Genomic DNA, 125,435 nt, shown 5'->3' with positions numbered 1-125,435 from the left:
CTTATCTGGTGTCAGCACTTGCTTGTACATTCTCCAGACGCCAGTGTGCCAATATGCAGTTGGATACACACACACGCACACACACACATGCGCGCACACACACACACACACACACACACACACACACACACTGTGCTACATGGTTGCACACATCTATAACATTTTTATATTTGCAGTCGCTTTTCCCAGCATTGTCACTAAGACATGGGTATTTATCTAAAGTTTTGGGGGGGCCAAATTTCCAGAAAGCTAAAGACCGTGGGACTAGACTTCTCCCTTCACTATTTGTCTTACTATGTATATTCGGGAGAATCAGCTTCCTCCACAGTGGACATTGGATTTTGCTCTATTTCTTTTGTGATTTACAGGAGCGTTCTGCTGTTCCTAAGGAGCTTTTGCAAAAAATCTAAAAAAAAAAGATCATCTCTATGACAGTGTTCTAGTCTTTTTAAGAATCTGCTGTTAAAATTAACTCACAGGCTGGCAGTTGAATTGTCCGAATGATAAAAAAAGAGAGGACCTGAAATGAAACCTTGAGAAACATTACTAGTATTATAAAAGACGTTGAAAAAATGACTGCTGACTGCATCTGAATTAAACAGACTACAGCCGCACCTTTGTGAAAAAAATACATAACAAAAAAATATATAACTGCCAAAAGTGACAGGACTTAAAGGGGTGCCTTAAAGCAGTGGTTCTCAACCTTTTTTCAGTGATGTACCTCCTGTGAACATTTTTTTAGTTCAAGTACCCCCTAATCAGAGCAAAGCATTTTTGGTTGAAAATAGAGATAAAGAAGTAAAATACAGTTACTGATTTATTATATTGTATAACAGTGCAAAATATTGCTCATTTGTAGTGGTCTTTCTTGAACTATTTGGAAAAAAATATATAAAAATAACTAAAAACTTGTTGAAAAATAAACAAGTGATTCAATTATAAAAAATATTTCTACACATAGAAGTAATCATCAACTTAAAGTGCCCTCTTTGGGGATTGTGATAGATCCATCTGGATTCATGAACTTAATTCTAAACATTTCTCCACAGAAAAATAAATATTTAACATCAATATTTATGGAACATGTCCATAAAAAATCTAACTGTCAACACTGAATATTGCATTTCTTTTCACAGTTTATGAGCTTACGTTCATATTTTGTTGAAGTATTGTGTATTTAAAACGGATTTTTGAATTGTTGCTATTTTTAGAATATTTTTTTAAAATCTCACGTACCCCCTGGCATTCCTTCAAGTACACCCAGGGGTACGCGTACCCCCATTTTAAAACCTCAGCCTTAAAGGAACACTTGAGTTTTTTAATTCCCAAGTTTGGACCTCAGTGTTCTTTGTTTCCTAGCAAGGTTAAAATGTCAATGCAAGGATCTGCCAATGTGTTTACAGTGGTCCAAGTTTCTCTTTATACAATGTGAGCACTCTGGTGTTTTTAGGAATTATCAGCACAAATGTTTGTGTACCAAGTTTTGAACTGAAAAAGAGGCCTGGTTGGTATTTGGCCCCCGAGCCACTAGTTGAATAGCCCTGCACCTGAGAGTCTTTAAGCAGCCAGATTTCGGAATCTAGCCAGAAATGATATTGCAATCGAGGTCAAAATTCTGTAGCCCCTTACCGCTCTCCCTGACTGAGGTTGCCACATACACAGCCGAATCCAGCTCGATCAAGTGGGCTACTCCAAGGAACTTCAAAGTTCCACTGCCTCTTGCTAGAAGTTGAGGTGCTCTGACCATAATAACTGATTAGACAAGCGTTTCATCAATAACAAATCTCTAACCAACACATTTTACACAGAATTAGGCTATTTTTGGGAAGAAGTACGTCATGCCTGCTTACAATAGCACAACAAATGGCAATCATATTGTTATTGTCAGTAATATCAGAAAACAAAGACTAAAACGAACTACAACCAAAGCTAGCAATGGTTATACTGGTAAAAAAATAAGTAGAGCATGCTTAGCAGCCTAATGTACGCCAAAAACTACAGAGGAGACATTTACCAAGGTATGCCTATAAGCTACTTTTTCAAACGTTTCAGATTGCCATATTACTTGGTTCATGTAGTCCACAATATGCAAACACGAATGAGGAATTATTTTATCATGTGATTTGGCTGTCTCCATACGTTGCACATTGTCATGACATCCGTGCTAATGCTGGAAATCATTTCCTCAGCGTATCAGCATATTAAGAACAAAATAGGCACTGACACTCCACATATCCACATGAGTTTATTCGTGGAAAATATATTTTGCCCTGTCAGTTCAATTACACATCGACATACAGGGCATATATTCCCCTCGTTAGCCTACATGTCGATGTGTATGCTCCCATTGACCGGGCTAGCATGCAAAGCATTCGTTGCACAAACAAACTAGATTTGTTAGACAAGATCATAGACTGTATTGGACAATATATTTTACATACGAAATGTACATTTCCATTTGTTACAAGTAATAAGAAAACGTAAATGCCTTACTTACCTATCAGGGAGGAAATGAGCAAGTTTGGCTTCCGATTAAAAAATATTCTCCGCCTGCAATTGTCTCCATCTTTCAAAGATACAAATCATTGTTTTGTTCCTGGCTTTGTCATTAATAAAATGAGAATCATAATGTCTTTTGGATTTACTAAGGTCTGACATGTTTAGTAACTTTACCAGTGGCAGTAGCTAAACGAAGATGGCGGTGCGGAACTGGCAAACTGGATATAACACACTCACATACTTTCTAATTGGTCAAACAGTGGAGGAACAATAACAAGGTTTCGGGGCTGTAATTTTAATATTGAAATGAGCCTATCCCGGCTGAACTACTGTTTTCAGTTATAGAGGTATTTGAAAAGAACATGATTTATTAAGGGCTTCACGGTGGCAGAGGGGTTAGTGCATCTGCCTCACAATATGGAGGTCCTGAGTAGTCCTGGGTTCAATCCCGGGCTCGTGATCTTTCTGTGTGGAGTTTGCATGTTCTCCCCGTGAATGCGTGGGTTCCTTCCTGGTACTCCGGCTTCCTCCCACTTCCAAAGACATGCACCTGGGGATAGGTTGATTGGCAACACTAAATTGGCCCTAGTATGTGAATGTGAGTGTGAATGTTCTCTATCTGTGTTGGCCCTGTGATGAGGTGGCGACTTGTCTAGGGTGTACCCCGCCTTCTGCCCGATTGTAGCTGAAATAGGCACCAGCGACCCCAAAGGGAATAAGCGGTAGTAAAAGGATGGATGGATGATTTATTCATGTCTTTTGGCATATCAGGCCCATTTAATGATGACTCGACATGAAGTTCTTACATATGGCTCCTTTTAATCTTTTTGTGATTTAAAAAAAAAAAATTTATCAAATGTGCTTCACCACAAGCCTCCCACTAGCTCAGTATAAAAAAATGCCAGGCTTGATGTGGAGAGACATTCTTGTTCTCAAAATGTATGATGAGATAAAACATAGGATTGTGATAATGACTTTTACAATTCCTGTTGGATGTTTTCCCACAAGGCTTCATGGAATGTGTTGCAATTTTTTTTTTTTTTTAGCTTAAACCTTCCTTTTTTTCCTCCCAGGGATTGTGGAAGAGTATCGTCCTCCCTTCTTTGACCTTGTGCCCTCCGATCCCAGCTATGAAGAGATGAAGAAAGTAGTCTGTGTGGACCAGCAGAGACCCAGCTTGCACAACCGGCTTCACTCCCACCCAGTACGGCATCCATGATCACATGTCTAAGGATGTCCAAATTATACATTAAGCAACGTCTTCTCCTTCAATAACATCGTCTTGCTCCTCATCCTATTTGTTTTTTTTCTGGGGCAAATGACCGACGGGTTGCATTTTGGACACCTTTGCTTAACTCTTTCTTGTGTGCTAGTTCTCACTTATTGGTGTAGTAATTGTAGTAACAGGGGTCTTTATGAGCATTTTGTCTGTTTGTGTCCAGATTATGACGTCCATAGTGAAGATCATGAAGGAGTGTTGGTTCCAGAACTCGCCGGCCCGCCTCACAGCACTGCGGGTGAAGAAAACCCTCTCCAAACTTGACCATGACAGTGACTTCAAGATCAAAAAACTCAAACAGGACATCTAGCTCACAATGGCAAAAATTGGAAGCGGACTCAAAATAAAAATTGTTTGAAGGGTTTATTTTTCTACATTCCTTGTCACGGGTGAATATCAGTACTTTATCAGTTATCGTCTCTAACATTTGGTGCATTTTCACAAAACAATATATTTTTCAGGAGTAGTGTCTGGACCAGGGGTCGGGAACTTTTTTGGCTGAGAGAGCCATGAAAGCCAAATATTTTGAAATGTATTTCCGTGAGAGCCATATAATTTTTTTTAACACTGAATACAACTACATTTGTGCATTTTTAAGAATGACTAACATGTTTAGAGTATGATAAGTCTCTTATTGTTTTTAATAACATTGTTATTCTGAAGATAACCAATAATAAATAAAATGCTTCTTACCATTAATGGGACTTCTTGTGCATGGATTTGCTGATGGCTTTGTGGTCTGGTTGATACGTGGTTATTTTTAACACTGTGATTACCAGAGTAATTATTCATTACTTATCATCTTAATCAAATTTCAGCTAAGATTTATCAGAGCCAGATGCAGTCATCAAAAGAGCCACATCTGGCTCTAGAGCCATATAGGTTCCCTACCCCTGGTCTAGACTGTTAAGCGCCAAAGATTATTTTACTTTGCCCGGACCAAAATCGCAAAATAAAAGCTGAAAACAGATTCAATGAAGAGAGACTTTCACTATTAATCATAATTATTATGCTTATCATAACGCAATGTCTTTTTTCTGAACACCTTTAGCTTTTGTTCAATTATCGCAGTGTGAATTAGCCGCGCACACACCATCCATCCATTTTCTCCCGCTTATTCCCTTTGGGGTCGCGGGGGGCGCTTGTGCCTATCTCAGCTACAATCGGGCGGAAGGCGGCGTACACCCTGGACAAGTCGCCCACTCACACATTAAGATATTTAGTTTTGTGTATATCCAACACAGTATTTTTCTGTCCCAAAATTTCAATCTATTTCTATTTGTACTTAAAAAGGGACATGCAATATTACATATGTTAAATATACCTGTATTTTTAAAATGCGTGTCATTTGAACGGTGACTTGTTTCATTGTACTTCATGCAATCCTCTTTTTGACCACCAGAGGCCACCAAACATTAGGGATAAATAATTTTGAGGCTGACGTTGGCAGATCAGTATTTTACAAACCACTGCAGTGAGACGCCAATAAATTGGGTTAGCGCAGGACGGCATTAATACAAACAAGTCATAACAAAAATGCCAGATAAATGAATGAAAAAAACTCCATGTCTGACTTATGTATGGGGGTTAGGGGGATTTGAGTTCTAGCACACAGCTAAATTAGACGGTATTCATTTACTGATGTACATTTAATTAATTTTAATTAAGTAATACAATTGATCTTACATTGTTCTTCGAAATGCCTATTTCCACAGTGATGATTTAAGTACAATTTAGTTGATCTATTTTATTGTAGTTTTCTTTTTTTTTTCACTTTATTGGTGTTCGCCACACAGACCCTGCTGTGTCAACTGTTGATTGATTGATTGATTGATTGATTGATTGATTGATTGATTGATTGATTGATTGATTGATTGATTGATTGATTGATTGATTATTGAAAGTTGTATTAGTAGATTGCACAGCACAGTACATATTCCGTACAATTGACCACTAAATGGTAACACCCGAATAAGTTTTTCAACTTGATTGTAACTTTAGAGTCAGGAGATCAAATCTTCATTCGGCAATTCTGTGTGAGATTTTCATGTTATCCACGTGCATGGTGATTGTCCAGGTACACTCTGGCTTCCTCCCACATTACAAACATGTGTATGTAAGGCCCCTAAATTAGGGGTGTCAAACTCATTTTAGATCAGGGGCCACATGGAGAAAAATGTACTCCCAAGGTAAAATGACGGCACGATAACTTAAATATAAAGACAACTCTTTCTTTGTTTGAAAATAAAACAAGCACATTCTGAAAATGTAAAAATCATAATGTTGTTGGGGTTTTCTTTACACTTACATGTTGCGGTTAATAGTATTCTATCGTTATTTGTCGTTATTTATACTTTCAGAATAAATTTTGTGATAATGTTCATCAGTCAACTCATTGGTGTTAATTTTCAATCCATCAAGATAAGAAAAGGAAATCACAGGATGTTATTTATGTAAATTGCTCATTTTCCTCGACATCATGTGGTTTATTTTTACATATGTAGCATCAACAAAGAATTGCTATTGCGACATCTAGTGGACACATTTAGAACATAAATTTTGCCTCATTTTTATACTTAGCAAACTTATCCCGCGGGCTGGATAAAACCTGTTCGCGGGCTGTATCAGACCTGCAGGCCATACGTATGACACCCCTGATCTAAATCATCCATAGATGTTAATGATTGTTCGTCTTTTGAGCAGGGACATGTGGTCAGGGTAGGCAGGTAAGGCAGTGCCTCGCTTGTCATGATGAAAATAAAAAATATGTATATAATCAACTGTAAAATAAATGTTCATATTTGTCCAGTAAACTGTTTATTTTGTATGATTACAATTGTTTTTTTTAACATTTATTAAAGAAAAAAAAATCCCTAGATTTGCATTTACACTTAACATAAGGCTTCCGTGTGTTTGTTCCGCTTCTTGTTTTTGCATGCGCTTATGTTTAAAGCAAAAGAGGCAAAGAGCGTGGTTTTAATGCTGGTCTGATTGTTACAATTTCGTCAAAATAATGTTTCGCAGAGACCTTTTTACACCACACATTTGTAGTTTATTAGTCTTGATAATTGGACTGTAAATAGAGAAAAGAGACACATAATTATTGCTAGTGATGTGCTATACGTTTCTTTCCGAACCGATACTGAGTAAAATTTAAGCTGGCATCGGATACCATGTGCAAACATAACTAATCTGTCTGGTAAAATGTTAAAAGTTGTGTATTTCAAATAATACCATGTCTCATAAGTTATAAAGAATACAAGACAGGGTTATGTATTCGTTGATATTAAGGTAGTGACGTAAATAACCATACAGTCAATCTACCATAATGAAACAAAACAAAAAAAACAGGAAAAACTTATACAAAGTGCACAAAAATGGTGTTTCAAACCATGAAAAAGGAATTTAATACAATAATAAATATTATGATCCATTGCCCGGATCATGTTTTGTTCTGTTGGTTTGACTACCTCAGTTCTGTTTTCAGCACACCTAGGTTTGTGTTTTACTTTGTAGTTGCCATGACTGCTGATTAGTTTCACCTGCCTCTGATTAGTGTTCAGGACGCTCACCTGCTCCTGGGCACTAATCAGAGAGCTACTTATTCCTGTTTTTCGCCACAATCAGTCTGGTCTCCTTGTTTGCACTACGCAACAGTGACAACGTTTTCTGTTCGCTTACATGCAACCCGCTATGTTAAGTATTTCTACAGTCTTTGATTCCTGTCCCTGTGCTAAGCTTCGCCCTAGCTCTCACGCTATCGGTATGCTTTTCTGTCTTTTTGTATTTTTGCATGATTTCATGGACAATAAATTAATGTCTCACCTGCAGTTTGCCTCCGGAGTTCGTGCTGCATCTTGGGAGAACGATCCGCACAGTAAAATGCAACCCCGTCGTTAAAATAAAAGCATTAAAATAAATGTATTTTTAAGACCTTCCAATAGCATAAAAACAAATTCACAGTTCAGTTACATGAACATGTTAACGTGAAAATACTGAACATGTAAATAACACTCAAAGCATGAAACTTTGACACATTGCCTCGTTCACGGTACTTCTTTTTTTTTACAATGCGTTACTGTTATTGATATACAGTACATTATCTCAAATTACTTAAGTATCAATATTTTGATTTGAGAATCGATATTACAGCATAAATATCTGGTACCAGCGGTATGGACATTTCCTTATCAATCCGTCCATCCATTTTCATCCATTTTCTACCGCATATTCCCTTCGGGGTCGCGGGGGTGCTGGAGCCTATCTCAGCTGCGTTTGGGCGGAAGGCGGTGTACACCCTGGACAAGTCGCCACCTCATCACAGGGCCAACACGGACAACATTCACACTCACATTCACACACTAGAGACCTTTTAGTGTTGCCAATCAACCTATCCCCAGGTGCATGTCTTTGGAGGTGGGTGGAAGCTGGAGTACCCGGCCCGAACCCACACAGTCACGGGGAGAACATGCAAACTCCCGAGCGGAGGATCGAACCCAGGACTACTCAGGACCTTCGTATTGTGGGGCAGATGCACAAACCCCTCTCTTCCACCGTGCTGCCCAATCAATCTGCACATCACTTATTATGGCCTCTGTAGTTTGACCCTGACTCGTACTATTGTGAACCAGCAGATGCATGTTTTGACCATGTTTTATCAGCAAGGAAACCAACATTTGTGTTCTGATTTATTTTGTTTGTTTATTTTCAGATGCAAGAATGTTGTTTTATTGCTTTACTGAATAAATAATCGATTAGGATTATATGGCCAAGATCAAGTTCTAAACTGCACTTTCAGAGAAAACAGAGGTGATCATACAAAGTTTGTTTTCGTGGAGCATAACTCATGTACTTTACATACAAATGCAGTAGAACACTGATTCTCAAACGCCCAAGAATCAGTTAATTAAACATTCATACACAGTGTTACTGTACAAACTGTGTGTATTGTTACAGTGGCCAAAAATATGAAATATACTTGTTAAATAAAACCTCAGCACTGCTTTCAATGAGTATGCAGGCATACTTCTTGAAGAGCCAAGCGTTTTCTGAGGTGCTATAGGTCAGTGGTCCCCGATTGGTACCGGGCCGCAGAATAATTTTTTATGAAAAAATAAATAAAAAAATAAAAAATATATATTTTTTTTCTTTTCTTAAATCAACCTAAAAAACACAATATACACTTACAAATAGTGCACCAACCACAAAAAACTCCCTTTTTCATGACAAAAACGTCCCTTTTTCATGAGAAAGAAGAAAAAAAAAGAACACCCCCCCGGGCTGCGGGACAAATTATTAAGCGTTGACCGGTCCGCAGATACAAAAAGGTTGGGGACCACTGCTATAGGTGATACATTTTGATAACCACTCCTATAGAAGGTAAGAAGGAATCCAAATGTTTCTTTTTAGTTCATCAAAGCAAATAAACTGGGACCAATGAGTATTTGATAACATTTTTATGAAAGTGAATTACTCCTTTCCTTTGTCATCTTAACAAGCGACCTGTATTAACATGCCTTAAACCTCACCGCTTTAGGGTTAGGGTTAGGGTTAACCCTAACCAGTCAATTAATTGACAATCCATCCATCCATTTTCTACCGCTTATTCCCTTTTGGGGTTGCGGGGTGCCCTGGCACCTATATCAGCTACAATCGGGCGGAAGGCGGGGTACACCCTGGACAAGTCGCCCCTCATCGCAGGGCCAACACAGATTGACAATGTGTTTCATAATTAATCTGGAGCCAGGCCCGGAGGTGGGGCACGATGGCGAGCGCCTGGTGGCCGGGCCTGTTCCCATGGGGCCCGGCCGGGCACAGCCCGAAGAGGCAACGTGGGTCACCCCTCCAATGGGCTCACCACCCATAGCAGGGGCCATAGAGGTCGGGTGCATTGTGAGCTGGGCGACAGCCGAAGGCAGGGCACTTGGCGGTCCGATCCTCGGCCACAGAAGCTAGCTGTTGGGACGTGGAACGTCACGTCACTGGGGGGGAAAGAGCCTGAGCTAGTGCGCGAAGTCGAGAAATTCCGGCTGGATATAGTCGGACTCACTTCGACGCACAGCAAGGGCTCTGGAACCACTTCTCTCGAGCGGGATTGGACCCTCTTCCACTCTGGCGTTGCCGGCAGTGAGAGGCGACGGGCTGGGGTGGCAATTCTTGTTTCCCCCCGGCTCAAAGCCTGTACGTTGGAGTTCAACCCGGTGGACGAAAGGGTAGCCTTTTTCCGCCTTCGGGTGGGGGGACGGGTCCTGACTGTGTTTTGTGCTTATGCACCAAACAGCAGTTCAGAGTACCCACCCTTTTTGGGAACGCTCGAGGGAGTACTGGAAAGTGCTCCCCCGGGTGATTCCCTTGTCCTACTGGAGGACTTCAACGCTCACGTTGGCAACGACAGTGAAACCTGGAGAGGCGTGATTGGGAAGAATGGCCGCCCGGATCTGAACCCGAGTGGTGTTTTGTTATTGGACTTTTGTGCTCGTCACAGTTTGTCCATAACAAACACCATGTTCAAACATAAGGGTGTCCATATGTGCACTTGGCACCAGGACACCCTAGGCCGCGGTTCCATGATCGACTTTGTAGTTGTGTCATCGGATTTGCGGCCTCATGTTATGGACACTCGGGTGAAGAGAGGGGCGGAGCTTTCCACCGATCACCACATGGTGGTGAGTTGGCTGCGATGGTGGGGGAGGATGCCGGACAGACCTGGGAGGCCCAAACGCATTGTGAGGGTCTGCTGGGAACGTCTGGCAGAGTCTCCTGTCAGACAAAGTTTCAATTCCCACCTCCGGAAGAACTTTGAACATGTCACGAGGGAGGTGCTGGACATTGAGTCCGAGTGGACCATGTTCCGCACCTCTATTGTCGAGGCGGCAGATCGGAGCTGTGGCCGCAAGGTAGTTGGTGCCTGTCGGGGCGGCAATCCTAAAACCCCTTGGTGGACACCAGCGGTGAGGGATGCCGTCAAGCTGAAGAAGGAGTCCTATCGGGTCCTTTTGGCTCATAGGACTCCGGAGGCAGTGGACAGGTACCGACAGGCCAAGCGGTGTGCAGCTTCAGCGGTCGCGGAGGCAAAAACTCGGACATGGGAAGAGTTCGGGGAAGCCATGGAAAACGACTTCCGGACGGCTTCGAAGCGATTCTGGACCACCGTCCGCCGCCTCAGGAAAGGGAAGCAGTGCACTATCAACAACGTGTATGGTGCGGATGGTGTTCTGCTGACCTCGACTGCGGATGTTGTGGATAGGTGGAAGGAATACTTCGAAGACCTCCTCAATCCCACCAACACGTCTTCCTATGAGGAAGCAGTGCCTGGGGAATCTGTGGTGGACTCTCCTATTTCTGGGGCTGAGGTCGCTGAGGTAGTTAAAAAGCTCCTCGGTGGCAAGGCCCCAGGGGTGGACGAGATCCGCCCGGAGTTCCTTAAGGCTCTGGATGCTGTGGGGCTGTCTTGGTTGACAAGACTTTGCAGCATCGCGTGGACATCGGGGGCGGTACCTCTGGATTGGCAGACCGGGATGGTAGTTCCTCTCTTTAAGAAGGGGGACCGGAGGGTGTGTTCCAACTATCGTGGGATCACACTCCTCAGCCTTCCCGGTAAGGTTTATTCAGGTGTACTGGAGAGGAGGCTACGTCGGATAGTCGAACCTCAGATTCAGGAGGAACAGTGTGATTTTCGTACTGGTCGTGGAACTGTGGACCAGCTCTATACTCTCGGCAGGGTTCTTGAGGGTGCATGGGAGTTTGCCCAACCAGTCTACATGTGCTTTGTGGACTTGGAGAAGGCATTCGACCGTGTCCCTCGGGAAGTCCTGTGGGGAGTGCTCAGAGAGTATGGGGTATCGAACTGTCTTATTGTGGCGGTCCGTTCCCTGTACGATCGGTGCCAGAGCTTGGTCCGCATTGCCGGCAGTAAGTCGAACACATTTCCAGTGAGGGTTGGAATCCGCCAAGGCTGTCCTTTGTCACCCATTCTGTTCATAACTTTTATGGACAGAATTTCTAGGTGCAGTCAAGGCGTTGAGGGGTTCCGGTTTGGTAACCGCAGGATTAGGTCTCTGCTTTTTGCAGATGATGTGGTCCTGATGGCTTCATCTGACCGGGATCTTCAGCTCTCGCTGGATCGGTTCGCAGCCGAGTGTGAAGCGACCGGAATGAGAATCAGCGCCTCCAAGTCCGAGTCCATGGTTCTCGCCCGGAAAAGGGTGGAATGCCATCTCCGGGTTGGGGAGGAGACCCTGCCCCAAGTGGAGGAGTTCAAATACCTAGGAGTCTTGTTCACGAGTGAGGGAAGAGTGGATCGTGAGATTGACAGGCGGATCGGTGCGGCGGCGTCTTTAGTAATGCGGACGTTGTACCGATCCGTTGTGGTGAAGAAGGAGCTGTGCCGGGAGGCAAAGCTCTCAATTTACCGGTCGATCTACATTCCCATCCTCACCTATGGTCATGAGCTTTGGGTCATGACCGAAAGGATAAGATCACGGGTACAAGCGGCCGAAATGAGTTTCCTCCGCCGTGTGGCGGGGCTCTCCCTTAGAGATAGGGTGAGAAGCTCTGCCATCCGGGAGGAGCTCAAAGTAAAGCCGCTGCTCCTTCACATCGAGAGGAGCCAGATGAGGTGGTTCGGGCATCTGGTCAGGATGCCACCCGAACGCCTCCCTAGGGATGTGTTTAGGGCACGTCCAACCGGTAGGAGGCCACGGGGAAGACCCAGGACACGTTGGGAAGACTATGTCTCCCGGCTGGCCTGGGAACGCCTCGGGATCCCCCGGGAAGAGCTAGACGAAGTGGCTGGGGAGAGGGAAGTCTGGGTTTCCCTGCTTAGGCTGTTGCCCCCGCGACCCGACCTCGGATAAGCGGAAGATGATGGATGGATGGATTCGCAGCCCATTTTCTCTCTTTGTAGCTTGTAGCCTTGACGTAAGCTACCTGGCTACATAGGTCTAATAGTAGCTAAGGCACACTCGTTAAAAAAAGTGGTTAAGCGACCGCAAAGTTACTTGAGGTTACGTAGTTTAGCTGCATGTAGCTTGTTACTATCGCTGGTAAACATGATGAGCAAAAAGAAATATAAATAATTCTGGAAATCCATCCATCCATCCATTTTTCTACCGCTTATTTCCTTTGGGGTAGCGGGGGGCGCTGGTGCCTATCTCAGCTACAATTGGTCGGAAGGCGGGGTACACCCTGGACAAGTCACCACCTCATCTTAGGGCCAACACAGATAAACAGACAACATTCACACACTAGGGCCAATTTAGTGTTGCCAATCAACCTATCCCCAGGTGCATGTCATTGGAAGTGGGAGGAAGCCAGACTACCCGGAGGGAAACCCATGCAGTCACGGGGAGGACATGCAAACTCCACACAGAAAGATCTTGAGCCCGGGATTGAACCCGGGACTACTCAGAACCTTCGTATTGTGAGGCAGACACACTAACCCCTGTCCCACCGTGCTGCCCCAATTCTGGAAATATAATGCGTTATTGAATTTTACTGTAGTTTGGACAAACATGACTTATTTGCAAGATGGCTTCTATTCAAGTCCTGATTTGAAAATTTTGCATTTGGATTCTCCCCATAAAGAAGTTGAAGAAGGCTAATTAGCCCCCAACTGTGAACTTCAACCGTAATGCTTTAGGCCTAAAGCCATTGTAATCCTGACCGGGTAGAAAATATCAGTAGAAGAGGACCGAAACAAAATAAAGCATTTTATCTTATTTTTATCTCGTTTTTGAGCGTCGGTTCGCTCTTTCCCAGTTTTTCCACAAATTGTCTCCCAGGGTGCTCCTGATTTTCGCATTTGCCTTGAGTTTTGAACATTTTTTCCATTCAATCTCCGACCAAAACCCTTCTTCTTCAAGGTATTTGATAGGATGGCTGAAAATTCCCTTCCTGTAACTTGGTACATCCCCTTTTGTGTGAATAACTTTGACTGGCTAAGTCCATACTTTTATTATATTCCCATCATTTGGAAACGTTTGCAGGCTGACCCCTTCTTTAGTTGTATTGTTACAACCTGCAACAATGCATCTGGCCGACATATTTGATAATCCCTTCAAATTCTGTGTGAAAATAATATGATTCTGGATAGCAATACTTCTAAAACACATACTATACAATATGAAATTTCCTCCAGTGTTCTGTATGGAACATCAACAGGCTGATACAGGCCCACCCAAAATTTAGAGCTAAGAGGGTGTTTCAAAATGTGCTAAAACAAGCCTAAAATCACTACTGTCTCTCTTTTGGGAACATCTACCTGTGAACATCCCTTTTATCTTGCTGTATATTTGACCTGGCAGCAAATTCAAGGGTTGGTTTTGCTCTGATCCACACATCACTTCATGATTAGAACTTGTCAAATTCTGGCATAAATTCTATTTTGCAATAAATGTGTGATTCAACACAAATATAAATTGTGAGAAGAAAAAACAACAATTTCCTTACATGTTGTAAATTCAGGTGCTGCACTGAAAAAAACAATGAATGAAAAGTGAATAGTAAAAACAATTTGGCCAGTTTAAACCCATTTATTTAGAAATAGTGTTTCATTAGAAATACATCCATTTCATACATTATTCATTGATCCATAATTTACTTCAGACTGTGCCCCAGGAGGCTGTTTGATTTAAGGGAAGAAAGAAGAAAAATAAAAACATAGTTTTTAACATGACAAAAACTGTTTTCATTCAACATTTACTGGGAAATTAACATACATTTGTTTAAACAAAAAGATAATATGGTAATGATAAAAAACAATGTGGTTAACACGATGCTATAAAGACGTGTACTGTGTGTGTGAATGTAAAAAAAGACACATGTAATGTTATTATTGAATGAATGGGATGGAGATGGTCTGGTTGATGTCTTTAATGGGGCCTCCTTGTCTCTGGTCTTGCAGTGAGATAAATGTGTCCATTCAGCCTCTGTGACTGATCAATTGTTGCATGTTACATTTTTAGGCAACTACTACTGCTGATATGGGCTTCGATCAGCATACCCCGATCAAATCGAGGATCAATTTGGATGTAGGGGTGTTTTGAAAAAAAAATGCGTACAGATCTGAACACAAAGCATAACACAACTTGTGAATGGAGCTCAGGTGAGTAAAACATCTGCTTTTGAGATTTTCCACATGCTTGCTTTAAAAAAAAAAAAAAATGTACCTTGTTCGTCATCAACCTTAAGTGCATTAACTTTTCTCCTTGCTTCTTTTTATCCACTGTGTCGTATCTCAGAATGTCTCAGATACAATTGTCCCAGAGACATATTTTTTTTCAGCAGACACCGTAAGGGTCACTAGTGGCAAACATTGAAAATACAATTTCAAATACTACAGTAGTACTTCAACAAATGCGCTCAACTGCTACTTTGACGAAGCTTTTAACTTGTATCTCAAATCAAAGTCTCCCATTGAAATTAATTGCAATCTATTTCGTTTGTGCTTTGCCATCAGAACAGCACATTTTTAACAAGGAAGATGTATTTTAAAAACAAAAAATGAAATGTATGAAAAACAATACAATAAACTGCAGTATATTTTAGGAAGTAATCTAATAATAATGTACGATATTTACCTTGGAGAGTGGACTTCTACGGTATCTCCTTCCGACTGCTTCTCTGTCAAACACACCATCAGCAGCTTTTCCATATTTTCATGTATAAATGTCCACCATGTAGATAATATTCTAACGTTCTGGGCAGGCGTCAAAGTCATTCAGCTTCAGTATGGGTCAAACTAGCAGAGATATACTCAAATGTTTTACAATTTCTTTCTTTAATTCAGGGAATATCATCCACGTCTTCTTTTCAGCACTGTCTTCCACACTCATTTCATTCTATGGTTGGAAAAGTAAGTTATGTCAGTCTCTAGCTATTAGCTAAAACCAGCAAATAAGACCAGATGTTTTTTGGCGGATCTTACGGGGTTCACTATGACATTTGCTACACCCACTAATGTCGAGGATGCTTGTAACTCACATTTTTGCTTGCAACTAAAAGCATAACAATTAACAAGAGACACCTCTTATCTCAAAACACGCTTAAGTTGGGACACTGTAATATTCAAAAATAATATAAATATGATACAAATTCCCACTTCCAAAGACATGCACCTGGGAATAGGTTGATTGGCAACACTAAATTTGCCCTAGTGTGTGAATGTGAGTGTGAATATTGTCTGTCTATTTGTGTTGGCCCTGCGATGAGGTGGCGACTTGTCCAGGGTATACCCCGCCTTCCACCCGATTGTAGCTGAGATAGGTGCCAGCGCCCCCCGCTACCTCAAAAGGGAATAAGCGGTAGAAAATGGATGATGGATATAGTTTAGTTTAGTTTATTGTTCTTCGGTTTTTGTATAAATAACATAGTCAATAGTCACACATTTTTCCATACACCCTGACTGAAACTATGGTGCTGTTGTTTAAAAAGCAAGTGTCCTCAACCCAATCAGCTATCCCTCCAATCAATGTATTTTGTCCATTAATGAGCAGTATTTCTATGCTTTTATTATTTGGGTGACATTTTGCTAGCTGGATAAATGGTGAAGACATCAGGTCTACAGTATCTGCTGAACAAATCCCTCCATATCATTTGGAAAAAAAACACAACACTATAAGAAAACAGAGGGCAAGGAGAACTCACAGACAGCCAGTCAGACCTCTGATACTCCAACACGCCCCCCACCCCCAAGCCCTATGTTAAAAATAACCAGCTCTTCATCTGACTGACCAGACAGCCTGGGGTTTGTGGGGGTATTATCTATCTGGAGTGTGTTTCACACACACAAACACACACACACACGCACACACACACACACACACACACACACACACACACACACACACACGCACACACGCACACACGCACACAGACAAAGTCCGAACATGAATGCAGAAATGCAACAGACTGAAAGAGAATTAAGACACTGGTATGCAGATACAGTATTAACAATGAGACAGCAGAAGTTGTTTGTGGCCAGAGAATGTATTGGTGGCTGAGTTTGGGTACCAATTCCAAGTTGTTGTTTTCTTTGGAACCATCTGATTTTCTGCACATTAAATTGGAACTGCACTTTTTTTTGGGAAAGTTGCCTATTGTTCACAATCATTCTGAAAGACAAAAATACAAAAAGATTTGGTAAAACTTTAGTATGGGGAACATATTCACCATTATTTAGTTGCTTATTAACATGCAAATTAGAAACATATTGGCTCTTAATTAGTCATAATTAATTACTTATTAATGCCTTATTCTGCATTGCCTTATTATACAACCAGTAAGCCATCGACTAACAGTCTTCCCTCAATAACATCAGAATTATTACTTAGTAGTAACCCTAACTCTAACCCTAATATGTTCCCCTAGTGTCCATCCATCCATCCATCCATCAATCCATTTTCTCCATCGCGTGTCCCTTTCGGGTGCTGAAGCTGGATCTCAGCTGCAATTGGGCGGAATGCAGGGCACACCCTGGACAAGTCGCCACCTCATCACAGGGCCAACACAGATAGACAGACAACATTCACACTCACATTCACACACTGGGGCCAATTTAGTGTTGCCATTCAACCTATCCCCAGGTGCATGTTTTTGGAAGTGGGAGGAAGCCGGAGTACCCGTAGGGAACCCACGCAGTCACGGGGAGAACATGCAAACTCCGCACAGAAAGAGCCTGAGCCCGGGATTGAACTCAGGACCTTCATATTGTGAGGCACATGCACTAGCCCCTGTACCACCGTGCTGCCTCCCTAGTATCCAAATAACTCTAAATTTTGTCTTTGTTACTTAGAATATGTTCCCCATACTAAAGTGTTACCAAGGTTTTTATGGGGTTTTTTTTGCATTCTAATCGGCTGGTTTTAGGTGGCTATCAATGCAGCTAAACATTTGTACCTGTTAATCACTTTAAAAACACATTCAAAAACCGCCAATGATGTGATAAGTGATAAGCTAGCTGCTATGTCAGCATGAAACACGTCTGAGTTTGTAATGCACAACACTGCGATAGGATACTGTGGAGGGGGGTGTGACCTGCGGGCCTGCCGCGAAACAGGGAGTTGCCAGGACCTGCCTCGAAGACAGCGACATGTGCGTAGATGGCTCAGGTGGGCTTTGTTATCTAATCACCTGTCGCCTTTATTAGCAGCAACCGTGTTGAGATGAGTAGTTGGAGTTGGAGGTGCTGCTGAGTGGACGCAGGGGAAAAGACAGTTTGCTGGAAAGCAAAAGACTTTGTACTATTTTATGAAAATTAAACAGTGTTATATTTGGAATTCCTGGCTCTCCTGGCAGTGTGTGGTGGTCTGAAGAACCCACTAGAGGGCAACCTCTTTAGACACCAATCTGTACTGACTAAAAACATGAACAGTTGTATTACAGTGTCTGTAAAGTATTAGCCCACATTTCATGTTTTCTGTGTACACAGGCAGCATATGCACTGTAGTTGTAACAAAATGATCAATATAAAATGTGATTCACTCGATGGTCTGTTTGGTCCAGCTGGCCAGGGATGTTTTCTCCAATGTTTTTGCGTAAGTCCGCCATTTATATCAAAATAGAATGGCTTCAAATTCCACATGTTGCAGCTTTGAGTGACTTTCACTTCACTCTCTTGGCTTCTGTCTGCTCCCCAAAGTTTCACCCTGGCTTTGTGCTGGCATCTAAAAGTAGTAGTTCATTCTCTGTATATTCAGCTTCAAAAAGATAAAGTTGTGACTCTTAATTTTTCCAAAATTAGTTGTCTTCACTGTTTGTAATGGTGTCTACCATGATTAGAAGACAAACAAACCTTGTTTACGGAAGTCAGACACACATTGCCAGAAGTCCTAAGTGCGCTGCTTAGGAAAAGGAAATAAAATACGGTAAATATTGTACATATTAAAAATTGTTATGAACATGTCTTTTACTACATTATATATAGACATGCAGTGTGTATATAAAATGTTGTTTTGAAGTTGTTTTAGAGAATTGTGAAGATTACAACGGTGACTGCCATTAGCCGCATCTTCCAAGGGGTTTTTATCGTCTTTTAAAAAAAAAGGGGGATAAAAGACGTGCTTTCTTGTCTCTATCAATGATTGTGAACGATAGGCAAAATTCCACACAAAACTGCAATTCCCCTTTAAAAGAACTGCTTAATGCCTCAATATGACCAAAATATTTGGTGAGTTAAGATGCCTGAAAAAAACAAAATTCTTTAATTCCATCATCTTCCGCTTATCCGAGGTCGGGTCGCGGGGGCAACAGCCTAAGCAGGGAAACCCAGACTTCCCTCTCCCCAGCCACTTCGTCAGGCTCTTCCCGGGGGATCCCGAGGCGTTCCCAGGCCAGCCGGGAGACATAGTCTTCCCAACGTGTCCTGGGTCTTCCCCGTGGCCTCCTACCGGTTGGACGTGCCCTAAACACCTCCCTAGGGAGGCGTTCGGGTGGCATCCTGACCAGATGCCCGAACCACCTCATCTGGCTCCTCTCGATGTGAAGGAGCAGCGGCTTTACTTTGAGTTCCTCCCGGATGGCAGAGCTTCTCACCCTATCTCTAAGGGAGAGCCCCGCCACACGGCGGAGGAAACTCATTTCGGCCGCTTGTACCCGTGATCTTATCCTTTCGGTCATGACCCAAAGCTCATGACCATAGGTGAGGATGGGAACGTAGATCGACCGGTAAATTGAGAGCTTTGCCTTCCGGCTCAGCTCCTTCTTCACCACAACGGACCGGTACAACGTCCGCATTACTGAAGACGCCGCACCGATCCGCCTGTCGATGTCACGATCCACTCTTCCCTCACTCGTGAACAAGACTCCTAGGTACTTGAACTCCTCCACTTGGGGCAGGGTCTCCTCCCCAACCCGGAGATGGCACTCTACCCTTTTCCGGGCGAGAACCATGGACTCGGACTTGGAGGTGCTGATTCTCATTCCGGTCGCTTCACACTCGGCTGCGAACCGATCCAGCGAGAGCTGAAGATCCCGGTCAGATGAAGCCATCAGGACCACATCATCTGCAAAAAGCAGAGACCTAATCCTGCGGTTACCAAACCGGAACCCCTCAACGCCTTGACTGCGCCTAGAAATTCTGTCCATAAAAGTTATGAACAGAATGGGTGACAAAGGACAGCCTTGGCGGAGTCCAACCCTCACTGGAAATGTGTTCGACTTACTGCCGGCAATGCGGACCAAGCTCTGGCACTGATCGTACAGGGAACGGACCGCGGATCCTTCCACCTATCCACAACATCCGCAGTTGAGGTCAGCAGAACACCCTCCGCACCATACACGGTGTTGATAGTGCACTGCTTCCCTTTCCTGAGGCGGCGGACGGTGGTCCAGAATCGCTTCGAAGCCGTCCGGAATTCGTTTTCCATGGCTTCCCCGAACTCCTCCCATGTCCGAGTTTTTGCCTCCGCAACCGCTGAAGCTGCACACCGCTTGGCCTGTCGGTACCTGTCCACTGCCTCCGGAGTCCTATGAGCCAAAAGGACCCGATAGGACTCCTTCTTCAGCTTGACGGCATCCCTCACCGCTGGTGTCCACCAAGGGGTTTTAGGATTGCCGCCCCGACAGGCACCAACTACCTTGCGGCCACAGCTCCGATCTGCCGCCTCGACAATAGAGGTGCGGAACATGGTCCACTCGGACTCAATGTCCAGCACCTCCCTCGTGACATGTTCAAAGTTCTTCCGGAGGTGGGAATTGAAACTTTGTCTGACAGGAGACTCTGCCAGACGTTCCCAGCAGACCCTCACAATGCGTTTGGGCCTCCCAGGTTCTAGGTGAGGGATCAGACAAAGAGCAGCTTGAAGACCTTTATGAAGAAGAAAAATCATGGACCCAGATTTCCCTCGCCCGGACGCGGGTCACCGGGGCCCCCCTCTGGAGCCAGGCCCGGAGGTGGGGCACGATGGCGAGCGCCTGGTGGCCGGGCCTGTTCCCATGGGGCCCGGCCGGGCACAGCCTGAAGAGGCAACGTGGGTCACCCCTCCAATGGGCTCACCACCCATAGCAGGGGCCATAGAGGTCGGGTGCAATGTGAGCTGGGCGTCAGCCGAAGGCAGGGCACTTGGCAGTCCGATCCTCGGGTACAGAAGCTAAATTTTGGGACTTGGAACGTCACGTCACTGGGGGGGAAAGAGCCTGAGCTAGTGCGCGAAGTCGAGAAATTCCGGCTGGATATAGTCGGACTCACTTCGACGCACAGCAAGGGCTCTGGAACCACTTCTCTCGAGGCTGCGAATCCAGGCCCCCCAAAATATGGAGAAAATACAATGGATAAATGAGAACATACATATCATCCTTCAATACTTTTTTTTCTTTTCTTTTCAATATCAGACTGATATCTGATATCAATATTGGGAATGTGATGCCCCTCTTTACAAGTACAGTTAGTTATCTACTGATTACTCAATGCCACCGTCCAATAAATTATTTTTATTTCTGTGTGGAGTTTGCATGTTCTCCCCGTGACCGCATGGGTTCCCCCCGTGGTACCCCGGCTTCCTCCCACCTCCAAAAATATGCATCTGGTCATAGGTTGATTGTAGGGGTATGGGAAAAAATTGATTCGAATACGTATCGCGATTTTCACGTTGTGCGATTCAGAATCGATTCTAATTTTTTTTTTTAAATCGATTTTTTAATTTTTTTATCAATCCAACAAACCAATACACAGCAATACCATAACAATGCAATCCAATTTCGAAACCAAACCTGACCCAGCCATACTTAGAACTGCAATAAACAGAGCAATAGAGAGGAGACATAAACACGACACAGAACAAACCAAAAGTAGTGAAACAAAAATTAATATTATCAACAACAGTATCAATATTAGTTATAATTTCAGCATAGCAGTGATTAAAAATCCCTCATTGACATTATCATTAGACATTTGTAAAAATTAAAAAAAAAGAACAATAGTGTCACAGTGGCTTACACTTACATCGCATCTCATAAGCTTGACAACACACTGTGTCCAATATTTTCACAAAGATAAAATAAGTCATATTTTTGGTTGGTTTAATAGTTAAAACAAATTTTAATTATTGCAATCAGTTGATAAAACATTGTCCTTTACAATTATGAAGGCTTTTTAAAAAAAAAATCTACTACAAGTTAATCATCAGAGTATATACATTGAATTATTTAAATTATTTACAAACCGGAGGGGGGTGGGGGGTTAGATTTGGTTGATATCAGCACTTATCAGAATCAGAATCAGAATAGTTTTTTTTATTGCCGTTGTTTAAGAACCGGTTCACAAACTAGGATTTTTTCTTGGTGCAATCGTGCACCATAAAGGACATACAACACTGAATAGAATAACATGAGCTGTAACTGAGCTATTAGATTTTGATATTGTTCATGTGTCTGATGGCCGAGGGAAAAAACTGTTCAGGTGGCGGGAGGGGTGGGTCTGGATGGACTGTAGTCTCCTGCCTGAGGGGAGAGGGGAGTATAGTTTAAGAAGAGTCAGCTGTGATCCGACCCACACGCCTCCTGCTCCTGGAAGAGAACAGGTCCTGGAGGGATGGGAGCTTGCAGCCAATCACCTTCTCAGCAGCATGTACGATGCGCTGCAGTTGATGTTTATCCTGGACTGTGGCGCAGGGGAACCACAAGGTGATGAAGGAGCTGAGGATGGACTCGATGATGGCTGAATAAAACTGCACCAGCATCTCGGTCGGCACCTTAAGTTTCCTCAGTTGCCGCAAGAAGTACATCCTCTGCTGGGCCTTCTTGATGAGGGAGCTGATGGTCGGCTCCCACTTGAGGTCCTGGGGGATGGTGGTGCCCAAGAAACGGAAGGAGTCCACAATGGAGACGGGCGGGGGAGAGTCAATCAAGGTGAGAGGGGATGCTGGGGCTGTGACTTTCCTGAAGTCCATGATCATCTCCACTGTTTTCTGGGCGTTCAGCTCCAGGTTGTTGAGGATGCACCAGGACGCCAGCCGGTCCACCTCTCTCCTGTAGGCGGACTCATCACCATTTGAGATGAGCCCGATGAGGGTAGTGTCATCCGCAAACTTGAGCAGCTTTACCGATGGGATACTGGAGGTGCAGCAGTTTTTGATACAGAGAGAAGAGCCAGGGGGAAAGTACACTGCCCTGAGGAGTAGCAGTGTTCTTGGTTCGACTGCATCATCTGAGAAATGGACATTGTAACAGTGTAGGTCTGACTTCATAGGAAATGTACCGCGAGCAGTGAACATAGTGAGTTCAGAAAGCATAAGAACAAGTATACACATTTGATTATTTACATTTGATTATTTACAATCCGGGTAGGTGCGATGTGAAGGGGGGAAGGTGTTAGTCTAGGGTTGAAATTGCCTGGAGGTGTTATTTTAGGCGGTTTTGGAGGAGGATAGAGATGCATTTTCTTTTACACCTGTTGGGGGTGCATTCTGTATTGATATGGCATAGAAGCAGAATGAATTAAGACCTTTGTTAAATTGGAATCTGGGTTTACGTGGTTTGTGGAGCTCCCCCTGGTGTTTTGGTTATGGCGGTCATTTACGTTCTGGAAGTAGTTTGACTTGTATCAGGGAGGTGTAGCGGATTTTATAGACTCGGTTCAGTGCAAGTTGTTTTACTCTGTCTTCCACCCTGAGCCAGCCCACTTTGGAGAAGTGGGTAAGAGTGAGGTGTGATCTGGGGTGGAGGTCTAAAAGTGACCTGACTGGCTTGTTCTGGGATGTTTGGAGTCTAAATGTGAGGGTTTTGGAGGTGCTGGGGTACCAGGATGTGCAAGCGTAATCGAAAAAGGGTTGAATGAGAGTTCCCGCTAGAATCATCATGGTGTTTTTGATGACCAGAGAGGAGATTCTGTAGAGCAGTGGTTCTCAACCTTTTTTCAGTGATGTGCCCCCTGTGAACATGTTTTTATTTCAAGTACCCCCTAATCAGAGCAAAGCATTTTTGGTTGAAAAAAAGAGATAAGTAAAATATAGCATTATGTCATCTGTTTCTGACTTATTAAACTGTATAACAGTGCAAAACATTGCTCATTTGTTGTGGTCTTTCTTGAACTATTTGGAAAAAAAGATATAAAAATAACTAAAAACTTGTTGAAAATTAAACAAGTGATTCAATTAGAAATAAAGATTTCTACACAAAGAAGTAATCATCAACTTAAAGTGCCCTCTTTGGGGATCGTAATAGAGATCCATCTGGATTCATGAACTTAATTCTAAACATTTCTTCACAAAAAAAGAAATCTTTAACATCAATATTTATGTAACATGTCCACAAAAATCTAGCTGTCAACACTGAATATTGCATTGTTGCATTTCTTTTCACAGTTTATGAACTTACATTCATATTTTGCTGAAGTATTATTCAATAAATATATTTATAAAGGATTTTTGAATTGTTGCTATATTAAGAATATTTTTTAGAAAATCTCACGTACCTCTTGGCATACCTTCAAGTATCCCCAGGGGTACGCATACCCGAATTTGAGAACCACTGCTGTAGAGGAATCTCGTTCGCTGGTTGACCTTTTTAATTACCTTAGTTGACATTTTATCACAGGAAAGTTTAGCCTCTAGAATGAAACCTAGGGAGGTGACCTCATCTTTCCTGGTGAAAACAATGTGACCCACTTTAATAAAGTTAAAGTTAAAGTTAAAGTACCAATGATTGTCACACACACTCTTGGTGTGGCGAAATTATTCTCTGCATTTGACCCATCACCCTTGATCAACCCCTGGGAGGTGAGGGGAGCAGTGGGCAGCAGCGATGCCGCGCCCGGGAATCATTTTTGGTGATTTAATCCCCAATTCCAACCCTTGATGCTGAGTGCCAAGCAGGAAAGGATAGTGAAGTCACTGACTTTCTTAAGGTTGATTTGGGACCCAAATAGGATGGATAGGATGGACACACTGCGGGCTTACACACACACATCCACAATAAAAAAATAATCCCCCCCCCCAATAACCCAACGCCCTCGACACAAATCCCGTAGGGGTGATGAATCAGCGCCTGAAGAGCTGCGGCCTACCACCATGACCTTGAACTACCTTCCCCCCATTTGCTATATCTCGAGATGTATGTTGTAATATGTATATGTGCTTTGCTATGAAGGTTTTTTCCAACTCCAGACTGGGCCCCCTTAGGAGCCCAGTCTAGATTGTATTTTTTTACTCATCCTTCCCCAGCGTTTACCTTTTTCACATCTTTTACGGGGCGCTTTATGACGACCCATCAGCGTTCTTGTTCTGTAACCCTGTACACTGTTTCTTTGTCTAATCTTGAACAGGTTTGTGCTGAAAACAAAGTTTCGTTGTACTTGTGCAATGACAATAAAGACCTATCCTATCCTATCCTATTCCGTTTTACCTAAGTGTATGGAATGTTGTCTATCTATCTGTAATGGCCCTGTGATGATTTGACGACTTGTCCGGGGTGTACGCTGCCTTCCGCCCAAATGCAGCTGAGCTCCAGCACCCCCATGACCCCAAAAGGGACAAGCGGTTGAAAATGGATGGATCGAAACCACTGTGTTTTCAGATTATAAAAATACAGAGAAGTTATTAGTGCTATTCTGGTCATCTGAACTCTATGGGTCCTTACATTACAATAAAATCTTGCCTTCAACACATTTACAAAAGAGATGAAAAAATTATCCAGATCAGCACAATAATGTATGGCAGTGGGTCTCAAATGGTGGTATGCGTACCCCTGGGGGTACTTGAAGGTATGCCAAGGGATACGTGAGATTTTTAAAAATAGCAACAATTAAAAAATCCTTTATAGCTATATTTATTGAATAATACTTCAACAAAATATGAATGTAAATTCTGAAACTGTGAAAAAAAATACAACAATGCAATGTTGACAGCTAGATTTTTTTTGTGGACATGTTCCATAGATATTGATGTTAAAGATTTATTTTTTTGTGAAGAAATGTTTAGAATTAAGTCCATGAGTCCAGATGGATCTCTATTACAATCCCCAAATAGGGCACTTTAAGTTGATGATTACTTCTATGTGTAGAAATCTTTATTTATAATTGAATCACTTGTTTATTTTTCAACAAGTTTTTAGTTATTTAATGAAAAATAAACAAATGATTCAATTTCAATTTTTCCAAACAGTTCAAGAAAGACCACTACAAATGAGCAATATTTTGCACTGTTATACAATTTAATACATCAGAAACTGATGACATAGTGCTGTAGTTTACTTCTTTATCCATTTTTTTCTACCAAAAATGCTTTGCTCTGATCTGGTACTTCAATTAAAAAAAGGTTGAGAACCACTGATGTAAGGGATGAGTCCTTATTTGCCATTGCCCCTACCCTCCTCAAACTTGGAAATGAGTTCAGTGATTTAGAATATAATCCTGGGGAAAAAGAAACATTCACACATTGAGCATCATGTGTTCAATGAACAATTTTATTTACGTTTAAAGTTAGAAGTGGGTGCAGTAATAACATGTTTCTAGTCAGGTCTTCGCACTACTACTGACCCGAGAAGAGGGCACGCACAACTCTCCTTTAAACAAAGCCCCGCCCCTTTGGTGACGTCACGAGCTTGCTTGCAGAGTGTCTGGCGGTGTGGCGAGTGCGGTCCGACTGTGGTTGTGTTGCAGGTCTACTTGTGTTCACAGCGACACGCTCCAGGCGCCTTTCTCGTCTTGACCGTTGTGGAGCGATGGGAATTTGGGAGAAATGGCTCTGAAACACACCGGCCGAGCGCTACTGGTCCAGCTGGGGCTACTGGCCGTCGCCAATGGTAAGTTTGATCCGAGTACCTCCACGGCTTTTGTCTCGGTGTGTGTTGAGTCGTGTGTGCGTGTGTGCTCGCCATGGCGCTGAGCACAAGAGGGGATTTGGCGAACCACATCCAGCTAGGGTTGACCTAAAAACATCCTTTGCTGATCACTACTAAAAAAAAAAAACAACTAAAAAATACCGCGTCCGTTTCGTTGAGTTCGTCGTTGATTGGGGAGTTCTTTAATTGTAATTGGAGCGTGCGGCTAAAAGACAACAACAACATAGCCGGGCTGTGTTTATGTCGGATTACAAGCTAACCTCGCTAGCTAACAAGTATAAACGTGGAATAACTGAGCTCCAACGTTGAAACGTTGTTTTATCCCACATTAGTGCCAGTTATACTAAACAATCCCTCCCCGGGCTTATCTGTGTTATGCGTGCTAACAACACAGTGCAATGATAGCTGCCTCGTTAAACGTGCTCAATGTGCTCACTTACGGTTCCGTCACAAGTTTTTGGCTCCAGTTTGAGGAAAAAAGGCCCCCCTCTAAATAGAGGCCTTACCCACTTAAGTGGGTGAAATGTAGTGTTTGGGTGTAAACATTGGCAGCTCCTGCATCAGTAAAAGGAGTGAAAAGGCGGCTCAGTGGCCTCCAGCGGCTATGAATGCTGGCATAGGGTGACGACAGCCGCGCATTCACACACCCCGAGACGGGAGTCAGAGTTGAAGTCTGGGTTCATTGTGATGGAAATGTGGCGAGTTGGGGGTGTTCGGAGGCGCAGGCGAGGAGGTTGCTCTGGTCTAGTCTAGCCTTCTGCTTCTGTTTTTAGATGATACCAGCTGCTTACCACAGACCCCAAAATATAGCACACTGCTTCGACTATGTATGGTTCATAATTCAACAAAGTGGTTGTGCAACACCACACTTTAGTCTTTCCAAGCTGTCTTTTCCTTGTTGCAACCTGCCCTCAAACTGATAAAGGTCATAATTAAATCTTATCTTCACCTTAGTATCCTGTTGTCACATAGATTCCTTTAACACAGACTTATCGTTCTTTGCCTCTTTGGCCAATAAATATTGTTACAATGTTGATACTCTTGTAAAAGGGGTCATGTCATGATTGTTTTCTAAATGTACAAACCCCGTTTCCATATGAGTTGGGAAATTGTGTTAGATGTAAATATAAATAGAATACAATGATTTGCAAATAATTTTCAACCCATATTCAGTTGAATATGCTACAAAGACAACATATTTGATGTTCAAACTGATAAACATTTTTTTTATTTTGCAAATAATCATTAACTTTAGAATTTGATGCCAGCAACACGTGACAAAGAAGTTGGGAAAGGTGGCAATAAATACTGATAAAGTTGATGAATACTCATCAAACACTTATTTGGAACATCCCACGGGTGTGCAGGCTAATTGGGAACAGGTGGGTGCCATGATTGGGTATAAAAACAGCTTCCCAAAAAATGCTCAGTCTTTCACAAGAAACGATGGGGCGATGTACACCCCTTCGTCCACAACTGCGTGAGCAAATAGTCAAACAGTTTAAGAACAACGTTTCTCAAAGTGCAATTGCAAGAAACTTAGGGATTTCAACATCTACGGTCCATAATATCATCAAAAGGTTCAGAGAATCTGGAGAAATCACTCCACGTAAGCGGCACAGCTGGAAACCAACATTGAAATACCGTGACAGTCGATCCCTCAGATGGCACTGTATAAAAAACCGACATCAATCTCTAAAGGATATCACCACATGGGCTCAGGAACACTTTGGAAAACCACTGTCACTAAATACAGTTCGTCGCTACATCTGTAAGTGCAAGTCAAAGCTCGACTATGCAAAGCAAAAGCCATTTATCAACAACACCCAGAAACGCCGCCAGCTTCTCTGGGCCCGAGATCGTCTAAGATGGACTGATGCAGAGTGGAAAAGTGTTCTGTGGTCTGACGAGTCCACATTTCAAATTGTTTTTGGAAATATTCGACATCGTGTCATCCGGACCAAAGGGGAAGCGAACCATCCAGACTGTTATCGACGCAAAGTTCAAAAGCCAGCATCTGTGATGGTTTGGGGGTGCATTAGTGCCCAAGGCATGGGTAACTTGCACATCTGTGAAGGCACCATTAATGCTGAAAGGTACATACAGGCTTTGGAACAACATATGCTGGCATCTAAGCGCCGTCTTTTTTATTGGACACCCCTGCTTATTTCAGCAAGACAATGCTGAGAACGTGTTACAACACCGTGGCTTCGTTAAAAAAAGAGTGCGGGTACTTTCCTGGCCCGCCTGCAGTACAGACCTGTCTCCCATCGAAAATGTGTGGCACATAATGAAGCGTAAAATATGACAGCGGAGACCCTGGATGGTTGAACAACTGATGCTCTACATAAAACAAGAATGGGAAAGAATTATGCTTTCAAAACTTCAACAATTAGTTTCCTCAGTTCCCAAATGTTTGAGTGTTGTTAAAAGAAAAGGTGATGTAAAACAGTGGTGAACATGCTCTTTCCCAACTACTTTGTCACGTGTTGCAGCCATGAAATTCTGAGTAAATTATTAGCACAAAAAAAAAAGTTTGTATTCCATCATCAAATATCTTGTCTTTGTAGTGCATTCAATTGAATATGGGTTGAAAAGAATTTGCAAATCATTGTATTCCGTTTATATTTACATCTAACACAATTTCCCAACGCATATGGAAACGGGTTTGCGAAACACTTCCTTGTGGTATGGTGGTGCCTTTGTAGACATTTTGCTTATTTATATAAGTTTATTTATATAGCCCGAAATCATCAGTGTCTCAAAGGGCTGCACAAGCCAAAATGACATCCTCGGCTCAGATCCCACATCGGGGCAGGGAAAATCTCAACCCAATGGGCTACAATGATAAACCTTGGAGGGGACCGCAGACGTGCGAACCCCCCTGGGCGACCAGTGCAATGGTGGTCGAGTGGATCTAGTTAATAGTGTGAGAGTCCAGTCCATAGTGGGGCCTGTCGGGGATCATCTTGAGTGGAGACAAGTCAGCAGCGCAGAGACTGTCAATATGACTGTTTCCCCATGTTGTAGTTTTTAGCGCTTCAATGTCGAGCCTACTGACAGATATAAGTAAGGACTAAACGCAAATTTTTATTAGAAATGGCAACAGCGGAGGATTTTTAGCATGCATGTGCCTGTATGAGCCAGTGTGCCCCACAAGAAGAGGATAGAGGAAAAGATGGAACTTATTTTCCACAATATTGGACTACAACTGAATAAAAATGTTGGACGACATAACTAAGGCAAAATATGTCACTTAAGTGTCAAATTCTAAACGTCTCGTTTTGAGCAAGTTTGGAAGAAAGCAAGATTTTTTTTTTTATAGATATCTCCACCATGCCTCTATGGTTTGATTTCCAATTTTCGGTACGTATAGGGATCCCAAATACACAAACACAGATGCCAAACAGGCTAAAAACATTGGTTTTGCATAATAGGGCCCCTTTAAATAATGACCGGGCGTCAAATAGTAAGGTTAATACATTTGAACGTGAGCCCTGTAAGTTGATTGGAATGCTCTGAAGGATGTGTTTTACAGTCTTTTAAATTTTTTTTATTAAAAGTAAGGTCATGTTGACATCAATACCTGCGGATTTGTTTAAATGGGAATGTTTGTGTAAATACTCTAGAGCATAGGTGTCAAACTCTGGCCCGCCGTGTAATTTCATTTGGCCCTTGAGGCAAAATCAAGTTAACATTAGAGCGGCACCGCTGTACAACACCGCATTCAACGATTTCCCGGGAGACTCTCGAATTTCAGCGCCCCTCCCGAAAATCTCCCGGTGCAACCATTCTCCCGAATTCCACCCGGACAACAATATTGGGGGTATGCCTTAAAGGCACTGCCTTTAGCATCCCCTACAACCTGTCGTCAAGTCTGTTTTTCCTCCTCACAAACAGCGTGCCGGCCCAGTCACGTAATATATGTGGCTTCTACACACATGTAAGTAAATGCAATGCATACTTGATCAACAGCATACAGGTCACACCGAGGGTGGCCATATAAACAACTTTAACACTGTTACAAATATGCGCCACACTGTGAACCCACACCAAACAAGAATGACCAACACATTTCGGGAGAACATCCGCACCGTAACACAACATAAATGCAACAGAACAAAAACCCAGAACCCCTTGCAGCACTAACTCTTCCGGACCGCTACAATATACACCCCCTCCTCGCTTCCAACAAACCCCGCCTACCTGAGCCCCGACATTAACTGAGCAGTAAAAAGGCCTGAATGGTTGATTTATTCATTATTTTATTTTCAAATGTATTAGCCTCTGGAAAAAGTTAATGTTAATATTTACCTCAGAAGGCTGCATATACAAAATAGGCATTACATTTTTATTTAAATTTGATTTGATATGCCATTGATATTTTTTAATTATTATTGTTATTATTATTTGAAACTCAATTTTGCATGTCACTATAAAGTTATATAAGCCTTGCTTGTTCAATATTCAATGAAAAACTTGTTTGGGTCCCTATTAAAAGGTTAATTTGTTCAACCTCGGCCCGCGGCTTTGTTTAGTTTTAAATTTTGGCCCACTTTGTATTTGAGTTTTACACCCCTGCTCTAGAGTCTAGACCTACCCCCTCCTCGCTCTGCTTCAAATGTTATATTGCTGTGTGGGGCTGTCTGCGATTGCACTGTTGGCACATTTGTGCAATGGCCCCAGGAAAACTACTTTTCGACAGTAAAAACTTTCTCATAAGTCTCTAAAGTGCAATTTTGAAATAAGAATATTGCATATATACAATAAGTATTGTTTCTCTGAGTGCAAAATAACAGTATATATGTAAGCTAGTCTTGCGTGACCCTTATTTTTCTAGCAGTCAGACAAGATGTAATGCACAGCAATTTTATTGTGAAGGCTGGAAGTGTGCGCTTGGTTTTTGTAGCGCACTTGATGACAATGATGCGTTCAGAACGATTTGTAAACAAAAGTACCTATTTGTCTCTTGAGTTATTCGATACAATGCCTTGTCAATCGATACAGTAAATTATAAAGGATATCGATCCATAACCGATTATAATATATTATTTTAACCAGCCTAAGTAGTGTGAAGGTTTACTGAGCTGGCATGCAACAGGCAGACATGGATAAAGTTGTTTTTTGATTTCTGTGCGGGCAATCCTGTGTAGCTGCTCTTCAAGAGTAAAAAAAAATCAAATACAAAAGGTTGAAAATTAGCAGATTAGGACTCCTTAAAGGGCAGATAATTAAAGTCTTATTGCCTCCACCAAACACCAGAGCTACTTCCTGTAACTTTGTGGAGCTGCTTGTGGCAAGGATGAATTCATTATTGTGATTACACTATTTTATAACCACTCATGAGAGTAGGCAGTGTGCCTTTTGTTTAGTGGTTCTCAACAAATAATACCCTTTTATATAACCGTATGTTCTATGTTCAGAGCTTTGGGGGGGGACATGATGGAGGCCAATTTTAACAACACGTGCACAGAAGCATAGAATGACCGTAATTCAAAGTAAATCAAAAGATTGACTTCAACGTAACCCAGAAAGGCAATCCCTGAAGCATTGTTACTCAAAGACATGTTGCTCTGCTGTGTGCGATAAAGAGAGCAAAGAATTGTCAACATGCGACTGTGTAGCAATAGAAATGACCGTAATTTCCGCACTATAAGGCGCACCTAAAAACCTAGAATTTTCTCAAAAGCTGACTGTGCGCCTTATATATGGACCAATATTGAGCCACAACAGGTCTCACAACTACGGTAAGCAGCCGCCGATTTAATTTTCCCGCATAGGGGAAGAAGCGCTCGATGCATGCTGGGATATATGACTGCGCCAGGCCGTGCCGTTTCATTTCCATTTGTGTGTTTATGTAAAGACCCCAAAATGGCTCCTATTGAGAGACATGATTTCAGGAAGGCAGGAATTGTCACTGAACTGCTAGACCAGTGGTTTTCAACCTTTTTTCAGTGATGTACCCCCTGTGAAAATTTTTTAAATTCAAGTACCCCCCAATCAGAGCAAAGCATTTTTGGTTGAAAAAAAGAGATAAAGAAGTAAAATACAGCACTATGTTATCAGTTTCTGATTTATTAAATTGTATAACAGTGCAAAATATTGCTCATTTGTAGTGGTCTTTCTTGAACTATTTGGAAAAAAAGATATAAAAATAACTAAAAACTTGTTGAAAAATAAGCAAGTGATTCAATTTTAAATAAAGATTTCTACACATAGATTGTAATAGAGATCCATCTGGATTCATGAACTTAATTCTAAACATTTCTTCACAAAAAAAAAAATCTTTAACGTCAATATTTATGGAACATGTCCACAAAAAATCTAGCTGTCAACATTGAATATTGCATTGTTGCATTTCTTTTCACAGTTTATGAACTTACATTCATATTTTGTTGAAGTATTATTCAATAAATATATTTATAAAGGATTTTTGAATTGTTGCTATTTTTAGAATATTTTGAAAAAATCTCACGTACCCCTTGGCATACCTTCAAGTACCTACAGGGGTACGCGTACCCCCATTTGAGAACCACCGTGCTAGACAACAGCAGCAACACTGACTCCATTAATGACGTCTCGAAATAGTGCAAAGCAATAACAATATATCAATAACTCAACGTTGCTCAAACGTTAATGTCACACAACACACAAAATAAACACGTAAAGCTCACTTTAAGTTATTCCTCATTCACGAATCCCTCCAATTCTTCTTCTTCAGTGTCCGAATTAAACATGCCACAAGAGGTCTAGCAACTACGGTAAGCAGCAGTCTACCTTATTTTCCCTCATAGAAGAAAAAGCGCGCGGTGCATGCTGGGATATATGACTGCGGTAGGCGTGCCGTTTCTGTGTGTTAATGTAAAGAGACACGCTTACGACGCAGAGTTCAAACTCGAGGCGATCAATCACACAGTAGAACATGGGTGTAGAGCAGCAGCGAGAGAATTTAACATTAACAGCAGCGACACTGACTCGTTTAATGACGACTTCGACGAGACGGAGCCGGGCATGTTGGATGCCGTATACGCCCAAATGTTTGATTGGAACACTGAAGAAGAAGAAATTTAGGGATTTGTGGATGAGGAATACCCTAATAAAGTGAGCTTTGCATGTTCATTTTGTTTGTTGTGTTGTGTGACATTATCATTTGAGCAACGTTGAGTTATTGATATATTATTGATTTGCACTATTTCGAGTGTTACTATATTGTGGTTGCACTAACGTTTGATTTAAGAGTATCAGACTGTTTTTTACGTGTTTATTGAATCGGGGGAAATAATAAAACAGCTGTTTATTCATTTTGGGAGTGAACAGAGTTGTCAGAACGCTGGTTTGTAATCTATTAATAAAGTTTGACTGACCTATCTGACTGTTTTGTTGACATTCCATTTAGCGCAGCTCCATCTATAGGATGCATAACGTAACCCCAGCCTCTACTGTAGCATCTATTCTATGCGCCTTATAATGCGGTGCGCCTTATATATGAACAAAGTTTTAAAATAGGCCATTCATTGAAGGTGCGCCTTATAGTGCGGAAAATACGGTACATGCCGTGGTGTAAAATAATCCCTGGTGCTATACAGGGAACAAGACTAAACTCGACCGTCTGGGGGTGTAATATAGAAGGAAAATCACTGTCTGTGTAATCATTTTAAATGTAAATGTTTGTTTTAAAGTGTTTTTCGCTTGGGAATTTTTATTTTAAACCACAAACTTTGTACCTCTTGGTGTAATTCCCCTAAGTGCCTTTATCATATTTCTGATGTGTTAGGTACAGGGTGATTTTATCAGCTCAAGACAAATATGTTCCTCACAAACACTCAAACATATAATTATATATCATGCTATAAGATTTCTGCGATGAGGTGGCGACTTGTCCAGGGTGTACACCGCCTTCCGTCCAAGTGCAGCTGAGATAGGCTCCAGCGACCCCAAAAAAGGGACAAGCGGTAGCAAATGGATGGACGGATGGATGGTTATAAGATTTCAATGTGCATAAGATAAGTCATTAAGAACAAGACACAATTATATTTTTTTCAACAAACACACCTAAAAAACTATATTTTTAATAAATGTGCCTGCTTGACCAATAAGAAAAGATAATCGTCCTGCCATATTTGAACGGTCCAAATCAAAAAGTTTGGTCAGGTAATGGATGTTATACTGGAATTGTGTCACCTTAGTGATGTTAATTTGATTAGGGTAATGCAAAATTGACGGTCGTGCGTGAGCTTTGGGGGTCGGGGGATTGTGATGGTTGTGTGGCCCACACAGACAAGGGTGCGGAATGATTCGTTTGCCCAGCTGCTGGGGTCTTTAGTGAAAGGGGGGGCCCACTATTCTGTGTGGAGCAAGGGTTTGCACACTCTCTGGAGCATTACACATAATGTCCTGAAACCAGACCAACCAGAAAGTCGTAAGCCAGAGCAGATACTAGGACAGTGGCAAGCATAGTGTTTCCTTTTTCTCACAAGAATTCTGTTTGACGATCGACGGTGAGTCACGTCACGTGTTGTGGACTTCATTCAGATTAGCACCAAGTTGTGTGCGTTGCATTCTCGTGTGACAAACTCTCCCTTATGTGCACTTGCAATGTAATCTAAAGTGCTGTCAGACACACTGCTGTAAGGTGGGGCGTGTACCCCCTGCCTCCCTCCTTCTCGTACCCGCCCCACTTTCATATCTATATCTTGTATCTTTAGTCAAGATTTTGATTTTGTATGTTTGTTATGCCGGCTGCCACTTGGGAAACACTCTGTGAGAAGGTGGTGACAAAAACCTGTGGACTGTACTGTGCAGGAGGTTGTATTCCTGACTGGGTTTTTATGTTAACGAGCATAACTGCTAAACCAGTTTTCACGAAAGGGGAAGATGAGTGTAAAATGGGTCATGGGAATAAATATATATTTATATACGGTGTGTATCCAAGATTATTTTTAGTTACTGTAAAAACTCCACAGAGCTATAGAAGACTAAGGGAATGGCTTTAATTCCTTCAATGTTGCAGTTGTTTTTTAACAGCAGAAATGTTCCCCAAACCACGTATCTGTTTCCTGCTCCATATTTCTCTATACCAGCGATTCTCAAACTGTGGTACGCGTAGCACTCGTGAATATGTCGCCTTTATTTAGTGGTATGCCAAAGAATCACTTTATTCAATATTGCAATGACGTGACTCGAACCGTTATCGTAGGTTTATGAGCCCTTAATGGAAGTCATTACATTCCGAATACTGTAGGCCGTAGTCTGTACCAAAATAATCGACGAAGACACAAACAGAACCTTCTCACTTCATCATTTATATCAATCGATGCATGTTCGTCCTTTGCCAGCCTCCCAGCCAATCAACACACGGAGCACACAAGGCTGCGTGGCTCGGTTGGTAGAGTGGCCGCGCCAGCAACTTGAGGGTTCCAGGTTTGGATTCCGCTTCCGCCATTCTAGTCACAGCCGTTGTGTCCTTGAGCAAGACGCTTTACCCACCTGCTCCCTGTACCGGCCTTACTGGTTTAAATGTAGCTTTAAAGGGGAACATTATCACAATTTCAGAAGGGTTAAAACCAATAAAAATAAGTTCCCAGTGGCTTATTTTATTTTTCAAAGTTTTTTTTTTAATTTTACCCGTCCCGGAATATCCCTAAAAAAAGCTTGAAAGTGCTTTATTTTCGCTATTTGCGAAGCCACTGTCCATTTCCCTGTGACGTCACATAGCGATTCCAATACAAACAAATGGTGGATACCTCAGCAAGATATAGCGACATTAGCTTGAATTCAGACTCTGATTTCAGCGGCTTAAGCGATTCAACAGATTACGCATGTATTGAAACAGATGATTGGAGTATGGAGGCAGATAGCGAAAACGAAATTGAAGAAGAAACTGAAGCTATTGAGAGACTAGCTATTGACGCTATTCGGCCATGCATGTCTGCGTTACCATCGCCGGTAAAATGTGCAGACCAACCGATCAGGACTTTGCATTGACACTGGATCAACTTAAATCAGTCGATTGGTAAGTGTTTGTTTGGCATTAAATGTGGGTGGAAGGAAACGCTGGATGCAAATACAACTACAAATGTACATACAGGTAGCCTAAATAGCATGTTAGCATCGATTAGCTGCCAGTCATGCCGCGACCAAATATGTCTGATCAGCACATAAGTCAATAACATCAACAACACTCACCTTTGTGATTTCATTGACTTTATCGTTGGGAATGCATCTGCTTTGAGTGTCGCAGGATATCCACACATTCTTTTCATCTCTGTGCCATCTCTGTCGTAGCATCGCAGGTAAAAACCAAACGAGGGACTTTCGTATCTCTTGACACTGGAGCAACTTAAATCCGTCGATTGCTAAGTGTTTTTTTGGCATTAAATGTGGATGGAGGGAAAGGCTGTATGTAAATATAGCTACAAATGAGGCATAATGCTGCAATGTGTACATATAGCTAGCCTAAATAGCATGTTAGCATCGATTAACATGCCGTGCTAATCGATGCACATTCTACGTAAATCAACTTGAATCCGTCCCTGATCGTGTTGTTACACCCTCCGACAACACACCGACGAGGCATGATGTCTCCAAGGTACCGGAAAACCGTCGAAAAAACGGAAAATAACAGAGCTGATTTGACTCGATGCGTTTGATGTGGTAGGGAAAAATGGCGTTGACTACCTAGGTGACGTCGCGTTCTGATGCCGTCGCTCAGAGAACGATAAACAAAAAGGCGTTTAATTCGCCAAAATTCACTAATTTAGAGTTCGGAAATCGGTTAAAAAAATATATAGTCTTTTTTCTGCAACATCAAGGTATATATTGACGCTTACATAGGTCTGATGATAATGTTCCCCTTTAAAGGGGAACTGCACTTTTTGGGGAATTTTGCCCATTGTTCACAATCATTTTGAGAGACAAGAACACACATCTTTTTTTTTAATAGAATTTTAAAGATGATAAGCGCTTGCAAGATGCGGCTAATGGGAGTGACCGTTTTAGCTTTCAACGCCATTCAAAATTATTTCAAAACCCTGAGTTTGTCACCTCCAGATAGACAGTTACGCACCATCCTCTTCGTTTAGGTACTGTCACTGGTAAATCAATCAATTAATGTTTAAATATATAGCCCTAAATCACAAGTGTCTCAAAGGGTTGCACAAACCACAACCACATCCTCGTTGCGGTTACTAAACATGTCAGCAAATCTAAAAGGCTTTGTTACGATTCTCAACTTATTTGTGACAACGCCAGGAACAAAACAAGGATTTGTATCAGGGATGCTTTTGAAAGGAGACGATTGAAGGCGGAGAAAATTTTTTCATCTGAGGCCAAACTTGCTAATTTCCTCATTAATAGGTTAGTCAGGCGTTTACGTTTTTTTATTACTTGTAATTAATGGAAAAGGAAATTTCATATGTAAACTATATTGTCCAATACAGTCTATGATCTTGTCTAACAAATCGAGTATGTTCGTGCAACGAATGCTTTAATGGTGCTTCTAGTGTAATGCCTAGCATGCTCGCCCGGTCAATGACACATCGACATATAGGCTAACGGGGGAAATATATGCCCGTATGTATGTCGTGTATTCCAACTGACAGGGCAAAATATATTTTCGACAAATAAAACCTATGTGGATGTGGGTAGTAGTGTCAGTGTCTATTTTGTTTTCAATATGATTCTCAAAAAAGTAAACTTTGACAGACACTGTTCCCCACTGTTTGTAGTAAAAAATTATGATGAGAAAATTTTAGCATTATGTCTGTTACAATTACAGCAATTATATATATCCTAAACATTCCTGCCACTTTATTTTACTCGTTATGGCATTTTTAATTCTTATTTGTTTTAGATATAGATCACAATAAGATCGTACTGTGGCCTTAATACCATCATATCGTACCGTAAGTTTTTGCTATCGTTGCATCACTAATCGTGTTGTATATTGTTATCACAGGTAAAAGTCTGTGCTGTGTACTGTTCATTATCATAGACATATGAGGGTGGGTTTTTTTTTTTGATAAACTTACCTCTGAAGTCTAATCATGCTGTATAATCTTATCTAAAATATATCAAAAGTTTGGATGATGTGCAACATTGGATCACAACCAAAGGGAAAGTTTGGGATAAGGTGAAAGTTTACTGGCTTCTAAGGTGATTTTCCAAAGGTATTCTTGGAACCGTACTGCCATTGTTGCGTCATCCAATTCCACTTAAACTCTCACTACACTTAAAATGAAGTCCTGAAGCTGCATGAACCAGACCATAATACTAATAATGTAATGTAATCAGTACTTACCAGTTGTTTCTGTAATAGCAAGTGAGCGAGTCAGATTCAGGTCAAGTCTGTGGTTGTCTAGTAATCCCCCCCCATAATGACCAGTGTCAATAATGACCTCCGTTGGGCCCGGAGGCACTGAATCTTAATTGGTCCAGCAGACAGTGTACCCTGTGACTGACCTCTACAATTACAGATCCTACCATACTGCCACCGCAGGACCCACAATTTCTCTCTGAAGCAGCCTCCTCCTTCTCTGTTCCATTAATTCAAATACAGAAAATTGACAATGGCTGCACCCACAAAGATCCTGTAGCAATACGAGTTCAAGTCTGTTGCATGTAATTTCACACCTGTCCTCAATTACAAATCTCTTTTGTAGAAATATTCAGTGTTTTTTTCTAACTGCTATTAGAATTAAGAGTCAACTTCCGCTTTAAGAATACCTCTTTTATTTTTTTTTATCCCTCATCACAGATGTACCCATGCAAAGCAATGTACGCTTTGTACAGTAAATTGAACAAGTTATTTGTCTCTTTGACGTGTATTGGGTGAAATGTTCCAACACTTTCCATGTTTTTGCCCATAGCTTTGTTGCCAATGTCCGCTGCCATTTATCTCTTCCTGCCGGCCGCGCTGACTCGCACAAGTTTGATTCCATCCAGAAACACATGAGTGATGAAATCACTGACTATAAAGCTTGTATTATCGATCGTTGAACCCCTCCTTGGAACAAACAAGAAATTAATGCAGATTTTGCGTATCTTTTTTTAAATATATGTATTTCATATATATAAATAAAAGACAAGACAATTAGAAAAACAATAAAGTATTGTTGGTACCAGTCCTTCTTTTGGACAGCGTATACTAGAGTAATGTCCACACATATACATTATAAGATGGAATTTGTCGCTTCTCTGTGTCTGCGGGAATGCATGTACAACAACTCAACTTTGTCATAGTGTGGTTTCAAGGTTGAATTTGTACAAACCCCGTTTCCATATTAGTTGGGAAATTGTGTTTGATGTACTGTAAATATAAACAGAATACAATGATTTGCAAATCCTTTTCAACCCATATTCAATTGAATGCACTACAAAGACAACATATTTGATGTTCAAACTCATAAACTTTATATTTTTTTGCAAATAATAATTAACTTAGAACTTCATGGCTGCAACACATGCCAAAGTATTTGGGAAAGGACATGTTAACCACTGTGTTACATCACCTTTTCATTTAACAACACTAAGTAAATGTTTGGGAACTGAAGAAACTAATTGTTGAAGCTTTGAAAGTGGAATTCTTTCCCATTCTTGTTTTATGTAGAGCTTCAGTCGTTCAACAGTCCGGTGTCGTATTTCACGCTTCATAATGCACCACACATTTTTGATGGGAGACAGTTTTGGACTGCAGGCGGGCCAGGGAAGTACCCACACTCTTTTTTTACGAAGCCACGCTGTTGTAACACTTGTCTTGCTGAAATAAGCAGGGGCGTCAATGATAACGTTGCTTGGATGACAACATATGTTGTTCCAAAACCTGTATGGACCTTTCAGCATGACTGGTGCCTTCACAGATGTGTAAGTTACCCATGCCTTGAGCACTAATACACCCCCATACCATCACAGATGCTGGCTTTCGAACTTTGTGCCCATAACAATCCGAATTGGTTATTTTCCTCTTTGTTCTGGAGGAAACCACGTCCTCTGTTTCCCAATATTATTTCAAATGTGGACTCGTCAGACCACAGAACACCTTTCCACTTTGCATCAGTCCATCTTAGGTGAGCTCGGGCCCAGCCAAGCCGGCGGCGTTTCAGGGTATTGTTGATAAATGGGTTTAGCTTTACATAGTAGAGTTTTAACTTGCACTTACAGATGTAGTGACCAACTGTAGTTACTGACAGTGGTTTTCTGAAGTGTTCCTGAGCCCATGTGGTGAGATCCTTTACACACTGATGTCGGTTTTTGATGCAGTACAGCCTGAGGGATCAAAAGTCCGTAATATCATCACTTACGTGCAGTGATTTTTCCAGATTCTCTGAAATTTTGGATGATTTTATGGACCATAGATGGTAAAATCCCTAAATTCCTTGCAATAGCATGTTGAGAAATGTTGTTCTAAAACTGTTTTTACAAACTGGTGACCCTCACCCCATCCTTGTTTGTGAATTACTTAGCATTTCATGGAAGCTGCTTTTATACCACCCCATCCTTGTTTGTGAATTACTTAGCATTTCATGGAAGCTGCTTTTATACCCAATCATGGCACCCAACTGTTCCCAATTAGCCTGCACACCTGTGGGATGTTCAATATAAGTGTTTGATGAGCATTCCTCAACTTTATCAGTATTAAATGCCACCTTTCCCAACTTCTTTGTCACGTGTTGCTGGCATCAAATTCTAAAGTTAATGATTATTTGCAAAAAAAAATGTTTATCAGTTTGAACATCAAATATGTTGTCTTTGTAGCATATTCAACTGAATATGGGTTGAAAATCATTTGGAAATCATTGCATTCCGTTTATATTTACATCTAACACAATTTCCCAATTCATATGGAAACAGGGTTTATATTTTGTAACGTTTTATTTATTCATTCATCCATCCATCTTCTTCCGCTTATCTGAAGTTTGGTCACGGGGGAATAATCCTGATCAGAGAAGCCCAGACTGCCCTCTCCCCAACCACTTTGTCCAGCTCCTCCAGGGCGACCCCGAGGTGTTCCCAGGCCAGCCTGGAGACATAGTCCCCGCAACGTTTCTTCGATCTTCCTCGTGGCCTCCTACCGGTCGGACGTACCTTAAACACCTCCGCAGGTAGGCATCCTGACCAGATGCCTGAACCACCTCATCTGACTCCTCTCTATGTGGAGGAGTAACGGCAATACTTTGAGCTCCTCCCGAATGACAGAGCTGTTCACCCTATTTCTAAGAGAGAGCCCCGCCACCCGACGGAAGAAACTCTTTTCGGTCGCTTGTACCCGTGATCTTGTGTTTTCGGTCATAAGGAAAAGCTCATGACCATAGGTGAGGATGAGAATGGAGATCAACCGATAAATTGAGAGCTTTGCCTTTCAGCTCAGCTCCTTCTTCACCATGATAGATCAATGCAGGGTCCGCATCGCTGCAGACGCCACACCGATCCGTCTGTCCATCTTAAAATCCACTCTTCACTCGTGAACAAGACTCCAAGGTACTTGAACTCCTCCACCTGGGGCAAAATCTCCTCCCTAACCTGGAGATAGCACTTCAACTTCTTCCAGGCGAGAACCAAGGACTCGGACTTGGACATGCTGATTCTCAACCCAGTATCTTCACACTCAACTGTGAACCGATCTAGTGAGAGCTGAAGATCTTGGCCAGATGACCACATCATCTGCAAAAAACAGAAACCTAAACCTATAGCCACCAAACCAGATCCCCTCAACACACAGGTTTTTCGACATGCTGTGCCTTTAAGTGATGGAAAAGAATAGACTGTTAGTGTCGCTAGCAACGACTCATTGGCGGCATGTTCTGGAGATTAGCTTCCCGGTTGTTCGGCCGGTTTCTGATGTTCGGCCGGTTTCTGAGTTTTTTGATCTAAACAAAGAAGTTACTCTTTCCTCTTTTCGAAACCAATTTCTCTTCAGGTTTTGTTGTTCCAGCTTTATTTGTGCTTTCTGTCCCTGCAACATTCAGTATGTTTCCATGCACTAAATTATTATTATTTTCAGTATTTTCACACCTACCTGTGAAGTCCCAGTTTCCATGCATACTCTCTGATGTGACTATTGGACATATGCCATCTGCTTCCCGTGCACTGGGGGGCACTTATTTCTTTTAAGCTTGAGTACATTTGTTACTTTTCTGGTTGACCGATGATGTCACATCAAAACAAGGCATTTTTCCGGCTCATCACAAGCCATCAGCCTAGTTCTTGTTTTACCTAATGTCCGCCGTAATATTGGCACAAATTGCAATATATTACGTTTCTAATGGCTATGCTTATGTTAAATAGCAGACAGCATCAACATATGATCTGAAATTGCGCCTCGAAAATGACTCTGCTACCAAGAAGGTCTCGTAATTGCTATGTATGCGGGGTGGAAGCCGAGACTTGTGGGGGAGAGTTGTTTTGAAGGAATTTTAGGATGGAAAATTGAAAGTAGCGTATTTCCTTGCGCTAATTAATTTAAAACCTCACTCCTGCGCATGATCAAGGCATGCGGTAAAAGTAAGCAGGCGCTAATTATTTTAAAACATCTTCTCACCCCTGCGCTTACCAATGGCATGCAGTAAAATAATTGAATGTGATTAAAAAAAAAATTATTAAAAATTATTCTGCGGCTGTGGCCCGGTGGTTGGGGTCCACTGCTCTAAAAAGATTCTGCTGCGGTCGCGGCCCGGTGGTTGGGGACCACTGCTCTACATGTTATCGCACTCACCCTTACACCATGCTATCTGGGGGCCAGTAGGACGCATGCATTTCGCTGCTTCTCATATGAGATTGCAAAGCATACTTGGTCAACAGCCATACCGTTTACACTGATGGTTGTGATATAAACAACTTTAAAACACTTACTACTATGCGCCACACTCGGTGAACCATAACCAAACAAGAATAAAAAACACATTTCTGGAGAACATTGGCTCTGTAACACATTATAAACGCAACATAAGAATTACCCAGAATTCCAATGCATCCATAACTCTTGGCTATATTACCGGTATACACGCACCCCCAACCCCGCCCACCTAAAACGACGCACGGAGAGCGGCGTGTATAATATAGCCAAGAGTCATGGATGCATTGGAATTCTGGGTAATTCTTATGTTGCGTTTATAATGTGTTACAGAGCCAATGTTCTCCAGAAATGTATTTGTTATTCTTGTTTGGTTAGGGTTCACAAAGTGTGGCGCATATTAGTAAGAGTGTTAAAATTGTTTTATATCACCACCATTAGTATTATCTGTATGGCTGGAGAACAAGATCCCTGGTTTACACACAGTAAAAGCAAAAAGAACCTCCTTCGCCAATGAAAATGATGGCAGGGGAAGTGTCACTCGTGACTTCACGAATTTGGCCCGGCGGTAAAAGTAAGCATGCGCTATAAATTTGGGGAGCGAGTCTTACCCAGCAGTAATTCAAGGCAGGCGCATATTACATGCCCTGCGGCTATTCAAGGAAATACGGTAATCTTTTGAATATCTTGAAGTTCTTGAGATAATTTCTGTGGATTCATGGAATGAGTTTTGAGTCCGAAAAAAAAAGCACGGTTGATATTGTTTTGTACAAGCTTGCCAGTTGTGTGGAGTTATTGCTAATCAGTTTGGAGTGCACAAATGCAGCCTGAAGATGTTTATTTATGCTTTTTTCTTTACCTTTTGATATACCTACTTGCTTCATTCTCTTTCATGATCTCACTCGTATTTGTTCTTTTTTTTCTTCCATTCTTTTCATTTGTGAAGCAGATTTACAGTCTTCTTTCTTCATTACAGTTGTTACCGGTGTTTTGATTTAATGGAATTTGCTTCCAGGTTATATGCCGCGCGATGAGACTGGTGCATGTGCAGTACAAAGGGTCCCCTCTGGAATCCTCACCCAATTTAAAGATCTAATCTATATCATCTATAATCTGTTAGTCTGATTTTTTAAAAACCAAACACGATTAGATTAAGCGTTTTCCATTGGTTGTAGACTGTTATATTTGAGCCAAATTATTTGAGAAATCAGAATAATTTATTGCAGGGAAAAATAGTCACTGTTGACATCCATGCACCCGCCAAGTGTCGCCGTAAAGTTCTTTCAACTGACATATAAATCCCGCAAGGTAACGGTAACAAAAAGTTTACATAGCAGCCACGACGTTAATATTACGATACAAACAATAGTTATAATTTATGATAGACATTTTAATGTCGTACTATGATATACATCAGAATGTTACACAGTATCACTTGGAACACCGTGTGTGTCCTGTATAAATATGAGTACATGTAAGTATCATAGCACCAAACAAAGTACATAAGTATTCAATAGTGTGGTTCTAACTTAATATGCCTTTGAATCCCACTGCATGAATCTGGTGAGATCAGGTGCTTCACTAGTGTGGTGAAATAAGAAAAATTCAGTTCTCCAACTACAATGATAAACCTTGTTTGAACATAAATGAATGAATATTTCGATGTTGGTGTTGATAGTAGTAGTATTGTAGCAACTACTGCCCCTCAGACTTTCCTTTTTAGAAGGAGATCAGTAATTTGAGCCCAGGATGCAGACAAAGGTAATGACTTTCCTCCTTCCCGGAGCATTGATTCGGACACTGTTGTGCATGCTGTGTGTTGTGTGTTGCACACCCACTCTGTCTGGTGGCGACTGTTTGTCTTGGTCATAGATATCTAATTTCAGCCAGTGCATTTGGGTAATAGTGCTGTGCTCCTCATACGTATACCTAATGTGTCTGTTGGAAATTGTGGGATTTTTTTTGTAACCTGCACCAAGGAAGCTGAAGAGTTTAAACCATTCTTGACAGAACGGCCCTGCACAGCTAGTTTTTTAAACAACACACAAATGAAATCATACACTTACGCATAATGAGGTGAATTGTTCAGAATTGAACAATACTGCGGTGTGTAGTTGGGGCAATACTAGTTTGGGCAACAATGTTTTATTAATCCTTTCCTCGCTACGACTGTCATTTCCTGCCTCAGCATGCACGGAATGATAGGAACTTGACATACAAACTCAATCAGCCCAATGTGCTCTCCCTCTTTTCAACCTCACTGTTCCCTTTTTCCTGTTACCTGCCCCCCCTTCCCCCGAGTAAGTCAAAGTCTAGACTGGGTTTTAATGACGCTCACAGCTGCTCCCTTGGGCGGACCCCAATCGCAGCTGGGGGCCCTATAAGTCCAGCTCATGACTCCCCCTCCCCTTTTGTATTTTCCGCCCCAGCCCCCGCCCTGTCTGGCCCTCAAATATTGGGGTTTTTACTGATGACCCTCGCAGTCCTCTGTGCGCCACCCGACCCCCCTTCTCTATCTCACGCCCCCTTTTCCTGCTCGGCTCTTTGTTCACTCAGGCCCGCTCCAATCCCTCCTCATGTCGTCTTAATCTCTGCACAAAGCACCAGTGTAAAGACCAACAATTATGTGCATACAAGAGCAGAGTTTATGCAAAATAACAGTGACACACATCAGGCCTCTACTTTGTTCTGCGATAAGTTATTCCATCAAGTACAGCTATCGTTTCATCATTCCTTCAAATTCTGTTGGCAAAACATTGTGTTGGGTCAAATGCAAGTAAGCATTGCTTAATTGTATGTTTTAAACAGGTTTTTAGCAAAAGATGCTATCACCAAACAAACTTTTGGTTGACCACAATCCATCACAGAAGGACCTACGGCTGTTATGCGGTAATGTGTTTTCTGCTATGCTTCCTTTCTAAGTCTCTGCATGTCTGTGTTCATACATCGCCTGAAACCACAGTCCTGTCCCTTTTTATTCTATTCGGAACAATTTGCATTGTTAATGTTGAAGTAAGTTTTGGCTTTTCTCAACATTTTTGTTTGTATAGGGCCTAATTTACATTACGCCTGCAGGCAAATACTTTTTTGGCAAACCGTAGTCAATTTAAACACGATTGCCAAAATTCTAGCCTTTTCCCGTTTGCCTACTGGATAGAACAACACACATACACACGCGATTGCCAAATAAATATTACTGCAACCCTGCTCTGAGTCCTCCTTTCCAGTAACCAAGCACAGATTAGTCATATCAGCATAAATGACACTTGCATAAAAAGAACGCTCCGACACAGGATGGGGCCTCAGTTGCATGGAAACAGTTCGTATGATTAAGGTGGTTTTCATCATCTCCATGCATGTGCAATTAATGCAAGAGTTGTACATATGTAGCACAAGTAATACATAGGTTTCCGCTAGCAGCGATTACCCATAATCCTTCACGGCAACCACCATCTTGTGTGTCAAAACTTTGTTTACTCGTCTGCGGCAGTTTTTAAAATATTTTTCCACACTTTTGCAGCAACAATGTTGTCCACTTCGGGAAATTTGAAAGAAGTCGTAAAAGTTCCCAACAGACAGACGCTAGATGGGGTTTGCAAAGCAAGGTATTTACATAAATTGAAGGATATTGGTAATAAAGATCCGTATGAGATGGGAAAGCACGAATGGACTACGGACTTGAAATGTTATCCTGATATAACTTACCCCGACATCGTCAACTATTTGGTGAACAATGTTAGTGCCTACACTCTGGATGAGCTCAAGGGCTACAAGTCGCTCAAAGCGTACAATTACTTTGTGTGTGGATGGGTACAGGAAATTAAACTGGCTACAATGGAAGATAAATGTGTGCTCATCGCTCGTGTTCGTCACTCTCAGAGATCAACTGATCCGTGTTTGGTGCCATGGCTCATATCAGAGAAGACGGGTCGTGTTTTATCAGGACACTACGTGTATGGCAGGCATTGGCGAAATGTGTTCACATGTTTCTGCATTGTTGTTTGCCATTGAAGCGTGCGTCAAGATGCGGGACAACACGACAGTCACACAGGAAAAATCTTACTGGCTACTTCCATCTGCACTCAAGAAAGTTGGGTACAAGACCATACAGGACATTAACTTCACATCCGCCAAGACAATGAAGAGAAAGCTAGACAAGGCAATCGTATCTGGAGATACACCGGCACCATCAAAACAGAGGAAACTACCGGACGTACAGAAGGGGACACAAGATGAACTGTCAGACTTGTACAGAGAATTAAAATCCAAACGAAAAATTTAGCCGGTCTTACTTTCTCTGATTCCAGGATATGCTAAAGACTATCGTCCAGAAGCACTTGATAAAAAGTACCCAAAAGTATTTTCAGAACTATATAATTCTATCTTGATTTAATTCAGTCAAATTTTAATAAAATCGTCCAAAAATAAGCGTAGATTGCCTACATTATATATAGGTTATATTTGTGCAACAACGTCAGACGTCGAGGGTTATTAAGTACAAGCACAGGTACAGTAGTTCCTCCTATGTTTTAATATCTATTCTAACCATAACACATTTTATCATCGATACAGAGAGCAACATAATTCAAATTACCTGTTACAAAATGATCAGAGCAAACTTTATAATGTCGTTTTGCTGGATCAGGGGTAAATCCCACTCGATTGATTCTAGCTAGCCACAGGTTGCGCCTTTCTGTCGACAGTTGCTCGGTTTATTTTCCCCGTTTTACTATAACCTTAGGGATATCGTAGTACTTTGTTGTTCTTTGTCCTGAATTGGCGTGGTTTACACAGCCCCAAACGACACGTGTGACCCATTTCTTACAAAAATAACAACGGAGGCGTCCTTGGTTACGAGTGTTTGTTTTGACACACAAGATGGCGGACAAGGGAATTGTGGGACGGTTTTGATGTCTTCGGAAACCCATGAATTGAGCAAAGTCTCAATGTAGGTAAAAACAGAGCAAAGGGGAAAATCTGCTCTTCTTTTTAACCCTCACTTGCAGAAGGGAATTTGTGTGAGTGTCTCTGGTCAAAGAGACCCTCTGGATAAGACTGGAGATTAGTAGAAGCTTGCCACGCTTAAATCTTGTCTTGCTTTTTGTCAGACATTTGTTAGTTCTTGAACTGAATGACACATGTCTCTGGCAAAGAATAAAGATAATAATCCCTCTCGTCTTGGTTTCTTGTTTCTTTCAAAATGTGTTCAGTTTGATTGAAGGATGATTTTGGCCTGTGACTTCAGTGTTGTAGCAGGGACTTGGTTCAGTTCCTGCGGGATTTATTCCAAACACCCTGTCTTGTCCTTATCTGCTCTGTGTTTAGCTCTATAAAGCCTTGGTAGACTCGTATCATCTTAGAGCTGAGCGGACCCAAAAGAGAAGCATGTGCGCTTATAAATCACATTTGGCTCAAAATCTAATCAGAATTATTGAGATCCAGTTGCTCAACCACCCCTGATACTAGTTAACCTGTGAGGATCCTTTGTTGCCGACCTCAATTAAAGGGGCTGTTTGCAAAGGTTATGTTGCTGCCTAGGGGGTGCTTACTTTTAAGTGGGCTGAAAGCATTAGGTCCTTTTATCTTAATTTTTTGGTTTAAAAATGTATTTTTGACCCAGTGACATACATCAGCTTTAAAGTCTTCTGAAACCCCCACTACTACCGACCACACAGTCTGATAGTTTATAAATCAATGATGAAATCTTAATATTGCAACACATGCCAATACGGCCGGTTTAGTTTACTAAATTGCAATTTTAAATTTTGCGCGGAAGTATCATGCTAAAACGTCGCGGTATGATGATGCGTGCGCGTGACGTCACGCATTGTAGAGGACATTTTGTTCCAGCCCGTTCACAGCTATAAGTCGTCTCTTTCCATCGCATAATTCTGCAGTATTATGGATACCTGTGTTGCTGAATCTTTTGCCATTTGTTCAATGAATAATGGAGACGTCAAAGAAGAAAGCTGTAGTTGGGAAGTGGTGTATTGCGGCCGCCTTTAGCAACACAAACACAACTGGTGTTTCATTGTTTACATTCCCGAAAGATGACAGTGAAGCTTTAATATAGAACAGAGCGGTCAAGCGAACACGGTTGGATTGGACCACACACACAAAGTACAGTGTATTATGCAGCGATCATTTCGAAAGATCGTGTTTCGAAGAGGGTCCCTTGCGAAGGGCAGAGATGGGCATCGCCACCACCCGTCGACTGGTGCTGAAGAAAGGTGCGGGCCGACCTTCAGGTTGTACAGGTTCGACCATATAATCTCACTAAATCACTAGTAACACAATAAGCAGATAAGGAATTTTCCAGAATTATCCTAGTAAATGTGTCTAACATCTGAATCGCTCCCACTGTATAGTCTTTTTTTTTTTCTCCTCTAGTCCTTCACTTTCACTTTCCTCATCCAAAAATCTTTCATCCTCGCTCAAATTAATGAGGAAATCGTCGCTTTCTCAGTCTCTCGCTGCTGGTGGCCATGATTGTAAAGAATGTTCAGATGTGAGGAGCTCCACAACCCGTGACGTCACGCGCTTGTCTGCTACTTCCGGTACAGGCAAGGCTTTTTTATCAGCACCAAAAGTTGCAAACTTTATCATTGATGTTCTCTACTAAATCCTTTCAGCAAAAATATGGCAATATTGCGAAATGATCAAGTATGACACATAGAATGGACCTGCCATCCCCGTTTGAATAAGAAAATCTCATTTCAGTAGGCCTTTAAATGCCCAGAGGAGGAAACTGCAATATTTGCCATTACCACCAATATTATTGATCTTCCAGACAGCTATGCTACCTTTTTTTATTTATTTATTATTTCTCTAAAACACTGGTTAATTTGTCTCTTAAGGTGCAATATGTTGTAAAACGTGTGTGACTTAATGATCAAGAAAGGAAAAGTAAGCTGCAGTACACAAAGGCTGAATCTAATGGCCATCTCATCAAAATAAAAACATAAATAGTGTTATCTGTCCGACAGTTTGTGTCCGTGTGGTCTAAAGACCAGGGTGAGAAATTTATCTAAATACTGCTTGTTTGGGTGTTTGGCAAGTATTCTTTTCTCTTGGGGACGGCGTGGCGCAGTGGAAGAGTGGCCGTGCGCAACCCGAGGGTCCCTGGTTCAATCCCCACCTAGTACCAACCTCGTCACGTCCGTTGTGTCCTGAGCAAGACACTTCACCCTTGCTCCTGATGGTTGCTGGTTATCACCTTGCATGGCAGCTCCCTCCATCAGTGTGTGAATGGGTGAATGTGGAAGTAGTGTCAAAGCGCTTTGAGTACCTTGAAGGTAGAAAAGCGCTATATAAGTACAACCCACATTGTTGGATTTCAGTTGGTCTCTCCCACCGGGCATGTCAGTCTCCACTCTCACTCTTTGGGTCCATCCGGAATGAAGGCGCTAATTTCAATGCTCGTCTCGGTGCTGATACTTAAATCCTGCTTTATGTCTGACATCACAACATTTCTACAGCTGAATGAAAGTCTTGACATCCACTTTTGAATGTGACCATATTGCTACTCTAGTATAATTTGAAAAAAAAAACAATGGTGATAATTATATTATCTTTATGTTATTATTATTATTATTGTTATTGTCCTCACACTTAATCGTTTTCTACTGTAGCAAACCTTGGTGCTGGTGCTGAACTGGACTTGACCCGGCGTTTGCCACAAACAAGTGACTGATTTACCAGGGGAGCAGTGTCATCAAATCACAGGGTTGCGACTCTGATCGGGAAATCACAAATGGAAATATTGTGCTGTGCAAAAAAAATCCTAGTGTTTGGTTATTTATTTTTTTAGGTCCAATGTCCATACAAAAAGCTTTTGAGTTTCCTGGTGTGCATTTTACACCAGAGCTCTTATTTGAAATATTCTTTATTTTATGTCAACATTTGGCCAACTACCAGCCAATCATTAATTTAAAAAACTCATGCAGCTATTATTGTGTGTAATATTCATTTAAACAGTAAATGTTATGTACAGTACCATTGCGCCTCAAAGTAACTGATGGTAATAGAATATTAAGGACTGTGCAAACAAAATTGACTGTAAGAAATACTCCATGTCTTTTACTACATTGTTTGATGGACATTATAATGGGTGACATATTTTCTGACAATTGCAGAGTTGTTTGGCAAAAATATTGATAACTAGTGTAAATTCTGCTCTGGCTCATGTTGACAACATACAACTAGGGAGATGAACTAGTAACGTGGAAATGGAGATAACGTGGGTATTTACTTGAGGTAACGCCTCTTTTTTTTCATTTTTCTAATGGATTCCACTGAACCAAGCAAGCTTTTGGAGTCAGGTGACAACCAAAAAACCTCCGGCTCGTTAGCACCTCTGTGAAGCCTTAATAATAGAAAACAAAAGTTCTGAAAACTTACTCGGGACCAAGTCTGAAACAGCCTCAGTGGAAATTAGTTAAATTGACCATTTGTTCTTCAGCTTGTTTGCTTGGGATGTTGTTTTTTGTGGAAGGAGGTGGCTGTTGGTAATTACTTGCAAAATGGTAGCAATGAGTGGGAATCGATTGTACTCCAGCTGCCAAAAAATCTGTGGTGTGAACCACTGCTCTGCCGATAGCTCTATTAGCATTAACACTCTAAATTAAAAAACTCCTTAAAGACTTTGCTGTTCTGCAGTGCTAGACTTTTCCTGCTAGAGGATTATGGATAGAAAATCAATGTTGTCAATAATGGAAGATGATTGTATTTAATAAGAGTACATTTTCCATGAAGAGTAACTAATTATGTACATTTCTAACTTGTGTCATGACGACGTGCCTTAAGGTTCAAATGTGATTTTTTAAGTCAATGTTTTGTTTACTCAATTTACTATTTTTATTTTTTTTTTTTTATTTAACAGCTCTGCGTTGTAACTGCACAACATGTGAGAAGACAGGCTATGAGTGCGAGACTGATGGTGCCTGCATGGCCTCCACGTACACCATTCAGGGGAAGGAGCAACATGTACGCATCTGCATCAACCGGGATAACTTGGTTCCGCCTGGGCAACCTTTCTACTGTCTGAGCGCTGAGGGTCTACTCAACACTCATTGCTGCTATGTGGATTACTGCAACAGTATAGACCTGAAAGTTCCTGGTTAGGCTCCTCCCATCTCATTTAGCATCACCATTTATATTCACACTTTGAGAATGTTCACATGAAAACCATTCATCGATGCCTCCGTCTCTTCCCAGTTCCCACAAAGGAGGACCTTTCAGGCTTGGGCAGCTCCTGGGGGCCGGTGGAGCTAGTGGCGGTCATTGCGGGGCCCGTCTTTCTGCTCTGTGTGCTGTTGATGGTTGGCGTTTTCCTGTTCCAGTATCATCAGAGGGCCTACAGTCACAGGCAGAGGCTGGAGGTAGAGGACCCATCCTGTGACCATCTGTACTTGGCCAAGGACAAGACCCTGCAGGACCTCATCTATGACATGTCTACCTCCGGATCAGGCTCTGGTAACAACTCATGATAAATGTGATCTATTGTTGTTTTAGGTGAGGGGCCATATTTTAATTCTAAAAGTGGGTTTTATTTCAGCCTTAAAGGGCAACATTATCACAATTTCAAAAGGGTTAAAAACAATAAAAATCAGTTCCCAGTGGCTTGTTGTATTTTTTGAAGTTTTTTTCAAAATTTTACCGGTCCCCGAATATCCCTAAAAAAAAGCTTTAACGTGCTTGATTTTCGCTATTTGCGATGCGACTATCCATTTCCCTGTGACGTCATACAGTGCTGCCAATGTAAACAAACAACGGCGGATATCACAACAAGATATAGCGACATTAGCTCGGATTCAGACTTGGATTTCAGCGATTTAACAGATTACGCATGTATTGAAACAGATGGTTGGAGTATGAACGTATTGAAGAAGAAACTGAAGCTATTGAGCGAATAGCTATTGACGCTATTCATAGCCACAGCATGGCCGAATAGCTGCGTTAGCATCGCCGGTAAAATGTGCGGACCAAACGATCAGGACTTTCGCATCTCGTGACACTGGAGCAACTTAAATCCTTCGATTGGTAAGTGTTTTTTTCGCATTAAATGTGGGTGGAAGGAAACGTAATATAGTTGCAAATGCATCTGCAGGTTATCCATACATCTCTGTGCCATGTCTGCTTTAGCACCGCCGGTAAATAGCATGTTAGCATCGATTAGCGTAGCATGTTAGCATCGATTAGCTGGCAGTCAACATCAACAAAACTCACCTTTGTGAATTCGTTGACTTTATAGTTGCAAATGCATCTGCAGGTTATCCATACATCTCTGTGCCATGTCTGCTTTAGCACCACCGGTAAATAGCATGTTAGCGTCGATTCGCGTAGCATGTTAGCATCAATTAGCTGGCAGTCAAGCCGCGACCAAATATGTCTGATTAGCACATAAGTCAACATCAACAAAACTAACCTTTGTGATTTCGTTGAATTTATCGTTGCAAATGCATCTGCAGGTTATCCATACATCTCTGTGCCATCTCTGTCATCGCCGGTAAAATGTGGAGACACTTTGGCACATTCAATGGGGGTCTGGCGGCAGACACTTTCGCATCTTCGGGCCAGTGGTGCAACTTGAATCCCTCCCTGTTAGTGTTGTTACACCCTCCGACAACACACCAACGAGGCATGATGTCTCCAAAGTTCCAAAAAATAGTCGAAAAAACGGAAAATAACAGAGCTGAGACCCGGTGTTTGTAATGTGTTGAAAATGAAAATGGCGGCTGTATTACCTCGGAGACGTCACGTTCTGACGTCATCGCAAAAAGAGCGATAAACAGAAAGGCGTTTAATTCGCCAAAATTCACCCATTTAGAGTTCGGAAATCGTTAAAAAAATATATGGTCTTTTTTCTGCACCATCAAGGTATATATTGACGCTTACATAGGTCTGGTGATAATGTTCCCCTTTAAGAGTTGCTTTCCACATGGGAGGCATATTTTCTGTTTTTCCAAAGACATTTCATCACATCTGGCATGAACACCCACTTAGCCTCCAAGGATGTAGTGATTTTGAAAATGTAGGTGGTCACTGTGACCTCACAGAACATAGATCAGTGAAGACTTATCACAACTGTAAACACTTGCAATGATTTGTGATAGTCACAAGGGATTTTACAAGTCTGGAAAACATTTGCGTGGTAGCAATTATTTTATCTGCGTTCCACTGAGCACTAACGGTGGAAATAGTTTGTGGTTTGAAGAGTAATCCGCCCGGAATGTGTGCAAACGTGTGTGACGGGAACACACCAGCATGCCCGATTAGGTCATGTTACCTTATAGCCTCTTTCTAACCAGATTTACTTTTACTAAATGTTGCAGTTTAGAAAACAACAATATTCTTACATTTGTCTTCTGCTGCCCCTTACAGGTCTACCCCTGTTTGTGCAGCGCACTGTGGCAAGGACTATTGTGCTGCAGGAAATTATAGGAAAGGGTCGTTTTGGAGAGGTTTGGAGAGGCAAGTGGCGTGGAGGGGACGTGGCGGTAAAGATCTTCTCGTCCAGAGAGGAACGCTCTTGGTTCAGAGAAGCTGAGATCTATCAGACAATAATGCTGCGCCATGAAAACATCCTGGGATTCATTGCAGCAGACAACAAAGGTAAGGTTAAGACGAGCAGCAACTAAAAGCAGTCTGAGTACGAAAACTTGACCAGATTTACATCTTTTGAATTTCTCACAACTTTAAAATGTCAATGTATGGCAACTTGCCAAAGTGACCAAGTACAGTATGTCGTTGAAGAAAAAAAGAATGCGGATACACCTTGTACACAACTTGGGATGTATGCATTGTTTTTTAAAAAATAAATCTACTATAATGCCACCTTTGTATCCAATATAGTTTTGAAAGCACCTGAAAAGGGCAGGATTGACCACTTTAACATAAAACAAGAGGAGGTTATATGCCTCACTAATTTTGTATAAAGGAAACCAATTATTAATCAGTCCGTCTCCAATAGTTTTCCAGGTGAGTTGTGTAAAATAATAGTGCTTTCAAACAATAACATCAAAGTAATCACACTTTGGCATTTTAGTTAATCACACGAATTGTGGTTAGAGTGTCCGCCCTGAGACTGGAAGTTTGTTAGTTAAAACTCTGGCCTCGTCATACCAAAGACTATGAAAATAAGACCCATTGCTTCCCTGCTTGGCACTCAGCATCAAGGGTTGGAATCGGAGGTTAAATCACCAAATGATTCACGGGCGCAGCCACTGCTGCTGCTCACTGCTCCTCTCACCTCCCAGGTGGTGAACATGGGGATGGGTCAAATGCAGAGGATAATTTCACCACAGCTAGTGTGTGTGACTCTCGTTGGGACTTTAACTTTAACTAAGTTACTTGCATTCATAATTTTAAAAAGACCTGAATGTTTTGACACTAATGCAATTTTACTGTCAGAATGTTACACAGAAACATTTTCAAAATGTTTTATTTGTATGCGTGTCATGTATTTATTTATTTTTGGTTTAAACCCTTTTATCGAAATGTCTGCCAAGGTTCTAGTGAGTATGTCAAAATCTCCCCACTCACTTTTACACTGACATATGCATTTACTTGATTCAGGGATGGGAATTTTCCGAGGATCCGCGGAATTCCACCGATTTTGGCACCGCCAGGGTCATTTATATAATATAATGCCAATGTGTAAAGGCACCAGATTGGCTGGCTCTACTATCAGCTGACAACATCAACCAATGACATTGCCCGTTAAAGGCGTCTGCACGTGTTGTTTGCCGACAAAATTTAGTCCCCGATCCTCAATTATTGTGAGCGTTTCTGAACTAGTATTCTGTTTATATTGGTTGTGTTTATCTGCGACTAATCTGGAAAGAAAACACAGTAGCTCTCAATTAACACGTTTCTTTATTGAGAAAACATTTTCAGACATGGTTAAGCATATTCAAGGTAGGAATGCTTCATTAGCGAAAGATATCGATAAGGGCGTGAGAAACAAGTGGAACTGGGCATGGCTCAATATAGCTACAGTGTCAAACTGAAGGTGAAGATTAACAACAATATCGTAGAAGTAGACAAACTTATCAGCGATTTCATTGCAAAGTGCGATGAACCGGGACGTGCTCAGTGCTTATATTGCAAGGACATTGTGAACTATGGATCTCGGGGAAAGGTGGCACTCTTTGACCATGCGAAATCAGCAAGGCATCTAAGTAGAGTGAGTTTACGGAGAAATAATTTTTCACTGGGATCTGCCTTCAAGCTGAAGTCAAACATCCTCACAAATACAGCGTCAAATCAACTATCCAAGCCTCCCGCCTCCGACTCGGCTCCTCTCACACCAATCTACGACAGACGAGTCAATTCAGAGGTACAATACACGATCTTATGTATTTCAACATTTTCAGATTTTGAATTCTGGTTAATCCATTTTGTAATATGTTGAGTCAAAAGCCAGGCTAAGTGATGAAGTTACATCTCTCTTTACTGTGGCTTAAGAACAGACACACTCACTTGCAGGTGCACAACCACATGTAAAACGTTGGCCAACCAAAAAATAACCCCAGTACGCTATGGCCAACATTGACCAGGAGATGGCAACAGACAACCATAGATCACTCTATTACACATTTGTAGGCATATTTTTGTCTATGATCCAAAAGTGTGCAAGAATTTGACATATGTGTAAACTTGTATACATAAATTTCATCACATGATACATTTTTATGAAAATATTTGCTAATATGAAATTTTGGTCAGGAGAATATTGTTAGATTTTGACTCAAAATAGCAGGAAATACATCCTAAGCTAACGTAGCTTTCAAAATTTTTATGGGGGGGCATTCTCCCAGACCCCCTGGCAGGCGAGTGCACTCAGTGCACTCGGGTGCGGCCGCAATGCGGCCTTCCGCAAAGCGGTGTTTTAGGATGAAAACATTTTCAGCTGATTTTGTAAATCTTCATTCCCATCCCTGTTGATTACTGCCTGTGTAACAATTGTTACCACCTTTTAGGTAACCATCCGTGGTTAACATAATTAAGCGTTTACAGTCAAAATGAATTGTGAGAATTACGGCACAGGTGGTAGAAAGTGGATGCATGGTTGGGTCTACGTTTATACATAAATCAGGCATATAAAATGTCCGCAAAAAAATGTTTATCTGCATTTTTAATCATGAATTTTCGTGTCAAACTATCCCTTCCACTGTTTTTTAATGAATTATAAAAAGTATGATCCAAACAAAATGTGTTGAACGCTTGCCTCAGCCGCAGGTAATTACTGCTTATCCTGCCCTAACGATCAGGGACAACAAAACAAGCTCGCTAGTTAGCATAGTTAGCATTATCTAGTAAGCTTACTTTTCTCGCCTGCGTTGTCTCTCCGAGCTACAATGTTGATGGCTGCTAAACATTTTTGGATGATTACAGTCCGATCGATGTTAGTTGTGAACCGTTTTAAGTTGTAGAGAAGGTATATTTTTGACGTGACAGATGTAAACAGAGGTCACAACATCTGTAGTATTATACCCGAAGGTGGGTGGCTACAGGATAGAGTTGCCAAATGGGTAACGTTTTCCGAGTTATTTGCATGTATGTAATAGAATTTTACATTACATATTCAATGACAATAATGTTAGTAAATTATCTACTAAAAAGAATAACACATTCTGTGGCACATTACATTGGACATGCAAGTGTCAAAAAGATGAGGTTTGTAAATGAGAATAAATGTATAATAAAGGTAAAATAAAGTGTAGAAATGCACCCGTTTGCAAGAAATGTAGTCTGGATTTTCAAAATGTTCTTTCAGGATTTGTTTGGCAGCACTTAGTGCCGATTTTCCTCTTTTACTTCAGTTTCTTCTTTTTTTCTTAGAGGGTGCTCACATGCCCGATAATTAATGCAATAATTAATAAATTGGCATTAATTAATTCATGCTAAGGTCTCTAACACCTGGTCAAAAATATATTGCCATTACCAGTTGCGGTTTTAGGCAACCTCTTGATCTTTTTGTAAACAGGATGACAGTAGCTGACTTTGAAAGCTTGTGGGTGGTAAAAAATATAGCAGCATTGTCCTATCTCTGCATGCGCTTATAATTGTTGAACTAAAAAAAAAAACATACGTGTTCTATTTGGCCTACTGTTTTACTATCAACTCGTCAGCACTATAAACGCTGACTCAGCAGTTTGCTCCTTACCGCTATTTCCTCATTGGTACTGTTGCTGCTGTGTTGTGAAATATACTTCTTACAAATGACGAAAGGGGTCAAAGAGAGTGACATGTTCCTTTCCACATTCCCATGCACTCTAGAAAGAAAAGTAGCTAGTAAAAAATGGCCTCACTAATTATCACTTGCTTCCAATTCATGCCTATGCTACACGCGCAGCATTTACAGTATTTGTGTTATTCTTGTGTTTTCCTTCAGACAACGGCACATGGACACAGCTGTGGCTGGTGTCGGACTACCACGAGCACGGCTCGCTTTTTGACTACCTGAACCGCTACTCGGTCACCATTGAGGGGATGATCAAGCTGGCACTGTCGGCTGCCAGCGGACTGGCACATCTGCACATGGAGATCCTCGGGACTCAGGGTGAGGCAAACTCTTATCGGCGTGTGAATGTTATCTAAGATGCTGAGCTCCAGGCACAGACTTTAAAGGTGTGCTGTGTGCTTCCCCGCAGGTAAGCCTGGCATCGCTCACCGTGACCTCAAGTCTAAAAATATCCTGGTTAAGAAAAATGGCATGTGCGCAATCGCGGACCTTGGTCTGGCTGTACGGCATGAGTCTATCACAGACACGATCGATATTGCTCCTAACCAACGTGTGGGCACCAAGAGGTAAGAGTTTCCACACTAATGCTCGCATGTCACGTAGGTATGGGTGAAATGACCTAAAATCTATGTCCGAATATATATTGCAGTCTAATGTGATAAAAATGCATGTCACAGTATATTATTTGGTATATAAATGATCATTTAATTATTTTGAAATCGGTTGCAATTTAGCTGCTGACATATGCAGTAACCTATTACGTCATTACAGGTTATATTGATTTCTTAAATCTTTTATTAATCTATTTGCTAATTTACTGTTAATCTGGTTACTTTCTGTTGTAACATGGTCCGATCTACACTGCTGTTAAAATGTAATAAGCACTTATTCATCTGTTGTTTGGATGCTTTACATTCTTTTTGGGCGATGCTACAAATGTGGGTATCGATCAAATACCAAATAGTTACAGGGGCAGTATTGATCATATCAATGCTGATATGGATACTTTAATTTTTTAAGATCCATTAAATATTGAATTTTTGATCAGAATTATAATCAGACAAAAACACAGGATGGCGGTGTAACAATTACAATTGATAATTGAAGGTGCAAGCAGCGATGGACGGAACCGACTTTTGCTATTGTTTCCTGCCTTTACCCATTCAACATATCTTTACCTGCACATTACCTACCTTCCCTGAATCCTGGGGTCACACTGGTGCTTCTTTTTTTCAGTCATTCATGCTGGTGCTTCCTGCCATCACCCAGACAATATATCTTTACCTGCACATTACCTACCTTCTCTGTATCCTGGAGTCAAACTGGTGCCTCCTTCTTTCACCCAGTCAACATATCTTTACCCGCAAAGTACCTACCTTCTCTGCATTGTGTGGTCTCGCTGGTGCTTCCTGCTTTTAAGCGGCCATCTTGAGACGGCAGCCGCATCAGCGCAGCGGTTCTTTGAAGGCTCGTAAAATCAAAACCAGAGCAGTTAGAAAAACTCTTTGCGCAACTTTTAATCAGAATGGTTCAATTTCTTTCCTGTGCGAGTTTGAAGCCGACAGAAGAAACGCGCTCAGAGGTGATAATGTTTGAAAAAAGATGACGGGTTTTTACAAAACTTTTGTTTTGAAGGGGTAATTGCCAACTTCCTGTTGATTTTTTTCTGAAGGATGTCAATTATTAAATGTAGGTCTAAGTGAGACCTACATAGAGGTTTTTGTTTAATGTATCTACGACATTCCTACCGGAAGTTACAAGCAGTTTTGTCTGTGTTTTCTTCCTAGGAGCAGTTTTGTCTGTGTTTTATTCCTAGGGGGCGCTAGAGCGCAATTTTCAGTTTTGGGGTTTGTTTGTTTTTATTAGATTGCAATTTTCGCCAGTCCTGATATGTGTGTCCAGTTTGGTGAGTTTTGAAGCATTTTAAAGGGGTCAAATTACAGCTCAAAGAGGCAAAAATGAATTTTTTTTTGGAAACTCTTGTTTTGAAAGGGTGTTTGCCAACTTCCTGTTGATTTTTGCTGAAGAATGTCACATTATGAAATGTAGGTCTAAGTCAGACCTTTATAAAGGTTTTTGTTTCATGTCTCTACGACATTCCTAACGGAAGTTACAAGCAGTTTTGTCTGTGTTTTTTCATAGGGGGCGCTAAAGCGCAATTTTGAGTTTTGGGGTTTGTTTTTTTTATTAGATGGCAATTTTCGCCAGTCCTGATGTGTGTGTAAAATTTGGTGACTTTTGAAGCATGTTAAGGGGGTCAAATTACAGCTCAAAGAGGCAGCGGTATAAAAATAATAATAAAACCTTAGAAATACAATAGGGTCCTCTGTCCCAAAGGGACATTCGGTCCCTTTTTGCCAGTCCTGATGTGTGTGTAAAATTTGGTGAGTTTAGAAGCATGTTAAGGGGGTCAAATTGCAGCTCAAAGAGGTGGCGGTATAATAATAATAATAATAAAACCTTAGAAATACAATAGGGTCCTCCGTCCCAAGGGGACATTCGGTCCCTAATTACAATTATTTCCTACTATTGGCTATAATTTAATTTATTTTTTTAATTCTTAAAGCCCTCCTCTGTCCAGTAATTTATTTCCTCGTCCTCCAGTGATGGGACAAGTCAGAAACGTAGTTTATTTTCCGCAATGGAGGCAAGGATTTTTGATCTCGAAGTGACTTTGCACCGTAGAGAGACGTTAGCCGATAGCTCGCTAGTGAGAATGCTCGCTAGTGAGAATGCTACAATGCGTTGAGGATGCATTCCTTATCTTGTTGCTGTCAAATTTGCGGGACACAGCTGGAAGGTGTCACTGGCATGCTTTATGTAGTGATAATATTAAAAGCTCTACCGAAAGCTCTCCGACAAAATGTATATCGTGTATTATCTGTATCGCGCAACCCTCATGTCAAGTGTCTTTTTCTTTTTCTCGATTAATTTTTATTCAATAGTACCGTACTTTTCGCAGTATAAGTCGCTCGGGAGTATACGTCGCACCCGCCGGAAATGCATAAAAAGAAGGAAAAAAACATATATAAGTCGCACTGGAGTATAAATCCCATTTTTGGGGGAAATTTATTTGATAAAACCCAACACCAAGAATAGACATTTGAAAGGTAATTTCAAATAAATAAAGAATAGTAGAATAGAATAGAATAATAGAATAGAATAGAATAGAGTTTTATTGTCATTATTGCAATGAACAGGTTCAAAGAACAACGAAATTGGAGCAGCTCCTCCTAAGGTGCATATACAATATGGTAGTATAAATTAAAAAAAAAATAAATAAATAAATAAAAAATAAATTTAAAAAAAAAAAGATAGAGATGACAGATGTATCTATGTATACATACATAAAACATTATTTCACATTGTAGTCCAAAAAAATTGAAAAACATTTAAACATTACACATGAGGACATGATGGACATATGGACACTCAGTGCCTGTTTAGTGCTACTATGGCTCTTGGGTAAAAGCTATTTTTTAGTCTACTGGTGCTCGCTTTTAGCACCCTGTAGCGTCTGCCTGAGGGTAGCAGTTCCAGGTGGCTGTGCCCGGGGTGGAATGGGTCTTTCAGGATGCTCTGTGCTTTCCTGAGACAGCGGGAGCTGTACAGGTCAGCCAGGGGGGGGAGGGGGCCTCCGATTAACTTCTGGGCGGTCTTTATGACTCTCTGGAGCGCTGTTCTCTCTGCGGCCGTGCAGCTGCTGAACCACACGCAGATGCATTAGGTCAGGATGCTCTCAATGGAGCACCGGTAGAAGGACACCAGCAGTTCCTGTGAGAGGTGGTTGTTCCTGAGTATTCTCAGGAAGTGCAGTCTCTGGTGTGCCTTCTTGATGGTAGCCGTGGTGTTGGTGCTCCAGGATAGGTCGTTGGCCAGGTGGACTCCCAGGGAGCGGAAGTCGGAGACCCTCTCCACACAGTCACCACTGATGATCAGGGGCAGGATGTCCGTTTTTTTCCTCCTGAAGTCTATGACCAGCTCCTTGGTCTTGGAGGTGTTCAGGGCCAGGTTGTTGACTTTGCACCAATCCGACAGCTTCTCCACCTCATCCCGATATGCAGCCTCGTCTCCCTCCGAGATGAGCCCCACTACGGTGGTGTCATCCGCAAATTTGATGATGGAGTTGCTGGAGTGGGCAGGTGTGCAGTCGTATGTGTAGATGGAGTAGAGAAGGGGGCTCAGCACGCAGCCTTGTGGAGAGCCGGTACTGAGGTGCAGGCTTGATGACATGTGGCGACCCAACTGCACCCTCTGGGGGCGGTTGGATAAGAAGTCCTTAATCCACATGCAGATGGAGTTCGAGAGACCCAGGTCTGACAGTTTGGACACCAGTCTATCAGGAATAATGGTGTTAAATGCCGAGCTATAATCCACAAAAAGCAGCCGCACGTAGCTTCCCCCCGTCTCCAGGTGACCCAGGGAGGAGTGTAGGGCTGTGGCGATGGCGTCCTCTGTGGACCTGTTGGCTCTGTAGGCAAACTGGTGTGGGTCGAGCTCGGGAGGGAGGACTGAGGTGATATGGGTCCGTACCAGCTTCTCGAAGCACTTCATAGCTATAGGTGTAAGTGCAACTGGACGGTAGTCATTCAGACATCTGACAGAGTTCTTCTTCGGCACCGGGATTATTGTGGAGGTCTTCAGGCATGATGGGATGACGGCCTGGGAGAGGGACTGGGTGAAGATCTTCGTAAATACTCCGGCCAGCTGGTCTGCACAGTCTCTTAGTACCTGTCCCGGGACTCCATCTGGGCCCGTAGCCTTCCTCGGGTTCACTGCCTTCAGCGTGCGTCTCACCTCATGCTCCTCCAGTATAAGGGTGCAGCTGCTGTGGGTGTTGGGTGGAACTGTTGTGACGGCTGCAGGTGTTTTTCTCTCAAATCGGGCGAAGAAGCTGTTTAACTCCCCCGCTCGAGAGGCGTCGCCGTCAGCCGAAGGGTTACTGGGTCTGAAGTTGGTCATGTCTTTTATTCCTTTCCATACCTCCTTGGTGTTGTTGCTCTGCAGGTGGGCTTCCATTTTCCTCCTATGTTCGGCTTTTGCCTCTCTGATGCCTCTCTTCAGATTGGCTCTGGCAGCACTGTAGAGTGCCAGGTCCTGCGCTTTGAAGGCACTGTCTCTCTCTTTGAGTAAGCCCTGGACTGTTTTTGTCATCCAGGGCTTCCTGTTGGGGTAGACTCGGATGCGCTTGTCCACTGTGACAGTGTCTATGCAGTGTTTGATGTACCCCAGGACTGCTTCTGTGTACTGCTCCAAGTCTGGGTTTTCAAAAACTGACCAGTCTGTTGTATCAAAGCAGTCCTGCAGCTGTTCCATGGCTCCCTCCGGCCATGTTTTGACCGTTTTGGTTGTGATAGGAGCACTTTTTCTTATTGGTGTGTAAGCTGGCAAAAGGAGCAGGGATATGTGGTCAGACTTGCCTAATTGGGGAAGTTGTTTGGCTCTATATCCTTTTTTTATGTTGGAATAGACTTTGTCCAGTGTGTTAGCTCCCCTCGTAGCACACTTCACATGCTGGTGAAGTTTGGGGAGCACTTTTTTCAGGTCGACATGATTAAAGTCCCCCGCTATGATGTGGATGCCGTCGGGATATTTGTTCTGTTGTGCACTGATTGTATCGTGCAACAGAGCTAGCGCCGTGCTAGCGTTAGCATCGGGAGCTATATACACGTTTGTGATCAGGACAGCAGAGTGCTCCCTGGCTAGATGGAAGGGTCGGCATTTAACTGTAAAATATTCCAGATCTTGGGAACAGTGGCTGTTAACTACCTTTGAATCAGAAGTCCACTTGTTGTTTAGGTAGGTTAGCAGTCCACCCCCACGCCGCTTGCCGGAAGACACTGCGTTTCTGTCCTGTCTGTGTGCTGTGTGACCGGTTAGCTCCATGCTAGCGTCGGGTATTGAGGACGTTAGCCAGGTTTCCGTAAACAATAGGGCGCAGCTGTCCATCACAGTGTTTTGTGCTACACGGAGCCTCACCTCGTCCATCTTGTCCTCTTAGTGAAGAACAGGCTGAATAAGTGTACGTTATATGACGCATAAATAACCAACTGAGAAGGTGCCTGGTATGTTAACGTAACATATTATGTTAAGTCATTCAAATAACTATAACATATAGAACATGCTATATGTTTACCAAACAATCTGTCACAACTAATTGCTAAATCCGATGAAATGATATATGTCTAGTCTCTTAGGTGAATGAGCTAAATAATATTATTTGATATTTTATGGTATTGTGTTAATAATTTCACACATAAGTCGCTCCTGAGTATAAGTCGCACCTCCGGCCAAACTATGAAAAAAACTGCGATTTATAGTCCGAAAAATACGGTACCTGTCATCCATATAAGTGGACATCCCATTTTTGGTTTAGTAGACCACAATACAAAATTCTTCTCTACAGGACCTTGGTTTCCACTTACGAGGACATCATACTGCCAATTAGTGGGGAAGGAAGAGTATACCACATCCCATCTTAGATTCAGGATGACTGAAAACGTATCTAAAAGTTCAAAGGGCATCTTTGAACTCGTTTTTGTTTTTATACTCATTGGGTTCCAAAGAGCCCAAAAAGTCAAGATAAAATAAAAATGCATGTGATACTATACAGGGGTTCGGATCTTAGGAGGCTACGATTGCAAAAGGTAATTGAAAACGTTGTGTGTCCTTACAGATACATGGCTCCTGAAGTGTTGGACGAAACCATCAACATGAAGCACTTTGACTCCTTCAAGTGCGCCGACATCTACGCACTGGGCCTGGTGTACTGGGAGATAGCACGTCGCTGCAATGCAGGAGGCGAGTACCTCTAACAAGCTTCCAGAAATTTCTCACATCACAAGCTCCTAAGTCCCCACTTTCCTGTTTGGCTGCAGGTATCCACGAGGAGTACCAACTGCCCTACTACGACCTGGTGCCCTCTGACCCCTCCATAGAAGAGATGAGGAAGGTGGTGTGTGACCAGAAGCTGCGGCCCAATGTACCCAACTGGTGGCAGAGCTACGAGGTAAAGAAGTACAGCTTGTTCATTCCTCTATTTTTAGATTTGTGTTGCACACTGCGTGTGATTTACTAAGGTTTACTAAACTCCAAATACCACGCATTAAACAGTCTGTACTATTAGTGGGCGTGTTGCAATTTACTTAGACTGCATGTGCAATTTTTAAGTGGTGCAGATGCGCATTATTTAATTGAATAATTTGCGTGCCTACGGGGTATCACCATGGAAACAGTCATTCACTGCATGTTCATGTTATGTTTTCAAACATGCCGGAGACATATACCACTTTTTATGGGCATTTTAGAAGCAGTCGTGCAGTGCATCTACATTGAAACTAGGGTTGAACGGTATACCGTTGCGAATAAAGTACCACAATACTAATTAATTGAAATCAGAACTATACTCACTACCTTTGAAAAATACTAGTACCGTTCTTTCATTCAAATGCCGCTGTGCAGCGGGGACTACAGAGCCGTGGTGCATGATGTTGAGTGTGTCAAAAGGCACACACAAAGCAATAACATCTTGGAGCAGAAGAAAGGCAAAAACCGTCAAATTTACTAATTATTAAAGAGTTTGTGTGAAGCGCAACATGGAGGTATTTGGGTTTCAAAAATAACAATAAAGGTGACGCTTAAACAAGGACATGCCGTGCTGCAAGCTCTGCCAAAAAACACGCCTTGCCAAATGTGGCGATTAGTATTACCACCTTAGCTTCAAACTTGGGAAAACATTAAAAAAAATAAGCATTAAGATCTGCACAAGGAATTATAAAGAGTGACAGGTAATAATGTTGTTGTTACACCTTTCCAGCTGTTCGGCTCCCATGCAGACTGTAGTCGAGAAGCACAGGGCAGATGCTCCTTCTAGGGTCATTTTTTTTGGTTGGATATAACACCCTTCACTTTACCCTGCAATCGGTCTGTTAAAATTCGCTTTCAAGTCAGAATTACAAGGCCGCTGATTCATGACAATCTGGTTGCTTTATTATTAGTTTTGCATACTGTATAAAATACATTAAAAGTTGGCTCCAATTAGCCATCTTTGTAAATGTTGCAAACAGCTCCTTTAATTTCTCTAGCAGCTATGAAATGATGTTACTGAGTAGACAATTCAGCAACATGGAAGCAGAAGCAGTTTTATGAAAAGATGCCATAATTCTCAGATGAAGTGCATTTTGTCCATTGAATGGCAGAAATGGTTGACATCAATGGATGACTTAGAAATGTTTTAAAGGGGGACTCATCCCACCTGCCCTTTTTTATCTTGTAAAATGTCATACAAGAAGTTTGTGACTGTAAAGATTGGGATGAGGTTTGCAATGATTGTGATATTTGTAATGGTGATATTGATGATGGTGATGTTGATTGTGATGATGATGGTGATGTTGATGATTTTGATGATTGTGATTATGCTAATGTTGATGATGGAGATGTTGTTGTTTGTAATGGTGACGATGTTGGTAATGGTGATGATGATTCCCTTGATAGTGACAATGATGATGGTGATGTTGATGATTATGATGTAAATGATTGTGATGTAGATAATTGTGATGTTGTTGATGATTTTGATTATGCTAATGTTGATGATGGAGATGTTGTTGATCTTTGTAATGGAGAGGTTGATGATTGTGATGTTGATGTTGCTGATGGGGATGTTGATGATGGTGATGTTGTTGATCTTTGTAATGGTGAGGTTGATGATTGTGATGTTGATGGGGATGGTAATGATGGTGATGTTGATGAATGGGATGTTCATGATTGTAATGTGACGATGATTATGATGTTTGTTAGGTTGACGTTGATTGTGATGATGGTGATTGTGATGTTGATGATTGTGATGATGGTGGTTGTGATGTTGATGTTTATTGTGATGATGTAATGGTGACGTTGATGATTGTGATGATGGTGATTGGGATGTTGATTGTGATGATGGTAATGGTGATGTTGATGATTTTGATGTTGTTGATGATGGTGGTAATGTAATGACGTTGATGATAGTGATGTTTCTAATGGTGATGGTGGTGTTGGTAATGTTGATGTTTGTAATGGTGATGTGGATGTATGTAAAGGTGATGGTGGTGTAGGTGATGGTGACAATGGTGACGATGATTGGGATGTTCATGATTGTAATGGTGACGTTGATGATTATGATTTTTGTTATGGAGATGTGGATGATTGTGATGTTTGTAATGGTGATGATGATGATGGTGTTGTTGATGATTGTGATGTTTGTAATGGTGACGATGATTGTGATGTTGATGATGATGGTGTTGGTGATGATGTGTATAATGGTGACGTTGATGATTGTCATGTTTGTAATGGTGACGTTGATGATTGGGATGTTGATGGTGTTGTTGATTATGATGTGATGTTTGTAATGGTGACGTTGATGATTGTGATGTTTATAATGGCGACGTTGATTGTGATGTTTATAATGGCGACGTTGATTGTGATGTTTGTAATGGTGACGTTGATGATTGTGATGTTTGTAATAGTGATGTTTGCGAGGGTGATGATGGTGATGTTTTGTCTGCAGTCTCTGCGCGTGATGGGCAAGATCATGAGGGAGTGCTGGTACTCCAATGGGGCAGCCCGACTGACGGCGTTGCGCATCAAGAAGACTCTGTCGCAGCTCAGCGTGGAGGAGGACATCAAGATGTGAGCGGAAACGCACAACTAAAGCGCGCCCCTTCCCCATTGCCCTCGCCCCCTCGCCCCTCCTCCCTCCCAGGGAAGAAACACTCAAGCCAGACTGCAAATGCAAGAAGCCCTGCCAGTTTTTGAAGCCACACTCTGAGTTGTGACAAGGCCTACCTCACCTTTTAGCCAAAACTACTGAGACTACGCCCTAGTCCTCCTCCACCTTGTCGTCCTCGTGTCAACCTCGCCGTCTTCACTACTACTGTTAATATCATCTCACTCCACCTGTCTTACTTCCATTTCCTACGGCAGGAACTACTACTGCACAGGGCCGCTTTCTTTCATCCTTTTATTTCACATGGCTCTACAGCAGCAGGTTTCAATCATCTTCATGCTGTGAATGTTTAAAGACGCTAATCTTGTAGTCCGGCGTGATAGGACTACAAACATGGCGGCTCGCTATAGCAATCTGACTCAAACTCAAATTGTGAGAGTTTTTTAGTTTCCTTTGTGAGTCCTGCAGGTAACACTGGACTACACACACACACACACACACACACACACACACACACACACGCACTGTCCACTTCCTGGCAGGAAACATGTTTGGGATGTTAATTTATTTGACTTTTTGCGTTACTTCATGCGGATGAACACTGTGAGATGAAAGTGGAAAGGAGCGGTGTAATCAGAGGCGGGATAAAAAAATTTTTTTTATATGTGTGTGTGTGTGTGTGTGTGTGTGTGTGTACATTATATATATATATATATATATATATATATATATATATATATATATATATATATATATATATAAACTTGATGAATTGTTTTATTTTGTCCCTTGACTTTAGACACTACTGATGTTGGGTACCTATGATTTGAAAACACTCTTTTTGATGATGTGACATTGAAGCAGTCGATGGTACTCTCAGACTGTTTGTGTGTTTTCCTTTTTTAAACTGTGCCAGAAAGCAACAACACTCTTCTGCTGGATGTTCTTTGTGTTCCTCCTTGTGGTACTACTGATCTATTTTTGTCTTTTTATTATTGGGATTACAAGTCATTTTTCTGGGCTCCATCACTGCACATCTTATTTTTTTTCTCCAAAACATCCCCCACTTATCGACACTGGAATATTTCAGAGCGCCAGCTGATTCCCAAGTGGAAGTATGATGTCATCATAAGTAGTTCCTGAGTTTTTACCATAACATGAAACAGCGTGTTTGTAGTCATGGAAGTTTTACGTTAACGTTGGCGATGTCCAAGTGTTCCAACACTTGATCAGGAATCGATGTTTTCATGTTTGTCTCTTGCATGCCATCTCAAATCCCCCCACCCCCCATATTAACACCACTGTCGCTGCTACTCTTACCGTGGCCGAGGAGAAATGGAAGATATTTGCTGACATTGAAACCAAACACTCCCCCCAACTCCTCCAAATAATATCTACTGCCCTTGTCCATGTTTTTTGTTGTTGCCATGGTTATACAACCATTAGACATTTTCATGTGTAATACTTCAAGATTGACAAATCTATGTTGTGCAAATGTTTTCAGAGTTAGTGTATATAGATGATATACAATAAATTCCTTCTTTTTCTTAATGACTGATTTGTATACTATTCTAAATCCTTTTTTGTTTAGTTTATTGATGATGATATATTAGTACATCACAAATGCACATTCCCAATAAACAAAAATATAGTGCAGCAGTTCAATTACACTTAGGTTTATTTGTCCATTAGAGTTAGAAGTTGTATTTTACAATATTTATGGAACCATTTTAAATCTTTATAGCATACTAACTTCGGAGTTTTATTAGCTGTAAAAACACAATCAAAAAAAGTAAATACATTTACATTAGAATATTTTTGCTGTAAATATATAATAACATCCTGGTCAAATGTCGTACTCTTAAAATTGATGTGAGGGATGTATGTAATGGATAATATACATGTATACTATAGATAAATATTATTATTATATACAATTATCTATATCAAGGGGGTCAAACGCATGACCCGCAAACAGATTTTATCTGCCCCGCAAGATGAGTTAAAATACAAATATAAGATGAAATGTTTGAATGAAAACAAGTGCTGTTCGAAATGTGTCCACTGGAGGTCACAATAGCAATTCTTCGTGTCCGCTCAAGCGTGCATGAGTTCAGAGGGGGCGGAGCAATGTGTCCTGTAGAGCAGTGGTTCTCAAATGGGGGGTACGTGTACACCTGGGGGTACTTAAAGGTATGCCAAGGGGTACGTGAGTGGTTTTAAAAATATTCTAAAAATAGCAACAATTAAAAAATATTTAATAAATATATTTATTGAATAATACTTCAACAAAATATGAATGTAAGTTCATAAACTGTGAAAAGAAATGCAACAATGCAATATTCAGTTTTGAAAGCTAGATTTTTTGTGAACATGTTCCATAAATATTGATGTTAAAGATTTTTTTTTTATGAAGAAATGTTTAGAATTAAGTTCATGAATCCAGATGGATCTCTATTACAATCCCCAAAGAGGGCACTTTAAGTTGATGATTACTTCTATGTGTACAAATCTTTATTTATAATTGAATCACTTGTTTATTTTTCAACAACTTTTTAGTTATTGTTATATCTTTTTTTCCAAATAGTTCAAGAAAGACCACTAAAAATGAGCAATATTTTGCACTGTTATACACTTTAATAAATCAGAAACTGATGATATAGTGCTGTATTTTACTTCTTTATCTCTTGTTTTCAACCAAAAATGCTTTGCTCTGATTAGGGGGTACTTGAATTAAAAAAATGTTCACAGGGAATACGTCACTGAAAAAAGGTTGAGAACCACTGCTGTAGAGTAAGACTGGGGACACATTATCTGGGCGCACATAAATATGCTGAAATTATTTGTATCCCCCTTCAAGTCAATGTGTGATTCATGAAACGAATCCAAATTCACAAGTTTTATTGTAGACGATGCTAATAAATAATAAAATAAACCACGTTAGCACATTATCCTATGATTTCATTTTGATATTTATTTAATCTTCTGATGGATTAAAAAATTCCACCCGATTGTAGCTAAAATAGGCACCAGCGTCCCCCGCAACCCCAAATGGAAAAAACGGTAGAAATGGATGGATGGACTAGTGGGATCATTTTAGAAAAACTGGCAGACCTATTTGATTGATGAACATTATCACATAATCTATTCAGAAAATATAAATCCCGACAAATGAAGACAGAAGGCTAATAATGGCAACATGGAAGTGTAAAAAAACATAATTTGTATATTTTCAGATTGTTTTTGTTCTATTTAAATAAATAATCTGAAGTTGTCTTTATTTTTAAATTAACATGCAATGATTTTAACAGTGCAGCCCACTTTGGTGTAGATTTTCCTCCCTATACATATATATATATATATATATATATATATATATATATATAGATACACACACACACACACACACACACACACACACACACACACACACACATTAGGAGTGTGGGAAAAATTGATTCGAATCGAATTAGTTGTGCGATTCAGAATCATTTTTAAAAAATCTATTTAAAATATATATATATTTTTTTTAATTAATCCAACACAGCAATACCATAACATTGCAATCCAATTCCAAAACCAAACATGACCCAGCAACACTCAGAACTGCAATAAACAGAGCAATTGAAAGGAGACACAAACACGACACAGAACAAACCAAAAGTAGTGAAACAAAAATGAATATTATCAACAAAAGTATCAATATTAGTTATAATTTCAGCATAGCAGTGATTAAAAATCCCTCATTGACATTATCATTACACATTTAGAAAAAATTAAAAAAAGAACAATAGTGTCACAGTGGCTTACACTTGCATCGCATCTCATAAGCTTGACAACACACTGTGTCCAATATTTTCACAAAGATAAAATAAGTCATATTTTTGGATGGTTTAATAGTTAAAACAAATTTACATTATTGCAATCAGTTGATAAAACATTGTCCTTTACAATTATAAAAACTTTTTTATTTTTAATCTACTACTCTGCTAGCATGTCAGCAGACTGGGGTAGATCCTGCTGAAATCCTATGTATTGAATGAATACAGAATCGTAAAAATATCGTTTTTGAATCGAGAAAGGAATCGAATGGAAAAAAATCGATATGTTATCAAATCGTGACCCCAAGAATCGATATTGAATCGAATCGTGGGACATTCAAATATTGACAGCCCTAATATACATATATGTAATATATACATATATATATATATATACATACATACATACACACATATGTATATATATATATATATATATATACACATTTATATATATATATATATATATGTGGCAGAGGGGTTAGTGCGTCTGCCTCACAATACGAAGGTCCTGCAGTCCTGGGTTCAAATCCAGGCTCGGGATCTTTCTGTGTGGAGTTTGCATGTTCTCCCCGTGAATGCGTGGGTTCCCTCCGGGTACTCCGGCTTCCTCCCACCTCCAAAGACATGCACCTGGGGATAGGTTGATTGGCAACACTAAATTGGCCCTAGTGTGTGAATGTGAGTGTGAATGTTGTCTGTCTATCTGTGTTGGCCCTGCGATGAGGTGGCGACTTGTCCAGGGTGTACCCCGCCTTCCGCCCGATTGTAGCTGAGATAGGCGCCAGCGCCTCCCGCGACCCCGAAAGGGAATAAGCGGTAGAAAATGGATGGATGGATGGATGAACAAAAGCGCCAAAACATTTGTTGTGCAAACACAATTTAAATCAGTCCTTGTTAAACAGTAGCAGTTAAATAGCATATTTTATGAAAATCAACTCAAAAAATGTAAATACAAACATTTAAGCTTATTGCCAGTGCCAGGGTATTTAAGTTATCCTGTTTGTTATGGAAAATAAATATAATCTACATACAAATCTCTGAGCCACAATCATAACATCTGAACAGGCAATTCCTGAGGTAACAGCAGAAACATTATTTTTTATCAGGGATCTTATGTTAAAAAAAACCCTATATTATAGGAAGTGGGCTGTTTTAGGGAATTTTTGATCAAATTATCTGTAGTAGCAATATTAATAATGTTGTGTTTATTCTGTGTAGTGCACTTAAAATAATTATGACCATATCTAGGAATTGATATGATGGGAATTTTCCGATTGTTTGCTTGGTGCTTTGATAAACTGAACGCATATACATGGTACTATATTGTGATGTTATGAGCCAGGGAAAAAAAGAACTACCCTACCCAGCATGCAACAGGAGTGACGAGCATGCGCGGTAGCCCAGTATAGGTTGTGTCGCCATGACAGCATCTTGTATGTTGTGATATGCACGCTCTGAAAGCAAACGTTAAGAACTCAGCCAACACTCCTCGTCTGCATTATTCATAAATAGACAGACAACGCATTTACTCCGCTGCTTCACAGGCCGCTGGATGTAGCCGGCAAAGTATTCCCATGCTAGCTAGCCGGTCTAGCAAGCACGCGTCATTCAGTCCAAAACGGCCCGATTTATCCACATCCAGAATTGTCTGGCAGTCGTAAGTGATCCCGGAGTGACCAAGCTGTAAGCCAGCCATGAAATTTGCAGAATTGTCCGGTATTTTTTGCCAAATGTTCCATCTTTACAAAGAGCCCCTCGACGCCGAAGTACATCCGGGAGATGCCATCTGGTTAAGAAAAGGCGTTAACAAAATAAAAGCATGTAAACAACATACGCAAATGTGCGATAAAATAATTGTCGGCGTTAATAGATTGATGAGTTAACCCGTAATTAACGCATTAATTTGCCCACCACTAATATATATATACTGTATATATATATACATATATGTATAATGTATATATACATATATGTTATTCAGTTTTTTCCGTATTGGTCCTCTGAATAGGGGTCGTCACTCAGCATGAAAGGAATTACTCGCTGTGCACTTTTTTGCTTGTTTTATTTGGTACTATTGCAGCAGCAGTAGTAGCAGCAGTAGGTAATAACCTAAAAGTAAACATGAACACAACAAAACAATGTATCTGTCTTGAATAATCATAATGTAAATAATAGACATGAATTAATCAACTGAACCATATTGTTGTCAACCATGATATGACATATTATCCATCACTGTGATTTTATCCCAACTTATTAATTTTAGCATTACATTTCATTATCATCATTAATTTATGTCATATAATGTTTTAAATGTGATCAGAATTACTTATAATGTCGCCATGATTCATGGACAAGCATACTAAAAAAAAACCCCATAAAACACAGGCGCTCTGTTTGAGCCACACATTACACATTTAAGCAGAACTACATTGAAGAACTACAAATCCCATCAGCCAAACCAGAAAGTAAAGTGCCGGTATTTTCAAACTCAAGCCGTACCGAAGATTAAAACTTCGAACACTCAAATTCAGATTTTAATCCGCACATTACATATGTATACATACATACATACATATATATATGTATATATATGAATACAATGATTTGCAAATCCTTTTCAACCCATATTCAATTGAATGCACTTCAAAGACAACATATTTGATGTTCAAACTCATTAACTTTATTTTTTTTGCAAATAATAATTAACTTAGAATTTCATGGCTGCAAAATGTGCCAAAGTAGTTGGGAAAGAGCATGTTCACCACTGTGTTACATCACCTTTTCTTTTAACAACACTTAATAAACGTTTGGGAACTGAGGAAACTAATTGTTAAAGCTTTGAAAGTGGAATTCTTTCCCATTCTTGTTTTATGTAGAAATTTAGTCGTTCAACAGTCTAAGGTCTCTGCTGTCGTATTTTACGCTTCATAATGCGCCACACATTTTCGATGGGAGACAGGTCTGGACTGCAGGCGGGCCAGGAAAGTACCCGCACTCTTTTACGACAAAACCACCCTGTTGTAACACGTGGTTTGGCAATGTCTAGCTCAGGGGTCACCAACCTTTTTGAAACAAAGAGCTACTTCATGGGTACTGATTAATGCTAAGGACTACCAGTTTGATACACACTTAAATAAATTGCCAGGAATAGCCGATTTGCTCAATTTACCTTTAATAAATAAATCTATAAAATATATTTTTTAAAAAGGGTATTTCTGTCTGTCATTCCGTCATACATGTTTTTTCCTTCTGCGGAAGTTTTTTTTGTAGAGGATAAATCATGGAAAAAACACTTAATTGAGCAATTTAAAGGAAAAGAAAACACAAAAAAATGAAAATTAAATTTTGAAACATAGTTTATCTTCAATTTCGACTCTTTAAAATTCAAAATTCAACCGAAAAAAATGAAGAGAAAAACTAGCTAATTTGAATCTTTTTGAAAAAATTAAAAAAAATAATTTATGGAACATCATTAGTCATTTTTCCTGATTAAGATTAATTTTAGAATTTTGATGACATGTTTTAAATAGCTTAAAATCCAATCTGCACTTTGTTAGAATATATAACAAATTGGACTAAGCTATATGTCTAACAACGACAAATAATTATTTCTTCTAGATTTTCCAAAACAAACATTTTAAAAGAAATTCAAAAGACTTTGAAAAAGATTTAAATTTGATTCTACCGATTTCCTAGATTTGCCAAAATAATTTTTTTGAATTTTAATGATAAGTTTGAAGAAATATTTCACAAATATTCTTCGTCGAAAAAAACAGAAGCTAAAATGAAAAATTTAACTAAAATGTATTTATTATTCTTTACAAAAAAAATAAATAAATGAACATTTATTTAAATTGTCAGAAAAAAAGAGGAAGGAATTTAAAAGGTAAAAAGGCATATGTGTTTAAAAATCCTAAAATCATTTTTAAGGTTTTATTTTTTCTCTAAAATTGTCTTTCTGAAAGTTATAAGAAGCAAAGTAAAAAAGATAAATTAATGTAATTAAACAAGTGAGGACCAAGTCTTTAAAATATTTTCTTCGATTTTCAAATTCTATTTGAGTTTTGTCTCTCTTAAAATTAAAAATGTCGAGCAAAGCGAGACCAGCTTGCTAGTAAATAAATACTATTTTTAAAAATAGAGGCAGTTCACTGGTAAGTGCTGCTATTTGAGCAATTTTTAGAACAGGCCAGCGGGCTACTCATCTGGTCCTTACGGGCTACCTGATACCCGCGGGCACCACGTTGGTGACCCCTGGTCTAGCTGGAATAAGCAGGGGCGTCCATGATAACGTTGCTTGGATGACAACATATGTTGCACCAAAACCTGTATGGACCTTTCAGCATTAATGGTGCCTTCACAGATGTGTAAGTTACCCATGCTTTGAGCACTAATACAACCCCATACCATCACTGAACTTTGCGCTTATAACAATCAGAATGGTTGTTTTCTTCTTTGTTCTGGAGGACACCACATCCTTTGTTGCCAAATATAATTTGAAATGTGGACTTGTCAGACCACAGAACACTTTTCCACTTTGCATCAGTCCGTGTCAGATGAGCTCGGGCCCAGCGAAGCCGGTGGTGTTTCAGGGTGTTGTTGATAAATGGGTTTTGCTTTGCATAGTAGAGTTTTAACTTGCACTTACAGATGTAGCGACCAACTGTAGTTACTGACAGTGGTTTTATGAAGTGGTGACCCTCACCCCGTCCTTATTTGTGAATTACTTAATATTTCATGGAAGCTGCTTTTATACCCAATCATGGCACCCACCTGTTCCCAATTAGCCTGCACACCTGTGGGATGTTCCATATAAGTGTTTGATGAGCATTCCTCAACTTTATCAGTATTTATTGCCACCTTCCCAACTTACTTGTCACGTGTTGCTGGCATCAAATTCTAAAGTTAATGTTTATTTGCAAACATCAAATATGTTGTCTTTGTAGCATATTCAACTGAATATGGGTTGAAAAGGATTTGCAAACCATTGTATTCCGTTTATATTTACATTTAACACAATTTCCCAACTCATATGGAAACGGGGCTTGTACATACATACATATATACATATATGTATATGAATATATATATATATATATAAATATATGTATATATACACATATGTATGTATGTATACACATACATGTATGTATATATATACATATATGTATATGTATATACATATACATGTATCTACATTTATATATATATACATATATGTATATATACATGCATATAAACATACATATATGTATGTATACATAAATGTATGTATATATACATATATTTATATATATCTATAAATGTATAAATATATATGTATATACACATAAGTATGTATACACATATATGTATTTTTAAATACATGTATATTTACACATATATAGTATGTATATATAATTTATAAATACATGTGTATATATATATACACATATATGTATGTATATATACATGTATATATATATATAAAAAACATGCACGTATATATAAATGTATGTATATATACATATATGTATGTATGTATATAGGGCAGCACGGTGGGAGAGGGGTTAGTGCAGCTGCCTCACAATACGAAGGTCCTGAGTAGTCCTGGGTTGAATCAATGGGCTCGGGATCTTTCTGTGTGGAATTTTCATGTTCTCCCTGTTACTGCGTGGGTTCCCTCCGAGTACTCCAGCTTCCTCCCACCTCCAAAGTTATGCACCTGGGGATAGGTTGATTGGCAACACTAAATTGGCCCTAGTGTGTGAATGTGAATGTTGTCTATCTGTGTTGGCCCTGTGATGAGATGCTGACTCTTCCAGGGTGTAGCTCGCCTTCCGCCCAATTGTAGCTGAGATAGGCACCAGCGCCAGCCCCCCCCCCCCCCCCCCAAAAGGGGAATAAGCGGTAGGAAATGGATGGATGAAAAATGGATGGAAGGATTACATATATACACATGTATATATACACACACACATATGTATATATATATATATATATATACACACACACATATGTATATATATATATATATACGTATATATATATATATATATATATATATATATATATATATATATATATATATATATACATATACGTATATATATGTATTTATACACATATGTATGTATATACATACATGTATATATACATATATGTAAATATACATGTACATATATACATATTTGTTTGTATGTATATATACATACATGTATGTATACATACACACACATATATATTATATTATACATACACACATATCTATATATATATATATCTATATATATATATAGATATATATCTATATATATATATATATATATATCATAGTAATTAATACTAATTTGAGCTATTTAAGTAAGTAATATGACAAATTAAAATAAGTTAAAAATGTTCTATTAATTGTTTTATAGATTTTGTCCACTCAGGGAAATGTTTCAAGAATATAAATGTTGGCTAACAAGTGACCAAATCAAGATTTGCTGCCCTCAAGTGGACAAAAGTCGTAAGTTATCCAGCCTAAACTCTAGTTACCGAATATGAAAATACAGTAAGGTTTTCTGCCCTACAAATTGCTCCAATTATAGTAATAACAGTAATACAAGTTAACATATTTCAAATGCATTTTATTTTTGTTTACAAGAAACAAAAGCAGACAAATAAAATGACAAGAGGTCAGGAGGAGGGAGTGGGGACGAAGCTGTAGTTTAAAGAAATACAACCTCTGGCTTCCTGAAAAAATATGTACAATTTCAAACAATATCCATACAAAACATGCCACATACCATAAAAATCAATATATTTATTCATAGTCCCTAAAAGTATATCTGCTGTACAGGGTTTATTTATTTATTTTTTTGCAAAAGTAGATGAGGTTAAAAAAAAAACTTCAATTTGAACAAACTTTCTCTTATTAAATTAGAAGATATGAACTTAAATTAAGATTTCAGAAAAGTTAGAAATTTCTTAGGCTAAAATCCAGTGACACGTTTCTCATGATGGTCTTTCCTTGAAATAGAATAGAAACATACCAAAAACTTAGAAATATGTAGAATAACTGTCCAGGATACACATATAGGTATGTATATAATTCATTATACTAACGAGAGTGCAATTCATTATTAGGTGAAGTTTTGGATTATGACGTACACGGGGCCAAGTAACCATTTCACAAGGTTCATCAACACATTCACTTCTAGAGGGAAAATACAAAAAAAAATAGGCGTTAACACTATCAAGAAGATTGTAGAAATTGCTCCATTCAAGGTTATATTCATCCAATTGGAAGAAAAATATTTGGTAAGCAACAAGCAGTAGCATAAATAAAAAAAGACAGAAAAAAGGAACCATATTACATAAATAAATGCAATATTTGCATGTCTAAGAAATGAAGCATCCATCACACAATCTTGTTTTTTTTAAATCACCTTGGCTTCTCTTGTCACATCCCTTTTTATTATTTTTAACAAACTTGTCTGAGAGTTTATAGCAAAAACACTAATAGAAAAAAGATTAATGCAAAAAAAAAAAAAAAAAACACTGGTTCATATACATAAAGATATTAGTTTGTCATTTTACATATATTCATATTTATTTACAGCTTTGTTAAAATGATATCCAGTGGTTGATTTTTTTTCTCTGTCCATTTTATTTTTCTACATTTTGATTACAAGGGGTGGGGCGGCTGGGTAGTTGCTGTCCCCTTAATGCATATACCGTTATATACATTTTGTACAACATTGCATTTTTTTTTTGTCCTGTGAGGTCTTAGGTTTTTCTTCTTTTCTGGGGGCTGGTAAGGATAAAGTCATATGGGAAGTTGGAGGGTTTTTTTTTTTTTTTTTTTTTGTTATGTTTTTTTAGTAAAGCTCCATTTAAAGACTTTTAAACTCTCAGGTAGAAGTGAAAACAAATGCCCTTTTATCCAATAAGTCATTCCCTGCCATCAATTCAGCCTGAAGGACAGTACCAGCACTAGAAAAACACACACACACACACACACACACACACACACACACACACACACACACACACACACACACACACAAACTACAAGAGAAGTAGAAAGGCTGCAGGCTGTACTCAAGCAAAAGGAAGACTTACTACAGTAAATAATTGATTTTTTTTTTTTTTTTTACAAAAGCCCACTATATGAGGCAGAGGAAGAGGCTGTTAATAAAAACATAAAAGGACATTTTAGTAGTCATGCTTTTGATTGGACAACTAAATCAGAAGGGAGGAGGAGCAGGACAAAGACAAAAAAAAAGCTCCAGGATGTTTTGATGGATCACAGGATGAGATGCTGAGCTTCTGATTGCCGTTTTTTTGTGTTTTTTTTAAGTTAATGCAACATCTTATCAAACGCTCATCATATATTTGCTCTGTATAAATAAGACATGATTGATGATAATAATAATATCAATAATAATAATCAGCTTGGCTCCTTATTGTAAATGATCATCAGCATAGAGTAGATTAGAGCAAACCTGCTGCTTAAAGATTCCCTGCTTGTCCGAGAAGGCCCGACCCCGCCCCTTAAATTCCACAGTAGCATTTTTTCGTTGTTTTTTTTTTTTTTTTATACAAAGCAGTCACTTCCCACTAAATCAATGAGGTAGACCGGGTCCAACCAACCTTACGACTGTCAAGTCCTCTTCTTGTCTCCACACCGATGGCATGTAGTTCTTCCTCATGTTCAGATTGTCTAGCCAGCCAAGTCTCTCGTCTTCATTGATGATTTATGGGGGGGAAAGTGCCTTTTGTCAGGGGGGTGTGGCCAGAGGTGAGACAGGAAGAAGAAAGTAGGTCCGACTTGTTAGGATTGAAAAAATGGCTTCTTTTTGCAGCTCAGAGTCATTGTGGAGGAGATTAATTAAAAGGAGGAGTTCCACAGCTGGAGGTGGCGCCTGTCGTCGTGGTGTCAAACTTTGGCTACACGTGTGGACTGTCGCTTGGAGTCATCAAACTATGGAGCCAGCCTTCCTCCGCATGTGTGAGAGCAGCTTATTTACTGGCGAAGAAGACAAGAAAAGACAAAAAAATGCTTTTTCTTTCCTCAGTCTTGCTAGTTCATCCACTTTCGGCAATTCCATGCTCCGCAGTGGCAGGGGATCTTGTGTTGGTCGTCCTCAAAGTCAAACTGGTAGTCGTACGTCAGCTGGGGAGAACAGGGAGTTGAAAATCTGGGTCACAATAATACAATATGTTACAGTTGTTAGTCATCTTGTCTTGATGGGAGCGGCGCTTATCTGGAGTACAGATCCACAGATTATCGCTGCCGATATTTGGCATTTTGACGTATATCTTAATCAACCTCTTTTTATTGGAATCGGTCTTGTTTTTACAACTACATCATTATATACAGTATCTGAGGCGAGCGTTCAACACATTTTGTTTAGTTCATATTTTTGAGATTGAATTAAAAAAAATGCGGAAATGATGTTTCGACGTGACAATTAATGTTTAAAAACGTGGGTTTTTTACATGCCTGTATTGTATTATTGTCTTGTTTTGTTTCTGCGACCCTATTGAGGCAGTGGCCTCCTTAAGACCTCACTGTTGTACACTCATATTTTTTGTTACACAAAACCATGCACCTGGGGATAGGTTGATTGGAAACACTAAATTGGTCCTAGTGTTTGAATGTGAGTGTGAATGTTGTCTGTCTGTCTGTGTTGGCCCTGTAATGAGGTGGCGGCTTGTCCACCGCCTTCCGCCCGAATGCAGCTTAGATAGGCTCCAGCACCCCTTGTGATCCCAAAAGTGACAAGCGGTAAAAAATGGATGGATGGATGGATGTTTTTTTCTAAAATAAACAATTCGTTTGCTATCCTTTTTCAAAGTGAGAATTGATAAAGAACCAAATCATTAGGCATAATTGTAAAAGTCTTATCAATTCTCATCTTTATTAACAGGCCCACACTAATGTAGATAAATGTTTGTTTATAAAAACAGACATGTTTGTGTTTCCATGACCTAATAACAGGGCTTGGCAATATGGCAAAAAACATTTACTATGATTAATTTTTTTATATCATTAAATTTCAATTAATATCAACATTTGTAATTTTATATTTAAAAGACAAAATGTCCTGATCAGAATTATACCGTGTATCGTTGTATTCCTACTGTTTACAACTGCGAAATCTTGTAACAGACATTTTTGCCATGTTTGATGGATGTAATTATGCTAACAGCTGACAACTTTCATTCTGTTCACATCCATGATTACTAGAGCTGCAAAGGGTACAGGTAACTTGGGCTACAGTCCCTGATCTGCAGGTTACAACAATTCAAATTTAACACCATGATAATAAATTAAGACTATTTTACATCCATACGGACACAAAAGTACAAGGAAAAAGTAAAATCAGAGGGCCAGGATGAATTGTAAGTATATGAATTCACTGCTCTTTCACATTGGAAAACAAAATGGTTAAACTAAAATACTCCAGAAGCCTCTTCATTTTAAACTAATTGAAACAATACTAGAAAACATTATAACAGCCATTTTTCCAGATTTTCCATAAGTGTTTTCTTGCAAAAGGTGCAGTGCATGTCCAGTGTTTTCGTGTAACAACCAGAACGTCAGCAAAGGTAGAAGAAACTACAAAATATATTGTCTGTGAAAGGGACTGTTAGCATCTCTGCTAAAGCTAAATAGCTAAATTTTGCAATGTTTTTGCATCTGTCAGAGTTGAGAAAAAAGATAAAAACATCTCCAATACTATTACTGCATCTGCAAAGTTGTAAAAAACAGAGAGATTGTCTAAAAAGAATGATGGCGATTATGGCTTGCAAGCATTAAACAGAATTTGGATGTCAATATTATGGATCACTTTTGTAAATTCACCGTGCTCATTTTGTACCCGATATGTTTGAACACATTTCTATCTGATTTTTGAAAACACATTGCGAATAAACAATGACTAGTTCTTATTTAAGCATGACAAGATGACATTACCAAATATTCCTTGCTTTCATTACCCAACCATAAACTGAGTGTAAACACTAAACAGACAACATTTTAAAAATGTTAATGTCAGTTGCTGCATAAACTTGGACAAAAGATTTGGCACGAGAAGCTGACCTGAAATGATTGGAATAAGTAAGAGAAAAAAATAAAGGAGAATTATGTTTTTTATAGTTTTACTGCTGAGTACACAACTACCACAAATAAATTTGCGTTTGTTACTGTATGTAATAGTATGATTTCACTAGCAAACATATCATATTGATTTTCTTTGGCAATTGGCAGCAATTTACCCACATAACACTTCTTTTGGGAGTTAAGTTGATCCTTGTATAGTTGTGCAAGTGTTTGTTGCAAACACTTCGCTTCTCGATGACTCCACATCTGGGTCCTGAACACTAAATAGGTTTCTATCCACCTGCTTCAAGCATGCATTATATTGATCATTCTGGAGCCACGAATCGTTGATCTCGCACTTACCCATCTTGTGCAAGTAATTTGGCTTTGATGTGGGCTTTCTTTAAGTTTTCTCTGCTGTTATAGTAAGCTGTAAAACACGGCTGCGCGCGCAATGCACACGCTGAGTGGTGCTCGTTAAAGTCTGACAGGCAGCACAGGTAGCCTACTTTAGTTCCGTTTTGTAGTTACGTTATAGCAGCCTGAAAAATTTAAAAGCAAGACTGAAGTTTATGCAGGTTTTAAATAAAATAAATGTTATAAGATTTTAAGACGTTTAATGTGATTGTCAGAGAATTTTAGACGTTTTAAAGTCTTAAATTTAAATTGTAGGATTTAAGACTTTTTTTTTAGGGCCCCTGGATATCCTGTTTTAGGGCCACAGTTTTGCTTCTTTTTTGGTATATTTTGTGGGAAAAAAGAGAACAACTTATTTTCCTCTTAAAAATTTATTTTTTCCTGTCATCACAAACTTCATTCTACAGTAAACAAAGTATCAGTGAAGTACTAATTACTAAAAGACTTTTATTTAAAATTTGGCAAACCATAACCAGTGACCCAGATTGTGGATTGTTTTTTTAACCCAAATATTGTAGCTTATATTTATTGAAAGTACATTATTCTACGTTACCTCAAATTAGAACTGGACTTTGATGTGTACCAACACATAAACCAAGTTCAACGATTATTTCAGAAACAAAATGTTTTTTATTCACAAACTCAAAATTTATTTGAACAAAAAATGTCTGCAGTTTTTTAATACATATTATAGTGTAAAAATTTGGACCGAAAAATATTTAGATATAAAAATATATATTTTTTCTGATTAAATTAGTAGGTGTGTTCAATAAGTCAGGAACAAAACAGTAAAGTTCAGTCACAAAGACATTCTGTGCCTGCCTGCAAGTCCGCATTGAGGGCAGGATTACTGGAGAGCTGCAGCAATCAGTGAAACTAAAGTATGTTAGTAAGTCTTTGCTTCATCTCAATGTTGTGTTTCAACTTCTATGCTAGAGTTGGCCATATTTCCTTATTTTATTCTTATTGGCTGCACTTCCCAATGTATTAGGAAAATGATGCACAACATTGATTGGACTTTAATTACGTCATGACAAGCCTGATACAGAGCATCGTTGCTTCCCTACAGTTTACTACTGCGGTAACTTTTAACAGAGATTTCCGCCATGTTTAATCAGGTAATACACGCTGTTTACTGTGATCAAAATCAAATTAATCACCATCATTGATAACAATCATATAATCGCCTATCCCTACTGGACAAGGTGGCGTTAAGGCACATGTACTGTATCTCACCTCCTCTCCTTTGGGTATCCTGCGACTGGAGATGATAATGATCTTGTCCTCTTTGTCAAACGTGACAACCTCAGCAACACAGTTGGGGGCACAGGAGTGGTTCACGTAGCTGGTAAAGAAGAAGAGATGTACATTCCTATTTGTCCTACAATGTGCTTAACTTTACAACTGACAGAAAGTTTAGGCATTTTATTATAAAGCGTCACAAACGAAGTAGCTTGCAAAGCAACACAGCAGAAAAACGATAGGGACATTTGGCCAACAGGAAGTCAGATAAATATACACACGAAGGAAACAAGGCAAGAACAATAAAACAAGCTTTTATATACAAAATCAGTACTTAAGGATGACTTACCGAGCTGGACCACCAGTCAGAGTGGCGTCAATCACCTGCTCATTGTTGATGCGGAACATGTAGATGCCACGGTTCTAGCAGAAAATAACAGAATAAATAAAAACACTTCAAGTACTACTGCCAAGTAACAACGATTGGTCATCATACCTGCAATTCATAGATCTTTTCACGCCGGTTTGCCACCTCATTGCGAATGACAGTGCCAATGTACTCAATGACCATGGTGTGCTTCTCCAGATCTTTAGCGGCGTACAGACCTAAGCCCTGAATGCGAGAACGAGCCAAGTACACGTTGTTCTTCCACTCAGTCTTCAGGCGCCGATATTGAGACGACTTAGAGTGGACGAACTGCTTGCTGTACGGTGTGTTCATCTCGCCTGTGAAGGTGCTCTGGTATGCCTTGGACACGCTGGTACTGTTCAAGGTGTGAGGCCTGTGGATGGATGAGCCAGATGGTTAACGACACACTAAATCCTAAACTTAATCTTTAGCAGGCCTGGGCCCAAAGCACATTTTGCTGGACGATATATTGTCACACAAATTATTGCAAATAAATGATATCTTAGGCATTATTTTGGCAATCAATATTATAAAGTAATGTAATCATAGTACAGTAGAACGTCAATTTAAGAGTCCACCAACTGTGGACTCAAGGGTTTTGAGATAAAAGTGGTTTCTTGACTAATTGTTATGCTTTTAACTTGCAAGAAAACATTTTAGTTACAAGCATCCCTGCCATTTGTTGGTGTAGTACAATCTCACTAACATTAACATATAGCTAAAGATAACTTTGTGTTTCAACCACAGAAGGAAAAAAAGTGAGTGTGAGGACAGTGCTGAGAAGCAGAAGCAGATGATTTTCATTAAATAAATATAGAAATTATTAAAACATTAAAGCGTGTCTAGCTAGCTAACTTGCAGAGGAGGCGTATCACTGCTGGTCAGCACCAAACTAAAGTAGATTGAGTCTAACGTCAGCCATTTGTTGAAATAATATCTAAAAAGCAGACATTTATTCATGAAAATTATGAGAAGCTGGAAGGAGATACCATAAAAGACCACTCTCCAAGGTAAATTATGTGAACTATTTTTAAATTACTTCAGAACACTATTGTAGTTGTATGTAGTATATTCTGTTGTATTGTTTATCATACAATATTTCTTGTCTAAAAGTGAGTTTTTCTCTATACAGATATGTGACATGCATTGCACACATTTAAATTGGGATGTTCTTTGGGGGAGTGGCAAGCACCAATTAAATTGATTTCAATTAATTTTAACATGAGACAGTTTGCGAGTGTTTTGAGTTAAGAGCTCCGTTACAGAACCATTTAAGCTCGTAAGTTGAGGTATTACTGTACATAATAATAATGCAAGTAACCCTTTTAAAACGCAATATACTCATAATTAGTATTTATAACCATTGTAAATGGGAAGTCAATAAAGTTTAATCATCCTAAATAAGTTAACAAATTTACAAATACAAGTGATTATAAATCTCTGTTAGCAAAATTGCCCTAAAATAAATATTGAAAATTCCAATATTGAACAGCTAAACACCAAATCTGTTTATTTTTGCCCTCAAAGGTGACACAGTTTGGATATTTTTTGCCAGTCTAAATGCATCAGACTTAGGCATCATAGTAGTTTGAATCTCATTTGAAACTGTTGTTCTCAAATATAACTTCCAGGGTCTCTGCAGGTTTCAACATCTCAAATTTAAGACATTAAGACATTTTTAAGACCATCTTGAAAATAATTTATGGACAAAAAATACGACGACCAAGTAAAATCAGGAGGTTCAGAATGAATTTTAAGTATACAAATTCATTCACTGCTCTTTCACATTGGAAAACAAAATGGTTAAACTAACTAAATAGACCAGGAGCTTGTCTAATGTAAACTAATTTAAAAAAATTATGTGGACAATGGGGCTTCACGGTGGAAGCGGGGTTAGTGCGTCTGCCTCACAATACGAAGTTCCTGAGTAGTCAGGGTTCAATCCCGGGCTCCGGATCTTTCTGTGTGGAGTTTGCATGTTCTCCCCGTGAATGCGTGGGTTCCCTCTGGGTACTCCGGCTTCCTCCCACTTCCAAAGACATGCACCTGGGGATAGGTTGATTGGCAACACTAAATTGGCCCTAGTGTGTGAATATTGTCTGTCTATCTGTGTTGGCCCTGCGATGAGGTGGCGACTTGTCCAGGGTGAACCCCGCCTTCCGCCCGATTGTAGCTGAGAAAGCCACCAGCGGCCCCCGCAACCCCAAAGGGAATAAGCGGTACAAAATGGATGGATGGATAATGTGGACAATGCTGAAGAAACAAGTCCATGTCAGAAAACCAACACATTTAGCTGAACTGCACCAATTTTGTTAGAGAGGAGTGGTCCAAAATTAAAACAGAAGCTTGTGTATAGCTACCAAAAGCGCCTTATTGCAGTGAAACTTGCCAAGGGACATGTAGCCAAATATTAACATTGCTGTATGTATACTTTTGGTATGATTATGTCACATTTTCAGTACACCCATGATAAATTAATTAGAAAAAAAAACTTAATGAATCTTTTTTGTGACATGGATGTGCTCCAATCACTATCACAAACAAATAAGAGTTGTATAAATTATTGGAAACTCAAGACAGCCATGACATTATGTTCTTTACAAGTGTATGTAAACTTTTGACCACAACTTTATATTGATTCATTCATTACTTTTATTTTTATGTAAAAAAAGACAAATTTTTACATTTTTACCAGTTTTTTGGGACTTTATGAAAACCCATTGCTAATACTCAAGGATTAGATTTTATTTAGGCATGACAAGAAGACATTCGCAAATCTCCAATGCTTTCCTCATCCCACAATAAGAAGAGTGTAAACACTAAACAGGCATTCGCTTTTAATGTCCGTTGCTGTATAATCTTGGAGAAAAGATTAGAAATCATTGGAACAAATAAGAAAATTATGTTTTTTATAGTTTTACTGCTGAGTACACTACTACCAGAAAAAAATTAGCATGTGCTTACTGTACGTAATAGTATGATTTTACTGCTAAAATCTCATATTAATCTTCTTCGGTAACTGGCGCCATTTAATCACCATAACACTCCTTTGGAGGGGTTACGTTTATGCGGTGCGTCTTGTGAGGCTCTCTCAGTGCATCCTGTGTGTGTGTGTGTGTGTGTGTGTGTGTGTGTGTGTGTGTGTAAGTGAGCTAGCAGTCCTGACTCTGACCACCAAGACAAAAGATTACAAATGACTAACAAGAGGGTTTACTGTGTGAATTTAAAACCCCGGCCGAGTCATACCAAAGACTATAGAAATGGGACCCATTACCTCCCTCTCTGCTTGGCACTCAGCATCAAGTGTTGAAATTGGGGGTTAAATCCCCAAAAATAATTGCCGGACACGGCCACTGCAGCTGCCCACTGCTCCCAGGGGATAACCAAGGAGATGGCTCAAATGCAGAGGACACATTTCACCACACCTAGTGTGTGTGTGACAATCATTGGTACTCTAACTTTTAACTTAACATAGGTGCTAAGAACAATGCACAGACTGATCTCTCTTGCACAGTAATTGAAAGCAGATTAAGAAAACACAATGCCAAAAATATAATGAGTTCTTTTTTATCTATTGTTCGATTACTTCATTAACTACCGACCGAGGCCTAATCATTACGAAAATAGAATTTATTTCCTGATCAATTGTATATTTTAAAAATATCTGTTCTGAAGATGTCTAATATAATGGACTGTGCCTTACCTCTTGCATTGTGTTGGGACTTTGGGCTCTGAGCGAGCACTGCCAGTGGGATTGATCATGAGAGGAAGCTCCATCAGTGGGTGACGACCATACCGGAACTGGTAGTGTTGGCAGTTTTCCACTCCTGGTAGCTGAAATACAAATACAATAATTATAGCCAGTATAAGAAGTATGTGCTGACAAATTAAAGAAAACCCAAGTATAAAGCTCTTAGAAAACTGAAGCTATCTCTTACGGATTCAGTGATGCGCATGACAGCATGAACCGTGAGACCATACATCTCCTCTCCTCTGACATGTTCAGTAAACAGTTTCAACATGGACGAATCATCCCGGAGTTTGGCCACACTTTGAACCACCTGCTCCCAGATTCCTTTCAGACCAAATCAGATTCCATTCTCACAATGTAAGAAAAGGCAGACACAAAATGAACACGTGAAGTGAGGCAAATAAAGATCTTACCTTGAGGAGTCGTGTCATTAAAGTGCAAATCCTCCATGCCATGTTCAAGAACACGCACCTCAAATAAGGGGTGGCAGTCATTTTCGCTGATGCGGCAACGGTAGCGACAGCGCTTGTTGGGAACACGTGTGCTCCAGTAGATGCGTGTGGCCTCGTAGCCAACAGGAAAGATGGCCGTAGGTGAGTGGAAGTTGGTCATTTGAGAAGGTAACAACTGCCCGACTGCGTGAAAGATGAGACCACCAACACGGAAAAGGTGGATTCGGTCACCTCGCTGCAAGATGCTTGCTATTTGCTTGACTTCATCGCGTTCAATGTAGACACGCCTCAAAACGGCAAAAGAGATGAGTTCATCTTCGCTGGGCCCCTTTAGCTTGTGCTGGGTGCACAACATGGTTTTATCCTTGAAAAACATGCAGCGGGCGCGGATTGCACACGCAAAGTGGTAGACATTTGGGCAGCGCAGTCTGTTGCAGCTGCTGGTAGCACCCGTTTTTTGGCAAAATGCACACAGAGTCCGCAATCCACGCCGCAGGGCCACCTCCACGTTCATAAGCGCGCCTCCTTGCGTCTCATACACCTCTGTGGACCACAAGGCACAGTTGAGGTGCACCCACAGGTCAACGTCGATGTTAAGCAAGCGTCCAGGCCCGTCTGTGGCGCCATCGCCCTCCTCATGGCAGAAGCAGCATTTACGTTTATCACGTGGCAACTTGTCTGGGCGCAGTGTAATGCGAAGGCGCTCCATCAGCTCAGACACCTCACGGCTGCTCTCCTTTTTAGAGCCACCTTTACGTATCGAGATGACAATCTGCAGACGCTTCCAGCGAATCCCCTTCCATTTTTTCACTTTGGGCAGTAGGATCTCCTCATCAGGCGTGAGAGGCCTGCGCTGCTTTATGGCCTTAGGGGAGGATTCCAGTGGGCTAGGAGAATCTCTGATGACAGGTTCACTGACTGATTCTTCCTTCTTGGAAGCTGGATTTAGGCCATCTTCTGACAGAACAGCGGGATCAGAACCTACTGGGTCAAACAATGGGTCAGAGGTCATCACTGGAGCAGCAACTGCTGACTCAGTTGATTGAGCCCTTTCTTCAGGAGGACCATCCTTAGGCTCAGGCTCCGTTTTAATCTGGACAGTGGCAAGAGCGACATCTGAGTACGATGGTGGAACAGACTTTTTGGGAGCTTTGGCTTCATTAGTTGGAACTGGAGCTGGAAAGCAAGGAAGTGGAGGGGATGGAGAATGAGGTGGTGATTCCTCCACTGCTACAACAGGAAGGTGGCGCACATCCAAGTCATTCACATTAGTTGTGTAACAGTGCTGGGCTGGTTTGTCTTCATTATCCTCAAATTCCTGAAAAAAGATGCGAATATGAGATTAACGATTAGAAAAACATGAATTGTAAAAGTGCAGTTGTCCTGGTTGAAGAGATATTCAACTGACCTGTTTGATTAGGGCCAGAATGTCCACTTGTTTCTTTAATGTACAGCCTGGCAGAGACACATCAAATTGCCTTAACCATTCGTCCTCACTAGATGACGCATTGTCCTTTGGACAAAGAACACCTGCAAAATAATGTCAAATTATTCTATAAGTACATGGTTTTTACTTCATTACAATGGTATATAATAACCTTAAATAGGGACGTATTCTGACGTATAAATGTTATAATGTTGGATACTCGTGGTAATGTCAAAGCGTGAAATCATAAGGTTCATGTATTTGAATGAGCTTGCGCACAGCTTTGGATAATCTGCCCGTGGGGTTTTAAAGTATTCTTTTATGATTGCCTTTGTTGTGACTGAACAGTGAGGTGGATGTGTGGATGTGGTCATCCTTGGACATATTGTGCCGGAAAACCTCCCCCACCTCTGCTGAGCCCACACAGTTGCAGACTGCTGCCTCTTGAAGACCAGCATAACTGTGTGGCAAAGCAACTGCACAGCTGAAAAGAGAAAGGCACTGCAGAAAGCTGCTCAGAAGCCTGTGAGGTACAGCCTCTCTACCATTTTCATCAGCAGATTCAAAAAGAGGACTCTCTGTATTACCAATGATTCCACCTTCCCTTTGAGCCCCCCCCCACACTCAGGTAGAAGGCTGGAGAGCATCCAAAGTAGGACCACCAAACTGAGGAACAGCCATTTTGCGGAAGCTGTTAGACTGATGAACTCCGATGGTGCTCTAAAGCATCACCTCCTCCCATCCCAACACAAGGAGTACATACATTGCACGTTTATTGACTGTGCTGAACTAGGCTTTATTTGGTTTGATGTGCAGTCATTGTATTTCCACTAGAGGATTACAATTTATTATATTTTCTATTTTATTTATAATCTAGTCCTAGTAACTCATGCTATTTGCAGCCTACTCTATATCGTATTATGTTTAAATTACAATTTACACACTGTTATTCTTGTGGTAATCAGTGGGCTGAATTTGGGACCTTGGGTACTAAATTTCATGCCATCTCATGTGTGTCATGTGTGCTGGTATGACAATGAAGTTCCTGGAATCCTTATCTAGGCCACAATAAAGTAATTTAAATGTAGATTACAATATTAATTGATTAAATGTATATACTGTAGTGTCTTTTCCAGACACTGTGCTTCACAAAGAACTAAAAACCCATTAGTTTTTATTCACTCCAAATTCACCTTTCGACCATCACCAAACATTTATTCATATTCATATTCATAAACCAGTGTGACCGGCACTACGAGCAATGTGGGTGAAGTGTCTTGCCCAAGGAAAGATTGGCCGTGCCTGAGATCACGGAAGCTAGAGAAGAACACGGAACCCTGAAGTTGCTGGCACGGCCACTCTACTATCTAAGCCACACGGTCCCAAAATCATCATAGGTCCCCTTTATAATAACTAATGGGGGCAAAATATCAATTATAAATCTATCTCAGCACATACCAGGCTGTATAGGCTCTTTCCCAGGATCCACTCCAGGCATATCAGGGTTTTGGGAGGGGAAGGTCACGTCGTATGAACCTGGCATCCTTATCTTGAGCAGCTGTGCCATTGCCATCATCACATGGTTAAGTTTCTGGGAAAATGTTTTTAGTCAATTACGCATGTAGAAACAATAAAGTTTTAAAAAGACGCAATAAGTTGATATTTTGATACCTTTGCTGCCATGGAAGACAATGTGAAGGTGACAGCCACCTCATTATTCTTGGCCTTATCCCAGTGATTGGATACGGACACCACTCTGCTATCAGTTGCTTCGAATGGTTTGTTCTCAGAGAAAGCTACCAGGAAGGTACATATGAAAGATGTTTTACTGCGGCTCCAAAATATGCTCATAAGTTTAAAACATTGAGAATATTGCCAGTTTTTACCCGGAATAGCAGTGCGAGGGATGAGGGGGATGATGGGGGAAATTGCTCTCTCTGTCTCTTCTTCCTTTGGCTCTCGCAGTTGGGGGAAACGTGGTGTTTCCTCTCCAACGTTGCTTTCAGGGGATGATGCCGGTATAATGCTTTCCGAAGCATCCTCATCATCGCTCTCCATCCTGTCAAAATGTTATTCCTATTTTTGAAGTTACACAGCAAAAGAATGTGTAACAACATCAAGGAGAAGCCCTGCTGTACCTGATGTCCTCATTCTGGTTATGTGGCGGAGTGGGAAGCGCTGCAAGAATGTCTACACTTTTTGTCTGTTCTGTAACCGCTTCTAAAAAGGACAATTGTAGTTATTTTTTAGATTAAAAGACAAATATGGACAAGTAACACTTATTTGAATAGTTTTTACCCATTGGCTCGTTTGTCGACTCTGCATTTTTCTGACGCTGAGAGAGTTCCTCCCCAGAAGTCACTCCATTAAGTAGCTTGTGCTGTACAGAAGGCGGAGGTGTTGGCGGCAGGGAAGATGGTGGTGTTGGTGGGTTGCTGAGGTTGCTCTGTGAAGACAGACAATACCACAATAAAACTGTTGCTTAAAAAAAAAAACACACAAAAAAAACCTAAACACTAACGAACACACAAACATTTTACAAAGTACCAAGGGCACAGACTACTGCGTAGTTTTACCTTGGTGAGCAACTGAGAATAGTAGTCTGGAATATTGTCCAAAATTGCATTCCCAAAGGATCCTTTGAGCTCAGCCTTTCCATTGGCTGGGCTGCTCCCAAAAGGAGCAAACAGATCCAGACTAGCTGTGATAGAAGGTTCCATGAGGGGCAGCAGAGACAGACCCTGGAAGACACATGCCAATTAGGGATAGGCTCCAGCACCTCCACAACCCAGAGAGGGACAAGCAATAGAAAATGGATGGATGGATAGAATACATGATAGAATAAAGGAAAGTTATAGATGTGTCAGTTTTTTACCTGTTTAAGTTGCTTTATCAAAGCTTCAGCACTTTTTCCAACTTCTTCCTTTTTATTCTTCTTCCGGGCATTCAACCCGCGGTCTCCAGGTGCTTTAATTGGACGCTTTGGCTTTTGTGCAGGAGCCCTTTTACTTATAGATTGTAAATCCTGATTGAGTCATGAAAAAAATGTTTTACCACAAAAATCTCACATACATCAAAATATTATTAAAACAGAACCAACCTCCATATTTCGTGGAGTCCCTTGAAGTTTTTGCTCCAGCATTGCCAGTTTGCTGTTAATGTGGCCATTGATCTCATTGTGGATGCCTTCAGATGGCCTCTGGGCTGCAAGCTGAAGGTTTTTGGTTCTCAAGAGTTTCTGTAGTAATTGCTGTCCAGTTTCAGATCTAGTGCCTTGTACTTCAGGTTCTGCGGCAATGTCATTAATAAATGCAGCGTTGCTCCCTGAAGTAACCATGTCACCTGTTGCTTCTCGCTTTATACTACCAGAGTGTGCTTCTCCTGCATCATCACACTGAACTTCTCTTGGCTCCTGTTTAATGTTATGTAGTGTCAGCTTGCATAGACCCGCTTCTGTAGGACCATGCTGTGTGTAAGGAATACGGCTGTCTGCAACATCTAACTGTTCCCGGATATCCAATCCTGTTTTTGGACCATTTGGAGTAGGAGTCGTAGTCGATGTTTCACTTGCCGTTTGCTGCGATTCTATTTTCAATCCTGGACAGTCAAGTGGAGTCTTGGTGACTGGTGACCTGAGAGGAGATGCCTTGATTTGACTGTATGGACTTCCTCTTCCAGCTCTGTTGTCAACTACAGAATGCGTAGAGACATGGGATGAGAGTGGAGATGCAGGGTGGACGGGGCTGATGCCAAAAGGTCCTCTCGGAGAATATGCAATGGAAGGGGATCCCTGTATGCGTCCCGTTGCAGCTGCCATTAGTGCCTGTTGTTGGTGCTGGTTAGGAGTGGGTGGACGCATTCCTACTGCTGGGTTCAGTGGGTGTCTCAGATCACCAGGGTGTGCGGGTAGTGACTGGTGTGGAGATGTAGGCCTTATTAAACGGCTCTGGTCCATGGGAGATCGTGGCACTGGTAATTGACCTCTCATAACTTGCATCATCTCTCCTGTTTGTGGCTGTTGCTGCCCTGTGACCATCATCCCTTGCTGAATATGAGGAGCAACACTCTGTTGAGGAGGGCACAAAGTTCCAGGCTTTCCCATGGGTCCATATGGCATCTGTTGCACTTCCATCCTCAGCATTTGTTTTCCAGCTTGTGGCACCTGTCCTGGTAGCATGTGAGGCCTTAACTGACTCTGACCCATTGACATTCGCAGCATTTGTCCCTGGTGGAGCTGCCTCTGGGCAATCATGGCTTGGATGTGTTGTATCTGCTGATTTGGTGGAAGATAGCGTAGTTGTGGATTTTGAGCAATGATAGCCTGGATGTTGATAGGGGTGCGGATAGGTGCATTTGGAACCCCAGACCTTTGTGCAATCATGCCTTGCTGCTGAGCTCTAATCATTCCCATCATGGCCTGCTGTTTTTGCTGCTGTGCAATTAAAGCTTGCTGCTGAGGATGATTAATTACAGACTGTAGCTGACCAGAATGGTTCTGTCCAATCATCTGTTGCTGCATGCTGGGGTCTTGGGATTGCTGCATGACATGCGGAACAGATTGGTGCTGTTGTTGCTGTGCCAAGAAATCCACAGACTTACCTTCTTCTTTAACCGTAATACCTGAATCTTGCCTCTGTACAGCAGTTGGTAGTTGTTGCTGAATGACACCACTTTGTTGGTTTCCAACCAAACCAGTTTGTTGTTCAGGAAGCGGTGGTTGTTGCTGCAGCATATAACCCTGGTCTTGATGCTGCTTCTGAAGTGGCTGTCGCACCATATCATTCTGTTGATCATTTGCAGATGTGACCTGCTGCATATGATTAGGGGTTGGAGGCCCACTGTGTTGCGGTGTAGTTCTGGTATCAGGGCTGAGAATGTCACCCTCTTTTGTCATTGCAGTTTGACTATCAGTAGCTCCCAGTGGCTGGGGTGTGGTGCTGCCTGTGGAAGGGGATGAACTCATCTGTGGGGTAGAAGATTGGGAAAGCCTTTCTTGCTCTTGGTTGGATCTAATCATTACTTGAGTTGTTTGCCTTTGCTGTGCAATTGGCTGTTGAAGTTGAGGAAAATTATTTGCAACATTATGCTGCTGCTGCTGAGAAGCTATAATGTGTTGGGAAAGAAGGTTCTGTTGTTGTTGTTGAGTCAGCGGGGCCTGGGGACCCCTGACAGAATGAGCTGGAGAGCCAACAATTCCCTGCTGCATTATCTGAGGCCTGTGTTGTTGTGGTTGTGCAACAGGCTGATTACCGCTTAACACTGGTTGAGCTGCCATTATGACTTGAGCTTGGTTATTGGTCTGACCTGCAATAAAGTTCTGTGATGGTGGACCTACAGACTGACCTGAACCCATTACCTGCGCGCTTTGAACAATGCTCTGCTGATTAATCTGATTAGCCAACATCCCCTGTTTAATATTTGCTTGCTGCTGGGACATTAGTGGGTTCCCCATCACACCAGACTGTGGCTGAGTTATTAAGGTAGACTGTTGATTTTGAATTGGCAGCTGTTGCTGACCCATCATTGCTTGCTGTTGTTGCTGCTGATGGAGCTTTGCCATCTGCATCCTATGCTGGAGCTGTCTTTCTTGGAGAAGCCTGGGGTCAGCACCCTGTATTCCAGGTGGTCCTTGTGGAAAGAATCCTGCTGATGTACCAGGGGGACATTGGGCTCTTGGAAGTTGGTGTTGGGCTCTTGCAATGAAAGGCTGACCTTGGGGCATCCTGACAGGCATTCCACCTTGGGAAACCATTCTAGGGTGCTGACCCATGACTGGCGTTCCCTGTTGCCCAATCATCATCTGGCCAGGTAACTTGGGAAACATGTGAAGTGGGGGCCCCTGCGCAGAATGTCCAGGAGCAACAAGACCTGAACCTTGCTGCTGCTGCTTGCTTCTATACTCAGCAATGAGATTGGTGTGCTCTTTCTGCTGTTTGCGCACCTAGAACAAAAAGCACTTTTTGAAAATGTGTCAGAGTGCAGAATCTTTATAATCATAACATATTTAGGCAGTATAATAAATGGATTAATATGTGAAATAAAAACCTACCTGGTCAAGCTGTTTTTGAATTTTGCTCTGTTCCTCCGTGACCAACCTGAGTTTCTCAGCATCTGCCTCAGCCAACTCTCTGCCAGCTTTCTTTGCCGTGCGCTGCTTGGCACACAGTGCCTTGCGAGATTTACGATGAACTCCAATTTGTTCTTCCAGAAATTTTAACTGCATTTGGAGTAACTGCTGAGTGTGAAGAAGCCATTCCTCATACTGGTGCTGTTCTGAATCATCTGTAACAGGACAATTAAGTTATTCATCCATATAGGGAGGAGTTGCATGACAACTGACTTTTATATTTTGCTTTTAAAAAAAACAAACATTTGCACTTCTGTTATTGACATACTGATGATTCCTTGCACAAATTGTGGTGGGTTAGGTCTTGACTGGGTGGCATCAGTGGTTGGTTCCTCCTTAACACAACATGTAATTTAATTATTCATATGAAATTACAATACATTATCTGTGTGTTCTCTCCAAAGAAGTAGGCTCTTACTTTTGGCGGCCCAGATGAAATTTGGCCTGGATCTGTGCCTGGAGCAGACGACAGCCTCTGAGCAAGCAGAGAAACTTGTTGCCTGAAAGAAAAGCAAAACATTTAACTTGGATATGTTAACGTTGCTACAACAATACCAACATGCCATTTGTCAACAGAACACCATGCTTGGCTGGGTGGTAGGAATACATGTTTACTTTTGAACAAGTATTTGTTGCTGTATAAGGGTAACTAAAAGTACTAAACTAAAAATACCTGTTGATACCAGAGGGAACACCCATTGGGTCCTGGGCCAACACTCTCTTAATACCTTTAAGAGCCACCATCTTTGCCTTGGCAATAGGATCCATTATGTCATCAGAAGCAAATTTGTCTAAATCTAAAAAACAAAAGAGAACATTTTTATTGATTACAGATTACAAATGAAAGTCAATGTGATTACCTTTATCTGGGAAGAAATTGTTGGCCACTGGTGACTGTTTCACCATAGGTTGCTGCTGTGGATCACTGAGACTTGCATGCATTCCTGGCTGCCCCATTCTAACCACGGCTTGCTGTTGGGCTATTGTCATGTGAGGTGGTGGCACCATTCCAGGTCCCAGAAGCCTTTGTTGTTGTTGCAGCATGTGTGGAGGACGAGGCACTATTCCTGACTGGGCCATCATTGCTTGGGGGGGTGGACGGTGGTGTGGAAGCATTAACTGTCCAGGAAGATGTGGGTTTGACTGTTGATTTGGAAAATGAGGTGGAACGCCTCCCTGGTGAAGTGAATTAAGCTGTAGCTGCTGTTGCTGCTGTTGCTGCTCCTTCTTCTCGTGTTCCAGCAGATCTTGTATTAAGAGAGGCAGCTCACCATCCAACGAGCTATCTACCTTTGCTAAATCAACAGCAGTAGAATGCTGACCTCCAACATCAGGCAACCCAAGTGAATCATCACCAATGTCTGCATGAGGAGCAGCTGCAGAAAAAGGCAAGGGGTCATCTTGGCTTTGCATTGGATATGAAAGCCCGCCTAATCGAACAGAACTGAGGGAAGCTGCCTGGTTTTCTTGTTGTGCTGTGCTCGCTCTGCTTCCACTAAGGAGCATAGATACAGCCTCTACCATTTCATCTTTTACAGCAATCTGTCCTGACTGGAGCTGAGTAGTGAGACATCTTGACTCCACTTTTATCTTGGTGTTACTAACAGCATCAGAGGAGCATTGTAGTTGGGTAGCAGATCTGCCTGGAGATGCTGGCGTTGACACAGACTTGTGCTCAGATTCCAACTTGGGTTTATCTTCTACTTTGACAAGTGCAGAGCCAGAGGATGATGAAGGAGTTTCACTTTCAGCTTCGACCAAGCGCAGCTGGTCTGAAAAGCCATCCTTGGGGTCTCCTTGGTCTAATTCAGGGTCAGTGTAAGCAAGCAGGTCAAATTCATCACTATTAAGCAAGTCATCTAAATGTGGATCATTGGTTTCCAGGTTGTCTAGGTTTCCCAGTTCATCATCTCCTTTGTCTGGGTCCAGGTCAAGACCTAAGTCCTCCTCATCTTCGACACCTCCATCCCCAGGGGCACCCCCAAGGGTCTCTAGATCGGGTTCTGGTAGTTCCTCATTGTGTTCTACTATAGCAGTTTGGGATTCTGTGACCAGGCTTGATTGCGAAAGCTGACGGTGTCTGGAGGCAGGAATGTTGGAAGTTGAAGCTCCTGCCTGGCGCTGCTGTGTTCCGGTGACTGTAGGTTGCTGAGGTAATAAAGCTGAAAGTTCACACTGCTGTAACCCCAACTGTGAGTTGATGTTCCCCTGTGATTGAATAGCACCAGCTGGCACTATTGGATGCTGTTGAATGTATGGTGCTGACATCTCTTGTGGGACAAAAAGACGCTGTCTGGGCTGAGGTCCACGAGACATAAACTGAGGTCTAAGTGGTAGCCTCTGCGAATTGTGTCTTAATTCAATGAACTGTGGTGGAGGTGCTTGGCTTAATGGTTGCATATTCTCTCCTCCATGTGATGATGGCATCATGGTGTGAGGGTTACCAATGCCTTCCAGACCCTGAATATTCACAGCAGAGTTTACATTGTGCCTAATGGCCATAGCCTCCATATTAGGATGTGGGAATCTCCTTGGTCCTGCAGCTTGACCCTGCCACTGAAGAGAGAAAGGTGGACGAGGAAACATACCCTGCGACCTGGGATGTCCTGGTGGCCTGGAGAACAGATACAAACCAAAGTCCAGTTATCAGGTATAAATATTTAAAACAAACAGAGCTACTAGCATTAGAAAAGTAATCAATAAATATATTTCTTATCAATTGAAATTGCTGAGATGATAGCTTGCATGCATACCTTAGAGTACTAGGATCCATGATGGCTGGGGTTCCTGTAGCGGGTGGACGAATAAGCTTGTCCCCCATCCCACTAGCATTAATGGGCATCTTCCCTATAATGGAGGCCTGAGCTCCTGCGGTTGTAACTGCAACACGTTCCTAATGAAAGTTCAAACAAAATTACACTCAGTATTTACTTGTATGCACTTGTTATTTGTCAGTCTTATAGACTGCATTAAATACATCACATTTACATACTACAGGAAATACAACAAATGTTGGCATGACAGAAAAGTCTAAAAGCCAATGTGCTACTCTGTGTGCTTCTTAAGGATTTTTTAGCCTTTTGACATTTTTTCTAGTTTTTCTAGGTCAATACGAGTCAAAAGAAAGCAGTGGACTAGCAATATATGGTTTGACAAATTCAGTTAATATCTATAGTGTTGTTGAAATTGCCTTTCCCCTCTCCTTCCGCTGCAGGCAAGGAAGATTAACTAAAGTGGATTTTATTTTTATTCCTAATCATTGTAGGGAACTGGATGTTACATTTAAAATATTTTTTTTAATTTCAAACCATGTATGCTCCACAGGGCTAGTGACCGTGTGTGACTGTGTGTGTGTGTGTGTGTGTGTGGGCGGCTGCAAATGAGGAGAGTTCTTATTTGCCCACATCTGAGGTCCTCTCCAAGGTTTCTCATAGTCAGCATTGTCACTGGCGTCCCACTGAATGTGAATTCTCCCTGCCCACTGGGTGTGAGTTTTCCTTGCCCTTTTGTGGGTTCTTCCGAGGATGTTGTAGTCGTAATGATTTGTGCAGTCCTTTGAGACATTTGTGATTTGGGGCTATATAAATAAACATTGATTGATTGATTGATTGACATTATTTCTTGTGAAAAAATTCGCTAAAACATCCGACTTCTCTATTTACGAACTCTCTTCAAGAACCAATTAGGTTCTTGAATAGAGGTTCCCCTGTATGTTGCATCATAGTATATTGTTTTAAAAATGTTTGTCTACCTATGCTGTAATATATTACTAATTACCTGTGGATAAGGTGGTGGTGCTCTGTGTATCTTGTCTTGTTGAAATGCACCAATTTCTCCTCCTTGCCATCCAGAGGATGATGCATTGCCAGCAGCAGCTGCAGCTGCCTCTTTTTCTTGTCTAATGGTGTTACGCTGCATTTGTTGTCTGATTAGGAATTCTCTTAATCTCTGACGCTAAAAAATATAAGTTTCATCAATTACGAAAACAATTTGCATAAAAAGATCAGTCCATAGCAAATAGTTAATACCTGTCTGTGTTTCTCCAGTTCAGAGGGACTAAGGCCCACTAGTGCTGGATCTTGAACTGCTGACACATCAGACATTTCTTGAGTACCTGGCAAGGTTGTCTGATTAGGCGCATCTAGAGGGCGGAGAGCTGACAGTTCTTGAGATCCAGATGTAGGTATATGCCTCGAGCTGTGGCTGTCCGCAACAGTAGTTTGCTGTGGCCGACCTGGAACCATGTGACCCTGCTGTTGGGGTATCTGAATTGTTCCTGTACTAGGGTTGAATGGTGTTGAAGGTTTGCAAGTGACAGGATCCCCCATGGAACCACTGTTGGAATGTGATGGAGGTGGCTGATTTGGATTAGGTGAGCTTTTAAAACTTATAATTCCATCTGATGCAGCAGACGCTGGGCGAGGTGGTTTTTGGATTGTTGTGAAAGGATCTCTCGATTGTGGCCTTGAAGGTGGCTGAGAACAGTGATCTGGGGACTGAAAACGTGGCGTTAAAGGAGACTGGGCAGAATATGCATCATTGGAGAGTCCACCTGGAGTGTGAGGAGACTGACAGCTGCCCTGGGATTGTGGGCTGGAAGGAACTCGAGGGCATATTTCTTGTTGAGTTACACTGTGTCTCTGGGGTCCAAGAGAACAATTGTCACCTGACTGCAACTTGGGAGCTAATGGAGACTGAACGTGGGCATCAGAAAAAGAATGAGATGGAGACTGCCTGTAACTTTCGGAAGGATGGCTTGGGGAGGCTCCAGGATGAAGTGCACCACCTTCCCCTTGGTGTATTCGTGGTGTCATAGGTGCCTTAAAATATCCATTCCCAGACTCCAGCATCCCAACAGGAGACCCAGTGGCAAGGTCAGGTCTTCCAACATTATTGGAGCGGGGAGAAGGTGCACTCATGTCAGCCCTGTACTGGCCTGGGCCTGCAGGCGAGGAGGCAGATGATAATGGGGATGCACCGTACTCTGTCTGCCCCATGGCTTGTTGAGTTCTTTGAGGGTCCCCATAATGTGTGTTATGTGGTGGTGAGAAAATGGGTGACTCACCACCAATTGCAGTACTTCTTGAATGAGGACTTTGTAGAGGTGTAAGGGACTCTTGAGAGCCTTGCTGAGATTGTGATGAATGACCTTGTTGCTGCTGTAGCTGTGATCTAAAGTAGGGGTCAACCTGCTGAGCCCGCCTGGAGGTTCCAGAAGTCCCTGGTTGCATGTCAAAGGGGCCAAGACTTGCTGGCCGTCCCTGAGGAAGACCCTGTGGGCCGGAAGCAGTATAACCTGAGGAGGAGGCCTGTATGGGGCTAGCCCCGGCATAGGTTAAAGGAGTTGGTGGGTGGGAATGAGAACGGGGTGACTGAGGGTGGAGCTTGGCAAAAGGATCAGTATGGATTTCGGCTGATCCTGGGGTCTTTGCGATACCATCTGAGAAAAAGACAGAGGAAGAACCTGAATCTGGGGGGAAGGGATATGGGCTCTCTGCTGAGCTTGGCTGAGACGAAATGGACGTTGATCCAGAAGGCGGTGGGATATGGAGGTGTAAACTGGGTCTTTCCCCTTTAATTCGCACTGGCTCTGTCTTAACTGGCCTGCACACCTGACTCTCTGCCTGCTATTAAAAAAATAAAATTAAAAGAGTTAGGGGAAAAAATTAAGTATAATCTTCTATAGCTTTCTTTGACCATTATAAAACCATTAACTCACCTTTTGTGCCTTGTTGATCCTCTGAGCTGCTCTGTTATCTTTGGCCTTTTGCTTTTGAGAGAAAAAAAAACAACTTCATTCAATTATCTCAAAAAGGGTATTGAGAAAAAAATCAATGTTTTGTCTGTTGTAATTACTTATCATAGTTTTCTTGTTGACCTACTCCCAATACAACAAATCTCATTTGAGTTTAACCAACTGACAAAACTAAATAATACATTTTGCTTTCATTGATCTGGACTATAATAATTAATACAATTAATATATATTAATTTAATTAATGGTGGTAAAATAAAACAACATACCAGATAAGGAACCTTGTCAGCTGCTGACACTTTTCTCCATATCTTCATGATTTGTTTACAGCGACTTGCCCAGTCTGGAACAGTGGTAATTTGAAACATAGCTAAAATCAAATACAATAAAATATAATGTTCACTTGTTAGTAGAATTCCGCACTCACCTGGGTGGTCGTGTTTAAGAGTGGGAAAGTTGGTGTTGGCATAAAGCACCGGAGAAATTGTTGATAGCTCTCCCAGCTCCTCATCTTTTTCCCATCGCTGGAGACTGCGTTGGTTGTAGGACAGTCCGTCACCTTCTGCCTCAGTGGGGGTTGGTGGGGAGGAAGGAGTCACTGGGGTAGAAGGAGTAGCCCAGGGGCTCTCCTCACCCCCATTTGGACTAAACATCCCTCCTTTGTCCCTGAAAGTAATAGAGTCCAAAATGCTTAAACGCTCTCACTTGAGCAGCAATCCCTGCTCATAATACAAATATTGTTGGATTTACTATGTGTATATGTATTTATGGCGGGCTTGCTTGGGAATTTTAAGATGGGCGTGGCTACCACTGTCAGGTGACTACTTAGGTAGCTTTTAAAAATGGGGTCATTGTTCGTTTGGTAAAATACAGCGTGCTTCGTCACGGGCATACCCCACTGGCAAGATCATTTTAAGTCCGCTTTTCTTGGTTAGATCAACTGAACTATTGTTTAATATCCATGTTTGCTCGCTTCCTTTCTTTTTTGTTTGTTGTGTGTTCGCTAAGTCCGCGGCGCTTGTTGTGCGGCTGGCTGGCTGTTTGACAGCCAGAGCAAACACGCACTGTTTTAGCTTTTGAACGACATCGGCAAAATTATTAAGTTAAAAGGGTACAACCACAGTAATGTGCGAATTGAAATCTGTTGTATTAAAGTGTTGTCACATTGTGTGTGTCGGGCTGAATTTGAGTGATTGTAGGTTTATTCTTAGCTTGAGTTCGAAAATACCGGCACTTTACTTCCTGGTTTGGCTGATGGGATTTGTAGTTCTTTATTGTAGTTCTGCTTAAATGTGTAATGTGTGGCTCAAACAGACCGCCTTTGTTTATGTTTTTTTTTAGTATGCTTGTCCATGAATCATGGCGACATTATAAATGATTCTGATCACATTTAAAACATTATATGACATAAATTAATGATGATAATAAAATGTAATGCTAAAATTAATAAGTTAGGATAAAATCACAGTGATTGATAATATAACATATCATGGTTGACAACAATATGGTTCAGTTGATTAATTCATGTCTATTATTTACACTATGATGATTCAAAAATAGATACATTGTTTTGGTATGTTCATGTTTACTTTTAGGTTATTACCTGCTGCTGCTATTACTACTACTGCTGCTATTGCTACTGCTACTGCTATTGCTACTGCTACTGCTGCTATTGCTACTACTGCTGTTGCAGTACCAAATAAAACAAGCAAAAAAGTGCACAGCGAGTAATTCCTTTCATGCTGAGTGACGACCCCTATTCAGAGGGCCAATACGGAAATAACTGAACAAATATATACATTTGCATTGCCACTGAGTCGATAGTAAAACTACATCAGGATGGAGCTAGAGATACAGTAAATGCAATGTAAATAGAAATGTATTACTTCCTACCGCATTTCGAGGTAAGGGGACTGTGACAGGCCAGGGAAAGCATCCATAACTCCAGCTGAAGGCAGAGACCCTGCAAGAGTGTTATAGATTCAGACATTATTTAATAAATAAACCCTCAATAATAAGACAATAGAATCAATATTAGGCATCCTATTCTACACACCTGAGAGGAGAGGTCTTTGTGGCAGAGTGCTACAATTAAGTTCCCCCTTATTGCCCTCTGAGATGGGCTTCATACCCTCCAAGTTGGAACCTTCTGACACTCCAAGAACCTTCCTGAAAAACTGTTCAGAATCCTGATTCTCTACCCCTCGTGGAAGACCTGACAAAAAAAGGATAAAATGTGAAATTTGTTAACACCACATTTGTCTTGTTTTTTCATCCACAATATGCGTTGATTACCTTCACTTTTTTCTGCATCAGAGTCAGAAGGATCAGTGGACCCTAGGTCCTTAAGTGATGAGGATGGTGCAAAGACTGCTGGAAAACATATATATTTAAAAATAGTTGGTAAATAATTACCTTCAAACTAGAGCAATAAATCAGTTGCAGAGTCCAGTTACTCACCTGCACAGTCTCCCTGAGCACGGGGGGCCCGACACCCCTCTTGCTTGATAATACGATCCTTGACCACATCTAGAGAGAGAGAAAGAGTAAAATAGGTGTTATAGAAAAGCTTTGTCAACCTTGTCAAAAGTCAAACAACATATTTGTAGTGTTATTTAACTCGTTCTTACTTTCTGAGGAATTAATTTGGATCCCTGATGGTGCTGGTAACGAGGGTTGAAGAAGGCATGCGGCTGGCTTCTGTCCGGGGAGGGTCAGTACAGCCTTCTTACTCAAGTCAATAAGCGTCCTTCCAAAGAATGCCTCCTGCATCAGAGAAGTTATTGTTTATTCAAACATACTTCTCTCCTTTCTCCCATGTCAGTTTTAATTGGGATCGAGCAATTTGATAGTTAGTTGAGTCTGATACCGGCCAAATTTGCAGAATCAGTTATCTAAAAAACAAACAAACATCAATTTGATTTTAAACATACACCAATGTCTCACAGTAAGGCGTATGCAGAGTCGAATATTTGTTGCAGTTTGAACACGGCAATTTTTAAAATGTAAAAAACTTGCTTACAAATCTATTAATGTAACAAAAAAGGGGAAATAAATACTGATATAGTTATCCAAAAAGAAAAAGTGGCAATGCCTGTATTTCGATCCGTGACTTCTTCCTGGAAGTGAAAACTATAGGTCAACCTAGCTAAGACAGCTGTAGTAAAGCAAGCAGCATGCACTATCTGGGTACAAAAGAGACTTAAATCTTCCTGCAAAAAGCAGATACACCCCTAAAAATCAAACTGTGCAATGGAATAGATCGCAATACTTCACTAAAAAGATATTTGTCGAGTGATATCAAAGATCAAAAACGGCGGTCGCGTTCCCAGACATATCAAAGTATTGTGATCAGAACACCATTGTACACAATAAAACAGATGGAAACTTGGAAAAGCATGTCTACAACTTCTTTGTGTGGCTTCATCAAGAAAACTGGTATGAGGATTCTCCTGGATAAATATGCATCTTTTGTGCTCGGGTAAGGTTGCATTTCATGATTTTACTTTGTGTCACTGCCAGATTTGTTGCTGTTGTACGCGCCGTTTACGAGTAGCGTGTTTTCCCACATCTTTATCAAAATATAATTATAGTTGTCAACATTGTGTATATTCTGAAAGCATTATTTATGATTGCTGATGTTGGTAAAATCTTAACTCTTCTAGGTTTTGCTCACATTTGTTTTCTTTTACTTAGACTTTACGAGTTGGCGACTTGTCCAGGGTGTAACCGCTTTCCGCCCGATCGTAGCTGAGATAGGCACCAGCGCCCAACGCAACCCAAAAGGGAATAAGCGGTAGAAAATGGATGGATGAATGGAGTTGGTGCTTTTCAAAACACTCGTAGCAAACATGTGTTTAGGAAATACAAATAATATCTAGATAATACTTAAATGTGAAATAATAGATGTTAAGTATATCAGACAAACCCTTAATGAAGTGATCACTGCAAACTTATGCATTCTTCGACCCTGCTTCATCAGGCTGGAGTGTGAGCTGCATACTTTTCTCGTTGTTTTGTAAAATCTTGCACTCTTCTGCCCTTTTTGATTACCTCTCGAAAACTCTGAAGAAACATTTATTCTTTTCGCAATTTGAATGATACGTACAGCCGAAAACAACATAAGCATAATAACGCCTAGTACCCACTGAGAACAGAGCGAGCTTGACCCCCCTACGCAAATTGTGAGCCGGACATAACGTCAGTAAAATGATTTATTTAGATATTTTAGAGAGCGAGACCGAGACACAGACAGACACGAAGACAAACCTGGAGATATGCTGGAAACATGTCCTCAAGTTTGCTTTTCTTTCGACCCCGACGTTTTTTGGCTTGTTCTTCACCATCCAATGCTTTAGGATCCATGATGTTATCCGTGTCAGGATGGGGTCCTATGTACAAGTACAATCAAAACATAATAAGGGATAAAATAAAAGTTGTATGAGGAGGTCAGAATTATAACAAACATGGACTTTAGAAACCCAAATTAAAACACTTTGCATTTTACAGAACAATTGTATGTAGAAGTACCTCCGTTGATTTTCCTCTTTTGTGATTTACAATGTTGGATACTGGAGTTAAACAATGTCAAAGCATCAAATTGTAAAGTTCATTCATATGGGCGTGAGCTTACATGCGGTTTTGGATGCCTCTGCCAGCTGTGTTTTGGAGTGTTGTTTCAACAGTGGGCAAGAAATACTATAAAATATATACTTCCATGTTTATTTGCCTATGACATTTGGGCCTCAACAAAATTAAACTAGCTGCTGAACCCTAATCGCAAAATGCGGCAACATTAAGATTTGGTTTGAGGAAACAAAAGAATAACACTGGCGTGTGACATGCAGTGACTAATGATGCGAAAAAAAATAAAAAATGGTTTTGATGCAGCGCTGTATGGCTCTTAAAGTTGGTAGGTGTACCCAATTTTGTGACCGGCATATCGACAGATTGTTTATGAAGTTTATTTTGACTGTGACTGAAAAAAATGTAGCAATTGTTCGTACTGTAAATTTACCAGTGTATATTGTGTTAGAATATTTTTTTAATATGTATTGTATTTAATTCACAAAACTCACACAGAAAATCAGTCCAACAAAATTATAGCCTAGAGAACAATCCCAACTCCAAACCAATCCCAGCCCCACATCACTCTTAATAGCAACCCACAGAGCAATTAAGAGGCGAAAATCTTTGGCCATCTCACCTCACGATTCGATTAAAAACCGATTATTGATGAATCTTTAATCTATGGAAATTGATGCAATTTTACATTTATTTTCGTTTCACTAAATAAGCGTTTATCTTATGCAACTTTTAAAAACAGTGCATTTGTAATAAGAAATTCTTATCACATTTATTAAATTCATGGAAATGATTGCAAAACTGGAACATTAATGGCCTATGATAAAGTTGCTGGTCAGAGCTCTCGGTGAGGTGGCTCGCCGCAGACAGAAAAGTTTTACAGCCGTCTGCATTACTGTTTCCAATAAATAAACCCATTATTGACGTTTACTAATTGTCCATGTCCGAATTGCGGTGCATCTAATATGCATCTAAAATTGATTATTTCCCAACCTTTAATTAAGACACACAAAAAAAGATCATACCAAAATGACTAAGAGCACCATCAATAATAATAATACCAATGTGCATAACAGTGGTTAAAACATTGACAATAACAAGCAAACAAATCACTGTTGTTATAATTTTCTTCAACATCATAGCCATTAATAAAAAACAATAGCATCACAGTGGCTTACACTTACATTGCATCTCAAACTTCATGAACACAGTATCCATTATATACCACAAGAAAGAAAATGTCATATTCTAGGTTAATTTAATAGTTAAAACAAATTAATATAACTGATCCAATATTCCAAGACATGACTCATTAACTGGTTTAAATGCAGTTTTTTTACTGATATGATCTATATGGTTTGTGTATAGCTGTCAGTACACAAACGTCTATCCATTTGTTTTACTATTATTGTTTGGATTGATGCATAGTGACAAAAATAATGCTTTTGTATTATTTGATGACTTTATTACATTGATGTAGATATCCAAGAACACACGTTTGCATTGTCATTTGGATGTTTGTATTTAAGAATGTGATTACTTATTTTGTTATTTTAAACCACAACTCTTATTCTGTGACATTCTCACAATAGCTTATAGTTCATTTAGCTGCCGACACTTTGTGCATAACTTGCTATCTAATGTACCCATTATAATCAACGTAAAATACAATCTATTCAATATCTTGAATCAAATCAGCTTATTTTGAAAGTATCTAAAGGGCTTATTGGCATTTTTCTAAATATGATTCCATATGTCTTTCTCTAAAATATTTAAGTCGGTCATCCATTTCCGAACACATGCATAATTTGCATTCATAGTATGATGGTCATGTATTATTCCATAATGTATTTTAACTATTATTTTTATTGTATCCTGATTAAAAAGTGCATCTTCCAGTTCATGGCTAATATAAGACGTAATTTCAATGAATACGCATTTTTTATAGCGTGTTTTGAAGAGATAAAATAAAAATAAAATACTTCTGGGTATATTATATTAATTCATTGAATGGTTTAAATGACTTCATGAATGATGTGATGAAGTTTAGTAATACCTCTACTTTTTAATGCAGTCCATTTGACCACTTTTTTAAAACTTGATTATGAATGTACAAAAGACGTTCATTCACAGATATAATTGGGTTGATTCAGAGTATTTTATGACACAGTTTTGGAATGCTAGGAGCAGCTTCTATTTGGCTCTGCCTTAATTCCTTAGGTATTGTAATGTAATATAAACTCCCCACCTGCAATGTGGTGACAACTTGTCCAGGGTGTACACCGCCTTCCGCCTGATTGTAGCTGAGATAGGCACTAGCGCCCCCGTGACCCCAAAGGGAATAAGCGGTAGAAAATGGATGGATGGATGGATAAACTCCCCACATCAATGTCCAAAAATCATCCATCCATTCTTTATCGCTTGTCCCTCTCGGGGTTGAGGGGGTGCTGGAACCTATCCCAGCTGCATTCAGGCAGAAGGTGGGGTAGACTCTTATATTAATGTAAAAAGTTTGGTACAGTGAAAATTTACGATCAAGCCAAATACGCCTTTGTGTGCAAACCATGTCTCTGTGAACAAATGCCTATTCAAGCGCCTGCAGACAAGAAAGCAGGGTGAAACATTGTCTCAGATATGCTGCTCCATAGTCATGGAATGACTTATCAAAGAATCTCAGGTTACCTGAGCTGATCATTTTTGGGGTATTTTAGACCATTTTAAAGAATTGAGAATCAGTTTCTATTGGGCATTAAACTTGTTTTGAAGTTGTTTTTACTAAAACATTGTATGCATTGTTTTGACTTATCACATATTTTATTGTTAATAAATGCAAGTAAGTTAGTTTGAATTGTATTGTGCATTAAAAACTCAGACACGATTCGAGTGCTGACATAAAAGCTTGCTCATCTCTTGCTGTAGCTAGCTTTTACTGCTAATACCGCAGCATAGCGACATCTTACTCCGCTGGAAAAAAAGTTCCTCGGTGTTAGCTCTTACAGTAAAAATGTTTCTACAGTTTGGTTACAGAACGTAAATAAGTGCTGTTGGCGGTTTTTGAATACATTTTTAAAGTGATAGAGATAGAATTGATTACTCCCATTACGTGCATTGCTCGCCACCTAGAAGAAGCTGATTTTTACATGTTAGACATCAAAAAATACAAATAAAAACATCTGTCTTCTTGTCTCTCATAACGATTGTGAACGACTGGCAAAGTTTTAAAAAACTGCAACTCCCACTCAAATTTTAATAGTGATTAAGCTAATTTTTTCTTGGAAAAGATGCCAGAACACAATTATAATCACTGTGGAGGCAAATACACTATCTCTTCACTTGTTCCAGAGCAGCCTCTCGCTCTTCTTCCAAAGCACAAACACCCAGACACGTACAGCACACCTTTCCCCCCTCCCTGTTCCTTTTCCCTCCTTCTGTCTGCTTCTACTTGTCAGTTCTCTGCCGTTGGTAATGCAGGGTTTCCCCTACATGTAAAAAATCTTGGCGCAACACCACGGCAAGATTAAGTCTGCCACACCTTCAAAATAGGATTTTTTTTTCTTAAACATGTAAACAAATTTAAGTGATATAATGTATGAATGGATATACTGTATATAATCTATTATTCACGTACTATCGGCTTTAGTCAATCCGTCCATTTTCTACCGCTTGTCCCATTCGGGGCCGCGGGGGGTGCTGGAGCCTATCAACTCAAATCTTATAAAAACGTTGCTAATTGCTTTATTTATATAAGTAAAAAAAAAAATCTAAATCGCCTGTCAGAATAGTATTACCCAAGTACGCACCTAAACAGAGTTGACACCGAGCAAAAAGGTAACTACCCAGTGTAAATTAACCTAGTTATTTGACATTCCTACCAACAACAACGTCTACTTTATGCAGTGTCTACGAATCTCCGTTTGGACATCACTGTGTGGAGTGTGCATGTGGTTTTCTTTGGGACACGCCAGTTTCCTTCCACATTCCAAAAATATGCATTTTAGCTTCTTTGGAGATGGCAAATTGTCCCTAGATATGAATGTTAGTGTTAAGGATTGTTTATATACAGTATATGTGCCTGCAATTAGCCTTTGCTAATTTAAATTAGCTTGTCTATGAGCTAGTCCATTGTATGTCAGCATTAAGCTAGCGGCATTAGAGCAATATGCATTGACCAAAGAAAGAGAGCACAGTCCAAGTCCAATTCCTTGTGTTAAAGCTAATTGTGATTCTGATTATATAGGATTTAAAAAAAACAACATTATTAATGGTATTACAATAACTCATAACACTAATATTTGCTTTTAAATATACATAAAACATTTGTTTAGTCTTTTTAAATAAAATGTATGCATCATTGCAAATCAAAATTATCATGTCATATAGACCATGCCCCAACCACCTTGTATATAGGGGAAATCTCAGGGAAATACTGTAATGTGTGCGCATTTTACTTTTTTAAATGTTTATTATTGTAGCAATATGATTGTTGAAGTTAAGGATTTTTGTGATTGTGTTTGTGAGAGGGCACCATGGTGATTTCAGTGTGTGTGTGTGTATGTTGGCAGAGCAGAGCATACAGCAGCTTCTTGTTGTTGACTTTTTAATTACACAGAAAGCTCTTCTTATGTTTATTTGATATACAGTGCTGTATAGCACTTTATATTTTGTTCACAAGTGTACAAACCTTAGCTAAAATACAGACTTTTGGCTGTAACCAATTATTCATATTTACATTGTTTCTTATGGGGAACTACACAAACTTTTTTATCTACAAACCATGTTCAAGAACCAATTAAGTTTGTAAATTGAGGTTCCACTGTTGCTGTAGTCATCCTTTATCGTGTGAACTAGACAATCTTAAAATATAAACATCTTGCCTTCTTGTCACACCATATAAAATTTGATACTGTATGAATTTTCTTAAAGGATACATTTTGATACTTTTGAAGAGGGCGGGGCGAGGGGAGGAGGGTTTGAATCGCAATCTTGGCATGCCTTCACAAACAAATGTGTTTTTTAATCAATAATTGTTCTATGGATGATGGTGCCCCCGTTTTAATAGTATGAACAGCTAATCTGGAAAACACAAGCACATTGAAATATCTAATGACAAATGTCAGTCCATTCTTGCCACTGACCTTCTTCGATGGTTCTCTCTATTGGCTGTCCATCTAAAGTAGTTTCTCCAGCCAGCTGGGCAAAAAATTCTTTCTTCAATCGTGTGTGACACTTCCTTTGTCGCACCATAAAGCCTCCAATTCCTAGTGCAATTTGTTCATACATTATACACAAATATTTATTAAACATGTTAGACAAATTAATATTTTAAAATAAATGTGACATTACCAGGCCTGTAAGGTTTGCGTTTTCTTTTTTTTCCATCTTCCATATCCTCCAGCCCCCCTTTGTGACCCTCGCATTCAACCCCGCCATCTGCACCTCCATCAGCACCACCTTCTCTTTCAGGGCTCCCAGGGTTCTCCATCTTAGTGTCACAATCCATAGACTCCCCACAGACTAGATCAATAAGAGCACATCGAGTTAACACAGCAGCACAAATATGACTGTTCAGCAGCCGATGGAGGAGTGAACTATGTGTCAACCTTTTCCTTCTTCCCCTTCTCCTTCCTCCCTCACATCCATTCCATCTGGGACTCCTTCACAACACAAGGTGCCAAGACGGGAGCGCCGCTGACGTCTCTTTAGCAGAGGGGACATGGATATGGTTCGTAGCAGGGACATCCCTGATTCTGTCAGCCAAACACCCTCTAACCGATAGAACTGAGGCTCTGTAACGTTGCATTTGAAATTGTGACTTGAGAAAGATGGGTAATGGTGAATGCAGCAGCAATAAAACAAAACAGGAGGAAGCAAATTCCACTGACCTGGCTCCTTGATCTTTATTGAGGCCATAAAGGAAGACTCAACTACAGTCACGAAATGGAGAGAAAATGCATTAAGAAATTATATATTGAGTTTAAACAGCGATCCCTTTATATGCTTGCAGTTTTATTATTTTAAATTAATGTATGGTTTTGACTCACCAACAGGTTTTGGAACATACGGGCTGCAAGATGTACATGCAAAGCCTTCATCAGAAGCTTGTTCCACTTCATCTTCTGTGTATAAACTCTCACATACGGCATGGACCCATCTTTACAGAATCACAGAAATACATAGCGATACAAGACATTTATAATAAATTACATGAAGCAGACACTTGATGAATTAATAATGGATAATATTTTTCTTTCTTCCATTTTCCCTGCAAGACATCATTAGTGACCGCCTAATAAATGATGAATTAGATTTTTAACGCATGTAGTAGATGTAATGCGCAACACCCACCGATCGCAGTGCTGACACTGCAGGAGCAACTCCTCCTCCATGAAGTTCTCTCTACATACTGGGCAAGCAACAAGGCTGGCACAGGGGCCACAGTGGGTGTAGTTATTCTGCCACTCGCAGTGGAAACCTGGTGAGTTGGAGCCACACTGTACACAGCACACACACCTGCAAAAAAGGTACAGAAAAACAATACAAAATAAAATATGTGCCAAAGGAAGTGGATTATATTTTTTTATTTTGCTATGAATGAGGGTAGGGCCTCTGAATCACAAATGCAGGGTCTGATGAATAGTTTACATAAATGCAAATTTCCATTTGACCCTATTCAAATACACAAGACTGAACAAAGATTTTGTTGTTTTTTTCCTTTACCATTTGCATTTCCAACCGCCCTTGGGTACTGTGTGCAGGGGCGGGTCCAAGCAATAAGTGTGATAGCTGACATCACAGTCATCGCACAGCAGCAGACGGGAAGGATCTGAAGCCTTTCCACATACTTCACACACAATACATTCCAAACAGCGCCAGCCCTTGCGGAGCATCATCTTGGTGATCTGTGGAAAATGTCAAATTTAGATCTACACTTGTAAATGACTTGGATTAATGAAAATGACAATAAGAGGACCATATTGCACTTACTTTGCTGTTCACACAGTAAGGATGGTAACACTGAGCACACTGCGCACAAGCTAATAACTGCCCCTCTGCACCCTTTCCAAAACTGCCACACACAACACACATATCCTAAACACATAAAACAAAAGGAAAAAGAAAATGTTGAAATTAACTGACTGTGCTATTAAAAACCCATGAATGAATTAAAGAAGGTTATACCTGAAGCAGAACAAATTTATCGGTGTTTGAGAAAAGAACCACTGTGTTCTGCATGGTGTCATCTTCCTCCTCCTCCTCCTCTTTACTTATTCCAGTGTCTGTGGTCATGCTAAGCTGTAGACAAAAAAACAAAAACAAAAATCAAAACTATTCCATAAAATGTAAATGGTATACAAAGTTTGTCTCACCAAAAAGGCATCAATGCAAGAGGCCATGGCTTTGAGGCGAGACCTCCCGCCGCGCCCTCTCCCTCCACCGCCCCCTCTGGGCCGCCGTTTCCCAGGGAAACTATTGCTTCGGCCCTGCACGACAGCAGTGTAGTCAGGACTATTACATCAACTTGTTACAATATTGCTATATCCAAAAAAAGCTGTTGAAGAATGACCTCTGACCTGTTTGACCCGTGAGCGTCCGGGGGATCCCCGACGTTTCACCTTCTCTCCGTCACTTTGCAAGAGTTCAAAGGGAAGCGAGTCATCTGTTTCTGTGAGCAGGTTTTCAGTGTGACAGCGGGAAGCCGATATAAGGTCCATGGAGAGTTGATGATCTGGTTCTCCAGGAGAGCCCAAGAAGCCACTGCTACTCTCATCTCCATGGCTCATATTGGACAATTCATCCAGCAGTGACTGCGGGTTAACCTCATGCTCCTGTGGTTCCTGTTTTATTTCCACATCGTGCACTTCTTCTTTCATATGCTCATCGTCATCTTCATCGTCCTCCTCTTCAGAGTGATTAAGTAGCCTCTCTTTCATGTTTACAGTAGAAGGCCCTTCTCGAGTGACTGGTGATAAAGAAAGATGAAAAGACGACTGCTCGTGTTTGTTCTGCTCATCCAAGAGAGGTGCATGCTCTTTTTTCCCAACATATGCTTGAGAAGATGAGAACTTTGACAGAGTCTTACTGAATGGTTCAGAACCAGACTTGAACAAGTCCACCTTCTCCCTATTTTCAGGGCCCATGTGCTTGACTTCTGATTTAGGATTTTGGGACAGTCTCTCAGCAGTGGAATACTGCAGAGAGTCAGCTTGGATCACCTGGCTCACTGCCTTCTCTGCTCTCCTTTCATCAGCAGATACACAAGAGGGACCTTGTTCTGTTGAGCACTCTCCATCTAGAATCAAGGAATGCATGTTATTACTTTAATAACTTACAAATCTGTCATTAGTTACGGCATGCTTTGTGTCCATGTGGAAAAATGTAGGCCAGGGGTTCAGTTCTCAAACAAAGCAGCAGGCCCCTCTGAAGTGCATACTTTTTCTATCTTCAGCTCCTCCTTCAAGGTTTTGTCAACTACATTGGCAGTATCCGCACCTGAAGTAACAACTAGTTAACTTACTCAACACAAGTTTGATAATGGTACATGTATTTGTAATTAGATAGGAGACCTTGTGCTAAAATCGTTCAGAAAAGAGCGGGTATATTTTTGGCAGTACGTGAAACATGTCTACTCATTTGAAACAGCACCAGAGCAATGTTAACGTCAATGCAGGAGAGGCTTGTGAGAAGCAAACGCAGCTCTCAGCTGTACTGATACGGCATCTCTCTTTAGATCCAGCCAATGTTATAACAAATGCAATTCAAAATGGCGGACTCGTAAAAAAACTCTACCATATATGGAGATATCAGCTTACGGAACTAAAGGAAAATATGTCACTACATTTTCAAATTCCTAGCGGTTTGTTTGGAAAGAAGCAAAAGTATTTTATTATTATCTCCGGCATTCTTCCATGGTTTGAAATCAAAATTTTGTGAATTATTGGAATCCTAAGTACACAAAAACAGAAAGTTGGTTTTGCATAGTGTGACTCTTTAAGGTCGTTTTCAGTTGTTAAGAACACAGGGTTTAGACAGATACGGAATGTAATGACTCCCCAAGAAATTCCTTCTTGTGCCCATGTTAGCCAGAAAATACCATCTCTTTATGAAACAACTAAAATTGTATTTACAAAAAAATTACGAATCGTTCAACCTGCTACTGTTGTACTTGTCTGTAGCGTTGCACTTTTATAAAAAAGTAAACTAGTGAACTTTACTTTTGTACCACTGTAATTCATTGTATACATTTTTTGAATGGTTTGTAAAGATAGTTAGCAACATAACTCAAATGGTTATGGGCAGATGTTCATGAAACTTACAGGAAATGCCTTAAGTGGTATAAAGGAACAACTGATTATATTATTTTTCATGTAGATAATTAGATTATGTAGATCAGAAGTCTCAAACTCAATTTACCTGGGGGACACTGGATGCAGAAACTGGGTGAGGCGGGGCCGCAAAAAAAGATTTCTTAAAAAATCTAACATGCATTTTTTAATGAATTCACCTTCTAAGAATGGCTTTCCCGCCCTAGCAACATACTTGCCAATCCTCACGATTTTTCTGGGAGACTCCTGAATTTCAGTGCACCTCCCGACAATCTACCGGTGCAACCATTCTCCTGAATTTTTCCCAATTTTCACCCGGCCGACATTATTAAGGGATGCCGTGACTGCACTGCCTTTAACGTCATCTACAACAGTGGTTCTCAACCTTTTTTCAGTGATGTACATCTAAATCAGTGGTTCTCAACCTTTTTCAGTGATGTACCCCCTGTGAACATGTTTTTAATTCAAGTACTCCCTAATCAGAGCAAAGCATTTTTGGTTGAAAAAAAGAGATAAAGAAGTAAAATACAGCACTATGTCATCAGTTTCTGATTTATTAAATTGTATAACAGTGCAAAATATTGCTTATTTATAGTGGTCTTTCTTGATCTCTTTGGAAAAAAGATAAACATAACTAAAAACTTGTTGAAAAATAAACAAGTGATTTAATTATAAATAAAGATTTCTACAAATAGAAGTAATCAACTTAAAGTGCCCTCTTTGGGGATTGTAATAGAGATCCATCTGGATTCATGGACTTAATTCTAAACATTTCTTCACAAAAAAAAAAAATCTTTATAATCAATATTTATGGGACCTGTCCACAAAAACTCTAGCTGTCAACACTGAATGTTAGATTGTTGTATTATTTTTCCACAGTTTATGAACTTACATTCATACTTCATTGAAGTATTATTCAATAAACATATGTATAAAGGATTTATGAATTGCTGATGTTTTTTAGAATGTTTTTAATAAATCTCACTTGTCCCTTGGCATACCTTCAAGCACCTCCAGGGGTCCGCGCACCCCCAAAAGAAGACTACTGCTCCACTACATGTCATCGCGCACGCTTTTGCTGTCTTTTTTAAATGTTTTAATAAATCTCACTTGTCCCTTGGCATACCTTCAAGTACCTCCAGGGGTCCGCCCACCTCCAAAAGAAGACTACTGCTCCACTACATGTCATCGTGCACACTTGTATATCACACAACCAATGTGCTGGCTCTTATCATGTTGTGTGAGACTTCTACAGAACAACGTCAGTGGCTGCAATACATACTCATTCAACAGCCATACAGGTCACACTGAGAGTGGCCGTACAAACAACTTTAACACTGTTACAAATATGCGCCACATTGTGAACCCACACCAAACAAGAATGACAAACCCTTTTTGGGAGAATTTCCGCACCCTAACACAACTTAAACAGAAGAGAACAAATACCCAGAACACCTTGCAGGGCTACAATATACAACACCTCAACCGACGCAAGTAGGGGGGGTGGAGGTGTGGGGGGGTTGGTGGTAGCAGGGGTGTGTATATTGTAGCCCGGAAGAGTTAGGTCTGCATGGGATTTGGGTAATTGTTCCTGTGTGTTTATGTTGTATTACGGTGGGAATGTTTTGCCGAAATGTGTTTGTCATTCTTGTTTGGTGTGGGTTCACAGTCTGACACATATTTGTAACAGTGTTAAAAGTTTTTTTTACGGCCATCCTTAGTGTGAAGTGTGTAGCTGTTGATCAAATATATCTTGCAATAACACACGTGCGTCTCGCATGGCCAGATGCAACATACAACTGGGCTTGCACGCTGTCAGTTCAGGATGTAGGGGCGCTAAAGGCAGTGCCATTATGGCACTCCCTGAATATTATTGATCTGGTAAAAATTGACAGGGGCTTCGAGAGAATTGGTTCCCTGAATTTCAGGGGTCTCCCGGGAAAATTGGGGACGTTGGCAAGCATGACCTATCAAGCGCCGTTCATATTAAACTCGCGGGCCGCACCAACAATAAATTGTCATATCAAAGCGCAGGCCGCATAATAACGTCTCGCGGGCCGCATGTTTGAGACCCCTGATGTAGATCATTGATTCATATTAGTGTGTGTGTGTATGCTAGCAGCAGGCTTAGACAAAGACAGTGGATGACATACTGTAGAAGAGAGATCTTTGTTTATTTTAATGCGCAATAATAGCTAGCTCAAAAAAAGTTCCAGTCCAAATCTACCATCTGAATTCAGGATTTTTTTTTTTTTTAAAACATCGGGAGGTAGAGTCTGGCAGAGGTCTATGCTTTGAGTGCTTCTTTAGTTCCATATACATTTATATTTTATGATGTGATATTTTACACTAGATCTTAAAATAATATTTGTTATTTTTATTTGAATCATATTTATTGGATAAAAAACTAACCGAACCGTAACTTTAGTATAACAGTACGTACTGAGCCGTGAGTATGGCATACTGTTACAGCTCGATCATTTGAGGTATTATTTTTTTATTCCACCCAAACTAAGCTTATACTGTTTCTGTTTTGTTTTTTTATTTACCTAGGTCCATTGGTGTTGCTTCTTCAGCCCTCGTCTCTGATGAATCTCTCCGGCTTTGTGTCTCCTCAGGTACGTCCATCTGCTCTCCCATCGTCATGTCTGTTTGGATTGTGTCTGTTTGGATTGTCATCTGTACCAACTGTATCCGTCCTCCAGGCTCAACCTCATCAGCTGCCTCTGCAGTTTGCGTCTGTGCCATGTACCCCTCAGTGAGATGCTCTTGCGGATGACGATCCTCCTTACATAGCAGGCATACGCTCTTTACTTCTGGGAGCTCACCAGGTAAAGCACACTCACTGTGCACCCACCTGAGATGATAAACACAGAATATTTTACAATGAGTGATAGGGCCAAGCATGACGGAAACCTACAGTTGAAAAGTCAATGATCTAACCTGTGACATAAGCTGCAGCACTGAAGAGCAACATGTGGGTTTGCAGCTTTGCTGCAGACGCCACACACTGAGCTACGCTGACACTGGCAGGCCTGACACACAGCATAGTTGTCAAACCACTGAGCCAAACCTGGCACCACGAGTCCACGGACCCCACACCCCATACAGACACGACACCTCTGGCACGATACAAATAACAAAGTCAACCACATTATCAAAAAAGACCAAGAATTTGAGGGGGAGACGCAATTTCAAGCAAGTTAACAGGGAAATTAATTTCCAGGAAAGGCCATGCTTAAAAAGTGTCTACTTACTTTGCATTTCCATGGATCCGTGGGGAGAGAATCCATGGCTGGTTGGAGACAGAAAGTGTGGTAGCCCTTATCACAGGCATCACATACTAACATTTTGGAGTCTTCGCCTGGTTGTCTGAGGAGTGACAATGTCAATCAATAACTATAGGTAATAAGTTATCCACTACAACAGTATTCAGAAAAATCTCAAATGTACTCACCTGCAAGTCTGGCACACTTTACACTCTGGGCACTGCCATCCTGCCCGCTGGATGGGCGCGGCCCCAATCTCTAAACAGGCCGCGTGATAATGGAGGCCACAACCCGTACAGAACAGCAAGTCTGTGAGCTCTCCCACCGAGTCGCACACTGCACACCAAGCTTCTTCTCCTGCTGTAAAAGTAAAAAAAATACAATTATACGAGCCAATACTGGTTGTAGATCCAAGAAAAATATTGTAAAAGCTAGAGAATGTACTGCAAATCGGCAGTAGTTGGCAATATAATGTATTTTATATTAAAAAATAAGGTTTTGGTGTCACAACCAAATTTTAAGGACGTACAACAATAAGCTCCACACTGCTGTGGTGACAAGTGTAGTTTTGGAGAAATAGGAAGTTTCTGACAGTGGAAAAAAGAAAAATGTGATGTTTCACAAACCAATTAAACAACTTCTGCCCAAAGTAAACAATGATTCTCAACCAAAATCCTAGATGAAAAAAAAATGACGACACATTTCAGATTCACGGTGCATGTGGTAGAAGATGACAAAAGACCTATTTGTAATGTGTCCCATCTAATTTTTTCAAGTGGAAAAATTAAACAAAACTAAGTAATACTATACCAGCGCATATAAACCAATTCATGATGATGAATAATATCTACCTTCATTGAATTTGTGTTAGCACCTTCAATGCACAAAATGTTTCAAAGTTTCCACCTACATTCTTTAATTTCTCTGTATGTAGCACTCACTGGAAAAAGTTTGGACAACCGTTGCTGTCGGTTGTGCGGATATCTGCCGTCCACTAAAACAACTAAAACTCTATTACATGGATCTGTGAATATACTGTGCTAAAAAAACTAAAAGATGAAAGCCATTTTTAACAAAATATCTATTTGTTAAATGAAACACTTTATCAGAAAAGCAGATTAAAAAACAATCAATCATCACAACCATTGCATGTGCAATTTTGTTTTGTCTACACCGTGTAGTTTTAAGTGTAAAAATCCTGAAAATATTAGTTTTTCTTACCAAGCTCTTCTGCCTTGTCTATGTGCTTTGGACAGAGAAGGGCCAACTGCTTCATAGATAGGAAGGACCCACTTGCTGCCGCACATGGAAAGTGGTAAAATGTTGAACAGCCCGCAGCATGGCAACGAATGGTTGCCCCAAGCCTTTTACAGTATTCACAAAGCTGCAACATACCAATGTTAAAAATCAACCAGTAATAATGAATGAAACATTTAATCCCAATATTTTCCTTTGAAAGTGCACTTACCCGCTGCGTCCCTGAGATAACAGCGTTATCCACATTCTCCAACTCGCCGTCATCCATTTGTTTAACTCCTTCTGACCACACCGCACACCAGTGATGAACCCAACAACCCCCTGTTTATTACAATATCATCAGTCAAATATCTACACAAAACTCAATTTTCTTACATACAGTATTCTTCTTCTACTTAACTAAAATTGACTGCGATTTATATTTAGTACTGTTGGGATTTTAACCTGAGTCATCAAAGAGTGATGCCACAGAAGGGGCATTCGAAAATCCAATGGAAGACAAATCATCATTTCCAGGCTGGGACAGAGGTAAAGCTGATGACTGGAGGGTGGATTGTTCGGATGGTGGCCCAAAGCGCCTCAGTTCCCGTTGTCCATGAAGGCTGCGCTCCACACAGTTGCAAAGACCACAAGCCCTCACGCTCTTTCTATTCAGACATCATCAAACAAAGATTCAGTATTCGATTTTGTCAACTATGAGGCGCTTTGTGGGGAACATTTTTCAAGGAGCTTACATGGGTTTAGTTGAAGAGGCTGCAGTAGCACCGGACAAAACCTCAGCAGCAGGAAGAGCTCGGGCCTCGCCACCAGAGGAGGCATGTTGCTTAACAGCAGCATTGTCATCAGCTGAAAAATAAAAAAACACTGTAGTAAAATTTATTTACAAAAAGTTAGCAGGATGACAATGTATTTCACAGCACATAATTTATCTGCCGTGGTATTGCATACTTAAAAGGGAACTGCATTTTATTTATTTTGCATATTGTTCAAAATCATTATGAAAGACATGACGACAAATGTATTTCGTTTTCAATGCATTCTAAATCTATGCAATCAAAAGTCTGTTTACAATGGAGTCTATGGGAGCGGCTCTATTCTGCCTATACATTCAAACACCTCCATTAATGTTTCATATACATGATGTAAGCAAATGTATAATGTAGTAACGGGCACATTTGTAATAACATTGAGGCGTGGGGTCGCGGAGGGTGCTGGAGCCGATCTTAGCTGCATTCGGGCAGAAGGCGGGTGCACCCTGGACTAGTCGCCAGCTCATTGCAAGTCCAACACAGATAAACAACATACCTTACGTAAATGATTTCAAATATTTATTTATATTTATTATACGCAACCATGTTCATGTAGATAATAACTAATTTACTAAGTAATTGACAACTTTTATTAATGTGAATGTATTTTGTAATATAATGTATGTATATATCTATGTTATGTGGAATACAGTAAATTAACACAAGTATCAGTGTGAGTTGTAAAATGAAAAAAGGGGTAAGATAAATTAACTCTGCTTCTTCCTACTCCTTTTCGGACATGTTGAGCTTTGCGTGACATTGTAAATATGTGCTGTAATAATGTGTAATTATGTTTTTTTAGTTCGAAATAAATATAGCATTCTGTTATCACCTGTTGGCTCAGACTCGCTCTCTTCGCAGTTTGATTTCTGCTCGTCCATCCCCCAAGCTGATTCTGACCTCCTTGACAGAGATCTGCAATTTGGAAACGTAGATGCTATTTACAAAGAATCTTTACAGTTTGTAAACATTGATATGACCTAATCAACACAATGAGTTCGTGAATAATAATTGGTAGCATGGCTTATTACAAGTATTCCCATACCGATTAAGTGTTAATAAGCGTGCATATATTGTATTAACTATCGTGAACGATATTGAATAAGCATGTTATGACAAAAACCTGTCAATTTACGCTCACTATGCTAGTCGTTAAAAAAAAAAAAACAACATACAATGCATCCAGGTATATAGAAATATGTATGCGCAAAAATATCATGCAGCCGTCTAAAACGATAAAAATAGCACGCGTGTTGCAGTGTTACATCAGAACCAAACATTGGATAATACAAACCGTAAAAGACATATGCAGAAAGAGACATGAAGTAATAATTGACGGGGTGTATCGTATGCATTAAAAAAATAACCATAATTCAGGATGCACAAAGAAAACACAACTTCCGTGTTGAAAACTTCCTGTTGTAGCAGTGTTGTCGTGCGGAACAAGAGTGCCCTACACTTTAGTTCCGCCCCGAGTCTCATGCCATTGCCTAAGTACAGTAAATCAAACAATGCGGGACTCGATCCTTTCTCGCCATTGTTTTCCAATAACATGAGGTCGTCGTAGGGTCGTGTTTGCCGGTGACCTTGCATTCTGTCGTGTTCATGTACAGGAAGAGTGGAAAAAGCAACTTTTATACACAGCTGCAGGCATTTCCATGCATGATCGTTAATCTCCCAATGTCAGAAAATAGATGAACGCCTGCAGCGCAGCTAGGCCAATGCCGACGTAGAAGTGTGACATAATTCATTCTGTAACTTATCAGTAGCCAGCAAGTTCCAAAAACATTTCTGATTCGAATCGAACGATCATTAGATAATATTAATTACACGCGTTTCGTTGGGCAGTTGTAGTCAGAACCTGGGCTGAGAGATGGAAGGCTTTCACGTGTTTTCTCGGCATGTGAGATTACGGGTGAATAGCAACATTCAATGCATCAATCTGATAAGGACGTCGGTCACACGTATATTCAACTAAATTGCAAGTGACGGCTTTAGAAATGAGCTAAATACAAAAACAAGACACCATAAGCGGAAATAATGTTTATCGGAAGAGAACATTGGGCGGATGAGCACAGTGAGACAACATATATTATAAAAAAATAGACTTCGAAATAAATATGACAGTCGAAGCAGGCTTCTCGATAACCATAGCATAGCAGGTGAACTATATAGTTACGTCAATTAATTAGCTAAATAGTTTCTCCAAATGTATTCGGTAGTGTTGACTTGGTGGCCAAAGTGGTTAGCTATACACCAACACTGAAAGTGTAAGGAAATTAACTTTTAATGTCATTTTATGTGCGGTCTTTTTTGCTGATATGAACAAAAAGCATCTACATGTTGCTGCCATGCCCCGCAAAATTATTTTCCAGCTCGCTAATAACAACCATGGCCATAATTGCTCAATGTAAACACCGAGTGCAGGGTTTAGAAGGCGCCCAGCACATAGCCCGGTTCATATCCCAAGCGACGGACCGAAACGGAAAATCCACCAACTATCAATGGTGACGTAGCAGCTAAGTGTCCTGGAGAATAACACTACAGAAAGTAACTCCGCTATAATGCATAACTGCCTTTACTTCAATAAATGGCATGCGATAACCCGGAGGAAAACACCCTGTAGCGCGTAACCACGCAACATTATTCAACCTGAAGTTAGCGCTCAGGTAACACGGCTAGTTCTCCAGCAAGTAGACACCGTCATCTGCTTCGAGCTAATAGCTACATGCTAGCGAGAGCCGAGCCTACAATACCCGGTCTAAGGTCAGGGTTAGTCAGTCTCTATTCGTGCCGGGCACGGAAAGTTGGGAAAAAGTAACAATAGCAGCCACTGACCTTACGAAAACAATATCGTCTCCGCGTACATCAGCAACATCCAAAGAGCCACACAGCTTCCCGTAATGCTGATGGTCGCTTCATTTTATGTGCCGGACTAAGGCTGCGGCGAGCCGGCTGGAGGGAGAGTGGGGGAAGTGCACGTCGGCGGAAGGCAAGCTGTGCGTTTTGTGCTGCGAGCTTCTCGACTCCACGGACGGCGGCGGGGCTAGCAGGCAGAGCACCACTCCGGCCTTGTGGCCAGGGAGCTGAGAAGCAGTTCTATTACTCAGCCAGCACACTTAAACCGTGCACCATCCTCCTCCAGCTAACACTTACGGATTCAGCTCGGATGCTAACAACTGGCTAGCGAACGCGCTGTGCTGGAATCTTACTAGCGCGATTGACGATGAGACATGATTTCTTGCAAAAAGAACATTTGTACTTTATTCAATAACGCTCTCCGCGCGGACACATTTTGTTGGCCTATTAGCGCACATTGCGGCTGCATGCACACATCTCTTTGCGCCAAACGCAATCAGGTCAAAAACAACTTGGGTGTCAAATCCACGCTACGTTAAAATCATGTGTTTTTTTCCCCCTGCGTTTTCT

The 125,435-nt window shown here is 40.6% G+C and overlaps 3 protein-coding genes across 4 annotated transcripts in view; 2 read left to right on the top strand and 1 right to left on the bottom strand.

The window, feature by feature from the left end:
• acvrl1 (activin A receptor like type 1) overlaps nt 1-4,142 on the top strand; it is a 21,736-nt gene extending 17,594 nt beyond the window's left edge. The window contains exons 9-10 of the mRNA XM_061903364.1: nt 3,573-3,703; nt 3,942-4,142. Coding sequence (XP_061759348.1) covers nt 3,573-3,703; nt 3,942-4,088 — 278 coding nt within the window. The 3' untranslated portion in view covers nt 4,089-4,142. The remainder of the gene's footprint in view (nt 1-3,572; nt 3,704-3,941) is intronic.
• Nucleotides 4,143-26,308: 22,166 nt separating this feature from the next.
• acvr1ba (activin A receptor type 1Ba) lies at nt 26,309-69,835 on the top strand. Its single transcript, XM_061903363.1, has 9 exons — nt 26,309-26,512; nt 52,219-52,455; nt 52,554-52,811; nt 54,720-54,950; nt 58,735-58,902; nt 58,994-59,150; nt 65,261-65,385; nt 65,463-65,593; nt 68,126-69,835. The coding sequence occupies exons 1-9, from the start codon at nt 26,449-26,451 to the stop codon at nt 68,249-68,251; spliced, it is 1,497 nt and encodes a 498-aa protein (XP_061759347.1). The 5' UTR covers nt 26,309-26,448; the 3' UTR covers nt 68,252-69,835.
• Nucleotides 69,836-78,701: 8,866 nt separating this feature from the next.
• Nucleotides 78,702-125,124, bottom strand: kmt2d (lysine (K)-specific methyltransferase 2D). Of its 2 annotated transcripts, none has more exons than XM_061903360.1 (54): nt 124,845-125,124; nt 122,839-122,921; nt 121,932-122,043; nt 121,642-121,844; nt 121,409-121,518; nt 121,162-121,324; nt 120,129-120,300; nt 119,929-120,043; nt 119,615-119,793; nt 119,221-119,528; nt 114,920-115,638; nt 114,716-114,829; nt 114,528-114,641; nt 114,333-114,437; nt 114,066-114,247; nt 113,694-113,858; nt 113,390-113,499; nt 113,231-113,272; nt 112,949-113,134; nt 112,692-112,862; nt 112,484-112,606; nt 107,034-107,155; nt 105,395-105,530; nt 105,225-105,293; nt 105,060-105,137; nt 104,821-104,979; nt 104,658-104,727; nt 103,192-103,430; nt 103,034-103,107; nt 102,729-102,779; nt 101,038-102,636; nt 100,787-100,963; nt 99,763-99,902; nt 97,870-99,623; nt 97,683-97,806; nt 97,428-97,509; nt 97,278-97,344; nt 96,932-97,164; nt 93,983-96,823; nt 93,758-93,907; nt 93,459-93,623; nt 93,181-93,328; nt 93,021-93,102; nt 92,769-92,941; nt 92,554-92,678; nt 92,341-92,473; nt 90,865-90,986; nt 89,418-90,774; nt 89,192-89,328; nt 88,957-89,087; nt 85,341-85,626; nt 85,194-85,267; nt 84,839-84,947; nt 78,702-81,253 (listed from the first exon to the last, which is right to left on the bottom strand). In XM_061903360.1, exons 2-54 carry the CDS (start codon nt 122,885-122,887, stop codon nt 81,161-81,163), a joined length of 14,742 nt encoding a protein of 4,913 aa, XP_061759344.1. In that variant the 5' UTR covers nt 122,888-122,921; nt 124,845-125,124; the 3' UTR covers nt 78,702-81,160. The 2 variants fall into 2 exon arrangements, with proteins under 2 accessions (XP_061759344.1, XP_061759346.1); XM_061903362.1 differs by having other exon boundaries at nt 105,060-105,134.
• Nucleotides 125,125-125,435: the final 311 nt, after the last annotated feature.

This window comes from Nerophis ophidion, linkage group LG06 (genome assembly GCF_033978795.1).
Source record: "Nerophis ophidion isolate RoL-2023_Sa linkage group LG06, RoL_Noph_v1.0, whole genome shotgun sequence".
Taxonomy (NCBI): Eukaryota; Metazoa; Chordata; class Actinopteri; order Syngnathiformes; family Syngnathidae; genus Nerophis; species Nerophis ophidion.
This window is presented reverse-complemented; position numbering and strand designations above follow the sequence as displayed.

Bases quoted from the DNA above. Each gene is read 5' to 3' on its own strand.
- kmt2d (XM_061903360.1), bottom strand. From the start codon at position 122,887: ATGGACGAGCAGAAATCAAACTGCGAAGAGAGCGAGTCTGAGCCAACA. The intron at 97,345-97,427 runs GTAAGAGCCTAC...TGTTGTGTTAAG, and splicing joins TTTCATCTGGGCCGCCAAAA to GAGGAACCAACCACTGATGC. The intron at 90,775-90,864 runs GTCAGTTGAATA...ATCTTTTTTCAG, and splicing joins TTCTGGCCCTAATCAAACAG to GAATTTGAGGATAATGAAGA.
- acvr1ba (XM_061903363.1), top strand. From the start codon at position 26,449: ATGGCTCTGAAACACACCGGCCGAGCGCTACTGGTCCAGCTGGGGCTA. The intron at 52,456-52,553 runs GTTAGGCTCCTC...GTCTCTTCCCAG, and splicing joins TATAGACCTGAAAGTTCCTG to TTCCCACAAAGGAGGACCTT. The intron at 65,386-65,462 runs GCGAGTACCTCT...GTTTGGCTGCAG, and splicing joins ACGTCGCTGCAATGCAGGAG to GTATCCACGAGGAGTACCAA.